Consider the following 101,642-nt stretch of genomic DNA (forward strand, 5'->3'; position numbering starts at 1 on the left):
AACCCAGTTCCCTGAATGGTTTTCTAGTTATCATTCCATCTCACAGCTAGAGGAGCTGTAACTAGACCTCGTTTGGACAGAACCAGAAGTAGAACCAGAAGAGGATGTGGACAGACAGAGCTATGAGAGAAAAATAATACATCATCATATTTGCTCCCTAAACATAGGGTCCCCCCCCCAAAGCGCAGGCAAATAGGAGCCAGAATTTGAGGAAGCAGCTCTCCAACAATGTAAGAAGAAAGTGGCCCTCCAGGTCTGAGCCTCTGAGAGGGAGGAAGATTCTGGAAGGAGAGGAACATCAGGAGACAGCCCAAACAAGAAATATTCTAAGCTCATATTCCATGAGTTTAGAATATGCTGGCAGATAGAACTAGTTTCATTGTATTCGTTTGCTAGGGCTACCCTAACAAAATACCACAGTCTAGGTGTTGTTGGCTTAAACAACAAATATATATTCTCTCATGGTATAGAGGCTGGAAGTCCACAATCAAGGTGTTGGCAGGGCTGGTTCCCTCTGAGGCCTCTCTCGTTGGCTTGTAGACGACCGTCTTCTCCCTGTGTCCTCACGTGGTCATCCCTCTGTGTGTGTCTGTGTCCTAATCTTCTCTTCTCATAAGGACACAGTCCTATTGGATCAGAGTCCATCCTAATGAACTCATTTAACGTAATCACCTCTGTAAAGACCCTCATCTCCAAGTACAGTCACATTCTGAGGTCCTGGGGGTGAGGACTTCAACATACACATCTGGCGGGGGGACACAGTTCAACCCATCACACTCACATCCCAGCTCCAACCACTTAGCGTGTGACCTTAAAACGTGATAGCCTCTTTGACCCTCCCTTTTCTTATCTACTAAAAAAATATGTCTACTTCTGGAAGCAACCTAAATGTCCATTGACAGAGGAGTGGATAAAGAAGATGTGGTACATATATACAATGGAATATTACTCAGCCATAAAAAAGAATGAAATCATGCCATTTGCAGCAACATGGATGGACCTAGAGATTATCATACTAAGCGAAGTAAGTCAGAAAGAGAAAGACAAATACCATATGATATCACTTATGTGGGGACTCTAAAAAAAATGACACAAGTGAACTTATTTACAAAACAGAAATAGACTCACAGACATAGAAAGCAAACTTATGGTTACCAGAGAGGAAAGGAGAGGGAGGGATAAAGTAGGAGTTTGGGATTAACAGATACACACTACTATACATAAAATAGATAAACAACAAGGTCTTACTGTAGAGCGCAGGAAACTATATTCAATATCTTGTAATAACCTACAATGGAAAAGAATCTGAAAAAGAATACAGATGTAGAGATAGATAACGGAATCACTTTGCTGTACACCTGAAACATTATAAATCAACTATACTTCAATTAAAAATTAATTAATTTAAAAAAATATATATGTCTACTTCAAAAGTTATCATAGGGACTAAATGAAGTAACACATCAAAAGCGTTTAGAGTAACAAGTACACAGTCAACAAACATCAACTATATTATCACTATTACAACACACTACATACATACACATCCATGTACATGTATATTATTACTACAGGATATGATGGTAGGGTTCTCTCTCGGTCAGGCTGAAGTTCCCAAACGTGGGAGAACATAACAATAAAATGCAATAAGAGAGTTTTATTATATCATCCAAGCAGAGCCGGCAAAGTAGATGGCTAAAAGCCAGGCTTGTGATCCCTTAGCTCAAGGGTCAGCAACTTTTTCTGTAAAGGTCCACGTAGCAAATATTTTCTACTTTGGAAGCCTTTGGGTCTCTGTTGCCACTTTGTCATCTTATTGTGAAAGCAGCCGTAGATGGCATGTAAATGAGCGTGGCTGTGTGCCAATAAAACTTTCTCTGTGGACTCTGAAATTCAAATTCCATATACTTTTTACTTGTCATGAAATATTGTTCTTCTTTTGATTTTCTTCAACCATTATTTTTTTCTTTTTTCTTTTTGGCCGTACCACGCGGCTTGCAGGATCTTAGTTCACCTACCAGGGATCGAAACCGCGCCCCCTGCAGTAAAAGCCTAACCACTGGACCGCCAGGGAATTCCCTCTTCAACCATTTACGAGTGGTAAAAACCACTCATAGAAGCACTATTCCCAATAGCCAAAAGGTGGAAACAGCCCAAATGTCTGTCAACAGATGAGTGGACATACAAAATATGGTATATCTATCTGTTACACAACCAAACTTGGGTCCAAGCTATGGTGTGAATATATTATGCATATTTACCACAATAAAAAAATTATAAATTTTTATAAACCTTCAAAAGCTTCCTATGGTAACCAGTGAAGTTCTGCAAGAAGTCTTTGTGAGAATTAGAAAACAATGTCCCCCTTTGACACCCGCAGCTTAACTCAGGATGAGTTTCAGTATCCCCTTATTCCCCTAACCAAGCACTTTTCTACAGAATGCAAGTATATACAGAAACACTGGCTTCCCATTAAGGTTAGAAAAAATCCCAAGATTTCACCATGGTTTGTCCCTGTCAACCTCTTACTTCTCTCTTTTCTTTATTTCAGGCCACTTTGGCCTTATTACTAGTTCTTGATTTCACCAAGCTCATTCCTCATACCTCCATAAAGTGGTTTAAAAAAAAAGGAGAAGGAAAAGAAGAAAATCTGTCCCATGTCTGACGTCATTGCCTGAAATTCCACTATTAGAGAGTCATTCCTTTGGCTAAAAGCATTTCTCTTCCAGAAAATACAGGGTACTGACTCAACAGCCTCCTCAGAGCCTTTTCACTCGCCATTTCCTCTGCTTGAGGCACAAGTTTTTCCTTCCCGCTTTTCCATGGTGCGCTCTCTCCATTCACTCAGGGTCTGAGTTCAAATGTCAGAGATGGCTTCCGTGGCTGCCTGATCAATAATAACCACCCACCACCATCAAGATACTCTCTACCCTGCTACTCTACATCCTTTTTCTCCATGAAGCTAGTCTCTAAGTAAACTCAAAATGAGGCCGCATCTTTGCTCAGCTTTTTCTCCTGCCCCTTCCTGCTTCCAGAGGTCAGTGTGTCCAGGGAAAGAAGGGAGATGCAAATTATATAGGGCCCTGTGGGTCATCCTGAGGGTTCAGCCTGGTGCCTGGACTATATGATATTGGCTGTGCTTTTGCAGAATGGATTGGAAATTGGGGAGATATTACTGGAGACAAAGAAATTGATGATACTAATGACTTTAAATCAGCCATAGCAGGTGTAAAATGCCATGCCAACATCCACTGATTAAATCCCCTTACTCCATGGCTCCCTACCTCCTGCAGCTTAAAGCTCAAACTTGCAAGCCTGACCTGGAGCCTGCTCTTCCAGCCTGGTCGGAGAACAGTCTAAGCAGAAAGCTTAAAGTCAGAGAAGGCAACAAGGGGGCAGCACACAGCTTCAAATTGGTGAAGTGAGGACACAGTGGGGAAAGATTTCACGGGACCTGAGCCCCTCCTGCCCCGTCTCAAACAGCGTGCTGGGTCCCCGAGGATAGGGTTTCATCAACAGTCCCCATGAAATGTAATGGGGCCCCAACATGAAAATCCACCACAGGAGTAAACTTTGGGAGGTGATGGATGTGTTTATGGCCTTGATGGTGGTGATGGTATCGCAGGTGGATATGTATCCCCAAACTCATCACGATGTATACACTCAATGTGTATAATTTTTCATGTCAATCATACCTCAATAAACTGGGTTTTAAAAGAAAGAAAGAAAATTTGCCCTGTGCCTGATTTCATTGGCATTCCACCATTAGAGAGTCATTTCTTTGGCTTAACTTTATCTTCCAGGAGATACAGGGTACTAACTCAACAGCCCAAACTGAGCCCTGGAAGGGATTAAAGAGGAAGAGCCTTTGGACCACAGTAAAAGGCTCTGGGTAGAGCCCACTCCACCTACAGTAGGTGCCTTCTCAACAGTATAAACACATGCTTATCCTTCAAAGACTCAGATCCAACCTCTCCTGCCAAGAAACTCATCCCTCTAGGCTCCTCCGACTCTGTGTTTCTCCCTCTTGCCCCATCCTGCCCACTTGAGGCTGCGAGTGTTTGAATCCAACAAGACTCTGAAATGAGACCTCTATGGAGCCCTTCCCTGTGCTTTTGGGTGAATGAATCGGGGGTGGGGGGGGCGTACCCCTGGGCAGTGTGATGATACTGCAAAGCCAAAAGCATCAGGGGCCCTTTCTGGTGCCCAAACCTAGGCTCATATAGACAGGTTTGTGAACAAGCACGCACACACACACACACACACACACACACCCTACTTTCTCTGGTCTCTCTTCCCTTCCCCAAGCAGGGATCCAGGTATCAGCCAAAGAGGTTGGTGCACTACTACTAGTGTCCACCAGGGGGCAAGCTTGGCTTAACTTTGTTGCTATCTGCCTTTGTAATGCCCTCGTGTGTGTGTGTGTGTGTGTGTGCGTGTGCGTGTGTGTGTGTGTGTCTTTGTGATGCTTATAAATGTTTGATCCAATGGGTATCTGTCCGATTTCACCTGTGGATGCCTTCATTGGAGTTAGTAAGGTCCCAGGGCAGGGTGCATGAGTGAATATGTTTGAGGGTGTGTATCTGTCATTCTGTCTTCCTATTTCAGATACTGTCTGTTATGTGTTTGGGGTGTGTTTCCATGCCTGGCTGAGTAGATATATGTCTCCGTATCTATATAAATCAGCTTTATACGTGCACCTGTGAATTGCAGGTTGAAAGGAGGTGTCAGTATTTTTACATCTGTGTGTATGTGCTTCTGTTCATATTTCAGTTTTGGTGTTTGGGGAGGGGAGTATTTGGGTCTGGGGTCTGTTGGCCTGTCGCAGTGCGGGGGAGTATTTCTTGTGTCTGTGCATCTCTGGAGCTGTCTGCTTGCTGTTGTGGATGTGGGTAGATCCTTTTTGTCTGTCTGTCTGTCTATCTATGTGCACCTGTGAGTCTGCTTGCCAGTTTCTATTTGCTGTATTTGCCCATCTGTGTGTATTTGGGGGCTGTGTTTCTTCATGACAGTCTGTGCATATGCTTGGCCTGTTATGTGGGTGTATCTTCACAAGGGGCTTTGTATCCATCATGTGTGTTATGGGTTAAATTGCATTCCCCCCCCAAAAAAAACCCAAATTCACATGTTGGAGTCCTAACCCCCAGAATCTCAGAATGTGACCTTATTTAGAAATAGGGTCTTGGCAGATGTGATGAGTTAATTTGAGGCCATGCTGGAGTAAGGTGGACCCTTCATCCAGTATGACTGGTGTCCTTACAGGAGGGAAAAATCTGTTTTGTTTTGTTGTGGCTTCGCGGCCCTCGGCCCTGAAAGCACGGAGTCCTAACCAATGGACTGCCAGGGAATTCTCTAGGAGGGAGAAATTTGGGCACAGACAAACGCACACAGGGAGGACACCATGTAAACACTGGAGTTTTGCTACCACAGGCCAAGAAAACTCCCAGGAAGTAAGAGACAGAGATGCCTGGAACAGATTTCTTTCTGGCATCTTCAGAGGAAGCACAGCCCCACTGAAAACACATTGATCTTGGACTTCCAGTCTCCAGAACTGTGAGACAATAAATTTCTATTGTTTAATTAAGCCACTCAGTTTGTGGTACTTTGTTACAGCAGACTGAGCAAGCTAATACAGTGTGTGTGTGTGTGTGTGTGTGTGTGTGTGTGTGTGACAGCCGGATGTAACTGACAGCCAGCACCAGAGAACTTCCGAGTTAAGGCACCATGGGGTTGCCCTGTGTTCTTTTGAACCTCTCTCTGCCAGTATATCCGGGTGACAGCTGTTCCCTGGCACCAAAGTCTCCAACCGTTAGCAGGCCACTCCAGGGCACACCTGAGGCCCCTCCTCATCTCCACCAGCCAGCAAGAGGTGGCCTCCTCCAGCAGGGGCCTGCCGGGTCCCTCTGGGGGCACATAAGAAAGCAGGTCCAACCACTTCTCCAGACCCTCACTCTCTCCCTCCCCCTCTAAGCAGAGTGAACTCCTGGCAGTTTGCAGAGTTAATGCTCATTTGCACATTCCCCGAAATTTCTCCCATTTTTCTTTTTTTTAATTGAAGTATAGCTGATTTACAATATTGTGTTAGTTTCAGGTGTACAGCAAAGTGATTCAGTTATACATATATATATACTTTTCCATTATGGTTTATTACAGGATATTGAATATAGTTCCCTGTGCTATACAGTAGGACTTCATTGATTATCTATTTTATGTAAAGTAGTTTGTATCTGTTAATCCCATACTCCCAAATCATCCCTGCCCCCCATGCTCTCCCCTTTGGCAACCATAAGTTTGTCTTCTATGTCTGTGAGTCTGTTTGTTTTGTGAATAAATTCATCTGTATAATTTTTTAGATTCCACATATAAGCGATATCATACAGTACATGCCTTTTTCTGACTTACTTCACTTAGTATGATAATCTCTAGGTCCATCCATGCTGCTGCAAATGGCTTTATTTTAGTTTTTTATGGCTGAGTAGTATTCCATTGTGTGTGTGTGTGATACACACACACACACATCTTCTTTATCCGTTCATCTGTTGATGGTGCGTCCCAGTTCTTAGAAGGACACCAGTCACATTTGATTAGGGTCCATCCTAACGACCTCGACCTCATTTTAACTCAATTACCTCTTTAACGAACCCATCTCCAAATACAGTCACATTCTGAGGTCCTGGGAAGGTTAGGACTTCAACATACAAATTTGTGGGGACACAGTCAACCCATAACTGCCAGTGTCACTAACTCCTTGTCACAAAAGTGAGTGAGGGGACTTCCCTGGTGGTCCAGTGGTTAAGAATCCCCCTTCCAATGCAGGGGACGTGAGTTTGATCCTTAGTTGGGGAACTAAGATTCCACATGCCATAGAGCAACTAAGCCGCGTGCCACAACTAGAGAGAAGTTCACGTGCCACAACAAAAGATCCTGCATGCCACAGCAAAGATCCCGTGTGCCGCAACTAAGACCCAACACAGCCAAATAAATAAATAAAGTGAGTAAATGAATCAATGAATGAATGAATGATAGAACGGGCTCTCTGGCAGGTTCTGGTTTTGTTCCAAGTATTCACTGCCTCTCCCTGGAAGAGGAGTAAACCTTCCTGCCCTACTGATGTTACTCTGGGCCACACGACTTGCTCTGGCCAATGAAATGTCTTCTTGTCATCCCCAAGAAGAAACATTAGGAACCACTGAGTGGTCCTGCCATCTCTCTTTTCCTTCTGCCACAAGCCTGACACATCCCAAGGCTGGAGGTCTCCAACAGTGTGATTCCTGCAGTACCTTCTCCTTCCAGAAACTTCTTCTTCAGCAGAGTTGAGGCCAATGCATGAAGGAGTTGTTTGTGAGATGTTGAGATGGGGAGTCATTTGTTACAGCAGCAATACTCAGCCCAAGGTGACTGATACAGGTCGTGTTGTGCTGGGGCTTAAAGACCCAACCGAAGACCCCCCAAGACCAGGGTTAGAACTCAAGTTCAAAGTTAAGCCTGGGGCTGGAGGACAGTGATTCAAGACCTCCAAGAATAAGTCCATGACCTCAACCTCATTGGCACCACTGAATTAGACAACCCAGGTAGCCACCTTCGGTAAATTCATGGCGTGGCTCAGGAGGAGTTGGGGGGGAGGGCAGAAGCCCCTCCCCATAATCCCTGAGCCTTGGAACTCCATTCCCTCTCCAATACCCTCTTTCCAGCTTCACAGCCCTTCAAACACGGAGCACACGTCACACCAGACTCTGGAGTCTGGATCCTGCACCTGGCCAGGTGTGCACAGGTGCTGTCTGGGCACTGGCTTACCTGCGGTTGGGGACAGAACTAGGAAATGATTAGGTCCCCACCAGCTACTGGAACGACGGTTAAGAAGGTGAAGAGGGGCTTCCCTGGTGGCGCAGTGGTTGAGAATCTGCCTGCTAATGCAGGGGACACGGGTTCGAGCCCTGGTCTGGGAAGATCCCATACGCGGCGGAGCAACTGGGCCCGTGAGCCACAATTACTGAGCCTGCGCGTCTGGAGCCTGTGCTCCGCGACAAGAGAGGCCGCGATAGTGAGAGGCCCACGCACCGCGATGAAGAGCGGCCCCCGCTCGCCGCAACTAGAGAAAGCCCTCGCACAGAAACGAAGACCCAACACAACCAAAAATAAGTAAATAAATAAATTAATTAAAAAAAAAAAAAAGAAGGTGAAGAAGGCGGCTTTACACTTAGACACAAACTAACTATGCTCTCAAACAAGTGATTTATCTTTCTCTGGTTCAGAAAGGTGAAGTCACTTTTCCAACATGTGACAGCTAACTTTGTAAGGGCAGAGCTGACCTTAGAATCCTCCTGGAACCTTGGCCAAGATGCTCAACTGCCCACGAAGCTGGTTGTGAGATTATATTAGATAATGTCTGTGAAGAGCTTACTATCGTGGTACCAGGCAACGTTGAATGTTCAACACGGGGGCTGCCTCCATCATCGGGGGGGGTGGAGTAATATTCACAAGTATTAACTATTTTCCACCAAATTAATATATTGCCCATGGCCCCTCCTCAGCCTTGGCCACCATCATTTTTTTTCTCCTAAGAGTTATTCCTGCAGGAGATTTACCAAAGAAGCACCTTCCTGGCTTTCGAACTTCAAAAGCCTAATTAAAGATGCTGATTCTTGGCTTTTGAGCCCCCAACATCTAAGCCCTCAAGGGCTCTAGATAAAAGTCCGGCCAAAGTGGTTGCCAGGGGACAGTGGGAGAGGGAAAAGGGAAGTCATCGCTCAATGGGGACGGTTTCCCTTTTGCAAGATGACAATTTCTGGAGATTGATTGCACAACAGTGTAATATTCATCCCATTACTGAACCGTACAGGTAAAACAGGTTAGGATGGTAAATTTGATGTTATGTGTGTTCTGCCACAATTTTAAAAAATAATAAATTCTATTAAGTGGAAAGAAAGTCTGGCTATAGATGCAGAAGAGCATTCAGGCTGAGTCAACTTTTCCTGCAACAAAATAGATCATGGTTTCCCAGTGTGGATGGGAGGAGTTGGGTGGGAAAGAGTGTTAAACTCAGAGACAGGTCCAGAGATGCATCCCTATGTCCTATTAGCCCAACCCCAGTCTAAACAGCTTCAGGATCAAGTGAAATTTGAGACATCGTCCTCCCAAAAAAATGCAGATACATGCAAATTCTGGATTTTCTTTCAGAGGATTCAAAGCCCCTCAAGGATCCACAGACCACTGGTAGGATTCATGTGCCTTAGACCAATGGGTTCAAGATGTCTAAAAGATAGCCCAAAATTACAGGGCACCAAAGAGAAGCAAAAACACTGGAAAGGCATTTGGATTCTCCATGAAATGGCCATTAATCAGATTAAGCAGAGCTAAGTCTTGAAGTCTGACAAAAATAGGGGCTCTGCCATTCTGTGATACCAGATGAGGACTAAAGTTTCCCTGGAGCCCCCTGGACCCCAGGATAGAGCAGGCTCTACGGAGTTTCCCCACACCCTGCATATGGCAGTATCCATTGAGTAGGGATGGCTGCAAAGGACTGTGCAGACCCTCTCAGCATCCCACCCATAGCGCCCCAGTACTGACAAGGTCCCTACAGGTCAGTGACTCCAAATATGCCTGTGGTTCTCTGGCCACCAGAGAATGTACTGCCTACATACAAGCAGCTCTCAAGCAATGACGAATGGAAGTTGGTGGATAAATACCCCAGCTCCCTTGCCTCTCAGCTCCAAGCCTCATTCTATACTGACTTCCAGAGGTCCTGAATAAGGAGGAGCCCCCACTGCCGAAAGCTGTCACCTCATCCATGCTCCCTGTGTCTCCCTCCCCTTCCCATCTCTCTTCCCTGCTCCATCCCAGCTGCTTCCTTGGGTCACCTCCCAGATAGATTTTGCACCCCCAAATCCTTGTCTCAGGCTCTGCTTCTGGAGCAGCTCAACCTAAGACAGTGACTGTATAAGTTATCATCCAAACCAGGACACTTTGGAGAATGAAAAGGATCGTGGTTAATAACTACACTAGAGCAATAGCCAGGACTGTCCCGGGGAAACCAGGATGTAGAGTCTTTCCACTCAGCATTTAAGGGGAAACACCCAGATGCGCTGCATGAGCCAAGAGGGATGTGGAAAATGCAGAAGCACCAAAGATGAAACAGAAGCAATTACGTCTCAGCAGGAGGCAGTGATGGAAGATTACCACCAAGAACCAGCAGCCTTTCCAACACTCCAGTGCCAAAGCCCCTGGAATTGAAACATGACCTTGGAGAGAATATACTCAGGAGACCCAGATTCAACTGAGATGAAGTTTTTACCACTTAGCAGAACTGGAGAGGCTCCAAATGGTAATTATGTCCTATTACAGAAAAAAAAAATGAGAGTTACATTTTTGTGATCTGGAATCTGTGAGCGTAAAATTCTTTCCTGCCACGTGGGGGGGGGGTCCCATTTCATATTTCAGGTTTTCTTTTAAATGGCAGAGAAAGGTGATAGAGCTGGAAAGCAGGAATTAGTGAGGGGGCTTTTGTCCGTGTCCCAATGCCCTTTCCCATCTTTCCCTTCCCAGGTCTGACACAAGTCCATCCATTCATCATTTTATTAAAAGCGGTTGACTTGAGCCCTGCCTTCTCAAGGGGACCCAAGAGGAAATCAGTGTATTATAAATTAACCATGGCAGGGCATCATCCCAGGAGCCCTGCCAGCTGGACGCTAGCCCTCCACAGTCCATCCCGGACTCTCAGCCCGCCAGGACCTATCACAGCCCCTAGCCTCACTGCCTGTTCATCCCAGGCTCAGAGCCTAGAGTTTCTCATCTCTGTGCCAATGTGCCAAAGCTCAGCAGTACTCAGAATAATCCTCTTCCACATAGTTGGAGGGGAACCAGCCAACCTGGAAAGAGACAGGGAAGTGGTCAGGGCAGCCTCTGCACGTTCTCCCACTGTTCCTCGACACACCAGGAAGGTTCCCTCCTACCTCAGGGCCTTTGCACCTGCCATACCTTCTACCCCAGAAAGTACCTCCCCTAGATACACCCTCGGCTGACCACTCCCACCTCCTACAGCCCTTTACTTACATGTCACCTTATCAGTAAGGGCTTCCTAACCATCCTATTTAAAATTGCAAACGCCATCCACCCCAACTGTCCTTATCCCCACTTCCTGCTTTTCCATAACACTTTTCACCATCTAATTGATTATATATGTTACTTGTTTACGGGCTTCTTGTCTGTTTCCCCTCCCTTCACTACAACAGGCCAGGGATTTTTGTCTGTCTTATTCATCACTGAGTTCCAAAAGCCTAGAATAGTTCCTGGTACACAGTAGATACTTAATAAATATTTGTTGAAAATATGGATGGATGACGCAAGAGGGAGGAGATATGGGGATATATGTATATGTATAGCTGATTCACTTTGTTATAGAGCAGAAACTAACACATCATTGTAAAGCAATTATACTCCAATAAAGACGTTAAAAAAAAAAAAGATGGATGGAATGATGGATGGATGGGTGGGTGGATGGAATGATGGATGGATGGATGGAATGATGGATGGATGGAATAAAGGATGGATGGATGAAATAAAGGATGAATGGATGGATGAAATAAAGGATGAATGGATGGATAGATGGATGAATTCTTTACAGCCCAAACCTTCCTAAACATCCCAAAATCCCCCCTCAAGCCCTAACTGTTCTCTACCACACACTAAATTTACCCTCCAAGGTTCCTAAAACTGTTCACCTAAGCAATTATCTAGGTCACTTTTCACATGTTTCCCTCTGGTAGAATTGAAGCTTCTAACCAGTGTCTTTATCTTCATTCAACAAATATTTTTTGAGAAACCAGTACAAGCAAGGCAGTATTCTAGAGGCTAGGAATTCATCAGAAGATGAAATAAAGAATACTCTCTGCCTTGTGAGACAAAAATAAGAACCAGACAGAAACTTTTTTGAGAAAATTTGAGTTCCCTCCTGAAAGTCCAAATTCAGGCAGACAAAAGATCACAAAAAGCAAAAGCGGTTGGTCTCAGTTCTGCCTTTTCATGCATTCAATAAATATTGATTGACATACTATGTGACAATCACTGTTCCAGGCACTGGTGATACTGCAGCGAGCAAGATAGAAAAATCCCTCCCTTCGTGTTCCCCAAACATGCCAATCACTCTCTCACCCCAGGGCCTTTGCACGTGCTGTTTCCTCTGGAATACTTTCCCACACCTCCCACCACCCATGACCTGGCTGACTTAACTCATCCCTCAGCGATCAGCTTGGTCTCTCAGAAGGCATCCTGACCTGCTCCCAGGATGAGCTGGGGGTTCCTTGGGGGCTCCCAAGGTGCCTTATGATTCCCCATCTCAATCTCAACCACTCACTGTTGTAACTGCATGGTTACAGGTCTGTGCTTCTCACCAAACTATGAGTTTCAGGAGGGCAGGGATTGTACTGTGCTCATTTTTGTCTCCTTGGCACCCACCTAAATGCCCGACACATAGTAGGTGCCCAACAAATAAATGCAAGGTGCATAAATAAAATCTCTGTCCCTTCATCCCTTCCTACCAGGGAAGCCCTTCACATGAGCCCCTGCCCACTCACTGCACTCCATCATTCCGTAGAGCTTCACTAGAGCCAGCTCACCCCACACCCTTTCCCTGGGGCTGCCAAACTCCGCCCCAACTCACCCGGCCATAGATCTCCCCTCGCCACCAGCCCTGCTGCCCCTTCTTGTTAAGGATCTTGATGATGTCACCCTCTTTGAGAGACAGCTCCGATCGGTCCCGGGCGCAGAAGTCATAGCGGGCTTTGGCTGTGCCAAAATACTTGGTGCTCCCTGCTGTGTGGGAGAGAGCAGAAGTGGGAAAGGGCCCTGGAGCAGACACACACCCACCGTCTGGGGACAGTGGAAGGACAATGCTCCAATAGACTAGGATGAAGAAGGGCCCCTCAATGCTTCTTTCCGCTGAGTGTTGGGTGCCCTGTGTTCTGAGAGTACACAGCTGTCTTCCCAGAATCAGCCTTCTAGCCCAACCAGCATCCAAATTTAGAAAATAATACCAGTTATGATCTTTTAAATGTTACGTATATGTTCATAGTGAAAGAACCAGAAGAAAGATGTGGAAGCTCTCATTCTAGATAATATTAATTATACTAAAGAAGTCCAAGGGTTGAAAAAGAGAGGGAGAAAGATAAGAAAGGGAAAAACTTTCCAAAGTACAATATTAAGTGATATTGTAGACTATCAAATTAATTTGTAGTATTTCTGCAAATATGCTAAGATTGAACATCCAAATATTCCCCAGGATGAATAAGTAACTTGCAGACAGATAGAAACATTTATTTGATTGGGTGATGAGAATAGGGATAATTTTGGCCTCAGTGTCCTAATGTTATGCTGGTGTTGCTTTTTCAAAAATACAGCTTTTTAAGCGGTGAATTGTTATTTTATTGGTAAACATTTTAACAATAATTAATTTTTAAATCCCTCTTTAAAAATTTTTTGGACATGTAAGAATTCAGAAACTCCACCACCCAGGCGACTTTCCTGAAAAACGTACTCCAAAATGCACTCCAGAAAAATAAAATTTGAATCAGAATAAGAAATTTTTAAAATAAAGAAAAACACAGAAAACAAGAAATATAGACAGTCTAAATAATTCTTGATATTGAATTTGCAAAGTGAAATGCAATGGTGAAGAAAAAATTCCTAAAATATAAGGCATGATTGTTTTCGTTCATAGCAAACCGTAGCCTACATTCCAAATAACTTCAACAAACTAGGTGAGTAAGAGATACAAAGGAAAAGGGAAGAAAGGGTGTACTAAAGGTCTTGCCTTTCTGTGGGAGAAGGTTATTGATACTAATTAATGCCTGATATTGATACAAAAATAAAGGCTTAAAATGTGTAGGTGAGGACCCTTCTGGTTCCTAGTGTCTTCATCTTCCCAAATATGAAAGTAAACCCTTTCATCCAAGTAAATGGATATGCAAATCTCTCAAGAGCAAAGGGACAAACTGGAAGTGGGAATTAGTTCAAGCTGTTTCACAGATAGGACTTTTCCATGCCCACAGGAAGGAATGTCCACGGCACCCCCAAACTTTCCCTCCACAATGGGAAGAAGCTGGCACAGCAGGCCCCCAGCTGGAGACAGCCTACCTGGTGGTTTGCTGATGGCTCTCCTCTCAGGCTCCTTGAAAGGGAACTGCAGGGTGGTGTCCAGTGACTTGAAGCAATCTTTCAGAGAATTCTGTTGGTAGAATTCTACCAGCTCCTGCAAAGAAAACAGCAGGACAGATGCTCTCCCAGAGGGCCAGCCCACGATGGGGACACAGATGGAAGGAGCCACATCCAACGCCTCATGTGAAACAGGTCCTCCTTCTGGCCTCCCTGGCAAAAGACGCCTTGAATGCTCCCCATGATGGGGAGCTCACTCTCTTCCTGGTCAGCCGGAACCATTTTATGGTGAAGAAATCACATTGTCTCAAGACAGTTCTCCTAACAGCCAGTTCGTTGCATGATAAATTTACCAAATAATCAACTTGCCTGATGACCAGCTCACCAAAACCAACCCTCCATGGGTGTCAAGAGCACTATTTTTTACAAATAATTGTATTAATAATAAATGCTGTTTACTAAGTACCTACTGTGTGCTGGTCAGTGTGCAACCACACATCAAAACCTCCTAATAATCATGGGAGGTGAAAACATTGATGAGTCCCCTATTTTATAAATGGAGAAACTGAGTCACAGAGAAGGCTCGTGCAGGGTCCCACAGCTGGAAGAGGGCAGATTCAGAATTCAGTCCCAGGACAGGCAATAGAGTGTAGCAGCTAAGAGCTGGCCTCTATAATAAACTGATCTGAATTCAAGTCCCAGATGTGTTGCGTTTATGAATATTTCTTCCACAAACGCTCAACCTGATTCTAATAGTGGGGAAACAGGCAAGTCAACGTTAACATTCTGCAAAACAAAATGTCTTATGGTTTGGAGTTCTAGACTTCAAAAGTTCCAAAGTCATGAAAGACCAAAGAAATAAATAAAAGACTGGGGAACTATCGCAAATTAAAAGAGACACTAAGGAGATGAAAGGAATGTGTAATTCCCCTGATTATATCCTAGGGGGAAAAGGTTATAAAAGACATAATTCGGGCAATCAGGGAGCTTGGAAAATGGGCTGTGTATTATAATAATAATTTTGTATCAATGTTCAACTTCCTGACTGTGATAATGATACAGTAGTGAGGCAAGAGAATGTCTTGGCTCTTTGATAGTCATGCTAAAATACTTATAGGAAGGCTCATGATGTCTGCAAATTACTCCTAAATAGTGCAGAATAAATGTGTGAGTGTGTGTGCAGAGAGAGAGAGGGAGAGAGAGAAAGCAAAAGAGGAAGAATATTAGCAATCAGTAAATCCAGGTGAAAGGTCCACAGATATCCATGACACTATTCCAGCAACATTTCAGTAATTTTTCAGAAATAAAAAATGGGGGGAGGCAAAATTTTCAGAGTAAAAAGTTTGGGGACAAAATAGATTTGTGGAATGAGTGAACAGTCCCTAACCTTTTGGGCAGTCAAAGATCCACTTGAGGCTCAAGTGAAATTTGAGATACCTTCCCCCCAAAAAAAATGCAGATATATGCAAATTTCTGGATTTTCTTTCAGAGGATTCAAAGGATCCTCAAGCATCCACAGACCATGGGTAGGATCCATGTGCCTTAAACCAATGGGCTTAAGATGTCTAAAAGACAGCCCAAAATTACAGGGCACCAAATAGAAGCAAAAACACTTGAAAGGCATTTGGATTCTCTGTGAAATGGTCATTAAGCAGATTAGGCAGAGCTAAATCTTGACATCTGACAAAAATAGGGGCTCTGCCATTCTGTGATACCAGATGAGGACTAAATCTCAGTTTCCCCCATGTGTGAAATGGGAACTCAGAGAGTGAGTTGAGGGGATGAAGTGCAGTCCTATCTATAATATGTTTGGCACTCAGTAAGTGCTTTGTAAATGTTCACTGCTGCTACCGTTGTTGTTGTTGTTATTATTATTCTCAGTGTTGATGATTAGGAAAATGAGTTTAAAGCCAGTTGCTCCACAGTGCCTCTTGGAAGGGCTGTTCTGAATGTAGGAAAGGGGGCCCCAAGGTGGAGCTTCAGAGAGGGTCCTACCTAGATTCTGGAAGGCTGGGGTTAGGGATACACTGGCCCTTACCATAAGCCCCCGGAAAGCCTTCTTCTCTGTAATCCGGTACAGTCCTTCTGCTGTCATGATTTTAATATGCTTGACCTCAACATTATACCTGGAAGCAGGGAAAGAGAGCGAGATGGTCACTGGGTCCTGAGTCTGGGAATTCAGGCCCATCTCCTGTCGAGTCTCAGCCCCGTGCTACACACCCCCAACCATGGAAGAAGCGTTCTTGGCTACTTCAGGGAGGGGGCGACCACTGGAGCCCAACAGAATCCCTTCGCTGGAGCCTTTGCTGCTCTAAACCTTAATTTCTTCCTCCATATAATAGGAATCACCTTCCTTGACCCACAGGGTTGTTGAGAAGTCAAAAATACCTTATAAAGAAAGCACTGTTGTAGAGTAGATAGGATGAAATTTCCACTTCCACCAATGTGAATGACCATAGAATCTAAAGGATGTGCGAGAAGGGACCCATTTCCACCAATATGGAGGACCACAGACTAGTAAGGACCAGGAAGAGGCATGAATTGGCAGAAGTGGTTCTGCCAATATGAAGAACTAGATAACCAAAAACATCTCCTACTCAAAAATCCCCTAGAAATGCCGTGAAAAAAATGCTGAGCTCTCAAAAAAGTAAGGGAAATCCCCAGAGGCCAAAAATGAGGATGAAACTTAAAAGTATATGTCTTTTTACTCTTTTTTTTTTTTTTTTTGGCCACGCTACGCAGCTTGGGGAATCTTAGTTCCCCAACCAGGGATCGAACCCGGGCCCCCAGCAGGAGAAGCACAGAGTCCTAACCACTGGACGGCCAGGAAATTCCCGAGGAGCATATGTCTTAATCACATAGAAACATGAGATGAGTTACTGGGTCCCTGTTGAGTAGAGAGTTGGCACTGAGACCCACCCACACTCCATAAGGGTGGACTGTCAAAAAGCTACATCCTCAGGAAAAGAGGTGGTCTAGAAAAACCCACCCATGAGCACAGAAGGGACCATGTGAAAGCTTGTTTGTCTCAGACCCAAAACAGAAAAGTCACCCTTGAGAATTCATAACCTCAGTCCTACCCTCTTATGGGTTTAGCATTTGTACTTAAACCACCTGTGTAGTCTGGGAAACTAACGAATTAACCAAGAATATTTTAACCTGAAAAAGAAATTAACTTGTTGGTGATTCCCAACAGAAGCAAATGCAAAATCTCTGGGGAGCCAGGCAGCAAAGATACCCACAGGGAAAGCCCCACTTAAAATCACAAGACCCAATGACAAAACCAACAAGGAAACAAGTCACCACAAGCAAGAAGCTGCACCCAACAAACGGTAAGGCAGGAAAGCCAGGGTCTGCAAGACTTGGGTCCAGATTGCATTTCTGCCTCTTCCTAGAGTATGCTAAATGCCTCCCGGAGCCTTGCTTAAGAAGCGTATCTCTTTCCTGTGGGTTGCCAGTCAAGTAACAGAAATAAGAAAGATTAAAAACACCTAGGACCCTGCAGGAGCTCAATAAAAGATAACTATCGTGACTGTACATTTCCTTCTTCCTAAGCGCCTGCAGTGCCCAGGTCACAAGGGGAGATAGGTCAGGAAAGGAGGAATTACTTAATGCTGATGGCAAATTCTGCAGCATCTTTCACCCTCTGTCGCACCAAAAACGTCCCGTCGGAGCGGTTGGTGAGGATGCTTTCTGCCGCGGCTCGCTCCATGGGGCCCGCGTACCTGTCAAGATACGCCAGGGAGAAAGGTCCACACAGCCCCTATGTTGCGCTATTGAGGCTGCTTTTCCCCCCCAACCCCTGTGATTTCTTTTTAAGTTAATGACAGCCTGGGTCTAGCAGCGCCCTTAGACACCAAGGTAAACCTTGGGGGAGGCAGTGGCCAGAGTCCCAAAGCGGGCAGTGGCCATTAGATATCCGTAAGTCACACCCAAGGTTTCACCCCTGGATTGCAGGAGACAACTCAGTCCTTTGGGTGTGACTGTGTCTCAGAGTGACACAATAAGAAATATATATTTGGTTTCTGTGCCCCCCACCCTTTCCTGGCACTTAACTCCTAAAACCTTCGGAATCTCCGAAGTGATAAGTGTCTTTTTTGTATGCTAATGAGATGATTGGGGGCTCTTTGATAGCCTCAGGATGGGGGCTGGTGGCCAGAAGAAACAACCACGTGGTTAGAGGGTTGGAACTTTCAGGCTCACCCCACCCCTACATACGGGGAGAGAAGAGGGGCTGGAGGTTGAGTTCATCACTAATGGCCAAGGATTTAACCAATCTTGCCTACGTAATGATGCCTCAACCAAACCCCAAGCAAATGGTTTTGGAGAGACTCCAGGTTGGTGAACACAGGGAGGTACCGGGAGGGTGCAAGCCCAGAGAGGGCGTGGAAGCTCCGCCCCCTTTCCCCGTACCTTGCGCTGCGCATCTCTTCAATCTGACTGTTCCTGATCTGACTGTTCCTGAGTTGAATCCTTTTATAATAAACTGGTAATCTAGTAAGGAAACTGTTTCTCCAAGTTCTGTGAGTTTGTGTCAGCAAATTACCAAACCCAAGGAGGGGGTTGTGGGAACCCCCCATTTATAGCCGATGGGTCAGAAATAGGGGTGGCCTGAGCTTGTGATTGGCATCTGAAGTGGGGGATTGTCTCGTGGGACTGAGCCCTTAATCTGTGGGATCTGATGCGAACTCCAGACAAACAGTGTCAGAATTGAATTGAATTGTAGGACACCCAAGCCGGTGTCTGGAGAACTGGAGAATCGTTTGACGTAGGAAGAAAATCCCACACATTTGGTTTTAGAACTGTTGAGAGTGTGAGTATAGAAAAACAGTTGTTGGGTTTTCTTTCTTTTACTTGGAATTTGGCATGCCTGGACAGGTATTTACTGAGCGTCCACTGTCTGTCCATCTCTGTGGTCACCAGGACGGAAATAGGGTGAGGAGAGTGAGACTTAGCCTCAGGAACAAAATTTAAAGGTCAAGCCAAAAAACTCAGGCATCAAGATAAATAATAACAAGTAAAATAAGTAGTATTTTAATGCAGTATTTTTAAAGTGCAAAAACATCCATAAAAGGAATGAAGTACTGATATATTCTACAATGTGGATGAACCTTGGAAACATGATGCTGAGAGAAGCCAGTCACATAAGGGCATGTACTGTATGATTCCATGTATATGAAACATCCAGAACAGGCAAATCCATAGAGACAGAAAGTACATTAGTGATTGTCAAGGGCTGGGGGAAGGGGATGGGGGTGATTGTTAAGGTGACGGGGTTTCTTTTTGGGGGGTGATGAAAATGTTTTGGAGCTAGATAGAGGTGCTGCTTGCACACCATTGTGAATGTGAATACTAAATGCCATTAAATATATTGGGCTGGCCAAAAAGTTCGTTCGGGTCTTTCCATATGGAAAAACCTGAACGAATTTTTTGGCCAGCCCGATAGATGTGAAAAATAAATAAAGCTGTGACTATGAATATTTTATGCTGTAAATGTAAATATATAACATAAATAACATATATTAATTATAGATAATATATAATTATATATGATATATCAATGTGGACATGAATATATTTATGGCATAAATTTAAATATAAACATAAAAAATATAATTATAGATAACACAATTATAAATAATATATAAATATGAATATGAAGGTGTTTATGCTACAAATGTAAATACATAACATATATATATTAATCATATACTATATAATTATAGGTAATATATGTGGGAATATGAATACATTTGTGCCATAAATTTAAATATATACGAACTATAGACAATACATTTATGATATAAAATATGAATTATTTATCATATATGAATACAAATATGTTTATGCTATAAATGTAAATATGTAACAATATATATTAATTATATACTATATAATTACAGATAACATGTAAGTGTGAAGAGGACTATATTTATAAGTGTGAATATAACATAAATAATGTATGTTAATTATACATAATATATAATATAGATAATATATAAATATGAATACAAATATATGCTATAAATAGATAACATAATATGTATTAATTTTATATAATACATAATTATATGATCTATAAATGTGAATATGTAACATAAACGTAAATATTAACATAAATGGCACTTCGGTTAATCTTACGTCATGTAAATTTCACCTCAATTTTAAAAATAAATTCAAAAAAAATCTGTGATGAGCAAAATGTCAAAATTTTAAATAAGGACAAGATCTGACTCTGCAGTTGCCTGATTCACCACAGTTCACCTTTCCCTACTCCCAGCCCTATCATATCCTGTGTCTTTACTTACAGTTTTGGTATTTTGGTCATCACGGATTTTTTTGCCTTGCTTTCGATTTTTTAAAATATTGCATTAAAATAGTATGGATCTCGATGCCTGAGTTTTTTGGCACCCCCTTAAATGTTGCACCCAAAGTCAGGGTCTCACTCTCCTCAATCCAGTTCCGGCCCTGGTGACCTGGTGACAACATCTGGCAGGGCAGGGGCAGAGTGAGCACAGCCTCAGGTGACCACGGTTTAAATCCTGGCTCTGCCACCTAGTTGCTCTGTGACCTCGGGAACTGAGTTTGCTACTTTGAGCCCCAATTTCCTTTTCTGAAAAGAGGAGATAAAACTGCCCATCACAGAGGGACATTTTTGACAAATGGCAATAATGCAGTTGGTGCACCTCATACATGGTAGGCATTCACGACACGGGTGTGTTATTATGCCCTTTGTGTAATAAGGTCAGGCTTTGGAGTCAGGCAAGCTTGGGTTCGAATCTGACCTCCTTCACTTCATCACTCTGTGATAGTGAACAAATCACTTGTCCTCTCTGAGCCTCGGTTTCCTCCTTTGCAGAAAGAGAGTAAGAATAACACGTACTTCAAAGTTTTACTACCAGAATTGAATGTGTCCTTGAAGTGCTGACACACGGTCATAAAAACAATACCATAGCATGTCCGAATCTAAGATGCCAATGATTGTAAAATTCACTGTGCTTTCGTGGGCAATTACGAAATAAAAATTACTACCCATAAAATTAGGCAGAAGACTCAGACACCACTAATTGTAAGAGCCATTCCAATGCCAGAGATGTTAAAACGTGGGGGAGAAAAATGTGTATTTTAGAATGCATGAAATGCAGTCATAACAGCGAGTGCTAATAATAACAGATAATAAAGTGCTTTTTGTGTGCCAGGAACAGAGCCAAGCACTTTATAGGCTCATGGAAACCACCTAACAGCCTTATGAAGCAGATATTATTAATCTGTTTTCCAGAGAGGAAAGCTGAAGCACAGAGAAGTTGAGTTACTGGCCAAAGGTCACAGAACTGGATAATATTGGAGTCAGGATTTGAACCCAGGTCAGTGGGCTCCAAAGCAACACTGAAAACCTCCATCCCTCACTGCTCTATCAGTAGTAGGTGCTCAAAAAAAAGGGGGGATGGGGGTGGGGAGAGGGAACTGCCATTATATCATCACCATCATTTTCCTTCCAGTGAGAACATAATGTCCCAAAGTCAGGGACCTTCTTTTGTCTGTTCTCTCCTCAGCAGCCCCCGGCATAGGGCTGGAGCCAGCAGTTACTGCCCAAGGTTTGAAGAATGAATAACTGATTGGTTTGTAGCCCCCATCCCCACCCCAATGCCCAGCCCAGGCATCCACCCCAAAGCACTCCAAGTTGAAAATTTAAAAGGTGGTTCTACTTACCAGAGATGAACAGACAGGTCCTGAGGGGGACCCTGGGGACACAAAGACCAAGACTCAGGGCAAAGGGTCCAGCACGGCAACAGGCTTCAGGGCACTACATTCATTCATTTTTTCCACTGTCATTTATTGGGGGCCTATTATGTGCCAGGCACTGTGCACTTCACTGGAAATACAGTCCCAGAATCCAGGGGGAGAAATCAGTCCACCCTCAAATGAATCAGCTTTAAAGAGGCAGCTACGTTTGTAGGCAGAAATTGGAGAGATGTTCAGATCTTGACTTCTGAATGCCATGTTCCAATGAAAGGACCCAGGCTCCTTGGGAAAATGGTTGATTCCAAGATTGGGGCAGAAAAAGTACAAGAGAAGTCTGCTATTGTGCTAGAAAGTAAGGAAGGGCTCAAAGAATGATGGGGACACGCCAAAAGGACAGAAGAGCCAGCCTGAAGGGGCTCCCATTGGTCAAGGGTGGGACAATTTTAAAATAAAAATCCAGGAACATTTCCTGAGATAGATAACACACAGATACATAGATAGACACGTAGAAGATTGATTGATACATAGATACACAGATACACAGCTAAATACAAAGATGATTATTAGATAAATACATAGATACACAGATATACAGATGGATACATAGATACATAGATACATAGACAGATGACTGATAGATACACAGATACATAGATACACAGATGATTGACAGATACATAGATACAAAGATGATTGGCTGATACACAGATGCACAGATAAATACATAGATGATTATTAGATAGATATATAGATGATTGATAGGTAGATAGATACATAGATGATTGATAGATAGATACACAGATACAGATGGATACACAGATAGATACATAGATAGATGATTGATAGATACACAGATACATAGGTACACAGATGATTGACAGATACATAGATACAAAGATGATAGATAGATACATAGATGCATACATATATAATACCTAGATATACAGATTAGAAGAGACAGTTCTTCTTTACAATAGAATATCTGCTAATAATTTCTCAGGAAATGATGGAGTTGGAAATTCATAATGTAACTTCGCAGGAATTGATGGAGTTGGAAATTCATAATGTAACTCCACAGTGGAGAAATGACCCCAAGCCAAAAAAAAAAAAAAAAGTCAAAGATATTTTTGGGAAAAGTATAAACATGTACTCTGGATTACATAATATATAATGATTTATATTATATATAATAATTTATATAATAGTATAATGTCCTTGTTGAATTTCATGTTTTTAAAAATCATGCTATGATTATACAAGAGAAGGTTCCCGCTCTTGGGAGATATTCAGAGATGAAGGAGAAATACGTCTGTAAACTTACTTTGAAGTATCTCAGGAAAAATAAATAATAGACATTTTTTAAATAAATAGATTGTGCAGAGAAAGATGATAGAGCAAATGGGACAAAACGTTAACAGGTAGTGAATCTGAGTAAACGATGTATGGAAGTTCTTTGCATTATTCTCAGGACTTTTCTGGAAGTCTGAAATTACATAAAATGAAAGCGACAAAAACGGGACTTGCCCTCTGCAGGCTCCTATGAGGGCTGTGAAGCAGGCAGCAGGGTCATGACGGAGGATAAGGTTTGGGAAGAGTGGGGAAGATCTGAAGTCATCATCAGGAAGAGGGAATCAGGGGCTTCCCTGGTGGTACAGTGGTTAAGAACCTGCCTGCCAATGCAGGGACATGGGTTCGACCCCTGGTCCGGGAAGATCCCACATGCTGTGGAGCAACTAAGCCCGTGCGCCACAACTACTGAGCCTGCACTCTAGAGCCCATGAGCCACAACTACTGAGCCCGTGTGCCACAACTACTGAAGCCCGCACACCTAGAGCCCATGCTCCACAACAAGAGAAGCCACCGCAATGAGAAGCCCGCCCACCGCAACGAAGAGTAGCCCCCACTCGCTGCAACTAGAGAAAGCCTGCAGGCAGCAATGAAGACCCAACGCAGCCAAAAATAAATAATAAATTAATTAATTTTAAAAAAAAAAGATGAGGGGATCAGGGGAGTGGGGAACAGGTGAAGAAGGACAGGGGCCGGGCAGAGTGGTGGGCAGGTCTGTTCCCAAAAGCTGGGCAAGGAGGCACGGGGTGGGGAGTGACCCTGTAGAGGACTCCATTTGGTGCCCCAGAAGGAAGGCAGGGGTTGGCCAACCTTCTGGACCCCTGCTCCTTCTCCTGATGATGGAGAGGATCTTCATACAAGAAAAACCAAAGAGAAAAGGACTGGTCATCCTTCCCAGGGTGGCCCCCTCTCTGGGCTCAGTCATTGAGGTAGGGAGTGACCTGCCATGATGGGCGGCCCCCTCCTGATCTCAGGAGTGTCTCCCCAACGCTGCAGAGGGTCGCAGGACCCTCTCTGAACTCCCCTGCCCTCTCTCCAACCAGACTTGAGACACTCACGTGCACGTAGGGCTTGACCCTGTTACAGGGAAACCAGCCAACTTCGTTGGTAGACGTATTCCTGCCCTAAGAAGATGGGAGGGAAAGATGGACAGAGAAGTTACAGGCATCCAACATGTGTGTGTGTGTATGTCCATCTTTCACCCAACGGCCACTCTGCTTGGCCATCTATCTCTCCATGGCCTGGATGCCCAGAGAGGTGTCAATCAGTATCAACTTCCTGGGAAGACCACCAGCTCAGAAGGGCCAGGCCAGCCCCAGAAATCCCCACAGACGTCACTCTCCCCAGAGCAGCCGTGTCCAGTTGTGCCATGATCCCATTCCCAAGGTCACCTACACCCTGACCCCCACGCTCAGGTCCTTCTCCATCACTCCCACGGCCCCAGCCTGTACCTCCCACCAGTTCTGTTCGGCTTCGGCCTTGGTGAGCTCCACAATGTCTCCAGGGCTGAGGCGTAGAAAAGGTCCAATGGCTCCAGGGGGTGGAGGCAGCCCATAGTACTCCTGGCACACCTCCATCTTGGGCAGGCCTGGAGGGGAGGGGAGGTGGTGATACAGCACGGCTGGTAGTCCGGGACTTTCAAACCTGAGTCTCACCACTCACCAAGATGGCGAAAATTAAAAAGACAGACGATACGGCAATACCAATACGGTGGCAAGGATGTGGAGCAATTGGAAGTCACCTGGGTTTCTGGATTCTATTTTTTTTTTTTTACTTGAAGAAGTTTTTAATATGAAAATATTTTAAATAATTTTTTTGGCAAAAACAGGGAGGGTGGCCACCACCCCATAGCCCATTCCTACATGGCTGTAGGAATCCACTTTGGAAAACTATTTGGCCGTATCCACTAAAGCTAATTCCACTCCTGACATATCACCAAGAGAAATGAAAACATAGGTCCCAGGGAGTCATAGACAAGAATGTTTACAGCAGCTCTCTTCACAAGAGCCAAAAAAATTGGCAACAAACCCAATGTCCTCAAGAAAATGGATAAACACAGCACAAAATACAATAAGCAACGAAAAAGAACAAATGACTGTTTCAGGTAACCACACTAATATGCAGTAACGGAGGCCATGCTGTACAATTTCATATGTATGAAGTTCAAGGGCAGGCAAAACTAATCTATGATGATAGAGGTCAGACAGTGGTTCCCTCTGGGAGGCAGGATGCACTAGCAGTGAGTATGACCAACACCATCCAATAAAACTTTCTGCAATGACGGAAATGTTCTATACATTAATCTGAATGGTGGTTACATGGGTAGAAATTCAGTGAGCCATACATTTAAGATTTATTCATTTTATACACCTTATGGTATGTATTTTCTATCTCAATAGAAATATTTTTAAAAAAAAAAGAAATACTTCTATCTCAATAGAAAATTATATATATATATTTATATATATAAAATGGATATGAGCAAGTGTATATATGTGTACATATATATGAACATATATGTATTGGCTATGTTTCTATATATATATATATATATATATATATATATATATACACACACTCACATACACTCATACATATTTCCTCCTATTGAGGACATTTGGGTTGTCTGGTTTTTGACCAATAAAGCTGATATATACATTTTTGTATAAAGCTGATTTTATACATATGTATTATTATATTATATATATAGTGTGTGTGTATATATATATATATATATATATATATATATATATATATATATATATATTCCTGCTATTGAGGACATTTGAGTTGTTTCTAATTTTTGACTATTACAAATAAGACTGATGTGTCTATATCTAGCTGTAGATATAGAACTACAGCTAGATATCTATCTATGTATCAGGATAGATAGATAGATAGATAGATAGATAGATAGATAGATAGATAGATAGATAGATAGATAGATAGATGATAGATAGATGATAGATAGATAGATAGATAGATAGATAGATGATAGATAGATCGATCTGAAACTGAATCTTTACACTGATTCTGTATGACTATGAGCAAAGATTTTATTTTTCACGGCCACACCAAGTTCTTCAATAATGCCTTGCCGCCCTGCTTCCTAGCCTTCGTACATGCTGTTCCCTCTGCCTGGAACACTCCTGCCATCCTCACCTGTCTGACTCCTCCTTATCCCTCAAGTGTCCACTTTAATGCCACCTCCTTTGAGAAGCCTTCCCTGAAGGCTCAGATTCATCAGGTCCTCCGGTTGAATGCTCTGGAAAACCCTCTACTTCGCCCACCTCAACTGGAATGACTTAGCCAAAGTCTGTCTCCTGCTACCAGCCTGGGAGCTTTGGAAGAACAGGAAGCACACTGTTTTTAGTCACCATTTGCCCCAGACAATATATACAGTAGATGCTGAATAAAAATCACCCATCACGACTGTGATCCCACAAACACCATTAATATATACCAAAGTCCAGCCTTTCCCCACTGCCATTGGGCTAAAACGAATTCTGGCTTGGCCAAACTCTTCATCTCCTGCATCCAGTTGGACTACACTTTGCTGAAACGACTCCATTATGATAAGATTTTGTGATACAGAATCAGTGGGAGAAGGGATGAGGTATGCCCAGCCAGCTAAGACTACAGATGGAGTTTGTCAGCGAGAAAAGAAGGGGCGCCGGGGGGGCAGTGAGTAATAAAAGTGAATGGGAGGGGGGTGGAGGGATAAATTGGGAATTTGGGGTTAATGGATACACACGACTATATATAAAATAAACAACAAGAACCTACTGTATAGCACAGGGACCTATATTCAATATCTTATATTACTGGATCAATACAGTAATAAACTATAATGGAAAAGAATCTAAAAAAAAAAAAAAATATATATATATATATATAACTGAATCACTTTGCTGCACACCTGAATCATTGTAAATCAACTAGACTTCAGTTTAAAAGATACGTATATACATAAAAATGTGAACGGGAGAGAAAGAGCAGCTCAACGAGGATTTCTATGTTCCGTGCATCCCCTTCACGGTGTTTGAGCAAAGCTAGTAAAGAACTTGAGTTCGTTATTTATAAATTCCTTTTGGGTTTCTAAGACTGGAACAAATGCTTTATAATCAGGACATTATGTGGTCATTAATATAATTGTTCAGATCTGCCCCTGGGCCAGCATCACTGAGGCAGACTAGATTTATTTCTGCCCCACACAGCGCCCCCTGCTGACTCACCCAGCTCATTCCTCTTTTTGTCTTGAGCCCGCCGATGTGGCTTATCCTGGAGGGAGAGACCAAGACAGCAAGTATCGCTACCTGTGCCCAGCCTGAGGGCTCAGCCCTTATCTGAGCACCCAGCAAAGAGCCATGCCCACTGCCAAGGGCTCCCAGGTCCTGCCTTCCCTACCCACCCCCCTGATTTTCCACGCACAGAAAGGAGCATGGGGGTCTTACCTTCTTCATAGTTCCTGAAAAATCTGAGAGGGTAAAGGAAATACTAGTTAGAATGGGAACCCCCCACCCTCCATGCAGAAGCAAGCCCACCTCCCAACTTCAGTCTCCTGGTACCTTGCCCGTGTCGACCACATGGAGGGACCCTCCCCAGACACTCCTTGTGTGCAGGTGCCCGGCATCTCTGACAACGGTAGCCCTGATAGAAAGTGCCTCTGGGATGCAGGGAGAAGATAAAGAAGAGAGTCAGTGATATTGAACGAACACAGCCAATCGTTTTACCAACAACATAAAGGGCCCCTTTGTGTTCTCTTTAGAGCAGGACAGAGATGGAGAAGCTAAAGGTCAAAGGAGGGCCTCCCCGCTCCCAACTCAGGGCCATGACAGCCAGGGGAGCCCCCCACCACAAAAGAGGAAGAGCCAACCCAGCCCAGGACCCAGGTCCATCCTCCCAGACTCCCACCTCAGCAGCATCTGGCAAGCCTTGCAGGACGTGGTCTCCTCAAAGGAAAACATCTGGAAGTCATGCCCGTTGGCAGTGGCGTTCTCGGGGTAGATGTTGGAGCTGGTGAGGGAAGATAATTCCATGCAACGGAACAGGATTCAGCCATAAAAGGGAATGAAGTACCAACACACGCTGCAGTGTGGATGGATCAAGACTTCATTCTTTTTTATGGCTGAATACTATTCCATTGCATGGATATGCCCTGTTGCGTTTGTCCATCCATCCACTGATGGACATTTGCATTGTTGCCACCTTTTGGCTGTTGTGAATCGTGCTGCAATGAACATGGGTGAAGACAGAAAGCAGATTGGTGGTTGCCAGGGGCTGGGAGCAAGAGAAATGGGGAGTGATCACTTCATGGTTGCAGGGTCTCCTTTGGGGTAGATGAAAATATTCTGGAACTGGATAAAGGTGATGGTCGCACATTGTGAATGTACTAAATGCCATTGAAATGTACACTTTAAAATGGCTATGTTTGGGGAACTCCCTGCTGGTCCAGTGGTTAGGAGTCCGTGCTTTCACTGCCAAGGGCCCGGGTTCGATCCCTGTGGGGGAACTAAGATCCCACAAGGCATGCAGCACAGCCAAAAAAAAAAAATGTCTAAGTTTTTGTTATGTGAATTTCACCTCGAGAAAAAGAAGGAGGAGGAAGACAAGGAGGAAGGATTTTCAGGCTGGTGACTGAAGCTTACGAAGACTTGGCATTCTGGTGATGCAGACAGCCTTAAAAGACTGTCCCTCTCGTTTCCCAGATGAGGAAACTGAGATTCAGAGTGCTCTCATGGCAGAGATGAGACGACAGCACAGAATTGCCTCCCAGATCCTGCACCCACATGATACAGTCCTCTGAGGATAGAAAGATGGAGGAGGAGGGGGGCTCACATGGCCATCTCGAACTGCTCCATCCACTTCTTCTTCAGTTCTCGTGTCTTGAAAAACAGCTCATAGCCCTGGGCACCTTGGTCCTCAATCAGGAGGAACATGTGGGTCCACTGCAGGGAAGCAGGGTTGAGAATGAAGGCACCTGCTCTGAAGAGGGTGGGACCACACGCCCATTGACCCTACCACTGCGGGGAGAAAAGGGTCAAGCCAACTACAGCCTGTCTGCTCCCAGGAGAGCCATGCATGGGGTACCACGCAAATACACATTCACAAATCTAAAATCACACAACACACGCACCGGCATTCCAAAGGCCAAGTGGAGAGCTCAAGCTGCATTGAGGACCCCCAGCACTGAGGTCCCCCAGTTACAGCCTCCAAGCCTCACCTTCTTGTTGTCCCGCTCTCCGGAGGAGTCATCTCTAACCTGGAAGCTGTGCAGGTTCACAAAGTCCTTGAGGTCGTAGGTGTCCCCTCGGCGCTTACAGATGAGCAGAGCTTTGTCGAGCAGGAAGGCGTACCTGGAAGCAGCTGGGTCAGGTGCCCCTGTCGGGCTCCTGCTTAAGTCCCTACCGGCTCTCTGCCTGATCCCCTCCCACCTTCCTGGCCCCCGCCCTGCTGTCCATCTAGGATTCCTGCCCTTCTCCTCCTCTGTGGCCAACTTGGCCATGCCTACCTCACCCACGTGATCCTTACAGGTCCTGCCACCTGTCGTTCTTGGCTCCGCCCATGCATCCATGCTGGCTCTGCCCCGCCTCTCCGTCTAGGCTCCACCCACTGGTCTGTGTGGCCTCACCCACCTGTCTATCTAGAAATAGGGCCAAGGCCCTGCCCAGACTTCACCCCAGATCCGTGTTGGCTCTGTCCACCTGCCTAACTGGTAGCCTGGCCCCGCCCCTGTCCAGGCTCCACCCCAGATCCGTGTTGGCTCCGCCCACCTGTCCATCTTGGAGCGCCGCTCCACAGAAGTGATCTTGAGCTCGCCATCGATCTTGGGTCGGCCATAGTGGGCCAGAGACTGGTCCTACACAGCAGACAGGGTGTCCGGTAAGGGGCCAAGCAGAAGACCAAACCCCCTCCCCACGCGGCCACGCCCCTGGCCATCCCCACTCCGCCCGCTCACCAGGTTCTCGATGGATAGCTGGAAGTTGGTGATCTGCCTCAGCGTCTCGTTGTCCCGCTTGACCTCGTTCACGCACTGTGCCAGGTCCTGGGGGTGGGACAGGGGTGAGCCTGGGCCCCCCCAACCTGGCCGGAGACAGGGGGTCAGCCCCCAGCAGGGGCTGGCAGAAGGATGTCACTGTCCCCAAGGGAGACGCGGCGAATAGCTCACTCGGCGTACAGGTGTGTCCCCGTGCGGTGGGGGCAGGGGTGGCCCGTGGGTATGACCGTGCCTGGATGGTGCTCACTGACCTGAATGCGTATGTGTCTGTGTGTCCCCGTCACCCCTGTGTGTGACCACTCACCCTCATGGCATCCAGGGCCAGCCGCAAGTTCTCCTTCTCCGTTGCGTCCTGCGTGTGCTTCACCAGCTCCTGCGTGACCCGCAGAGACGCATATCACCCGGGGCCTGCCCTCTCATCCTGGGGAGCTTTCCAAACAAGCCTGGCCCACCAGGTCCTTCTCCTCCTTCTGCTGTCCCTAGAGGCATGGCCCCAATGACCCCACCCAGAGAGGGGAGCCCAGCCCCCAGGAGCCCTTGCAGGGAGCTCGATGTGCCAAACCCATGCCTGGGCGCCCCCTTGGGCACCTGGAGAAGGAGGTGATATTTGAGGACCCGCTGCATGGGCACCATCAACAGGTCCCGTAAGGTGAACCTCCCGTTGTTCGCTCGCTGAGAACATTCCTGGGAGATTGGAGAAAGGGGTGAGTGAGAAGAGGTAGAGGCAGGTGGGGATTTTTATAGAACCCGAAGCTTCATCTCTCCCCCAAGGAAATAAGGAAGAATGCCACGGGGTGAGGGGTGGTTTAAGACCCAGCTGGAAGGCTGCCTGGGGAAGAGGTCCAGGATTCCTCAGCTGAGGGGGGCTGGAGAGGGGGAGATGGACAGGTCTGGAGGGTCCCCACTGTGGAGATCAAAGAAGCTGACGGACGGCACACACAAGCCATTCCTCAGCATCCCTGCCCCGTCTGCGCTCCCACTAGACACACGGGTCCAGGTTGGGGTTCAGCCCAGGATCAGGACTTGGCTGGGATCGGGGTTCTGTGTGAAGTTGGGCTTCAGCCCAGACTTGGGGCACAGCCAGGGTTGGAGCTCTGGCTGGGGTTCAGTGTGCCCTCAGAGTTCAGATCAGGGTCAGGACCTCAGCCTGGCATCAGGGCTCAGCCCAGAGTCAGGGTTTAGCTGGGGTTAGGGCTCAGCATTCTGGTACATCTCCTCCTGGTCCATTTCTCCCACTTGGCTAGTCAGTACCACCCTCCCCAAACCTTCAGCGGGCAGACTTCTGGCTGGGCTGCCACAGAAAGGGATGCCATCTCCAGCTCGGTTTTCTCTCTACTGCCCCTGGAGCCTGGGAAGGAGTGGGAGACCCCCCCCACACACACACACAGAGATGTAGCCCATCCCCCCACCTCCAGCTTCATCTGCACATCCTCCCGGGCTGTAGCCACACGGTCCAGGTGCTTGCTGGCTGACTCCACCTGGCTGCAGTAGCGGCCATAGATGAGGAACCTGCGGGAAGAGGACAGGTGGCCGGGGAATGGCAGCTGGCACCAAGGTCAGGCAGATCTGGGTGTCAGTCCCAGCCCCACCTCTTCCCAGCTGCGTGACGCTGAGCCTCAGTCTCCCTGTCTGTAAAATGGTCATAACAATGGCACGCCACACACACACACACACACACACACACACACACACACACGTGGGGTTATTATAGCATTAAATGAGATAAAGCACAAGAAGCTCTTATCAGAGCACCTGGTGTATCGTCTCTGATCAATGTTCATTTATTTAACAAGCATTTATTGATCACCTACTGTGTGCCAAGCCCCATGTACCTCAATCCTCACCACAACCCCAGGAGATACTTTCCTGGATCACACTGATTTTATAGATGTGGAAGCAGAAGCACAGAGAGGTTAAGTGACTTTCCAACGTCACACAGCTCTCAAGCGAAAGAGCTGGGAATTTAACCAGAGATGGGCAGCCCCTTGCCCACAAGCAAAGAAGGGAAAGCCCTCTCTGTCCAGTGGTCTATGAGGGTAGGGCCTCCCAAATGCCTACTCAGGGCAGGGTGACCTCCAGAGGTCTGGGCTGGCCAGCTGGGTCTCACCTCTCCTTGTATTTGATGAAGACCTGGTAGAGGGTGGGTGCACTGGGGTTGGCCAGGGCTTCCTTCATCTCCTTTAGGAAGTGGGTGTGCACGCGAAGCAGGTCCTACTCGGAGAGAGGGGTAAGGGCTGGGGCGGGAGCCTGGGGCTCGGGATGCCGGGTGGGAGAAGGGTCATCCACCCACCCTATGTCATTCATCTTCCACCCCCCACACTCCAGGGACAGGCGAAGCCAGCAGACCATCCCCACTGGACAGAAGTCCGGGAGGGCGGGAATCGGTCAGTTCACCTCGATGTTGATGAAGATGATCTCAACGTCTTGAGGTTTAAGGAACCGCTGCAAGGGCTTCATAAAATGCTGGGGGTGGGGGGGGGGGAGACAAGGATGAAGGATGAAGGAGGAGAGAGGATGAAGGGTGAAGGAGTCCCAGAGAGACGGGGAGGAGGAGACAGAGACGGAAAGGGACGAACAGAAACACAGAGACTGAGCGAGAGAGAGAAATGTGTAGAGAGAAAGAGACAGAGGCAAGGAAACAGAAAAGGAGAGAAAAGAGCTATGGGAAAAAAGTCCACACAAAAACCTATAGAAGATTGTTCAGAGCAGAATTAGTCATCGTAACCCCAAAGTGGACACAACCCAAATGTCTGTCAACGGATGAATGATTAACAAAATGTGGTCCATCCATGAGAAGGAGTGAAGCACTGACACACGCTACAGGGTGGATGAACCTTGAAAACATGATGTTCAGTGAGAGAAGCGAGACACAAAAGGCCACATAGTGTATGAGTCCATTTAAATGAAATGTCCAGAATAAGTAAATCCATAGAGACAGAGAGTAGATTAGTGGTTGCCAGGAGCTGGGGAGAATGGGGATTTAAGGGGTGATGGCTAAGGGGTATGGAGTTTCTTTGGGGGATGATGAAAATGTTCTAAAGTTGGGAATTCCCTGGCGGTCCAGTGGTTAGGACTCCACACTCTCACCGCCGAGGGCCTGGGTTCAATCCCTGGTCTGGGAACTAAAGTCCCACAAGCCGCGCAGTGCAGCCCCCGCCCGCTCCCCACCAAAAAAAAAAAAAAGAAAGAAAAAAAGGTTCTAAAATTAAGCAGTGGTACACAACATTGTAAATCAACTGTACTTCAATAAAAATGTTAAAATAAATAAACTGTGGTGACGGTTGTACACCCTTGTGAATATACCAAAAAACATTAAATTATAGATGTTAAATGGGTGAAATGTATGGTATATTGATTAAATCTCCATAAAACGGTTAAAAAAAGAGATGGCCAAAGGACAAAGAGGAACTAGAAAGTGAGAGACAGTAATAGAGACAGACGGACAGAGATGAGGATACAGGAAAAGATAGAGACAGGGATAAAGAGACACAGAAGGAGAGAGAGATAAACAGAGGAAGAAGTAGGGAGAGACACAGAAGGACCAGAGACGAGGAGAGACAGAGAAATACAAAGCAGCGCGGACAGGTAAGAGCCCCAGGCCCGCGGGACGGATGACGCCTCTCCGCTCCGCGCATGCGCGTGGCAGGGGCGGGGCCTGAGCATCGCACCTGTTGGATGGAGCCCAGCGTGTCCGTGTACTTGTCTTCCGTCTGCTGGATCTCCCGCAGACAGCAGCACCGCTTGTCATACTCTGTCATCTTGGGCTGAGAGCGGAGAGGAGAGGCCGGTGTTGGGGTGTCCGGGGCCGCGCCCCACCCACGCGCCTGCTCCGCCCGGCCCTGCTCTCCCACACACCGGCATGGGCACCGGCTCCGTGCGCATGAGGTCCTCGTACACCTCGTCGCCCTCGGCCTCTTCGTTCTCCACGCAGTCGTACAGGTCCTCATCCTCCTCCACCGTGTCGCTGCGGAGGTGGAGTCAGGCAGGGCCAGGGGACTCCCCCAGACCAGGGACCCTTCTGATCCCCTGGGGCAGGGTCCTCGGCCCCTCAGACCCTACAGGGCAGGGTCCCGTCCCCTCAGACCCCCTGGGGCAGAGCCACGTCCCCTCGGACACTCAGAGCAGGATGGTGATCCCCTCATACCCCAGGGCAGGGTCTTGGTCCCCTCAGAACCCCCAGGGCAAGGTCCTGTTCCCTCAGACCCCCCGGGGCAGGGTCGTGGTCCCAGACACTCACTCGATCTGGTCCGACAGGCCACTGTAGATGTCCTCATCCCCCACACTCTCCTCCTCAGTGGGGAAAGGCCTGGGGGAGCCAAGATGGTGTAAGCCAGAGGCCAGAGGGCCAGGTGGGGAGGGAGCTTCCAGGAGGAGGAGGATTGGGGCCAAATGGGTCCAGAGCTGTCGGCTCAGATAGTTACTCACATGATCCCCTTGTTCTGGGCAATTGGCGTCCAGGACAGAGCGGACAGAGTGTAGATGACCTGTGACAAGGGCCGAGGCTGCTCAGCAAGCCCCTTGCCCACCCACATGCCAGAACACAGCCTCCAAGCACCTGACCTTGAGGTTAGACCCCATGCCCCTGGGAGCCTAATTTGGGATTTTCCCACCTTCCCATTCCCCGACGTCAGCATGTCAGCGTTCCTTTAACTGAGCACCCACCACTTGAACCCCTTGTTCTATTCAATCCTCATAATCACTCAGAGAGGATGGAGTGATCTTACTTCCAAGTTAGACAAGGGACTTAAGGCTCAGAGAGGCATGGCCACATATCTGAGGTCACACAGCAATTGGTGGAGCAAGGACTCAAACTCAGTTCCACATGTCCTAAGCCAGGCTCTTTGCACCTGGTGTACAGCTTGGTCTGGCCCATCAGTCCTTCCCCAGTAGCCCTTGGCTTGCCCAGTGTAGACGTTTACAGAAATGAATTGAAATCCAATCTTTGGGCTCTCGGTGTCCAGCTCACAGGCAGCTCAGTCCCAGCTCACCTTCCCGAAATCCTGCACATCAAAGAGGTCAAAGGCCTCAAAGAGCTCACTCCGCTTGAGGCCGAACTTCTCATAGCAGGTAGACAGGAAGGTGCGGATATTCTTGAGGCACAGGAACTGTGGAGAGATAAATGAGAATGGACAAAACATAATGGGACAGGGGAGAAGCTGACCCTTGGCCATCTGGCTTGAGGACTGGCACAGAAGAGGAAAAAGAAGGCACAGCCCCCCAACAAGTAAAGATCAAGCTGTACCTGAAGCCAGTCTACCCCTGAATTTTTTTTTTTATTGAAGTAAAATTCATAAGATATAAAGTTAACCATTAGCAGGTAACAAAATGTGGTGTATACATACATTTGGAATGTTACTCAGCCATTAAAAAGGAATGAAATTTTGATTTATACTACAACACAGATAAACCTTGACAACTATGCTAAGTGAAATAAGCCAGACACAGAAAGATGAATATTGTATGATACCACCTACATGAGGTCCCTAGAATAGGCACATCCATAGAGACAGAAAGTATGGTGGTGGGTAACAGGGGCTGAGGGAGACGAATAGGGAGTTAGTGTTTAATGGGGACAGAATTTCTGTTGGGGAAGATGAAAAGGTTTTGGATGTAGTGGTAACAGTTACCCAACATTGTGAATGTATTAAACGCCACTGAATTGTACACTTACAAATGGTTAAAATGACAAATATTATCATTTTATTTATATATATATTAGTCATGTATTTTATATAAAATTTTATTTATAAGTATAAAATATATTTATATCATTTTATATATATAATGATAAATATTATGTATAGTTTACCACAATAAGAAAATTTAACCATTAACCATTTTTTTTATCTTTTTAATTAATTTTTATTGGAGTATACTTGATTTACAATGTTGTGTTAGTTTCTGCTATACAGCAAAATGAATCAGTTATACATATACATATATCCACTCTTTTCTAGATTCTTTTCCCATGTAGGTCTTTACAGAGTACTGAGTAGAGTTCCCTGTGCTATACAGTAGGTTCTTATCAGTTATCTATTTTATAACCATTAACCATTTTAAAATGTACACCTCAGTGGCATGTAATACATTCACAATATCATGCAATCATCACCCTGTCTAGTTTCAAGACAATTTATCACCCAAAAGGAAACCGTGCATTAAGTGATGCAGTCACTTTGCATTCCTTGCTCTCCTCCCTTCTCCCTGGAAACCACTCATCTGCTTTCTGTCTCTATGCATTTATCTATGTCCATCAATTGATACTGGATACACAAAATGAGGTGCAGCCAAACAGTAGAATACAATTCAGCCACAAAAAGGGGTGAAGCACTGATATACGCTGCAAAGGGGATGGTCCTCGGAAACGTGGTGCTCCGTGAAAGAAGTCAGACACAAAAGGTCACATATTGTGTGGTTCCATTTACATGAAATATCCCTGACAAGGACCTACCGTATAGCACAGGGAACTATATTCAATATCTTGTAATAGCCTATAATGGGAAAGAATCTGAAGAAGTATATATATATATATATACATATATATACTGAATTGTACACTTACAAATGGTTAAAATGACAAATATTATCATTTTATTTACATATATCAGTCATATATCTTTCTATAAAATTTTATTTATAATTTAAAATATATTTATATCATTTTACTTACATATATAATGATAAAAATTATGTATAGTTTACCACAATAAAAAAATTTAACCATTAACCATTTAATTAATTTTTACTGGAGTATAGTTGATTTACAATGGTTTAGTATACATACATACATATATATGTATGTATGTATGTATAAACTGAATCACCTTGCTGTACACTTGAAACTAACACAACGCTGTAAATTAACCATACTTCCACTTTTTTTTTAATCAAAAAAAAAAGAAATATCCTTGAAATTTTCAGTTTCATGAGCCAACACATTCTTTTTTTGTTTAAACCAGTTTGGGTTGTGATTTGCAACCAAAAGATTCTAGGTGATATCTCAGTTAAACATACAAGATGTCATTCTGGCTTTGGGGGGGTGGGTTCTGATGTAAACAAGCCCTCACGTCCTTGCATTTGCCCATCATCAGCTCAACAAATGTCCCAATGGGATCAACTGTCTCTAACGTCTCTCAGATTCTAAAGGATTCTAACCCACCTCCCCACCACAGCCTCCCCCAGCACGCGGAGCTGGCCTCTCCCGTGGCCCCCGGCACTCTCAAGGAACTCGGCGTGGACCAAGATTCCTAAAGCATATTCATCAGGAGAGCTGGCTAAAATGCACCTTGCAAAGCCACATATTGTGTGACTGCTTTCCTATGAAATGTCCAGACCAGGCAAATCCAAACAATGGAATATTACTCAGCCATAGAAAGGAACAAAGTACTGTTTCATGCCACTATGTGAATGAATCTTGAAGACATCATGCTCAGTTAAAGAAGCCAGTCACAAAAGGCCACATAGTGTATGATCCCATTTATATGAAATGTCCTGAATAGGCAAATCCTTAGAGACAGAAAGTAAGTTAGTGGTTGCCAGGAGCTGGGAAGTGGGCAGAATGCTTAATGGATACAGGATATCTTTCTTTTTCTTTTTTTTTTTTTTGGCCGTGCCACGAGGCTTGCAGCATCTTAGTTCCCTGACCAGGGACTGAACCTTGGCCACGGCAGTGAAAGCGCTGAGTCCTAACCACTGGACTGCCAGGGAACTCCCTGGATATGGGATTTCTTTCGGGGGTGATGAAAATGTTCTAGAATTAGACAGTGGTGAAGGTTGCACAACTTTGTGAATATATTAAAAACCACTGGACTGTACACTTTAAAATGGAGAATTTTATAGTATATGAATTATATCTCAGTTTTTAAAAAGTGCATCTTCCAGGTTCATCCCCTCATACTATTCAGTCCAACTCCACTGGACACCCGAGTCAGGTCCCACCCCTCCTCTGCCCACAGCCCTCCAGGGCTCCACTCTCCTTCAGGTAAAAGCCCAAGTCCTCTCCATGGTCCACAAGGTCCTGCACGACCTGTCCCGTCCCCTCCCTGCCCTCCCCTCCTCCCTCTCTCCCCCTTACTTACTCTGCTCCAGCCATAAGGGGTTCCTCACTGTTCCTGCAACACACCTGCCCCAGGACCCTTGCATTGGCTGTTCCCTCTACTTGGAATGCACTGCTTGGACACTGAATGGTGTCCCCTCCAAAACTCATGTGTTGAAATCCTAACCCCCAGGACCTCAGGATGTGATTATATTTGGACATAGGGCCTTTAAAGAGATAATTAAGGTAAAATGGGATCATATAGTTGGGGATCTAATCCAATCTGACCGGTGTCCTTATAAGAAGAGGAGATTAGGACACAGATGCACACAGAGGGAAGATCATGTGAGGACACAGGGAGAAGGTGGTTGTCTGCAAGCCAAGGAGAGAGGCCTCAGAAGAAACCAAACCTGCTGACACCTGGACTTCCAGTCTCCAGAACTGTGAGAGAACACATTTCTGTTGTTTAAGCCCCCAGGTGTGTGGTACTTTGTTACAACAGCCCAGGCAAACTCATATACTCTGATGTGCACAAGGTTCCTGGCTACCTTCTTCAAGCCATTCCTCAAAGGTCACTTTCTCCATGAGGCCTCCTCTGACCACCTTATTTTAAATTGCAACCCCCCTCCTCTGGCATTTTCCATCCCCTCCAACTGTGCTTCATTTCTTTCTTTTGTTGTTCATCTCCCCCAAATCAAATGTCAGTTTCAGGAGAGCAGGGCCATTGTTTTGTTTCTTGGTGGACATTCAGCATCTAGAATAGACCCTTGATAGATATTTGTTGGATGGGTGGATGACAGTGAGGGCCTGGAAATCTGCATTTTTAACAAGCTCTCCAGGCAAATCCCAGGTACTTGCTAACCCCTATTCTGTGATTCTACAGTAACAAAATTAGCATTTTGGGGATGCCTACTTCACGTGGTTGGGCACTCAGACTTATTCCCTTTCTTGATAACCCCGTGAGTTTTTAATGCCCATTTTACCGATGAGCAAGCAGGCTCAGAGAGGGAAGGAAAGTTGCCCAAGATTATTAACAGCAAGAGTAAGTCCGTGGCTGGGACTTCCCTGGCGGTCCAGTGGTTAAGGCTCCACTCTTCCACTGCAGGGGGCACGGGTTTGATCCCTGGTCAGGGAACTAAGATCCCGCATGCCACGCAGCATGGCCAAAAAAAGAAAAAAAAAAAAATGTATGCACAGGGAACTCTGCTCAATATTATGTAACAACCTAAATGGGAAAAGAATTTGAAAAAAAAATAGATACATGTATATGTATAACTAAATCACTATGCTGTACACCTGAAACTAACACAACATTATTAATCAACTATACTCCAATACAAAATAAAAAGTTAAAAAAAAAAAAGAGTAAGTCTGTAGCATAGAAAATATACTTGTGCTTACCAAAGGGGAAAGGTGAGGGGAGGGATAAATTAGGAGTTTGGGATTTACAGATACACACTACTGAATATAAAATAGATAAACAATAAGGACCTACTGTATAGCACAGGCATCTGTATTCAATACTCTTGTAATAACCTATAATGGAAAAGAACCTGAAAAAGAATATATATATATACACACACTATATATAAATGTATCATTTTGTTGTACACTTGAAACTAACACAACATTGTAAATCAACTATACTTCAATTTTTAAAAATCTAAATAGATAGATAGATAGATAAACAAACAAATAAAGCAAAATGAGTAAGTCCATAGAAGAGCTGAAATTTAACTCCAGGATGGTGTGAATCTGGAGCCAGTTTTCTTGACTATAGCTTCAATGCATTGCCTTGCATGCAGTGGAAACCAGCGTGAGCTCCCGCCACGGGCTCCATTCCCAGCACTGTCTATATATTGTTTTAAATGTATGTATTTTAAAATAAAAATTGTATATATTTAAGGTGTGCAACAGGACGATTTGATATGTTTATTCATAGTGAAAGTATTACTACGGTCAAGCTAATAAACATATCAACTCTTCCCATGGTCACCATGTTTTTGTGTGTGATGAATGCTGTTGAAATCTACTCTCTTAGCATATTTACGGTGTTCAATACAGTGTTACTAAGTACAGTCATCACGCCTGTACCCTAGACCTCTAGACTGACTCATCCTATGAAACTTCAACTTTATACCCTTTAACCAACGTCTGCCCACTCATTTCCCTACCCCCACCCCAACCCCTGGTACCTATCTTTCTACTCTCTGCTTCTATGAGTTTTACTCTTTCTATATAGAGAGATCAGCTCATCAAAATTAATTTAAAAATTAAACAGGACTTCTATGGTGTGTGTGATTCGGATATTCTTTTTTTTTTTCAGATTCTTTTCCATTATAGGTTATTACAAGATATTGAATATCGTTTCCTGTGCTATACAGCAAGTCCTTGTTGGTTATCTATTTATTTTTTATTTATTTATTTATGGCTGTGTTGGATCTCCGTTGCTGCGCGCGGGCTTTCTCTAGTTGTGGCGAGTGGGGGCTACTCTTCGTTGCGGTGCACAGGCTTCTCATTGCGGTGGCTCCTCTTGTTGCGGAACATGGGCTTAGGCACGTGGGCTTCAGTAGTTGTAGTTCGCGGGCTCAGTAGTTGTGGCTCACGGGCTCTAGAGCACAGGCTCAGTAGTTGTGGCACACAGGCTTAGTTGCTCCATGGCATGTGGGATCTTCCCGGACCAGGGTTCGAACCCGTGTCCCCTGCATTGGCAGGCGGATTCTTAACCACTGAGCCACCAAGGAAGTCCCAGTTATCTATTTTATATACAGCAGGGTGTATATGTTAATCCCAACTCCTAACTTATAGAAATGTTTTTATCAATTTAAATGTTTCTTTGTATTCCTAGCTTCTTGAAAAGTTTTTGTATTTGCTCATTTTATTGAATCAGGAATGGATGTTGACTTTCATTAAGTGATTTTAAAGATCTGTACAGGACGATCATGTGTATTTTGTTCTTGATTCTATTAATGTAGTGAGTTATATTAATCGAATCCCCAATATAAACCTTTGATTCTTTCTGAATGACTCTAAATTTTTCTCTGCATTTGAAAAAGGTAGAAATGAGTAACATGTTATCTATGGGCTCTAAAATGTAGGTGTAAGACAATGGTTATAATTTTACTCAGTGTTATTCATTCCTTTCTATCTAAAAATTATAGATTTTTGGAGACTATTCTGCCTCAATATTTGTGGATGCTTTTGCTGGCACGCATGTGGCCACATTTAAGTCAGGTCAGAAATGATTAAAAAGATGAATAAAGGGAATTTATTTTTAAATTTAAAAAATATGTATATCATATTTATATGAGAGGTATCATGGAATCCTTGCAACAATCCTGCAAAATAATTATGATCATTATCCTTGTTTTACAGATATGGAAACTGAGGCAGGGACAGGCAGCTGGGGTGCAAACTCAGGCAGCTGCATTTATGAATCAATTCAATACACACTGTTCTTTGTATCTGTGTATCTCACACTTTCATCTTCAGATTTTATCTTCTTCTCAATTATTGCCACATCCACAGCCTACCTAAGCCATTCTATGTGGAACATGGACTTTAAATTAACTTTAACATAAATTAATGTATTTAAGGAGAGAACATCCTACTCTCAAAGGAAACCAGGATTAAGTGTTATAAGCAGAAGCCAGTGTAAAATAAATATGATGTAAACAATGTTATACATCATATTTATTAGCTGGATCCTATTGCTTGCCCAAGGCCTGTTCTGTCAAAAAGAGATTAGCAACTATGACAGATGCATAAAAGACACAGTAGCAATTCAACATCCATTTATGTTCAAAGAAAGAGAGGAAGAAGAACTTTTGGCAAAGTAGGAATGGAAAGGAACTTCTGTAACCTGATAAAGAGCATCTTGAAAAAACCTTCAACCTTTGTCTTAAGTCAAACCAAAACATTATACTTAAGAGCGAAATGCTGCAAAGATTTTTTTTGAAATAAGAATAAAGGCAAGGGTGCCCACTGACCATTCCTATTAACTATATTAAAGATCTTAGCCTGCGTTGTAAGACAAGACAAAGAAATAAAAGGAAAGACAGAAAAGAAAGAAATATCAATACAATGCTCATTTTTGCAGACACTATGATCGCCAACATAGATAAGCCCAAAAGAATATACACATAAATAACTGGAATTAATAAAATAGCAATGTTACTGAACACAAAATCAACACACAAGGTTTATTGCGTGTCGGTACATCAGCAACAATCAATCGGAAAATGTGTCTTTTTTTCAAGATTACATTTGCAAAATTTTAGAATAAGAAAAACTAATCTATGGTGATAGAAATCAAATCAGTGGTTGCTTCTGGGGTAGGGAGGGTGGTAGAGATTGACTCAGAAAGGCCACAAGTGATAGAAAAGTTCTGTATCTTGATAAGGGTATGGGTTGCACAAGGGCAAACGTTTGCTAGAACTGATTGGATGGTAAATTGAAGAACTGAGTATTTTTGTGTATGAAAATTGGACTTCAACTTTAAATGGATAGCATTTCCCATCGCCTAAAAAATGTAAAACAAACAATCGAACAAAAAAGCTGATTAATATCTAACACATCTAACAAAAGAAGTACAAATCCTTTATGGAATAAATTATAAAATTTTATGGAAAGATATGAAGGAAGATCTAAATAAATAGAGTGAAATATATACTAATTCTTATCTAGAAAGACTCAGTATTTTTAAAATTTCAGCCTTCTACAAAATTGAGCTATAGATTCAATGCAATTTCTATTAAAAGCCCAGAATGGTTTTTCATTGAACGTCTTTCATGTGACCATCACTGAACTCCAGGGCTTTCTCTCAAACCTTCTACCTTCAATCCCTGGAGCCAGTAGGAATATCCTGGGATGGTAAAGTAGGGAACAGGATGGAGAATAAATTCCCAAAGCATACAAGAAGGGAATTCCCTGGTGGTCCAGTGGTTAGGACTCCACGCTCTCACTGCCGAGGGCCTGGGTTCAATCCCTGGTCAGGGAGCTAAGGTACCACAAGCCCCAGCAGTGCAGCCAAAAAAAAAAAAAAAAAAGGATACGAGAAGATCCTACTTGCTGTGTGTCTTTGGGCAAATCACCTCCCCTCTCTGAACTTGTTATGAAAGTTCCTAAAAAATGGACCATCATATTGCCTACTGTGTCATGTTGTTGTAATATGATAGAATAATGCATGTAAAGGGCTTGGCATGGTGTGAGCCCTCAATATCTGGAAATGATCATTATCACCATAATCATACCCATTGTTATCACCATTATCACCATCATGATTTTCACATCATCACTATTATTATCACCACCATCATCACCATCATCTTCATCATCATCAATATCACCATCATAATCACCACTACCACCACCATCATCATTACCATCATCATCTTCACCATCATTACCATCACCATCATCATCATCAATGTCACCATCATAATCACCACTACCACCACCATCATCAGTATACTCAACATCTTCCTCCTCCTCATCATCAATATCACCATTATAATCACCATATTATCACCACCACCACCATCATCATCAATATTACCATCATAATCACCATCACCACCACCATCACTATCACAATCATCATCGTCACCATCATCATCACCACCGTCATCATCACTATCATTGTAATCACCATCATCATCTTAGCTCCAGCTAGAAAGTCCAAGAGCATTCACTGACCCATCAATTTTCAGAACTGGAGAAGACCTCAGATATCATCTAGTCTCCAATGTTCATCACCCAGAGAGAGGAAAAAGCCCAGAGAGGAAGAAGAAGGACTTATTCAAGGTCACAAGGCAAACTGGGTGTCCTGTAGCACCTCCCAGACCTTAGTTCTATTCCTGCTGCCTACCTGTGGCAGAGGTCACTGGCAATCCACCAGAATTCATGCTTCTTCTTCCACGATATGGAATTGTGGCTGTAAAGTTGTCCGCACAGCCAAGGACTACATTTCCCGTCCCCCCTTGCAAATGGGTGTGGCCATATGACTCGTTCTAGCTAATGGAATGTGAGTATTCACCATGTGCATCCTTGTCAGGGCAATGTATTAAATTTAAGAAGTGGGATTGCCTTCTTCACACTCTATTTTTCCCTATTGTCTGCAGGCAGACAGAAATGATGCTGAGACTCTAAGGGATAGCAAAGTCACAAATGAAAATAGTCTCTGAATGACCCCATGAGAGAAAAACCTCCCACCTGGTACCAGGAGGAACATTGGACTATTATGTGAACAAGAAATACATTTCTGTTACATTAAGCCACTGAAAAGGCTTATTTGTTACAGCAGCTAGTGTTATCCTAATACAGTAGCCTTAAGAGCCAGAGTCAGCTGTGGTCTGTTGGATCCTCAGAGGCCCCATGACTGCCCACTCCAGTTCTTCTTGTAATTGTTTCACTGATTACACACATGGAAATAAACAAACGGCTGGAATCTGGGCTAAAGGCTCCTCTCATATCTGCCTGGTGAACTCCTACTCATCCTTCAAGGCCCATCTCCAATATCTCTTCCCCCATTTCTTCGCCCAAGTGGAGTCCTCGACCTCATTCCCCTACCCCAGGATCCCTTAGTATAATGTCTCTCCCCACCCCAGGCCTGACCACAAGGTCTGTGACCTGCTCTGTCCCCTCCACCAGAAGAAAGCAGGGCCCAGAGTTGAGGCATCTCTGGAGCCTGGATGTGGTGGCATGTAGTAATGCCCAATTAGTGTTTATTGAATAAATAAACAACATGGGGATAAGTAGAGGAGAGTCTGGACTTCTTTTCCCACCCAGGGTCGGGTTTTCAGAACAACGCTCCGCCCTTTCATTACCATCAACTTCTTTATTTACAGCTGCGGAAACAGGTTCCTTCATCCATCAGTGGGCACTTCAAACTGAATAGGTTCAAGGTGGACATCGTGGCTACTTTAAACCCACTCCTAATCCAGGCTCTCCATCCACACAGAGACTCAGCTGAGGAACCCAGGATGATTCTTAACACTCCCCAAGCATCATAATCAAGTTAGATTATGTTTATGGATTATTTTCTCCAAACCAGGAATGCATCTAAGTGTTTTGCAAGTATCAGTTCATTTAATCCGCTCGAAAAGATACATGCACCCAATGTTCACAGCAGCACTATTTACAATAGCCAAGATATGGAAGCAACTTAAATGTCCATCAACAGATGAATGGATAAAGAAGATGTGGTACATATATACAACGGAATATTACTCCACCATAAAAAAGAATGAAATAATGCCATTTGCAGCAACATGGATGGACCTAGAGATTATCGTACAAAGTGAAGTAAATCAGACAGAGAAGACAAATACCATATGATACCACTTATATGTGGAATCTAAGAAAAGGATACAAATGAACTTATTTCCAAACCAGAAACAGACTCACAGGCTTAGAAAACAAATTTATGGCTACCAAAGGGGAAAGGTGGGGAGAGGGATAAATTAGGAGTTTCAGATTAACAGATACACACCACTATATATAAAATAGATAATCAACAAGACCCTACTGTATAGCACAGGGAACTCTACTCAATATTTTGTAATAACCTATATGGGAAAAGAATCTGAATCACTTTGCTGTACACCTGAAACTAGCACAACATTGTAGATCAACTATACTCCAATATAAAATTTAAAAAATTTTTAATTCATTTTATCCTCCGCTTCCAGTCAATCAAGAGGTACTTCGGATTCACCATCCAAACTACCTCTCAACCCAAGCCCTTCTCACCATTTCCATTGTCAAAGGCTAGAGCAGACACCACCATCTCTCACCTTTGTGACTGTACTAGCCTTCTCAGTGGTCTCCCTAATTCATGTTTCACCCCTCCCAGCCCACCTCCACACAGCAAATCTGACCATGAAACCTTGCCATGGGCACCCATCGACCTCAAAATAAAGTTCAACCTCACCGTGGCCTGCAAGATTTGGTCCCTGTGGAATTCTGCAAGAACTATCTTTTTTCTCATGCTACCTCCCCTACCCCGGCTCCAACTTGGTAAAGATGGTTCCCCCACCCTAAATGCAACATATTGTATGTTTTCTTGCCTCTATGCCTTGTTCCCTCTGCCTGAATGCCCCTTGTGATCTTTTACATATAGATTTCAGCTCCTACCATCTAGAAGTGGAGTCTATTTTCCCATCTTCTGTGTCTGGGCTGGTCTCGTGACTGGCTTTGGCCAATAGAAAGTAGCGGAAGTCACATTGTGTGAGTTTTGAGCTTAGGCAACCAGACCTCGTGGCAACCTCTGCTCTCTCTTTCTTGAAACACTGTTGCCAAATGAAAGAGCTCAGGTTAACCTACTGGAGGATGAGTGGCAAGGTGGAGCAGAGACCAGCAGGCTTTTGGAGGCTGCCAAGGAGGCAGGAAAACACCTGGCCAGCTCCCTTTGGGGTCCGTGGCACCTCCATCGGTCCAGTCGGGGGACTCTAGTGGGCTCTCCCTTCCTTTCTCTCTTTTCCTTTATTTTTGTGATAATAGACTTTATTTTTGAGAGCAGTTTTAGCCTCACAGAAAAACTGAATGGAAGGTAGAGAGACTTCTCATACACCCCTCTACCCCAATGCATGTGTACCCTCCCCCATTACCCACATCCCCCACCAGAGAGGGTACATCTGTTACAATCGATGAACCTACACTGACACATCATCACCCAGAATCCGTAGTCGACATTAGGGTTCACTCTCGGTGTTGTACATGCTATGGATTTGGACAAATGGATAATGACATGTGTCCACCATTATAGTATCATACAGAATATTTTCACTGCCCTAAAACCCCTCTGTACTCCATGCATTCATCCTTCCCTCACTTTAACCCTTGGCAACCCCTGATCTTTTTACTGTCCCCATAGTTTTGCCTTTTCCAGAATGTCATAAAGTTGGAATCATACATCGTACATAGCCTTGCACATTGGCTTCTTCCACTTAGTAATATACATTTAAGGCTCCTCCATGTCTTTTCATGGCTTGACAGTTCATTTCTTTTAGCGCCAAATAACATTCCATTGTCTGACTGTACCAAAGTCTATCCATTCACCTACTGAAGGGCATCTTGTCGGCTCCCAAGTTTTGGCAATTATGAATAAAGCTGCTATAAACGTCCGTGTTCTGTATGGGACGTAAGTTTTCAACTCCTTTGAGTAAACATATTTTCTTTTGAATTAAACATTGTCGTTACATTTCAAACCCACGTGCAATAGTCTCTAATCGCATGCCCTTCTTTCCCTCCCCACTGGTAACTCCTATGCAGTAATGGGTGTGCGTTTTTTCCATCGGTGTCCGCGTTCTTCTACTACGCATGCGTGTGTCCACAAACAATATATGGCGTGATTCTGTTCTGCTCCATGCCCCTTGCCTTTCTGCCCCGCCCTCTCCCTGCCTCTCTACAGCCTCATTTCCCAAAGTTGTCTCTGAAGAGTAGCTAGGTGAATCAAAACTGCCTGCAGGGGCCAACCCCTGCCCTCCGGAGGCTCCAGCCCTTCGTAGGAGGCACCATTTATTGAGAACTGAGCCTTTTCCAAATCTTACACTAAGAGTCTGACATGCACAGTTTTTTTGGTTTGTTTGTTTGTTGGCCGCGCGGCACGCAGGATCTTAGTTCCCCGACCAGGGATTGAACCCGCGTCCCCTGCAGTAGTAGTGGATTCTTAACCATTGGACCGCCAGGGAAGTCCCCGACACGCACAGTTTTGTTTAATTCTCCCAACAAAGTTGCTACTGAGATCTGATAACAGTTGTTACTGAGATCTAATAACTAATAATGTTATTAGTTGCAGGCTCTAATCACATCTGCCCTTCCAGTTATCCAAACCCAAAACATTGGAGTGGCCTTGACTATTTCTCTCTTACTCCACTTCCAATCCATTAGCAAAATCGTATTGGTTCCATTGGTATACTTCTCTGTTTCTCTCTCACTCCACTTTCAATCCATTCCAAAATCCTATCGGTATATATTCAAAATATACCCAGAATCCCACCCACTTCTGTCCACCTCTACTGGTCCAAGCCACCATCATCACTCACCTGGATAACTGTGATGGCCTCCCCAGTGGACTCCTTGCTTCTTCTTCTTTTTTTTAAATTGTTTTTGGCCGCGCAGCATGTGGGATCTTAGTTCCCTAACCAGGGATCGAACCCACGCCCCATGCAGTGGAAGCGGAGTCTTAACTACTGGACCACCAGAGAAGTCCAGGACTCCTTTCTTCTGCTCCTGGGCCCCTATAATTTATTTTCAACCCAGCAGCCAGAGTAATATTGTCAGAACCCTCCCAAGACAATCCACCCAGATACAAACCCAAGTCCACTCTGAAGCTCACAAGACCTGCACAACCTTTCCCTGTCACCTCCCTGCCCTCACCTCCTCCCCATCGTCACTATTCCTAGAACATGTCAGACACGATTCAGCCCCAGGACCTTTGCACGGACTATTCTCTTCTTCTTAGAATGTCCATCCCCCCATTAACCTGGTGCCTCCGTTCCTTGTCTCTTTTGGGCTTTTGATGAAATGTCACTTCTCAGGGAGAACTTCCCAACCACTCTATTTAAAATTGTAGGGAATTCCCTGGTGGTCCAGTGGTTAGGACTCAGCACTTTCACTGCTGTGGGCCCAGGTTCAATCCCTGGTCTGGGAACTAAGATCTTGCAAGCCATGTGGCGCAGCCAAAAAAATAAAATAAAATAAAATAAAATAAAATAAAATAAAATAAAATAAAATAAAATAAAATAAAATAAAATAAAATAAAATAAAATAAAATAAAATAAAATAAAATAAAATTGTAACACACGTGTATTTCACTTATTTCTTTTGTTATTGTCTGTCTATATCCCCCCACCCCAACCCTCCCACACACACTAGGACATCAGCTCCACGAGGGCAGGATTCTCTGTGTATCTGGTTCACTGCTGTAGCCTCAACACCTAGTACAATGCCTGGCACACAGTAGGTGCTCAAAAAAAGTTGGTGAAGGAATGAAACCCCATTTGACAGATGGGACAACTGAGGCTCAGAGAGGAGATATCCCCTTCCCGAGGACACACAGGTAGAAATGGGGAGCCAGATACCAGCTCTCTGGGTCCAGAGGTCATGCTCCTCACCCGACGTCTTCAGACCACACCAGGCTGCCTCATGGCGCCACGTCGCAGATGGCATTTGGGGGGGTTCAGCACATGACAGGAGCCATAGGTACCACTCTCCAGCCCAGCAGCCTTTGCAAGGTCATGGGCTGACTCCAGACAGGACCAGTGGTTCGCCAGGGACAACAGAACAGATGGCCCTGTCTGGCCTAGGGAGGAAGTTCCCTGCTGACCCCAGGAAGATCAGCTGAGACTTAAGACTGCTTCCCCCCAGTCATGTGACACCTCAAAGGGGGAAAGGGGGGTATGACTCATCAGGCCCCTGGCTGGAGTAGGGCCAGCTAAAGCAAGGGGCTCCCTCCGACAGCAGGAATGACAGAGGTTAGACCACTAGAAGGACTTTCCTGGTAGCCTGAAGTGTGGGTGAAGGTGGCAAAGGACAGGAGACCCTTTGAACAAATGTAGGAGGGGCATGGGAGACTATTTCCTCCCTGTTGGGAGAGGTGGGCAACCCCCTCAGTTCCCCTCCTCTTTCCACCAGAACCTCAGAGTCAGGCTGGCATCTTGCCCATATGCAAATCAGCACCCAGACACTTCCCCTTTGCCTGCAGTTCCCCCAACATCACAGCCCCTGCCCCAGACAAAGAAAGAGCTGGAAAGTTTGGCCAGTTCACCACCCTCTTTCAGGGAACCAGAGTGCAGGGACAGAGGCCCCTTTGGGTGGTGGAGATGGGGGGACAGGAGATGGGGGGCAGGCAGCAGGAGAGGGAACCCAGAGCTGAGCCCACGACTGCGGGAGCCAGCTTCCCCACACCCACCCCAGCCCCAGGGAGCCTACCGGAAACAGGAAATGCCTGTTACCAAGGTTTGCTCGGGGGAGTCGAGAAAGGGGGGCCCTCTGTGTTCAGCCCTTGCAGCCCCTTAATCTCGAGGTTGCAAGACTTCATTCTGCAGACCAGAGAGGGTGGGTGTGCTGTGCACCCTTTTCGAAGCCTGCAAGCAGAGGTGCAGAGTATAAACGCCTCTGCCTGGCCTTCAAGACCCACCCTGCTCCCGCCGTCTCTCTCCTCTCCCCTCCCCTCCCACCCCAGCACACACTCAACATCTCACTGCCACTACAGGGGGTCAGACGGGCAGAGTTTGACTCCGAGCCCAGCCACTGCAAGCTGAGGGACCTTGGATGGGTCACTGTACCTCCTGGTGCCTCTGTTTCCTCATCATCGCCATGGGGATAAAAATACTCACTGAATATCCACTCTAGCCCCCGGCCCACCAGTCAGGGTCATACATTCATTCAGCAAGCATGAATCGAGCGCCTACTGAATACCAAGCCCTGGGACCTGGCGGCAGCCAGACAGAACCCTGTCCCCACAGAGCTTACAGTCTAGTGGCAAGGCAGACGCCGAGCAGAGAGGCACATGAATCACTGGTCGATCACCACTTTGGTAAGCACGCATGTGAAAAAGCCCAGAGCCCTGTGGGATCTGGTTAAGGGAGAGATGAGTCTGGTAAAGCCAAAACTCAGAGACGAAGCAAAGAGAAGAAGCAGTCCAGGAAAGCCTTGCGCACAGCCAGTGGGGAAATGTCAAATGGTGTGACCACTTTGTAAAACGTGGTTTGGCAGTTTCTTAACAAGCTAGGCATGCACCTCCTATATGACCTATTCCACTCCCAGGCGTTTACCCGAGAGAAATGAAAGCAAGTGTTTATACAAATGTTCAGAGAAGTTTTATTTGCCAAAAAGTGGAGGCGACCCAAACGCCCATGGACGGGAGAACAGATAAGCAAACTTAGTAAGTCCATGCAATGGAATACTACTCAGCCATAATAAGGAATAAAGAACTAAGACACGCAACAGTTCAGTGAATTGCAAAAGAATTATGCTGAGTGAAAGAATCAGCCTCAAAGAGTACATATCGTATGCTCCCCTTTATATAAAACTCTAGAAGATGTGTAATAGGGAAGAACAAAGCTGACTCCATATTGGATCTGTTTCTTTCACTCTAGCCTTTGTATAATTGCCTTTGCTACAAGTTAAGAATGTAGTCTGTAGCCTGAAATATACAAGATAGCCCATTCTCAAGTCTCTGACCTTTAAAGGTATTACACTTTTCCATTCATATGGAGATAAAAGTTGTTCAGAGAATAATGTTAATCTTGTTGGAGGTTTATAGGAACATTGTGACCTAACCTATGTGGACAGCTGCAAAAACAAAGGATTCTGGCACCAAGAAGTTTGCAGCAACCAACCACACCCCCTCCCCTTTTAGTATAAAAGAAGCCTAAATTCTAGCTCAGGGAAGATGGTTCTTTGGGACACAAGTCCATCTTCTCAGTCTGCTGGCTTTCCGAATAAAGCCGCTATTCCTTGCCCAAACAACCCATCTCTTGATTTATTGGCCTGTCATGCGGCAATCGAGTTTGGACTCGGTAACAGATACAAACTAATCTATAGTGACCAAAAGCAGATCTGGGATTGCTTGGGAATGGCAGGTGGGGGTTAGGTAGGAGGAATTACAAAAGGGCAGGAGGAAACTTTTGAGGTGACAGATATGTTCACTCTCTTGATTGTGGAGCTGGTTTCACAGGTCCAGTATGTCAACATTTATCAACTTGTGTATTTGAAATATATCACTGATTGTATGTTAATATGGCTGTTTTTAAAAAGCCAGCAGGAGACCAGAATCCTGCTGTGTGTCTCCCTGAAACTAGGAGCTTTAGAGGAGCTTTTCAGGGATGAGAGTATGGGAAGAAGGAATACTGTAAGCCACCATTGGTCAATAATGCAAAACACACACCCCTGTCCCATGTTTTGTCCCTACCCTTGATAAAACAAAATAAGTGAGACACAAATATATGCTTTTTCTGTCCAAATAAATCTTACTTTAGAGTGTGAGGTGGGGAAAAAGGGTTCCAAGCGAAGAGAACAGCATGCAAGGGGTATCTGCTCATTTAGCACCCCCTTCACTGATTTGGCAAATATTTATTGAGCATCTATTATACTCCAGGTGCTGGTTTAAGTGCTGGGAATACAGCTGTGAACAGAAGAGATTCACATCCCTGCCTGTGTGAGGCTGACATTCTGGCAGGAGACAAGCAACAAGTGTGTTACACGAATATATATATATATATATATATATATATATATATATATATATATATATATATATATATATATATATATATATATAGCGTGTTAGAAGGTGGTAAATATTAAGCGAGAAAAAAAAGATAAGGGGATGGGGCGTGCCAGGAAGGGGTGCGATTCTAAATGAGGGGGCCAGGGAAGGCTCATGGAGAGAGTGACATTTGAGTAAAGACTTGAAGGAGGGAATGATCTGGGTAGGTGTCTGGAGGAAAAGCATTCCAGGCAGAGGGAACAGCCAATGCAAAGGCCCTGAGAGTGGACCCTGCCTGGTGCTTTGGAGGAAGAGGTCAGAGACCAGTGTGGCTGGAGCAGAGTGAGAAAGGGGGAGTGGGAGGGAGTGAACCAAAAGTGGTATCAGATGCTGATTTACCAAAACCAGGGCCATGTGATCAAAATGGGGCAAGGGTTGCCATGGGAGCATCCCACCATCCTGCCATATCTCCCGGAGTCCCAGAGAGGGAAGCACAAATGATTGATGCCTTTTGAAGCTTTTTCTTCAACTCCCCCACTCAATCACAGATCAGACTGAAGGCAACAGCCCCACATTTCTTGGGGTGCTCAGATGCTGCACCCATCTTGGGGTCATTCTGGGTCCCCCAGGCAAACAAGCACAAGACAGACACCCCAAGGTGAAGTTCTGGAAACCCCGTCCTTTGAGGAGCCATGAAGTCACTGTGGTGTTCTTCCTGGACCAGAGGGAACTTGGGGGAAGCTGAGGATGGACTCATGGGAGGCAGCTCTCTGATGGGCTGTCCGGAGGAAAGGCAATTAGCTGTGTGCTTGGGGCCTGTGACAGGAGAGTCCTAAGAAAGGAGATCTGGGTTTGATCTAAGAGTCAGCTAAACTCCAGAACAAGCAGAGCCATTAAAGCTTAGGAGGACTCTGCCACAGGAAATAAAACCATTGCTTATCATTGATTCTCAGGCAAATAGTAGGAACAGCAGCTTTCTTTAACTGAGATAATACACTGAGATCAGAGAGGCAGTCACTTGCTCAAGGCCTGCTTGCTCTCAGATCCTACCTGCCCTTCCTTTGCTTTGTTCTGTATCAAAGGGAACTACATTTCCCAGGTTCCTTTGCACCCTGGCTTCCAGGCAGTTTCAGCCAATGGGAGACCCAGGTAGGAGGCCACAAGGTGGGACGAAGAGAGAAGCCCGGGTATCTCTCCCTCTCTTATTCTGCCTCTTCGGCAGCAAATACACACCTGCATGGTCTCAGCTCCCTGAAGACAGCTCTTGCCCAAAGTTCTAGCTCTTGTTAAATGGTTCTGGCCCCTGGCCCCTGGTCACACTACCTCCTTCTATTTTTTCTCCAGCCTAGTGGCTATTCTCTGGGTTACCTTAGTATCACCCATCTCTTCTCAGCAACCCCATCACCCATTAGCCAATTCCCTGAATTAAATTCTCTCTGTTTGAAAGACCTGAGATGATTTCTGCTTTCCTGGCTGAATCCTGACCAGGAGAACCAGAAATCTGAATCTAAGACTATCTCCGTAACCACTTGAAAGGCTCATATGCTCCCCCCAAAAGAGGCAATATTCTTATAGTGCTTGTGGTCACAGGTTTGGGGGCCTGGCCACTTGCATTCAAATCCAAGCATAACTACTTATTCACCTGAGCAACTTACTTAAACTTTCCATGTTTCTGTTTCCTCATCTGTGAAATTATGATAATAACAAATATCATAATTATGATAAATTCTGATAATTGTGCTTTCCAAAGATGGCCACAAAAATATCACCCATCCAGTGTGCTCTTCTGCAGTGTGACTTGTCACACCCCCCTCAAGAGGTGGAGTTTGATTCACCTCCCGTTGAATCTAGGCTGGTCTTAGCGACTTGCTTGTCACTGAGAATGCAGCCAAGTGCACCGTATGATTCCTAAGTAGGTTAGAAGAAACCCTCCAGCTTCCACCTTGGTTCCTTGAGAAACACTTGCTCTCTCTCCACGCTCCTTCTCAAAACCCCAATCACCGTGTTGTGAGGAAGCCCAAGCCACATGGAGAGACCGGGTTTCCAGGCAACAGCCCCAGCTGAGCAGAGCTTCAAGTCATCCCAGCCCAGGCACTCAACAGGGGAGTGAAGAATCCTCCAGATGATTCCAGCCCCCAGACATTCAAGGTTTCTCATCACAGAGCTGACAAACCATCATCACCATGCCCCATCCGAATTCCGGACTCACTGAATCTGTGAGAAGGATAACACAGTTATTGACATACATCACTTAGTTTGGGTCGGTTTGTTTCACAGTAACAGATAACTGAAACACAGAGGTACCTTCTCCAAGAGTTTGCTGTGAAAATCAAATGAGTGCATAAGTTGTAAGTACGTAGAACAACACTTGCACGTAGTAAGTGCTCAGTAAATGGGAACTGTTTCTGTTGTTATTCATTATACTTTCTGAACCTATTCCCATCCACTTCATTAAAACTGTTCTTTTCATCTTAAAAAAAAAGAGTGGATATATGTATATGTATAACAGATTCACTTTGCTGTACGCCCGAAACTAACAGAACATTGTAAATCAACTATACCCCAATAAAAATTAAAATACATAAATAAATAAATAAATAATTGTTTTAAAAACCATTCTTTTCAAAGTACCAAGACCTGGATGTGGATACGCTTTGCTCTTTGGGTCCCTTGACACTGTGCCCTTCTGGCCACTTGACACTACAGCCCTATAAGGTAGGGACTATCCTTACCCCCTTTTCAAAGAGGGGGAAACCAAGTCACGGAGAGGTTCAGCAACTCAGCCAAGATCCCAAAGTCAGGATCGGCACCCGGAGCCCCGGGCAACCGGAGTCCACGGCCCTCAAACAGGGTTTCTCAGTCTCAGCACCACTGATAATTGGGCGGCTGTCCTGGGCATAAGAGGGCGTGTAGCGGCATCCCTGGTCTCTACCCACTCGATGCCAGGACCACACCACTCCATCCAGTAGTGACAACCAAAACCATCTCCACGTACTACCAAATGTCCCCTTGGAGGACAGAGCCGCTTGCCCCACCCCCAGTTAAGAACCACTGTGCTGTGGCCCGGGTTCAATCCCTGGTCGGGGAACTGAGTTCCCACAAGCCGTGCCACAGGTTCGGAAAAAAAAAAAAAAAAAAAAAAAGAGCCACTGCAGTAACCACCACGCTGGGCTGCTTTCTATCTCCAGGGTCACATGGCCCAATCAGAACTCCCCGAAACCTGTTCCTCCCCCAGGCTTCCCATCTCAGCAAATGATACCCCCACTCGGGCGGGTCCCTAAGCTACAAACTTCAACATCTTCCGACCTCCTTTCATTCACTCCCAGCCCCCCTCCATCCAATCCGTTAGCAAGTCTGATCAGCTCAACCCCCAAAATGGGAGCCAGATCCGTTGTCCCCAGCTCCTCGTCCAAGCCCCCATCACTTTTCCCTGGGACACCTTCATCAACCTCCTCCTCCCAGGTCCCCTTACTGTCACCTCTACTGCCCTTAGAGTCCAGTCCCCATGGAGCAGCTTAAAACACTCCAAGACTGCCCATCATATTTAAATTCCACACACATCCCCACAGCCACCTCCATTGGAGTACCTTCCTCCCAAACATCACTTCCCTCTGCTCTCCCTTCTCTTGCTCACCTTCTGCCAGCAGATCCTTCATTCTCATCCTCCTGCCACAGGGCCTTTGCACAGCCTTTGCCCTCCCTGCCCCCATGCTTCCCAGAGCTGGCTCCTCATCCCTCAGCTCTCAGCTTTCCTTGACCATCCTCCAGAAGCCTGCCCCCTTTGTTTTTCTCCATCCTGACCCCTGGATTATTCTGTCTGCAGCATTTACTACCGTGTTTTATTGATTTGCCTGTTTACTGTCTGTAGCGGGTTAAACGGCAGCCCCCAAATAGATACATCCACATCTGACCCCTGGCACCTTGGTGAGTGTGATGTTATTTGAAGAAAAAAAAAAAGGACTTTGCAAGACATCATTAAGGACGTCAAGGTGTGGAGATCTTTCTGGATTATGAGACACACAGATGGACAGACACAGAGGAAACAGCCACGTGAAGATGGAGGCAGAAGCTGGAATAACGCAGCCACAAGCCAAGGAACGCCTGGAGCCAGCAGAAACTGGAAGAGGCAAAGATCGGATTCTCTCCTATAGCCTGGAGATGGAACAAGATGCTGCCGACACCTTGTTTTCAAACCTCCGCCCTCCAGAACAGTGAGACAATATAGCTGTTGTTTCACGCCACCCAGTTTTTGAGACTGTGTTACAGCCGCCACAGGAAACAGAACACAGGCAGCCTTCTCTCCCACAAGGCCATGAACTCAGGAGAGCAAAGAGGAAATCTGTGGTGTTCTTTCCCATCACCCCAGCCATCTGCACAGCGCCTGTTGCCGATGATAAAATAAATGAATGTCTAACTTGAAGAAGCTCTCAGTCTCACCTTCACCCCAGCCAGTAATTGTTCACTTCTCTTTGGATTCCGCCCCATCCCCCCAATCTCGCCCACCCACCTCCCCACCCCCCCTACCCATCCCCCACCTCCCCGGACACAGGAAACTCACTCCCTCCAAAACAGTGGTTCTCTCGGGGGCAATTCTGCCCCCCAGGGGACATTAGGCAATGCCTGGGGACATTTTGTGGTCACTACTGGGGTGGGGGGAGAGTGGGTGAAGGTCAGGGGTGCTGCCCAACTTCCTACAATGCACAGGGCAGCCCCCAAGACAGAGGATGAAGCCCCAATATCAGCACTGCTGATGCAGAGAAACTCTAGACTCAATTTATTGATAGTACTTGATGCCAATATAAACATCGATTGATCGACTGCCTCCTGACATCTCCTCCCCGCTCTTCTGGTAACAGCCCCTCAGTTTCCCAGGTGAAACAGCCCCTCCCCGAGCCTAGCTCCTTTGGGTAGAGTCGACCCCGCCCCCGACTCCAGAAATGGGCACGTGACCTGGCCTGACCAATCAGACCATACATTCTCCCAGGCACAGCAATTGGTTCAGAATTGGACATGTTACACCCCCCCCCCCAACATTCATGTCCAATGAAAGAGAGATCTGGGGTTTAGAGGCCATTAAATCGACCCTCCCATTTTCCACTGGACACAGAATTGTGGGAATAAAAATTTGGTGTATCTGGGCACTCTTGTTTGCCTCCATGAGGGGAAAGGGTGACTGAAAATGGAGGAAAACACCCCAAAGAAAGCAGAGTTAAGAGATGGAGTGCAAAGGGGAGAGAGGAGAGGGTTCCTGAGATATCTCCTGAGCCCCTGGATCCAGCCGGACCTGAAGGCATTTCCTCCCAAGCTTTTCAGTTATATGAGGTAATAAATATTATTTTTGACTAAGCCAGTTTTGGTTGGGTTTTCTGTCACAAGATCTAAGACTCTTGCTTGAAACTTCTGCAGACTAAGTTCAGAATTTCCTCAAACCTTAAACTTCTCCAACTGAACATCCCTTATTTCTTCCACTATTCCCCAAGGGACCTGACTCTCATGTTCCTCTTAAAGCCCAGGTCTCAGAACACCATCCCTGAGATCAAAGGGGACAGTCCATCTCTACAATGTAGTGAGACCTTTAGAAGCCCAGCTATGCCCATCCAGCACACCCTCTGGTCCTGCCCACTTCCTGGCACCATTAATGTTAGCAAGGGAGACAAACAGAACTTTGTCTTTCAGTCCCTCAAATATTCCCCAACCTCCCACATGCACATTGGCATGTCACCTCCTCCAGGAAGCCTACCCTGATTGTTTCTGGGGGTTCTCTTCTCTCTGCTCTCACAATACCCTGGGCTTCACTCACCCATCACTGAGTGTGTTAATCTGTGTTGTAACTGCCTATTTCCTAGTCTGTTTCCATGAGTTTCATGATGGTCTGCATCTCATTCATTGTGGGATTCTCCAACAGAATGTCTCAGAAATGTCTCTGAGGTGGGTGGTAGTATCATCATTACTATTTTTGTTATTATTGCTGTTATCACCATCTTCATTTGCCTCATTTTACAGATAAGAAAACAAAAGGTGAGAAGCCACATAACTCGGAACTAGTAAAGGCAGGATAATCTCAGGCAATCCATCCTCAATCATCGCTAACCAACTACCACTAACCAGTAGTAAGTAAGCACTCAACAAATACCTCCTAAATCAGGGAGGGATCAGCAAACTCTGTAAAGAGGCAGACAGTAATTTTTTTATTTTTTTGGCTTTGCAGAGAGAAAGCAGCCACAAACAATGTGTCAACAAGTAGGCAAGACCTTGTATCAGTTAAACTTTGTTTACAAAAAGAGGCAGCCAGGGCTTCCCTGGTGGCGCAGTGGTTGAGAATCTGCCTGCCAATGCAGGGCACACGGGTTCGAGCCCTGGTCTGGGAAGATCCTACATGCCGCGGAGCGACTAAGCCCGTGAGCCACAATTGCTGAGCCTGCGCGTCTGGAGCCTGTGCTCCACAACGGGAGAGGCCACGATAGTGAGAGGCCCGCGCACCGCGATGAAGAGTGGTCCCCGCTTGCCGCAACTAGAGAAAGCCCTCACACAGAAACGAAGACCCAACACAGCCATAAATAAATAAATAAATAAATAAATAAATAAAATTAAAAAAAAAAAAAAAAAAAGAGGCAGCCAGCCCATGGGTTATAGTGTGCTGACCCCTGTATTAAATGACTGAAAAAATGAAGTGAATATTTGATCAACATTTATTGAGCACCTACTATATATGCCAAGTGCTGTTCTAGGAACTGGGGACACAGTTGTGAACCAAACAGACAAAAAGCTTTGCCCTGACCCTCCAGTGGGGGAAGCAGATAATAAGCAAATAAGTTTAAAACTATGGTAAGTCAGAGAGGGCTAAGTACTGTGGAGGAGGGCTTCCCTCGTGGCACAGTGGTTAAGAATCCGCCTGCCGATGCAGGGGACACGGGTTCGAGCCCTGGTCCGGGAGGATCCCACATGCTGCAGAGCAACTAAGCCCGTGTGCCACAACTACTGAGCCTGTGCTCTAGAGCCCGCAAGCCACAACTACTGAAGCCCACGCGCCTAGAGTCCGTGCTCTGCAACAAGAGAAGCCACCGCATCGAGAAGCCCATGCAACCGCAACGAAGAGTAGCTCCCGCTCACCGCAAGTAGAGAAAGCCCACGCACAGCAACGAAGACCCAATGCAGCCAAAAATAAATAAATAAATAAATAAATAAATAAATAAATAAATAAATACTGTGGAGGAAAATAAAAGAAGGAAGAGAATGGGGGGGGGGGGTAGGCAGGGGCAGGGGGTGTGATTTTTACATGTGGAAACCAGGGGAAATCTCTCTGATGAGAAACCTTCAGGAGATAAGAGAACAACCAGGGTGTATATCTGGGGGAAGAGGGATTTGTAGAGAAAGAACAGCACGTGCAAAGGCCCTGGAGCTGAATTGCACCTGGTGGGCTCTAGGAACAGTGAGGGCGGGCCCACATGGCTGGAGTCGAGTGAGGGAGGGGGAGAGAGGGAGGAGATGAGGGCTGAGAGGTGGGCAGAGGCCAAATGCATAGGTTCTTCTGGGTCATGATGAGGACTTTCACTTTTACTCCAAGGGGAGCCATGCGTGGGAGGGCTGGGAGCAAGGGGAGGGACAGGGGTTTCCAGCATCCGCTGTGAGAGTCCTGAAGGGTGACATTTCCCAGTATTGGGCCCAGAGAGGAAGTCAGTGAACAGAACAGAATGGAATGGGAAAGAAGGCACAGCGCAAATGTTGACACACACCCCCGCCAGGCTTCTGTCCCGGTCAGTCCTAGTGGACATGTTTAGATGCGATCTTCCACCCAACCCAACCCAACCCACTTGGCTGAGATTTGCTTGCACCAAGCCCCACCCCAAGTCCCCAGCTGCATCCTTCCCCCATGGCTCTGGTCCAGGTCCTCCTCATTCCTCATCCCTCCAGATGAAACAGAGGTTTCCTCTAAGCTAGCCCCCTCCAGACCTGCAACTCTGAAACCAGCTAGGCATCACCCTGAGGTCCTCTGGCACTGCCTTCTCTATATCCACCCAACCCATTTCCTTGCCCTGCCTGGCACCCAGCTAAGCTACATTCCCATTCCTGTCTTGCAGTTGGATGGGACCATGTGACCAACTTATGGCCAGTGGAACAAGAATGGAGGTGATGGTGCCACTTCTGGGCCTGTCCCCATGAAAACCTCTCAGGGTTTCGCTCCTCATAACTCCCTCCTTGTCCTCTGGCTGAATAGAGAACTCCAAGGGCTTCAGGGAGGATGGGGCCATGAGATGGAAAGAGCCCAAGTCCTATAGGGACTTTGTAAAGAAGGGCTATCCTCTTAATCCCCCAGTTGACCCAAACTGGATTGTGATATAAGCTAGAAGTAAACTCTTTAAATTCACTGAAGCAATGCAGTTCATTACAGCAACTAACATTTTGCACCCGGACCTATACCACATCCTACAGGCAAGCTCAGACCCACTGAAATCAAATTAGCAAAAAAGAATGACTCCCATTAATTTAGCACTTGCTATACATTAATCATACGTCAATCACCATGATAGGAATTTAACTTACCTTATCATGTTGAACCCTCACATAACCCTGAGATAAAGGTGCTGTCCACACCCCCATTCTGTAGATAAGACAACCTGGGCAGAAATAGGTTAAGTAATTTTTTTTCTCCAAGATCACAAGGCTAGTAAGTACCTGACTTGAAATTCAAAGCAGCCCAATATATAAAGAGTTCCTAAAAATCAATAAGAAAAAAATTCCAGCAGTCCTAGAAGGAAAAAAATAACGGGCAAATGATATGAACAAATATTATTTTGCAGAGAGAAAATATAAATAGTTCTTAAACATAAGAAAAGAGGCTCTATCTCACTCAGAATAAGAGAAATGTACATTGAGTCATAATGAGCTTCATTTATCACCCAAGTTGGCAAAACTCCAAAAGCTTAACAACTGTTGGCAAGGCAGTGGAGAAACCAGCATTCTCATTGCTAGAGGTAATGTAATTGGAACAATGCATATGGGAACAATCCCAAACAGAGAACAATTTGGCAGGATCTACTGAAAACACAGACTCACCCACTTTGAGCCAGAAAACCCTTCTGAGAATTTATCCCATGGATATACTTGCTCATGTATCTGGCTGCAATAATAACATTTATATGTAGCTAGATACTTTTCTAGGTTCCTGATAGTAACTCATTTATCCTTCAGAGCAATGCTTTCAGATGGGGATTTATTATCTCCATTTTACAGATGAGGAAACGGAAGCACAGAGAGGTTAAGTAATATGCCCAAGGTCACACAGTAGAAGAGCCAAAAAACAGTTCATGGACAAGGTTATTGATCACAGTTAGTTTGTCAGAACAAAAGCCTGGTGCAATCCAAGTGCCCATCAATAGGGGTGATGGTAAATTAAGTGATCCCCCAGCCGTGCAATGGAATACAGTTTAGAGAAACTGTCCCTGGCCACATGCCTGAGGGGTGGCAAAAAAAAAAAAAAAACAGAGTAGGGATCCTGGTACCAGGCTGCCTGGGTTTGAATTTCTGACTGTCACTTTCAAGCTGGGTGCCCTGAGGCAAGTGACTTAACTTCTCTGTTCCTCAGTTTTCCCATACGCAATATGAGGATAATGATAATATCTACCTCGTAAATTGTTATGGAGATTAAACAAGTCAGTGTATAGAAAGTGTTTCGACCAGGGATCAGCAAACTTTTTCTACAAACGTCTGGATAGTAAATATCTTCACCTCAACAGGCCAGGCACTCTCTTCGTCAGTTACTCAACTGTAGAGTTGTAACTGGAAATCAGCCATAGATAATACATAAACAAATGGACGTGGCTGTATGCCAATAAAACTTTATTTATAAAACATGCTTGTGGTCCAGATTCGGCCCTCCCATTGTAGTTTGCCAGCTCCCAGTTTAGATGAATGCCTGGCACACAGTTCGCCCAATATAAGTGGTTTGTTAAGTGAATGGACAATCTAGAATATCGTGCAGTCATTTTTTAAGAAGAATGAGAACAATCTCTATGTATTGATTTGGAAAGATTCCCAAGACAATGATTAAGGTGAGAAAAGCAGGGTATAAAGCAGTGGGTGGTATGTGCCATCTTTTGTAGTAAGAGAGGAGGGTAGTTAATAAAAACCTGCATTCCTATTTGCATAAGGAAATTCTGGAAGGCTATATAGTCAACTTAAAGAAAAAAGGAGTCACTTATGGAGGAAGGTAGCACCTGGGTATCTGAAGAAGATGGCTAGAGGTTACAATTTTTCCCTGTGCACCTTTTTATGTGTTTTGATCTTTGAATGATACACATGTATTATTTAACCAAAGAGTCAAATATTTTAAAGATTCTACCAGGCTGTCTGTCCCCCAGCACAGGGTTTCGCAACCTCAGCACCGTTGACATTGGGGCCGGATAATTCTCTGTCGTGTGTGACATTGTCGGACGTTGAGCAGAATCCCCGGGCTCTATCCACTAGATGCCAGTATCAGCTCCCAGAAGTGACAACCCCAACTGTCCCAGGACATAGCCAAGGATCCCCTGGGGGCGAAACCACCCCGGTTGAGAACCACTGCCCTAACCCAAACTCCTCCAGGCTGTGCTATGCTGCCAACCTTCCCTATATCCCTCATTTTCCCTAAAAAGACTTTTTATAGAGGGTTTATCAGGTGTCAACACAGTACTGAGCAGTATTGAAATACTACAACAGTCTTCCCCCAAAAGGTGCCGTTTTTAGCCACAGTTCACAGATGGGGAAACTGAGGCTCAGGGAGGCGAAGCCAGCCAGTGATGCTGCCAGGATTGGCTCCCAGGTCTGGCTCCTCCAATCCACCACCATCAACCCCCACCCCAGCCCACCCCTCCTATTCTAACTCTCCTACCCGCTCCCTTCCCTGCCTCTGCCAACGGCACCAGCATTTACAGGCTGGGGACCGAAGCACAGAGAGGTTAAGTAACATGCCCAAGGTCACACAGTGGAGGAACTGAAAAAAGATTCATCATCCTGGCTCCAGTGACCGCACCCATCCTGAGTCTAATCAGCTCCCCCGTCCTGGTGGATCTTTCCCACAATGACTGTCACATTTGTCTCTTCCTCTCCACTTCCTCAGCTTTAAAGTTTCATCTCTGCCACCCGGAATTTGGGCTCCCAGAGAGAGTAAGAGTGTCTGGTCATCACTGTGGCCACCTATGATGGTGTCATCGTCTTTCTGGGTCTCAGATCTCAGCTTGGAGACTCACTTCAATCTGACCTCACCCATGAATCATGCCCACCAGCCAGCCCACTCACTGCCCTGCAGCACAACTACGTGAGAACCGCCCTGCTCCCACCTAAGAGCCTTTGCACTGGCAGTGCCTCCTGCGCCAGGAGTGCTGTTTCCTCAGACTCACATGACTCGTTCCCTCACTTTGCCCAGGTCTCTGCTCAGATGTTGCCTCCTCAGTGAGGCCTCCCAGACCTCCTACGCAAAAGTGCAACTCCACATTCCCAAGCCCCCTTCTTCAGGCCATGTACCACCTCTGACAATGTATATGTTTCCTTATTTGCCCACTGTCAGTGCCTCCCACTAGAATGTGGGCTCTTCGACAACAGGGGTTTGTGTGTGTCTTTTTCCCACTGTCTCAGCACCAAGAAGAGGCCCAGCGTACATCATAATTGTTGATGAATGAACGAATGAATAAATGAATGAATGAATGAATATGCTCTTCCCACCCTCTACCCAGGGAGCAGTGGAGCAAAAGCCGAGGAACTCTGAGGAGGAAACGAGAGAAACTAGGAAGCATCCTAATTCCAGGCTCCACACCTTTATGCCATTGTATGTCCCCCACCCCATCCCACCCCCATCAGGAGCCCTCCCTTTTCTCTCTCTGCCCTTCCATATCCCACTGGCAGTTCATGGCCCGGGCTTAAATCTGTTGATGGACAGGGACTTGAAAACTTAGAGAGGCTGTACTTGTGATACCTCCCTCTGACTTAATGTGACCACCTTTTAGCTTCCTGCTCATGGCCCCACTGTGAACGGGGCACAGGGCTGAGCATTAAAGGGAGACAAAATGCACAGGGCAGGATGGCACAGAGCTCCCAGATGGGGAGGATCAAGGAACACCCCTGCCCAGTGCAGGGCCTGACACAGCTAGGCACCGGAACCCTGAGCAATTAGAAAACTCCTACTCACCCTTCAAAACCCAGCACAAATGTCCCCTCTTGCATAAAGCCCAACTCTCCCAGGCAATGTCTTGCCTTTGCTCCAGGGCCCCCAGCCCAGAGGTGTCTTCCTCTGCCCTGGTCCTGACAACACAGGGCTGGGGGATGTCTGTCTCCCGCAGTCTGGGAGCACCTTGAGGGCCAGACCCAGGCCTGGGTCCTCGGTGCTGCCCAGCACAGAAAATCAGGACACATTAGTCCCTGCAGCTGCCCTCCTAGAGAATAATGCCACAACCCCTTGCCTTTTATCAGAAACCCAGCTGTAGGGAAGATGCAGGGAAGGATAGAAGTTCATCCTTAAGTCTAACCACTTTCCCATTAGCTGCTGTTGAAGCCTCACTGGATCTCGACTGCTCGCTGGATCTCGACTGCTCGCAAGTCTGGGGCCTGATTGGTCCGACGGCTACTTTCTTCTGTGTGGAAGCCAGGAGGCAAGCAAATGGAGGAAAATTTGGGATGGCCTGTGGCCAGAGCAGCTGGTGGCTGGGGGTGGCAGGGGAATCTCTGGGGTTCCCCCGCCACCATTCTTTCAGGAGGCCTGCCTGGGCTAGGGGAGGGTGGGCCTCTTCCACGTGCGGCCCAATCCCCAGGAAACACCCCCAGGGACCCCCATAGGCCCACTCCCTGATCAATGACTGCCCCTCCCCCCATCCGCACATGGCATCTCAGGCCAGAGAGGAGGCAATGCCCCAGCCTGCCCACCATCCGTCCCCAGAGAGGTCCCCCACTAGCCCACAGCGCGTCCAGACGAGCCTTTCCTCCCAGGGTAGGGCCTGAGGGCTGGATGGCAAGTGTCAGACCCGCAGGGCAGGCAGGGCACCCCCAACCACCAGGCATCAGCAGACATCACTTTCCACCCAGAACTCAGGAGGCCAGAGGGAACCAGAGAAGGTACGACAGAAAGAGAATCCAGTCCAGTTACCTCCCCCACCCCACCACATTCAAATGGGGATTTGAATAGATTTCCTGAGCTGGGGGCGGTCACAGTCAAATCCTCCTCCCCCTGGACCCGGGGCCCTTGCAGAAATCCCTACAGAGAAAAAGCAGCTATTTCTAGGTTCCCAAAACCCCAGGACCCACTCTCGGGGTTCTGGACCAGGTCTTGCCTCAACGTGCCCCCTGGGATGGATGGAGTTAGGAAGACCAGAGCCCCAGGCCTATAGCACCCCACCCGCCCCATGCTGCCCCAGGCCCAGGCAGGAAGCCAAGGGGAAGATGTGAGGGGAAGGAAGGGGCCCAGGGCCTGGGAGGAGGAGACACATGTGGGGGAAGGAATCGGAGGAGGCCCCTCCCCCATAGCTAGAATCTTGGAGGGTGGGGGGTCAAAGGAGTTGAAAACCTCAGGCACCCTATTGGCCACCCAGGGGGCTCCTAACCCCCCTCAAGACCCCCACACAGTCCCTTTTTGGGGCTTGATCCCCACTGGAGCCAGCCTGGGGCTTTGGGAGCTTTAACCCCAAGTTTGCCAGTTCTCAGCCTAGATGTGGGTTAACTGCGAGCCTATGAACCCATTCCCGTTAACCTTGGGTGGGCCACCCCTGTATCCCTGAGTGTTACAACCCCCATATCCCCCGTACCCTGTGCCAGACCCCGGGGCGGGGGCCATCCTCCCCTCTACACGGCTGGCCCAGAGGTGCAGAGCATCAACACCCTGGGTACCAGCCTGGGATGCCTCCCGTCACCCACCCTGGGGCAGGCCCGTCAGTGGCCGTCTCACCTGGGACATCTGGGGACGCAGGTTGACCTCCCGCAGGTTGATGGCGTGGGGCAGCAGGTTGTTGAGCAACTGGCACAGGAGGACGCCATCCCGGAGGGCCTGCGCCAGCTCGCACACCTGGGCCCCATCCCAGGTCACGCGGTGGCTGGGCGGCAGCACCCGGCACTGGATCAGCCAGTGGGTGCACTGGCGCCACAGCTCCATGGCTGCTGGCTTCCCGGGCCGGCCCGTGCACCCTCGCGGCCTCCTTTGCCGCCCGCCCGCTTGCCTCCGCTAGCTAGCTACCACTTCCTCTTCTTTGCCTGTAACTGTCGCCCTGAGAGGGGGTGGAGGAGGAGGAGCCATGGTGGGGGGGGGGTGGGGAGCACCTGCAGCCCAGCCCCAGCCCAGCCCCTTTCAAGCAGGACCTGGCCTCTCTTTCCCCCACCAGCTAGCACTGGGGCATCTGGGAGTGGGTTCAGGGTAACAAGACGGAGGCCTGCTGCCTTCCTCTGTATCCAACCCAAGAGCGGTACCATCTCGGAAACATACTCAAAATCCGCCCTTTTCTCACCCCTCCTTCCTCCGCCTCCACCCTCATCCAGCCCCCAACGTTGGCAGCCTGGACCAGCGCAGTCTCCTCCGCCCCATGGCCGGGCTCCTGTCCTCATCCCCCCACAATCTGTACTCCCCACATCGGAGGGCACCTATGAACACCTAAGTCAAGTCGGGATGCCCCACAGCCCCCCTCGCCTGGGATAAAAGACATCCCTGAAGCCCACAAGGGCCTGCATGACCACTCATCACCTCCCTGCCCTACTTCTCCCACTCTCCCCCACTTTGCGCTGTTCCAGCCAAACGGGCCTCCTCAGTGTTCTTCCAACACACCAGGTAGCCCCAGAAGCTTGCCCTAGAATCCTGCCACAAGGCCTTTGCACATGCTAGTCTTCTGCCTCAGGCAATTTCAAGGCCAACTCCCTCACTTCCTGCAAATCTTAGCTCTAGGTCATCTTCTCATGAAGTTTTCCCAAACCTCTCCATTTCAGATCACAGCCTTTTTTCCCACCCCATCACACCCTATCCCACTTCCCCACCTGTTATTTTATTATACTTATTTCTTTTCTTATTTTTGTTTAATAAATTTATTTATTTATTTTTGATTTACTTTTGGCTGAGTTGGGTCTTCGTTGTTGTGCACGGGCTTTCTCTAGTTGCGGCGAGCGGGGGCTACTCTTTGTTGCGGTGCGCGGGCTTCTCATCGCGGTGGCTTCTCTTGTTGCGTAGCACGGGCTCTAGGTGCGCAAGCCTCAGTAGTTGTGGCACGCGGGCTCAGTAGTTGTGGCTCACGGGCTCTAGGGCGCAGGCTCAGTAGTTGTGGAGCACGGGCTTACTTGCTCCGAGGCATGTGGGATCTTCCCAGACCAGGGCTCGAACCCGTGTCCCCTGCATTGGCAGGCGGATTCTTAACCACTGCGCCACCAGGGAAGTCCCTATACTTATTTCTTTATTGTGTACTGAGAAATTTGTGTCTCGTGTTGGAACCACTCCCCCCAGCACCTGGCACATATACATGCTTCATAAATATTTGTTGAATGAATGAATGAATGAATGAATGAATGAATAATTGAAAGCTCTATAGCTCTACCTCTGACATTTATCCCAAATCCGTTCATTTATTCCCGTGGCCCTGGCCACCATCATCTCTTTTTTTGGACTTCGATAGTGTCGTTCATTGGTTTAGCAAATATTTACTGCCTTTGTAGCCCTTATCATTACCTGAAATCATGTGCTCTACGAGGTCTCTCTACCCACCTCCACCCCACTAAATTGTGAGTAGTCTCCCCCCTCCGTCTCACAAGCACCCACCCACCCCACCCGCCACCCGAGCCACCCCCCGGATTTTCTTTTTTAATTATTGTAACCACTAAGGGGCGCTAGACTCCTTTCACTGGACATACCCCCTACCCTCTGACTGTATCAAAACCAGACGGGGAGTGGGTCAAGGAGGGGATACCCCTCAGCCTGTCCTGAGACTGGAGTCTCTTCCACATTGGCAGATGGGGAAGCCCAGCCTGGAAATTCCCAGATTTACGATCCTACAGGCACCAAAACTTTCTTCCCCAACCATCCGTGGCTCTCTATGCGTCAATTTCCTCATCTGTAAAATGAGTGACAGTAACCTTCAACCGTTTAGAATTACGGTAGGGGTCAGAGATGGTGGGGCTGCAAAGATCAGAGGAAGACAGGATAGCGCTCCAGGGCTCCAGGCTTGAATCCCACCTTGACCAATCACAAGCCATGTCAAACTTGGGCAAACTTGGGCTGAGCTGCCCCATGCCTCAGTTTCTGCATCTAGAAAATGGGGTGATGAAAACAGTACCCATCTCATTGAGAGGTCTACGTAAAAATGGAATGTGTTGAAGCAGGGCAAGCAAACAGAACAGTCCTGGCATACAGTAAGCGCTTAATGTATGTTAGCTGCAGCTACTGCTTTCAATTCTGTTGTTATTATTATGCGCCCTCCATAAACTTGGCCAGAGCGTCCTCTTTCTGGTTCCAGATCCCTCCCTCCCCCACCTTTCTCACGCTTGTCTCCGGGCGACAGGATGGAAGCCCCCCTCCCCTCCTTCCCTCCACGTAGGAAACCACCTGAAAGTTTACCCCCCAGTCCTGCCAGAGTCTAGATCAGCTCCAACGTTCTGTTACTGGGAGAGGCTGTCGTGTTTTCCCGCATCTCTCTCCACAAAACCCGACACCCAATGGGGTTCCTTCCCGGAAACCCAGGGGGGTGGTCTGGAGGAAGCTCACCCAGTCACGTCACAGCCGCCACCACTCCCTGCCAGGCGAAAGAGCCCGTAGGGACCGCCCCGCCCCTGCCCGGAACACTGAGGGGCTAGGAGACACCGCCCTGCCCCGTCCGAAGGGGCCAGGGATGCTTAGGACCAGCCGGAGGCCCTAAGCGGAATCGAGGGGCCTGGCTCTAAGGGGCGGGACTAAAAGAGGGGTGAGGAGATGAGTGGGCGTGGTCAGCCCGAGAAGGGCGGGGCAAATTTAAGGGGGCGGGGTACACTAGTAGGAACGGAGTTCCCAAGGGGTCGTGGTCTACGGGAAGAAGGTTTTATCTGAAGGGGGCGTGGTTAACGAAAAGAAAGTTTCTAAGGGGGCGGGGCGAGAGCCCGGAGGTTACTGTTGGAGAAGGGGCGGGGCCTGGAGGGGCGGGGGTTAAGTGGGCGGGACCAGGTGATGGGGCTCGGTTCCTTTCGGGCGCGGTGGGTGAAGGCTGGACCTGGCTGGGGCGGGGAGGGAGGGGTCGGGAGCCGCAGAGCCTCAGGCTTCCGCCCGGCCCCAGGTTCTTGGGAGCTCCGCGGGTCCCGGCCCAGGTGAGTGAGGGGCCCCAGGCAGATCCAGGGCCGGGAGATTACTGGGGCAGGGAGTTCTCCTTTCCAGGTGGGGCTACCAGCTCGCAGGGAGGATCTGGGTGTCTGTCCAAGCGCGTCCGCGAACGTAAAAGGGGTCGCCTGACTGGGGCACTGTGTATCACGCGTGTCCGTGTACCTGGGCGTCCTCCTCCAAGCGTGTTTTCTGTGCAACACGGAAAGCCTCCCTGCTTCCACTTTTGCCCGAACGATCTTTTTGAACCACAAACCAGATCGTGCCCCTCCCTCACTTCAGACCCTTCCCGTAGCTCCCCTTCCATCCCACTGAGATGAAAATTCGAGGTCCACCAGTTCCTGCATCGTCTCTGCCTACCTCGCTGCTCTCCACTTCACTCCTGGCTCACAGCACCCAGCCCCACCAGCCTCCCTGATGTTGTAAGATGTAAAAAGCAAGCTCCAGGCCTTTGCACTTGCCATATCCCCACCTGGACTGCTCTTTCTCCACATCTTTGCATCACTGTCTCCCCTCTACTGAGATCTCAGCTCCTATGTCACCTGGTGGGAGAGAGCCTCCTGACTACCTGTTTAAGGTGGCCTGCCCCAGCCAGCCTTCTTGACATTTCCCTGTTTTATCAGCTTCATTGTTCACCCTTAGACATTACCTCCTTCATTCATCCTGCGCTTATTTGTTTTGTGTCTTGCCCACCGGAGGGGCCTTGGTCTCATTCATCACTGTTTCTCCAGGGTCTAGAACAGAGCCTGGCACGCAGGAAGCATTCAACCAGTCAGATTTGGCTCAAGTTTGAGGCTCCGCGTCCACCTGTGTCCCTGTGTCTCTGTGCACGCGGCTGCCCTCCTGCACGTGTGTGCACGTGTATGTGGCCAACAGAGCATGAATAATCCCCCTCCTCCTTTCCCCACGCTTGCCTCTCACCCACCCCCTCTCCTGACTCTGCCCTGTTCCTCTCTCTTCCGCCCAGATATCCAGAAATTATTCCAAAGGACGCAGGGCAGGTGGATGACTTAATTGGCCTGTGGCTGACCTGTGCCCACTCTGAGCTCCCCCTGAACTAATCAGAGCCTTGTCAGTGACGCACCTCCACACCCACTAAGGGGCACGTAAGACAGAGGAAGCTGGAGTCCGGGGACTCTTAAGACCAAGGCCGGGCCTGGCCCAGGTGACAAACAGGAAGTGCTCAGGCATCCAGGAGACACACCTGGCTTTCAGGTATGCGGCACCTGGAGTCAGCACTCTGCTCAGCTCCCCCGCTCCTTAAGCCACCTAGGGCCAGTCTGGGAACTTCCTGACCCTTTCAGGCCCTCAGCCCAGCTGACTCAGGTCATAAGAATCTGGGTGCTATTTCCCTGCAGACCCCCCCAGGCCCAGAAGATCTTGGGGGCAGGGGAAGCAAAAAGCAAACCCCTTGCTTCCCTCCCATCCAGGGCAGTTTTTTCCACCAGACACTTGAGACACACAGGGGCCTGAGGCCTGGGCCATGATTAACATGTCCTAAAGCATCTGAGACCTAAATTTGACTGCAGTAATAAGGAAATGGATCCGCTCCAAAATATGAAAATCTGCAAATGCTTATTTGCTGACAAGTCTACAAAAATATGACCTTCTAATGTCCTTAAAAATGTCATTACATTGGAAAGGCACCTATGGGTTAGATTTTTGTACAATCTAAGAATCCTTGAGTATGCATATAGGTGGCTGAGATGCTACGGACTTTAGTAAATTAAATTCTCCCCAGCCTGCAATTTCTTTCACCCCAAGAACCACCTGGCTTGCTCCCTCAAAATCCTCCCAATGTTCACCAACAGAGACCTTCCCGGGCCACCCTATGGAAAAATCTTAACTCCACCCCTTGAATCTTCATACCCCATCCCTGGTTTCATTTTCTTGTTTAGGTCTCTCGGATCTATCCTATACTTCCTCATCTAGTTACTTATTTTTCCAATCACTGTCTTCCCTACTAGAACATCCCTAAGGACAGGAATTCTGGTCTGTGTTGTTCACTGCTAGGTCTCTAGTGCCGAGAAGGGGCATCTGGCACACAGTGGGTGCCCCATGAATATTGGTTTGAGTGAATTTGTTAATTAAATTTCGCCAAAACGTAGCAGTATGTCATCTGCATAAAAAAACTGCATTACATTTGAAAGCAATGCGGAGGTCTTTTCCCTTTGCAAGAGTCCCAGTGAATGCATGACTCTTTCCATGAAATCACAGCCTATTCTAAATTAAAGTTACTCATAGCCTGATTTTAATCTGACATATATATCTCAAATATAATTCAGATATAATTTATAATTAAGATATATAATCGGACTATGGGTAACATCTTTAACTTAAAGTATAAATATATAAATAGTTATACAAAAATGTTTATATATTTTAAATATAAATATTTATATATAATTATATTTATATATTTAAAATATAAATATATAAATATTCTATATTAAAATATTATATAGTATACATTAAAATATTTTAATATATATAATTTATGTAAAGATATACTATATATTAAAATATAATATATATTTTTATATATGCATATACAGAGAGAGTTGCATTTTAAGGTTCAATAAGATATGGGCTGCTGTCTTCAAAACCATGAGGAACATGGAAGGGCTGAGCCGGATGCTCAGGATTCAAGAGTAATTATTCCCATTTTACAGATGAGGAAGACTGGGGCCTGTTGGAAGTACAAAGCACAGCCCCTGCACCCTCTGCCCCTGAGAGCTCCATGCAGGTGCCACAGGATGGAGAGGACTTTGCTGGCCAACCCTGGTACCACGGCCCACTGTCCCGCCAGGTACCGCTGCCTCCTGCAGGCCCTCAGGACCACCTGATGGGGAGTCTCACCCACCTTTGACTTACCGGGGACTCCTGGATCCCAGATGAGGGGCTTAGGGTCAAGGTCTATCGGAAAGAGTGGCTTAAGGGCTGGGGACTGTCTTGAAGCTTGGTTGGTGTGGCATGTCACTTCTTATATTTAAATTATCACTTCCTTTGGGATGGTGTTGAGGATGGTGTTGGGGATTGAAGAGGGTCCTAATGACCCCTCAAACCACCCCTTGGCTCTGCTTCTCTCTCTCTCTCTCTGGATCCCAGGCCACCCGTGGCCGCCAGGGGCCCATCTCCCTCTCAATCCAAAGCTCCTCACCCTCATCTCCAACTTAGGGGTCACCTTCAGGAGTCCCAGGACCTGGGGTATCCAATCAAATCACAAGAGGCAGTGTAGCTTAGTGGTTAAAACACCACACTTTAGCGCCAGACAGCCTGGGTTCAAATCCCATCCCTACAACTCACAATGGGTGTGAACTAGGGCAAGGTATTTGATATCTCTGGGCCTCAGTTTCCCCATCTGTAAAATGGGCATAATAGTACCTACCTCTTAACCTTGGTAAAGGATGAAGTGAGTTCATACATTTTACACCTAAAACAGTGCCTGGAAAATAACAAGGGCTATACATGTGCCCATTGCGCATACTGTCCAGTCCCCAGCCCCCATCACCAGCTCCACTTTGCCCCTCTACGATGTTGTGGCCCTCAGCCCCTGTTTTCACACCAGCCACCATGGCTGGCATAAGACTGCTTGACCATTTTTTTAAAGGTTGATTTAAAGGCCACTGTCTGTTTGGAAGGACCCAGTGAATGCCTTTTCTGGAAGCCACATTTGCATAGCAAGCTCAGTGCATGTCCTTGGTTTGGAAGTTGCATAAGTCAGTGTCGGCTAGTGGCTGTAAAAAACATTTCCAAGATGTCACCAGCCAGACTCGATCAACATTTAAGGGTGTGACTTCCCTGGTGGTCCAGGGAAGACTCTGCACTCCCAGTGGGTAAGACTCCACACTCCCAATGCAGGGGACCCAGGTTTGATCCCCTGGTCGAGGAACTAGATCCCACATGCATGCTGCAATTAAGAGTCCACATGCCGCAACTAAGAGTCGCATACCACAGCTAAAGATCCCGCATGTCACAACTAAGACCCAGTGCAGCCTAAATAAATAAATATTAGAAAAAAAAAATTTAAGGGCTAGTTCATGTCACAATCTGAGGGGATGCAGAGCTCCAAAATGAGTCAGACCCAAGCCCTTTCCATCCTGTGTGTTCGCCATCCCCCAGGGCTTTGGGGACATCAACTGACAGAGGATGGAACCTGTAGGATTGTACAGGAGAATTTTATTGGTCAGGTCGGGACATTCCCCACAGCCCTTCTACCCTCATACCATTGGCCAGATCTTGTCACATGATAGCTAACTGCAAGGGGGCCTGGGAAATGTAGTCCAGAGGTATGCCTGTGAAAAAAGAAGAAATGGTCTGACACAAAGGTACCCAGTCTCTAGGTTTTTTTGAGTGGGTGGAGCGGGGTGGGGAGTCATCATTAACTACTGATACAGGCTTATGCCTAAACCCCTTGCCCCTGTCCTCCATCCCCAGAAGGCTGAGGCTCTCCTTCAGCAAGATGGTGACTTCTTAGTTCGTGCATCTAAGTCCCGTGGGGGCCACCCTGTGATCTCCTGCCGTTGGCGGGGCTCAGTCCTACACTTCGAGGTGTTCCGTGTGGCCCTGCGCCCCCGGCCAGGCCGGCCCACAGCCCTCTTTCAGCTGGAAGATGAGCGTTTCCCAAGCCTGCCTGCCCTGGTTCGCAGCTATGTGACCGGCCAGCGTACACTGTCCCAGGCCACTGGAGCTGTGGCGTCCAGGCCAGTGACGCGCCAAGGACCTATTCGACGCAGCTTTAGTGAAGACACCCTTCCAGACGGCCCGGCTTGGACAGAGCCACTCAGGTACCACAGGCTCCCAACCTCCCTGACGACACCCAACACCCTCCAGGGTTCTCCACCTCGGCACTGTCCACTGGTGACATTTGCGGCCAGATTATTCTTGGTTGTGGGGGGCCGTTCTGTGCATTGTAGGATGTTCAGCAGCATTCCTGGCCTCTATCTACTAGATGCCAGTAGAATCCTCTGTACGCCATCCCCCTAGTTGTGACGACCAAAAATGTCTCCTGACATTGCCAAGTGTCCCCTGGGGGTATCAGGCACCCTGGTTGGGATCCACTGGTTCCCACCAGTGGAATGATGGGATGTAAGGTTTTCTGGGTGTTGATGGGGGCTGCTCTGCGCAGAGTAGGACAACACATCTCCCCCATCTCTGTCCCCAGGGCTAGGAAGCGGAGTGACAGTCAGCCCGCAGGCTTGGAGCATATGGGGCAGCCAACAGAAGACCACCCTGGTTCAGGTAAGGGTCTTCCAGGACAGTACATAGCTCAGAGACTGCTCTGCCACTCACTACCCAAGTGAACTTTGGCAGGTGACTTAACCTCCTGGAAAAAAGAGATGGTGATGCTCTCAATGTTGTCATGGTGACGAAAAAACACAGGACTAAGGAACTTTGTAAGTGCTTAAAAATATGGGTTTACGATGATTCCAAGAAGCCCTCTGTTCTCTAACCATGGCTGATCTCTCTAATAATTCCTCTCACATCCCGTACTCACTCCAGCCACATAGTCTTCCTTTCAGTTGCTGGAACCTTCCAAATTTGTTCCTGCCTCAGGGCCTTTGCATTTGCTGTTCTCACCATTGGAGAGCCCATTCCCTAATCTTTACCTGGCTGACTCCTTCTCGTCTAATGTGAGTTCTTCAAAGCAGCTGACCCTGACCATCCTACCTAAAGGAGGAGTCCCCCTTATACCCTGACTGCCCTGTCCACACCCCCCCAATTCAACATGAGCCCTCATTGTGTGCCAGACACTCTACTAAGTGCTGAGATACGTCAATGAACAAGAAAGACAAAGATCCCTGCTCAAGTGGAGCCAACATCCTATTAGAGGAAGAAGGACCATGAACAACAAAAATGAGTCAATTACGAATGCTTTGGGTTAAAAATTAAAAGCAGGACACAGTAAGGAGTATGGGAATGGTAGTGAGTATTACAATTTTAAGTAGTAGTTAGGACAGGTCCCATGGAGAAAGATTTGAAGGAGATGAAGGAGGGAACGACGTGGATAATTGGATGAGAATGACCCAGGCAGAGGGAACAGCCAGTGCAAAGGTCCTGGGGCCAGAACAAGAGTTTGAACTGTTCATTGAACCAAAAGGCGGTGAGTGTAGCAGAAACACTGGGAGTGAGGGGTAAGTCACGAGAGATTGGGCTCAAACTGTGAGGGCTTCTTGGACTAATATGAGGACTCTGGCCCTTATTCAGAGCGAGCTGGGAACCGTGGGGAGGTTTTAAGCCCCTATAACAGGGTCGACTTAAATGCTTAGTAAATACAGAGTCTCCCAAAAGTCTGGGTGCAGTTTTAAGTTCCAATAACCTCAGAAGTAAATATGCCACAAATTTAACAAAAGACATCATTTGAAATTTTGATAAATTCAGTTTCTTTGATGCTATGTAGCTTTGTGAATTTTGAATGAGATTTTTCATTTTAATTTCATACAGTCAGGGCTTACCATCTTCAATCAGAGGGGCAAAAACAAAGAATTCAAACTTGAAATGTAGTATTCAAAACTTGCAAAACTACATACGTGTCAGAGAACGTTCGTTTTCAAACCATTGGTAAGTGTGTAGCATTGATGTTGGTGAAGTTGTTCAATTTCAAAGCCGCACCAAGATAAGCTGGGTACCTGGTTATTGGCTGAATGAGTGGATGAACCAGGAGGTTAGTAGCCCATGAAGCCACTGACCCCTCCCAGCTACCTTCTCTGTGTACCTCTTTCACCCCCTCTTGTATGACCCCCAGGAGCTTCCACTATGCCTGCATCTGCCCTGCCTCGGACAGGTAGTGACTCCATGTTGCTAAAGGTGCCCGTTCCCCTGGGGTCCACTGCTGACAGCCTCAGGGCCTCTGATGGGCAGCTTCATGCCAAGGCACCAACCAAGCCACCTCGAACATCCTCACTGATGCTGCCTGATGCCTCTGGACGCCCCCCAACGTACTGTGAGCTGGTGCCCCGAGTGCCCAGGGTCCAGGGAACACCTCCTGGCCATAGCTGCCCAGAGCCAGAGGCGCCATGGTGGGAGGCTGAGGAGGAGGAGGAGGAAGAGGAGGAGAACAGATGTTTTGCAAGACCGCAGGCAGAGGTCTCTTTCTGCCCACCTGACAACCCCTTCTGCCTGCTGGGCTCCCAGAATCGGCCCCTGGAAACCGAAGTCCTGCATACTCTCCATGGCCTGTTCCTGAAGCACCATCCTGGGAGCACCGCTCTCCACCTGCTATTGGCGGATTGCCAGGTGGGTCACCTACAGAGGTTTTTCCTCCCCAGGCAGGGGCTGAAGCCAGGACAAGGCCCAACCCCACCTCACATCTGTATACTCACTCTGCTCCCTTGACTTCTCTACTCTTACCCCGGCCCCCCATCGCCAGGCGACTGGCCTCCTGGGAGTGACCAAGGCCCAGCGGGGCGCCATGGGGGTCGCCTCTGGTCTGGAGCTGCTCACACTTCCCCATGGGCATCGCTTGAGGTTGGAACTACTGGAGAGGTGAGCCAGCCACCTGGAATCCCTAGGGTCTCCAAACCTCCCCATTCACGGTCCCCTAGGGAGGTGGGGGATGGGCAATGCCACCGACTGTCCCTCCTCACCGCCGCATTGCAAACCTCCCCACTGCCCCCAGACCCTTGCCTTCCGCCTCCACAGGCTCGAGACGCTGGCACTGGCGGGGGCGCTGACAGTGCTGGGCTGCGCAGGGCCGCTGGAGGAGCGCGCGGCCGCCCTGAGGGGCCTGGTGGAGCTGGCCCTGGCGCTGCGGCCAGGGGCGGCGGGAGACCTGCCCGGACTGGCCGCGGTCATGGGCGCCTTGCTCATGCCCCAGGTGCGTGGGAAGCAGGGATGGGGAGGAGGCCAGAGAGCAAGTGATGGGGAAAAGTGGAGAGGAGGCGGGCTCAGGTCTCTTCCTCCAGGTGTCGCGGTTGGAACGCACGTGGCGCCAGCTGCGAAGGAGCCACACCGAGGCTGCGCTGGCCTTCGAGCAGGAGCTGAAGCCACTGATGCGGGCGCTGGATGAAGGCGCCGGTGAGTGGCATCTTTCGATGAGTGGTAACTAACCGTAATCCCAATCCGGTCCTAAGCCCCGCCCGGGTCTTAGGTCCCCGCCCCTGCTTCTCTCCTAAGCCACGCCCCCTGCCCTAGGCCCGGCCCCTGACTCACATCCAGCTCTATGCTAGGGTCTGGCCTCTGGGTCTCGTGCCAAACCCCTCCCCTTCCTTCTGTCCTAGGCTCCACCTTGGCCTTACATTCCGCCAGCTGTTTCGGTCCTAGGCTCCGCCCCTTAAGCAAGGCTCCGCCCCCCTCGCCCTAGCCCCCGCCCTCTGTGAGAGTCTCGGTCGGGAACTAATCCCTAGGCCCCGCCCTCACTCTGTCCCAGGCTCCGCCCCTGCCCTAGGCCGCTCCCCGGTCCTGCTCTGGGCCAGGCTCAAGCCTCCGTTTCTGACCCAGACCCCAACCATTGCTTTGTCCTAGGGTGCCTCGGCCCAATGTATGTCGCACCCTCTTCACCCTAGGACCCGCCCTCTGCCCCTAGCCCAGCCCAGACCCTTCCCCCAACAGGACCCTGCGACCCGGGGGAGGTGGCGCTGCCGTACGTGGCGCCCGCGGTGCGCCTGCTGGAGGGCGAGGAACTCCCCGGGCCCTTGGACGAGAGCTGCGAGCGGCTGCTGCGCACCCTGCACCGGGCGCGTCTGCTGGCCCGGGACGCGCCCAGATTCCGCGAGGCGGCGGCTCGGCGCCTGCGAGGTGAGCCCCTCCTCTGCGCCGGGCTGCCAGAGGATCCCGGAACACCCGTCATGCTCCAACTCGGTGCCCCCAAACCCACCGGGCCAGGGACTAGAGCCTCCCACCACGCCTCCCAGAGCCCCACCCAAACTGGGACAGCCCGGCCCCACGGGGTTCTCACCCTAACACACGCCGCAGCCTGCAGTGTTGATGGAAACAGTGCCCTCTGCCCCCAAAGGGCGGCCCAGCCCCCCAGAGCCACGCCCACAGGGCCCCACTCCCACTCTCCCAACTGGGAAGGCCCTGCCCCTAGAGGATCTCGATCCGCCACCAAGAATGCCCAGCTCCCTCCAAAATGACTCAGACCTTCAACCTGGTAGGAATAGAACGGCGCCCCGGCTGAGCTCAGAGCCACACCCCTCTCCTGCCCTGGGGCAGCCCAGCCTCCAGGATCCCCCACCTGGGTCGTCCATGCCTTCACTGGTGACCTTAGCCCCCCTGTCCCTCCAACATGGCCCAACCTCCTCCCCCCCACCCCAAGTTTGTCGCGCAGGACTGCCCGGACCCCAAATCCCACCCTCGGGCGTGGCTCCATCTCCAGGCACAACCCCTAAGGTGGGTCCCCCAGGATCTCGCCCCGGGAACAGACTGCCCCCGTGCACCCACCGAGCCCGTCAGCCGCCCCATCCCCACTGCTGCAGACTCAGGAGCCCCCTCCCGGCTAACCCTACCCAGTTGTCCAGGTAATCTCAGGCTGAGTCCCTCCGGGGTCAAAGTCCCGAGGGAACAAGGCAGGTGTGGGAGGGGTAAGGCAGTTGCCTGGGCCCCGCCCCCAGCCCCGTCTGGCCCCGCCCCCAGGATTCCGCCCCCACCCGGAGCTGAGAGAGGCCCTGACCACTGGTTTCTTGAGGAGGCTGCTCTGGGGGAGCCGAGGAGCTGGGGCGCCGTGGGCCACACGTCTTGAGAAGTTCCAGCGCGTCCTCAGCGTCCTGTCGCAGCGCCTGGAGCCTGACCATTGAGAGCACAGACCCCCCTCTTCACGCTGGGATACCAAGGCTTCCATGGAGACCAAGGAAGCCGCCCAAGCTTCCTCACACAGCCAAATGCAGTGGGGACCTGCACCCTGCCTCACAGGAGGGGACCTGGTTTGCAAGAACCCACCCTGTGCCCTAAAAAGGCACACTGATCCTGGCGGAGGGCAGCCTCCTCCCCACACTAGAAGACCCAGATGTCTGGAGGCTCTGGACGCCCTCTCCCACCTGCCCCCTCGCATATCCCACAAAGGGTGAACGTGTGGCTTTTAATGTTAAAGAGAACTTGCAGATCTGTAAGAGGCCTGAGTTCAAATACGTTTTAAAAGCTGTGTGACTTCTACTGGATCACTTGACTTCTCTGTGCTGGCCTTCAACATAAAAGTGGGGCTGTGCACTTTCTAGGGGTTGTGGTGGGGATGAAAACTCAACGTTTGAATGAGTTCATAGGTGGAGAATGCCTGGCACACAGTAGGTGCTCAATGGGTGCTACCTGTCCTTGGTGAGCTGCAGTGAACACCGAAGGGGTGACGTCTGGCACCCTCCTCCCTACTAGCGTCAGAGACAAGCACCCAACTCCTAAGAAGGGGCAGGGTTTGTCTGTGGTGTCCCCAAGTTCGCTTCCCCTTCCTCGTTCCCTGCATGGCCCTTAAGGAGGGTGGTATTTGAATATCCAACCCCGGTATCCAAATCTCCTAATAAGGCACAGACTACAGGAGCTTTCCATCATTTTTTTATATAAAACAAAACGGCCCCAGCCGAGCGGCAGGAAGAAAAGATTCGAAACATGAGTATGTACATCGATGGTAGAAGGCACAGCGGGTCCATCTGGGGTGAGGAGTGGGGGGTTGGGGCTGGGGGCAGCAGGTTACACAGGTCTCAGCTGAAGCCACGGGGGAAGAAATAAAGTGCGTAGGTCCTGGGGCACCCCCCGTGGCCCAGAAGCAGCAGCCAACAGCCCCCCTCTTCTCGCCTCTGGCAGGGTTCAGTAGAGTGTGACACGGAGGTAGGAGGTGGGCACGTAGCCCTCACCTCCCTGTTTCCGCCTGACCCGGGTCCAGCCGTCGCCTTTATCTTCTTCCATGAGACTGAGGTCCTCACCCTCGGCCATGGAGATGGTGCCCTCGCTGGACCCTGTCATGGGGGCGGCGGTGGGCTCAGGTCTGCTGGAGGCGGATCTCAACAGAACCCAGCCCCAAACACCGCCCCCAAAGCCACCGATGTGCCCCCCAGGCTGTCCTTACCTTCAAAATGGTAGATGGCCACACAGTGACCTATGGGGGATGCAGGCTCCTCCTCAAAATCCTCATCGAACTCCGTGTAGATGGGAGCATCCTGACCCTCCTCGGAGGGGGGCTCTTCAGAGCTGGTTGGAGAAGGCAAAGCCAGGTGAAGACAGGTCCCCCCCTGGGTCCGGGGACAGACCCACACCGGCCTCCCTGCTCACCTCTCCTTATTATCCTGTGATCCGTTGTTGCTGTTGCTGCTGCTGTCTGGTGGGGCGCTGGCTGGGGGGTCTGGAGGCCGAGTATGCCGGCCCAGGGTGTCCCCCCGGTTGCTCAGGACCCGGCTCTCGGCTTCTGCCAGCCAAGCCTGAGAGGTGGGGACCGCACAGTCAGCTCCAGGGCCAGGCTCTGGGGTCAGCCCGCTCTGGCCTGGAGGTTTTCCTGAGATCACCCATGCACACCCAAGGCAGTGATGAGAAACAGCTGAAGCACCCCCCCCAATACCTCCCTGTCCCCCTCCCTCCCCCAAGAAGTGACTCAGCCAGGCCTGCCGGCCCCGCCCCTCCCCAGGGTCTTCCCTGACCTCATACTTCTGTACTTCCAATTTCAGCCGTTCGATGTTGTTCAGGGTTTCTGTGATCCGGGGTTCCAAGCTGGCCGGGTCCCCCATCTGGGGTGTCTTCTCATATACATCCTTCATTTTCTTCAAGGCCTCCCTAGGGTGAGAACGGACGGAGGAGAAAGAATCCCATGTGATTTAACAAACAAAAAATGTGGGCTTTGCTTCAGGGAGCTCAGCCAGTGCTTCATAGCTTGGGTTCAAATCCCAGGGTGGGCATTTCTTAGTTATGTGAGTTTGGGTTAAGTTACTGAAACTGTGTCTCAGTATGCTTGTCTGAAAAAGAGAATAACGGGATCTATATAGCTATGTCTATATATCTCCTGTGAGTTGTTGTGAAGATGAGAACAGTGCCTTTATGTATTCAGATATATATTGACTGCATACTACATACCAGGAACCTGTTCTAGGCATTAGAAATACAGCACTAAACAGGACAGTCAGGGCCCTACCTCTGCTCACAACCTCTCAGGAAAACGGGAATTCTAATGATCCACATAAGGGGTTTAGAATAGTGCCTGGCATACAGTAACACTCTATAAACGCTAAGTATTACTATCATTAGTCCCCTGTCCCTACTTCCTCCATGTAATGGTTACAAGCATGGTCCTCTGGACTATGTCAAACCTGGGTTCAACTTCTTTCCAGTCCTAGTACCTGATGCACATTACAGAGGAGGAAACTGGAAACAACTAGAATTCAAGGCCAGTCCGTCCGGACTCCGGAGCATGCACCCGTAACCCCCCCATTATAAGAACTCAGGAATGACAGAGTTCTCGAATGGAACTTTACACCAATAAAAGCCGTTTTGGGGCTTCCCTGGTGGCGTACTGGTTGAGAATCTGCCTGCCAATGCAGGGGACACGGGTTCGAGCCCTGGTCTGGGAAGATCCCACATGCCACGGAGCAACTGGGCCCGTGAGCCACAACTACTGAGCCTGCGCATCTGGAGCCTGTGCTCCGCAACAAGAGAGGCCGCGACAGTGAGAGGCCTGCGCACCGCGATGAAGAGTGGCCCCCGCTCGCCGCAACTAGAGAAAGCCCTCGCGCAGAAACGAAGACCCAACACAGCAAAAATAAATAAATAATAAATTTATTTAAAAAAAAAAAAAAAAAGCCGTTTTGTACAAGAAGTTCTGTGCAAACGGCAAAACACCATTTGGCTGTCTGTCCGCAAGTGGCAAACGTCATTCTTATTATGTAAGAGGACTGGGAAGAGAATCTTGTTGCTTGGAAAGAGTGAGTAAAGATTTTCTTTTTTTAATCTGGCAGGTTTCTTTATCGTTAATACATTAAGTGTTTTGAGTTATTAAATGAATAACCATATGCTTCTTTTTCTTTTAGCCAATTAATGTAGTAAGTGAGACTGATAGATGTTTTGATATTGAACCATCTTTGCATTACTGGGATAACACCCGAATGATCATGACTTTTTTTGTGGTCTTTTTATTATTTTTTTTTTACTGCGGTAAAATATACATAATATAAAATTTCCCATTTGAGCTATTTTTAAGTGTATGGTTCAGTGGCATTAAATTCATTCATGTAGCTGGGCAATCACCACCACCACATGATTTTTTTGTTTTTTTTAATACACCATTGGACTTGCTTGGCTAGGATTTTGCAATCTAAGATCATAAGTTAATTAAATAAGTTCATAATTTTATCTTCTTGAATTCCTTTTTTTTTTTTTTAATTTTATTTATTTATTTTATTTATGGCTGTGTTGGGTCTTCGTTTCCGTGCGAAGGCTTTCTCTAGTTGTGGCAAGCGGCGGCCACTCTTCATCACAGTGCGCGGGCCTCTCACTATCGTGGCCTCTCTTGTTGCAGAGCGCAGGCTCAGTAGTTGTGGCTCACGGACCCAGTTGCTCCACGGCATGTGGGATCTTCCCAGACCAGGGCTCGAACCCGTGTCCCCTGCATTGGCAGGCAGATGCTCAACCACTGCGCCACCAGGGATGCCCTCTTCTTGAATTCTTGCTAACTCAATTTTGGAATTGAGATTCCACCAGCCTCCTAAATGAGCTGGCAGCTTTCACTCTTCTTCTGTCTGTTGGAATGACTTATATAAGATGGGAAGTCACCATTTCTTTTAAGTGTGGTAGGAATCACCTAGAAACCCATCAGGGCCTGGAGTTTGTTGGGGAGGAGATCTTCGAGTACCACTTCAATGTAATTCATTTATTACTTCACCTTGTTCCTTACCTGCCCACCCCCTCACCTTACCTCTGGTCGATCTCCTTCTGTAGTTCACGGTTCCGTTCTTCCAGCTGCTGCTGAAGCCGCTTTCTCTGCTGCTCCGGGGGCAAGTGGCTGAAATCCTCGGTCACCACTGTCTGCAAGGCGGAAGAAGACTGAGTTCGGGAACACAGAGTCTGAGCTTCCAGGGTCTAAGACATGCTTAAGACACACCAAGTCCACCTTCCTCCCCACCCAAGGTTCTTGGGGGGCAAGGCCATGCACAGAGCAAAGCAGGTCCAGGTGGGGCCATGGAAGGAGGGGGCCCAGCCGGCGGCAGGAAGCGAGCCCAGGGTCCCGCCACCCGGCCGCTGGGCAGGCTGGGGCCGCCCCCTCCTCCTCCCCCGGAGGCCTCACTTACCCCACGGCTGCCTCGAAGGCTGCGGAAGGATGCTAGCCGCGGTTTGACTGACTTACTGATCTCACTCAGTATGGCCAAGGGGTCGAGGCCGGAGCGGGGGGACGGGGGTCCGTTAGGTAATGCCGAGGGCAGGGGGCCCCCCAGGGGGGAGAGGGGTGGAGGGCGCGGCTACCGGCAGGGGCCAGGGAGGACATGGGTCAGGAGGGGCAGGAGGACGTAGAGAACAAGGACGGATGAACGGAAGGACAATGGATGCAATAAAGAAAAAGGGGAAAAAAACCAAATGGAGAAAAGAAAAGAAAAAAAAAAGTAAGAAAACCACAACTCAAGATGCACAATCACACACACAGAAAATGCATGCAGAGAGCAACACAAAAATCTGGGAGGTGGCAGAAGGGCGTTAATTAGATTGTGAGCCAGAAGGCCAGACCCCTCCCCCACCCTCCACCTCCCTTGCATCCTATGTCCAGTTTCTAGAATGGAGATTGGGGGTACAGGGAGGCCCATGTTTCTTGTCCCCCTCCCCAGCTTTCTGGGCTCACAGTCTAGAAGGTGGAGGGAGAAGCATGCAGGAATCAAGGTCTCAGACAAATATGGGGCCATAGACGTCAAGGGCAAACTGAGAGAAGGGTCAAAGGCATGAAATACCAAAAGGGTTACAGCTGGGGTTTAAGCTGGGGGACGTACGTATAAACCGAAGAAGGGGATCAAAGTATACATCAAGAGGGATCCAAAGTATAAAACAGGAGTCAAGGTATAAACTAGGGACGAGGGGGTTGTCAAAGGTATAAGAAGCCAAGGGTGTCCAGGTATGTGCCTGACATTGAAAGCTAAAAATCCCGAGTAAAACCAGCCTGAGGGTGGGGCGCCCAGAGACGCACCGGAGGATTGGAGAGACTCGGGGGCGGGGAGGGGGGGGGGGGGAGTCCCTAGGGCTGGTGTCCCAATCCCTCACCCAGCCCTGAATACCCAAAGCAGTTCTTCTCCCAGCATCCTGAGAAGCAGCAGACAGACGCCACAGGCCCCCCTCCTTGCCCCCCACTCCCCAGCCTCAGGGGACTCCCAGGCCAATTGCCCGGCCGCCTTCCTTCCCTCCAGCCCGGGCCAGCAGCCAAGAGAAAAATTCCTGCCCAGGACTCAGCGTTCCGGCGGCTGGGGCTGACTCAGTGGGGGCCCCTGCTGTCTCCACTCACACCCATCCCCTCCACCCCAAGAGCCCCGGCCCCCACCTTGTTCTTCTTGCCGAAGGGCCAGCGCTTAGCCCGGCTGCGGCCGGGGCCTCGGAGCTCGGGCCGTCCATCTGAGGGGGTGCCCAGGCTGCTGTCCGAGGGCACGCGGTTCATGGGCTGGCTGAAGTCTTCAAATTCCACGTCGCCCGGGCGGGCAAAGCCTGACTTGTGCAGCTCGATTAGGACCTGGGAGTCCTGGGGGAGGGGATGGTGAGGGGCAGTCAGGGGAAAGACTGGGTGCCTAGCCTTTGGGCTCCTCCTTCTGCCCTCTCCCACCCCCCCCGCCCCTGTGGTCCACTGGGACCAGGCACCCACGTTCTTGGCATCCACAGCATCCGCAGCCACCTTCATGCCCTCCAAACACTTGGCGATGATGGGTACCACCTGCAGCTCAGCCTCTGACAGGAGCCTGTACCCAGCCCCCAGGTGGGTGGCCCGCCGCTCGTCCATGTCCTGCAGCTTCTGCAGGGACAGGGGTGTGGGGTCTCGGGGTGCTGATGGAAGGGCTGGTGGCAGAGTGATTCACTACACGAGCATGATGGAGACCCACACTGGCCCCAGCCCCAAGCCCAGTCTGGCAGGGAAACACAGAATCGAACACAGACTTCCAGCTCAGTGTGGTCAGGGAAGAAACAGGAGGCCAGGGAGATTTCAGAGGAGAATTTGAGGACCTCCCCTCCCCTTGCCTAGGGAGTCAGGAAAGGCTTCTCAAAGGAGGTGAAGCCAGAGATTTCAAGAAAAAGCAGACCCAGCACCAATACTGCCAGTCCCAGGGCTGGGACAGAGAGTAGAGTACAAGGCTGAAACAGAAGAGGGGAAATTCGAGATCTTTCAGAGGTGTTGTTAGAGTTGGGGCTTGGAAGAATAAGTAGGAGTTGCAAAAGGAAAGAAAGACAAATCTGGCAGAAAGAACAGCTTGAGTAAAAGCGGAGCACACTTTTAACTATTTGTTTCTAATTCCTTCTCAATTTAGAGATTAGGGCATTACAGCCAGGGTTTTGACAAATGTGTAGGAGTTGGTTAATTCTGGGGTTTCAGGGGGAAGGTGGGGCTGGGGGTGTGGAGCACTCACATTAAATATCTGGGGCATCTGGGAAAAATAGAAGTGAGCCTGGTCTCGGTTGAAGCGCTGTAGTTGGGCTGCATACTCATTTTTGCTTTCTTCTGCCATGTGACTCCGAAGGTGGGCTTGTTGCTTGGCCTGAGGAATATCGAGGTGGGGGTCATGGCCCAGTTCCAGCCTTGCCCAACCCTGACCCCCAAGCGTGTCTCAGACCCCACAGGCACCTTCTCCACATCAGCCTTGGTAGCATTGATATCCTGGTCCAGCCGCTCGGCCGTCTGAGCTGCCTTCTCAGCCTCCCGGCAGTCCCGCTCAAACTTACGCTTACTCTGTGTTGGGGACAGAACCAGAATGAAGGAGCCACCAACCAAAGTTTCATGGATGGGTGGGAAGTCACCCAGCAAATGGGGGTCGGGGCTGGAAACCCACAGCAGAGGTGGGGTCCTGGCCAGACAAAGAGGATACCTCTGTGGATTGGCAACCCTCACCCAGCTGCTCGGGGCCGGAGCCACGCTTCTCCACACCCACAAACTCACATTCTCCAGCTGCTTGAAGCCACTTTCCAGCTGCTGCTGGGCCCGACGGCCTTCTTGGAAGTGCTATGGAAAGAGGGGGGTGATAAGGCTCACCCTGGTTTTAGGGGCCCTTGGGAACTCCCAGAGAGGGGATCACCCACCATCTTTCTCTCCTGTTTCATCTCCTGTGAGTACTTGGCCAGCTCGAGACACACGTGGACACTGAGGCTCTCGGCCACCAGCTCCCGCTGGCCCGCAAAATCATTCACCTCCTGGAGAATCTGCACAAATGACTGCTGCTGGCTGAACCTGGGATGCGGTGGAGGGGGACAGGGGCTGAGGGTCAGGGCCCCCAGGAGCCACATGCCCCAGGACCCACCTCTGTATGAGAAAATGTGAGCCCCAAGATATTCACCCCAGAAGCAATGATAAATTCTGGTCTGCATCCCCAACCCTTGGGGGGGGGGGCGGGGGACAAAGAACTCAGAATTCTCAGAATTTGGGGGGTTTTAGAAAGGGGATATGATGCTTACACCATCTTTTTGCATCACCCTAGTGGTGTCAGCGGCAGCATGCTGTAACCAAATACTATAAATGTTTCTGCAAGGAGAAATATTAATATCCACGCTAAGTGGGATAAAAACCAAGACCGTAATGAACGTAATTAACATCAAGTCAGTTCAGGTCGGAGGTTGCCTCCAAACAAGTGACCAAAAGAACTTTTGATTTCTAGAGCTTTTTGGATTCTGGACCTGGGAACCTGGAATAAAGTGAAATGGTCTGGGCATTGTTTTAACACGTTTTCTTAATCTTCACATGAGCCCCTACAAGGACATTATCATCATCCCCAATTCACAGGAGAGGAAAACAGAGGCACAAAACTTAAGTCACTTGCCCAGAGTCATTCATTTAGTAACTGTTGGAGCCTCTCCCATTTAATAGGCGAGGAAAATAGAGGCGGAGAACTTGAGTCAACTGGCGGAAGCAGTTTGGCTGGAAAGTAGTGGATTTAGAATTCCAACACAGGTAATATGGTTTCTGCATCCAAGCTCATACCTCTAGGTGGAACTGGGGTGAGAAGTGAGGGATCTGCTTGGGTGGCCCAGCCTGAGGGAGAAGAAGTGGGTCCCATACCCCCCGCCCTCCCAAATCTAGCCCTGCATCAATCCCCTCTTCGTTCTTACTTGGATTCTGGGTCATCTTTGCCAGGTCTTTTGGGCATATATTTTTTCACCAGGCTCCTACGGAGAAAGGCAGGAAGGCTGAGCCCCCAGCCCTCCAACCGCTCCCCCTAACCCCAGGGCGAGGCCACCCTAGCGTCTCACCGCAGCTGCTTTGCATAAGCCTGCTCCACCTCCGTCCGCTCTTTCACGAACTTCACGTATCTGTCCAACAGGTCCAGACCCCACTGCGTGTGCCGCTCGAGCACCTCGAACTGATCCTAGCGGGGGATTGGGAGGACTGGGGTCAAGACCTTGGGACCCCACAGCCTCCGACCAAGCGGCAGGGGAGCCTCCAGGCTCCGAGCTCCAAGAAGGCGTGGCTTCCCGGCCCCGCCCCGGAGCGGCGCGGGGGGAGGCAGGAAACCGGCGGGAACCCCCTCCCCTTCCCGGGAAGGGCCAGGGAACAGGGGCGGGGCCCCCAGCTGGACTACAGGGTCCCCTATCCCGACGTCCAAGAGAGGTGTGGAATGGGACAAGGCCACTCCCCCTGCCCCGGCTCCCCTAATCCCCCCCAGATTCCAGAAAATCCGGCCGGCCTGGCGTGAGTCAGGGCCAGAGGCGCAGGGTTCCCCGCAGCTTGGGGGGCCTCTGAATGGCCAGAGGGTGGGCACCAGGTTCCCCTGGTTGCCATGCTTCCCCGGGTGCCCCGAAGGGTGACTCAGTTTCCCTCACTGACTCCACTGCGCCTCCAAAAGAAATCCCAGCATTGGTGTGGGGGGCGATCTAGTTACCCCGGGACACCCAGGAACCCAGGAGTGCCACCGCCCCCAGAAAGAGGAGGGGTCAGAGGTCCCGGCTAGGAAAGGGGAAAATTTCTGGGGCTTCCAGGGCACAGGTTCGAGGCGGTCAGGTGGCGGCCCCTCCCAGTGCCTAGGGCGGGCTGGGGGAGGGGGCTGAGGCCGAGCCTCGCAGCCCCCTTCCCCCTACAGCGTCCCAAGCCCCTAGTTGTTGATTATAGGCAACGTGAGGGCGGTCTGTACTACCAGGTCCCACGTGGGGTTGATAGTGGCCAGAGGGTCCCCTCCCCCGCCCCAGTCGGACAGGCGGAGGGCGGGCAGGGGCCCAGGGGCCGTAAGATAAGCCGCCGGCCCAGTCAGGGCGCTCAAAATAGGTGACCTCTCCCGGCCGCCCCGGCCTGGTCCCAGGACTTCTTCTGCCCTCCTCACTATGAACCCCGTACCTCAGTTTCCCTACGCCGCTCCTGCAAGGTCGCCCTCCGCTCCCGGGCGTCCTGAAACGCCCTAGGAAACTCCGAATGAGGGCGGAAAGCGGGGATTCCAGGGGTCGGTGGAAGGGAAAGCGCAGAGACCCTTCTAGGGTACTGCAGGGGCAAAGCAGGGGTCTGGACCCCAGGAAGGGAGGAACTTGGAGCCGGGCGGATCGGACTCACCCACAGTTCGGTGCCCCAATCCATGCTGCTCCCGCCGATGCCAACGCCGCCGCCGCACCCGGTCCACACCGCCCGCCGCCGGGAGACTCAGCCCAGGGCGCTGAGCCCGGCCCCGCCCCGTTAATGCCCCGCCCACTCCAGGCTCTGCCACGCCCCATAGGCTCTGCCACGCCCCCGCCCGAGCAGAGCCCCGGCGCAGCCCCCTAAAGGTGAGGCACACCCCGGGAGGCGGGGCCCAACAGACGCCCCGCCCCCTCTTAAAGGAATGATGCCACCCGAAGGCACTGGACAGACTCCTTAAAGGACCCCCACCCATTTTCCAAATCCCTTAGGACCCTCTTGTCCTCCCCACACCTGCCCCGCCCTGGATTGTTTTTCCTTTCCTTTTTCCTTTCAACCATTCATTAAAGGGCCAAGACACTAAAACCCCAACCCAAGAGGTTCTTCCCCCACCCCATCGCAGGGAGAACCTGAGGTCACCTCGCTCTTGCGGGCCGGCCCGGCTCCAGACGTCTACGTTCGTCCCACTAATGGTCTGGTCCCTCCGGCCACAGGGCGGATGGGAGGACTTCGATCCTGTCCAGGACGCGCCTCCGCCAAGGCCTGGTCCATTAGCGCCCCCACCGCATCCTGCCTCCCTCCCCAAATCTGCGCCTGGAAACTGAGGACGAGCTGTCCTTGGGGCGCCGGGCCCAGGCCTTTCCCTGGCTCCCGTCCAGTTCGAGCCTGCACCTGCCCATTTTCCAGTTGCATCCATTAAGGCCCAATCAGTTTTAATTGTCTGCACCGACCCTGGGATTCTGACTCCACCCCCGCCGCCCCTAGAACCCTGGGGCTTGGAAGTCTGTCGTCCCTCTCATAAAAGTCTGTTCACACGTTGTTAATCCCTTTGAGGCACTGGGATGAAAGGGGAGAGATCCTAGCAGCAACCTCCTTCATCCTCTCCCTCTTTTGGTGCTTTCTTTTTGGCTACAGAGGTGACAGTCGCCCTGCTGGGGCTGGGGGCTCCGGGCCCCCGGGGACAAGTTAGGCTCTGAGCCCGCAGGCTCCCAGTACACAAACCGAGGAGCCCAGGAGGATCGCTCCGGGAGCCCACACTGGGACAGATGGCTCTGCGAGGACCTGGCCCCACCTGCTGGTGGCTTCTGAGTTAGAAAACTTCAAATTACAAAGTAGACTTGTGCTCCCGAGGCTGGAGGATCAGATCGAATGAGGAATTCAGCCTGGGGTCTGGAACTCGGTGGCTCAGCCTGGGAGTAGGGTCTCAGCCTCTAAATGAAGTTGGAATTCATCCCAGGTCGGCACCACAGTTGGGATGGAGTCTGACCGGGATAGGAGGCTTAGCAGAGGGGTCAGCCACCCAGTCGAAGGCCTGGGACTCAAACTAAGGTCCACAGGTCAGTCCTAATCTGAGGTCAGTCCAGGTGGAAGCTCAGCCAGAGATTAAGGCTCAGTATAGGCTGAGGGTAGTAGGGGGTCGGGGAGTCTAGGTTTCGGCGGAGGTCAGGGCTCAGCTGCAGGTAGGGGGCTCAGGCTGGGGCCGGGATTCAGCCTGACTCAAGACCAGCCTGGGATCTGGGGATGGGCCTCCAGTTGCCTCACTCCAGGACAGAAGGGTCCACCTAAGGCTGGTGACTCAGCCTGGGATCATGGGTCATCGTAGGGTCAAGATTTAGCTTGGGGCCAGGTTTTGGCCTCTCGGTGGATCAGTAAGATTAGGAGAACAGGACAGGCTTTAGCAAATGCATGTGTTTACCAAAAGCCTGAGCTTTGGCTGGGAGCCACATCCCCGGGGTAAGAAAGGGGACGTCCGTCCTTAGGGATACTGGGAAGTGTAGTTTATTGAACGCCCCATTGAGCTGTTTGCTCCCCCTGCGTTCTGGGTAATGTAGTTCTGAACGGGTCTGTCAGTTAAGAGTGGATGGAGGAATTCCCCTTTAGAGGCCGGATATCAGATCCATCACAATTGGTTGGATGGACTGTTTATCAGAGTACATCCGGGGACAATCTTTCTAGTGATTGGTGAGCGTGGAGGTGCGGTTAAGCGATATCAGCACTCCCATTCGGGGCCCGGGCTGTCCATTTGGTGTCGTACCGGGTGCGGGCTCGAGAGGAGACGATTACTGATTGGTTGAGCGGGCTGTAAAAAGCTGAAGGGTCGGCCCCCCACCTGCGGCGATTGGCGGGCTTGAGGGCGTCAGAGGCGGTGTCGGGGGAGGCGTTGGCTTCAGAGATGGCAGTGAGCGAGAGGAGGGGGCTCGCCCGCGGGAGCCCCGCGGAGTGGGGGCAGCGGCTACTTCTGCTGCTGCTGTTAGGCGGTTGCTCTGGGCGCATCCACCGGCTGACGCTGACGGTGAGTCCCGCCGTGCGGCGGTCTGGGGTGTGGGTCGCAGCGTTGGCCCGGAAAAGCCCCTGGCTTGGAGTGGTTTCGTCCGGATGGAGCGGTCCAGCGCCCCCCGCTCCCCGGCCCGGAGTGGTCTCGTCCGAGGATTCCCCCTCGGTCCTCCTGTTGGAGTTGCCTGGCCAGCCGCGCTGGAGTCTTGCCCCGCCCGCCGGGGTGGGGGGGGGGTTGGTTCATCTCCCGAGACAGCGGACTCTGAGTCCTCTAAATTCTTGGGATTGCTTTGGGGACGCTAGGGACCCTTGACGCCACCCAGGGAAGTCCCTGGGGGTTCTAGAATGGGGTCCTCTGGGTACTCATTGGGATCTTGGGGGCTCAGTTGGAATCTAAAAATTTTCCGGGAGGTGAGGGCCAGGCACCCCAAGATGCGTAACTCTGCTCTCCGGGTGATGCTCACACAGTGGGGAGACTTCCAGGTATCCCAGACTTCGGAATCCTGGACTCTCCGAACAGTGGCCAGAGGATCCGGAGCCACTCTGTCCCTGCCTGGGATGGGTCTAAGGTTATGGCCTCCAGAGTGGCCCTCTCAACCTCTCCCGTCACCCTTTGGACCTGTCCTAAATATAGAGATACCCAGAGGGGCCCGAAGCCCTTGGGGGAACCTCATGCTAGAGCCCTGGGGCTGGGCTGGTGGGAAGTCTGAGCTGCCTCTGCCTTCCTGGTCTCTGGCAGGGGGAGAAGCGAGCAGACATCCAGCTGAACAGCTTTGGCTTCTACACCAACGGCTCTCTGGAGGTGGACCTGACCCTCCTGCGGCTGGGCCTCCAGGAGACAGATGAGAAAGCCCCATTGGTGAGGGGCTTTGAGGAGTTTGCTGGAGGAGGGAGAGGTGCACAAGTTTCTGAGCTCCGCCCCCCACCCCCCACCCCCCAATTCTGGATTCACATCCTAGCTCTGCCTCTCACCCATGTGATCTTGGACAAGTCCCTTGATCTCTCTGAGCCTCTGTTTCCTCATCTGTAACTTGGGAGTAATAATTTCTTATGCAGTACGTGCTAGGCACTGAGCTGGGGGGAGGGGAGCCTACCAGTGAACAAGACAGCCCCAGTTTCTGCAGTCGAAATGAGAAGTTAGTGTTTATTGAACGCCCGCTGGGTACCAGGTACCATGCAAATCTATTTCCATGAGTCTGTTCTGTCATAGCCACCTCTCAGGGATGCTGTGAAAATATTACACCTGTAAACCCAATTTTACGGGTGTTTACACAGACTCAGAGGCATGTGGCTTACTCAGAGTCCAAGAGCCTGGATGTAGATCCAAGTGTGTTGGCTTCCAGAGCCCAAGGCAGGAAGCCATGAACATTCTATTTAATTTATTTTTTACATCAACATTTTAAATGGGGGGAAACAGGGTGGACTAGGTTGAGGACCAGCGAAGGTCTCCCTGAGGAAGTGACATCCCAGTCAAGGGGCAAGAATGGTTAGGAGTTAAAGGAAGAGGGTTGGGGGGCTGGGGGCAGATGGGAAAAGTCAGTGAAGTGAGTGAACACGGAATCTCACGTTTAGTAGGCTTTCAGGAAATTCGAGGTTACATTACTGTTGCCACTGATAGAGGTGGCTTGGAGGTCCCTGCTGGTGTCCCTCACATCATCTCTTTTTCTTGCCAGGTGGGGTTCAGTCTGACCCGGGTTCGATCTGGCAGTGTTCCTTCCTATTCAGTAAGTGGAGGGGGCAGAGGTGGAGGTGGGGAGGGGGGGAGTGAGGAGGGGCAGGGGTGGTGGAAGGGGAGGATGGTCTGTCAGCATCTGGAACCCAAAGGTCCCTGTCCTTTCCCAGAGGGGGGAGCAGGAAGAGACCCTCCCTTGCCCGGGTGGATGGGGAGGAAGGCAGAGTGAGGCTGGACCAGTGGGAGGGGGTAACCAAGGCTCCCTGCTGCCCACTCTCCAGAGCCGAGACCCTCACGACTGTCCTCTCCGGCAAAACAGTAGCAATCTCCTGGCTCTCTTCCTCATCAACACCAAGGATCTGCAGTGAGTTGGGGGGCTGGTGGCTCCCCTTAAGATCCATCATTGGGGTTTCCCTGGTTGTGCTACCCACATGAGCTGATCAGGTGGAATCAGAACCAGCCAGAAAGAACCTTGACTCCTTTGGAGAAAGTCACTAGCTTTTTTTTTTAATGGCTGCACCACGCAGCTTGTGGGATCTTAGTTCCCAGACCAGGGATTGAACCCAGGCCCTCGGCAGTGAAAGCACCGAATCATAACCACTGGACCACCAGGGAATTCCCACACTCGCTTTTTAATTTTGCCTTCAAGCCTTCTGATTATGGGAGGGAGAGAGAGGAGGGGTGCCCAGGGAGTATTAGGGTCTCAAGGCAGAAGACCCAACACAGAGGGGTGTTGTGAGTATTAATACCAGTCATTTGTGCTTGTAGGATGCACCCTGTGCTCCAGGCAGCGTCCTGGGATCTTTACAGGTGTTAACTCATTGACTGCTTAGACTGTTATTATCCCCATTCTAAAGATGAAAAAACTGAGGCTGAAAACTGGGATTTGAACCCAGGGTCCAAAGATACTCTGTTGCCTCTCTGTATATACAGCATTTTCTTTTTAAATAGCGTGTACTTCAGTAGAATGAGTGACTCAGTGTCACAGGAAGTGACAACTAATCCTCAGTGCAGGCAGCTCAGGGATGCAGCAGCCATCTCGATGGGTGGTGGCCAAATGCTACAACTTGGTGACCACTGATGGAGCCCGACGCTGAGCCCCAGGGGGCCCGAGGGGCCTTTGAGTCCCTTAGCAGAGCAGGTGTCCCTGACCCCAGCCTTCAGCCTCCCAGCCTCATCCCACAGGGTCCAGGTACGAAAGTATGGGGAACAGAAGAAGCTGTTCATCTCTCCCGGGCTCCTCCCCGAAGCGCCCTCCGAACCAGAGCTCCCGAAGTCAGAGCACAGGGTCACCCCCAAGGTGGATGGCGGTGAGTCAGGGTGGCCGCACGGAGGGGCGGGTGGGCGGGGCCGCTCCACGCGTCCCGCCCGTCATTCTGCTGTCTATCTCTAAAGTCACCTGCTTGCCCCTGGCAGGGACCACTGCTGCACCCGACAAGGCCAAGTTGACACCCACAGGGTCACAAGGAGACCAGCAGGTATGGGGAAGCCAGGGCAGGAGGGGGGAAACCCCGCCCCCGGGGGGGGGCCGGCTGATGCCCCATGGAGGTCCTCTGTCCCCTCAGGGCATCGGTGAGAAGGACCAGGACCTGGTGTTGGGCCTGGGCCATCTCAACAACTCCTACAATTTCAGTGTGAGTGTCTGGGGGTGCCCGCAGCCCCTCCCCTCCACAGCGCGGGGACCCCCCACGCTGAGGCCTCCTCTCCCCTCTGTCTGCCCCACCTCCCAGTTCCACGTGGTGATCGGCTCGAGGGCCGAGGAAGGCCAGTACAGCCTCAACTTCCACAACTGCTACAACTCGGTGCCGGGCCGGGAGCAGCCGTTCGACATCACGGTGAGCAGGGGTGACGAGGGTGGGCGGCAGGTTCGCGGAGCGCTCACTGCAGGCCAGTACTCCGTGCCCGTTTGGGAGACGGGAAGATTGAGGCTCAGAAGCAGGGAGTCGGCCAGCGAGAGACCGGGAGAGCCGGGGACTCAACGCTCAGGGCCCCGCAAGTCTGGAGCTAGTGCGCAATGCCCCTGCCCACCGCTGTCCCCTCCCCAGGTAATGATCCGGGAGAAGAACCCCGAAGGCTTCCTGTCGGCGGCGGAAATCCCCCTCTTCAAGCTGTACATGGTCATGTCTGCCTGCTTCCTGGCCTCTGGCATCTTCTGGGTGTCCATCCTCTGCAAGAACACGTAATGCCCTTGCCCCCGGGGGTTCCCCACCTCCCCTCATCACACCTTCCCACTCCTACCCCTGACCGATGCCCTCCCACTCTCTTCTGTCCCCGACCCCGCTGCCAGGTACAACGTCTTCAAGATTCACTGGCTCATGGCAGCCCTGGCTTTCACCAAGAGCGTCTCCCTCCTCTTCCACAGTGTGAGAGCCTTGGGCCGGGAGCAGGATGGGGTGGGCTGGGGTCTCAGGGGCCAGGAAAAAGCCCCTACAAGCCACTCCTCAGATCTCTGCAGACCCTGGGCTTGGGAGTTCCATTTGTCCATCCATGTGTCCATCCATTTCATCACTGTGGCCAGCTGTACATCCAGTCCTGTCCAGCTGTGACAGCCCACCTTTCAGTCTGACTGTCTGTGGGTCCAGCTGTGACTGTCCACCGGGCTGATTGTCTAACTGTCCGTCCACCCGACTATGACCTTCCCTCCGTTGTCGTGGCTGTGACTGTCCAGCCATCTGTCCGGCCACCGTTCTGGCCGTGACTGTCCGTTTTCTCAGTCCACTCACCATCCTGATCATGACCTGTTCGGTCCACTTCCGGGCCACCCATCCGACAGTGACTGTCCGTGTTCCCAAACCACCACCATCCACCCTCTCCATCCCCCGGTCCATCTGTCTGACTGTCCGTCCGTCCATCCACCTCCAGATCAACTACTACTTCATCAACAGCCAGGGCCACCCCATCGAAGGCCTCGCTGTCATGCACTACATCACGCATCTGTGAGTGCCCTTCTCTGCTGGGGGCAGGAGGCGGGCAGGGGAGGGCTGGGCCCCCCAGTCTCACCACACCCCCTGCCCCCCTCCGCCAGGCTGAAGGGCGCCCTCCTCTTCATCACCATCGCCTTGATCGGCTCCGGCTGGGCCTTCATCAAGTACATCCTGTCCGACAAGGAGAAGAAGGTCTTCGGGATCGTGATCTCGCTGCAGGTGCGTATGGAGGCCCCAGGGTGGGCAGGTGGACATGAGTGCAGGCTGGGCCCACCCATCCCACCCCCGCCCCGCAGGTCCTGGCCAACGTGGCCTACATTGTCATCGAGTCCCGCGAGGAGGGCGCCAGCGACTACGGCATCTGGAAGGAGATCCTCTTCCTGGTGGACCTCATCTGCTGCGGCGCCATCCTCTTCCCCGTGGTCTGGTGAGGACCCCCACCCGCCCCCCGCCCCTGCAGGCACGGGTGGAGGCAGTGCTGACTGCCCCCCATATCACCCACTCCTTCCCAGGTCCATCCGGCATCTCCAGGACACGTCTGGCACTGATGGGAAGGGTGAGGCTGTGCCCTCGGCCCTCGGCCTGCTCCTGCTCCCTCTTGCTGACCCCTGGATGCCCCTTCCATCCCCTCTGACTGCCTCTTCCTGCCTCTCCACCCCCTCACCATTCCTGGGACATCCCCCTCCACACTATGCCCCTGAGACACTCACCCAAATGTCCTCCTGTCCCCAGCCCTTCTCCACCCCGTCCCCTTCGTCCTGCCCCCAGCCTCCTTCCCTTGACCCCCACTCTCTGTGCCTCCCCCTCAGCGGCAGTGAACCTGGCCAAGCTCAAGCTGTTCCGGCATTACTATGTCATGGTAGGAGCCCTGTGCTCGGGAAGTTTGGGAGGGGGAACAACCAGCCCACTGGCACGCCCACCCTAACCCCTCCATCTGCAGTCCCTCGGAGCCCCGCCCCCCGCCCTCTGCCCATAATCCCCAGCCCCCCTCCCCAGGCATCCCCAGTGGTCCCTCGGCCCTGTGCCCACCCATGTCCCTGCAGGTCATCTGCTACATCTACTTCACAAGGATCATTGCCATCCTGCTGCGGGTGGCCGTGCCTTTCCAGTGGCAGTGGCTGTACCAGGTGAGCACTGAGGCCCCAGGTGGGGCGGAGCGTGGCCCAGACAGTGGAGGTGGAGGCGGGGGCGTGTGCCTGACCCTCCCACTCGGCCCCCAGCTCTTGGTGGAGGGCTCCACGCTCGCCTTCTTCGTGCTCACGGGCTACAAGTTCCAGCCCACAAGGGATAACCCGTACCTGCAGCTGCCCCTAGAGGATGAGGAGGATGTGCAGATGAAAGAAGTGTGAGCCCTGGGGCTGGGGTGGGTGGGGCTTGGGCAGCAAGGGGCCGGGTGGGCGGGGCTGTGAGTGCAGGTGGGCGGAGCCTGGGCGGGGCCAAGAGCCTCAGGGGTGGGCATGGTGGGCTGAGTGGGCGGGGCCTGGCTCCCCTCAGCTCACGGACTATCTCCTTACTGTCTGCCTGCAGAGTGACCGACTCTGGGTTCCGGGAAGGCCTGTCCAAAGTCAACAGATCGACCAGCAGGCGAGAGCTGTTGTGATCATGTCCCCACCTCGGACACTCCGTCATCCTTCATCCTCCTCTCTTCACACATTCCCTGCTCCGGCTTCTCCCAAAGAGCGTGTGGGGAGGAGGGGGCCGGTGCTCACACGGCACCCAGCTCCCTGGGACCTGAGTTCCTGGAGCCCGTTCAGAAGAAGACAGACAGCCCCCCTCCCTCACAAGTGTTGAGCGCCCTGTCCCCACTTGCAGCTGTACAATAATGACCGATCTGTTTTGCTACCCCAGTTTCTTGCCTTTCTGGGGGTTGAGAGCTAATGCAGAGGTTATGTTTGAAACTGAGAGATCCGTCGGGGGCACGGGGCAGGGAGAGGTTGCAGTATCCATTGCTTTGCATATTCAATAAATGTCAATTGAGCGACCACTCAGTTGCGTGCCGGGCCCTGTGCCGGGTCCTGAGGACAGGGCAGTGACCAGGACCCATCCAGTCCCGACACTCAAGGTGTCACCAGACGGTTCCATCACAGGGCCCTGACCCAGCCTGGGGAATCAGAGGTGAGCAGAGAGAGCGGGGAAAGACGCAGGCCCAGATGAGGGGACAGCATGTGCAAAGGCTGGAGGGGAGAAAAAAATGGTCATTGGATGACTCACAAGTGGCTCAGGCTGAGTGCTGTATGCCACACCCTATTCTAAGGCTTCCAGGGTCTTTAACTCTTGAAAAGCTTATGAGGCACAGAAAGGCTATGTAACTTGCCCAAGGTAACACAGCAAACAAGTTGTTAGAAGGCTCAGGACTCAAAAACACCAGCAGTCTGGTTCCAGAGCTGCCCATTCCCACTGCGTGCACTGCCCCTCTGCACCTAGACTCTCTGCCACCAAGCCTCTTGACCTTAACCCCATTTGCTGTGTGACTCTGTTAAGTGGTTTAACCTCTCTGTTTGTTTCCTTGCATGTAAAATGGGGACCTCATAGAGTTGAGTATCACACATGATAATGGGAGTCTGGCTCAGCACAGTGCCCTGCAACACAGCCTGACCTTTCATGGATTTCTCTGAACCTTGAGAAGTTCAGATTAGAGATGCACCTGTACACACACCTGCACACACACCTCTGGGCAGACCCCCATGATGTATTTCTTCCCCCGCCCCACTTCACTCTTTATCTAGAATGCTCTGAACCTATTTTGGAGCTCTGAAAAATACTCCTTGGTGGGCACCACAGGCATGGGCCAGCGGGAAGGAATCAGGCTGGGGTCAAGGCTTCCTGCAAGCGGAAATGTGTCTAACTAGGGCCCAGGTGAATATATAGCCCAGCCAGACAAAGAAGGAAGTGGGAAGGCATTGCAGACTGAGGAAATTATGCAGCAAGGCAATGCCCAGTATAGCTTGCAAGCTCCACTGCAGGTCTGGCTTGGCCAGTGGGAGGGCAAGGGCAGCTGGCAGAAGCCTAAAAGCAGGCAGACACACTTGGACTTGATGCTGGGGCCCACGGGAGCCAAGGAAGAGTTTAAAGCAGGGCGGGACATGGTAATCCAGGGATGGTGTTTTACACCACGTGAGTGCTGGGGTGGGCAGAGTCATGGCTCTCCCAAGTTGTCCCCGCCCTAATCCCCAGAGCCTGTGACTATGTTCCCTTACATGACAAGAGGCACTTGGCAGGTGTGATTCAATTAAGGATCTTAGAATGAGGGATGATTCTGGATTATTCGAGTGGGTGCGTTGTCATTACAAGGGTCCTTTTAAGAGGGAGGCGGGAGGGTCAGGATCAGAGACTGAGATGCTGTAAACAGGCTATCGTGATGCACTTTGAAGATGGAAGAAAGGGCCACTAGCCGAGGAATGCAGGCAGCCCCTAGAAGCTGGAAAAACCCAGGAACGGATTCTCCCCTAGAGCCTCCAGAAGGAACACAGCCCTACTGACACCTCAGTTTCAGACTTCTGCGCTGCAGAACTGCAGTATAATAAATGTATTGTTTTAAGCCACCAGGGTTGTGATTATCTGTTAGCAGCAGTCAGAAACTCATACAGTTTAGGAGCACAAACTCTGGAGCCCAGCTGCCGGGTTCAAATCTCAGTTCTTACCAGCTAGAGGATCTTGGGCAAGTGGCCAAAGCCCTCAGTTTCTTCATCTGTAAAACGGGGATAGTAATAGCACCTAAGGCATTTGGAATAAGTTAAATGCATAAAATCGTTAAGATGCTGTAGCTGAGATGTTCACAGTCATTAGCACGTATTCCTGTAACATGCATCATAATTTTATAGAAAGAATGCAAAGGTGTGTTTTAGAAAAAAAAAATTCCCAGTTGCTGTCGACTAGATGACCTGGCAGAGGTGAGTTTACAGCAAGGAGGCTGGGGCCTTAGGGGTGGAGAGAAAGGATGGGTTGGGAGAGACAGCCTAGGGGTCACAGGGCTGCTCACAGGGGATGAGGGAGAGGGAGGAAGGGGGGGGGACTCTGGCTTGGAGGCCCAGAGGGACTGTCACCGAAATAAGAGAGAGGAGGAGCAGAATTCAAGTACGTTGTGCGCTGGCCATGTGCTGGCCACTGGCCTCAGCTTGCCTGATGCCACGTGCTGTCACCCCAAGACTCAGAGGGAGGTTCCGTGGTTGCGAATGTCTAATTTACAGATGAGGAATCGAAGCTGGGAGAAGGCAGAGCTGCAATCAAAACCTCTGGCCTGGAATTCCCTGGTGGTCCAGTGGCTAGGACTCTGCGTTCTCACTGCGGTGTCCTGGGTTCAATCCCTGGTCGGGGAACTAAGATCCCACAAGCCCTGCGGCGCAGCCCAAAACAAAAAAGGGTCCCTGGTGCCCAGGCCTCTGCTATGCTGTGTGAGGGGGTGGGGGGAAGGAGCCAGAGGGCAAGTGGATGGGTTTAATCAGGTCAAGTTTAACCAAAAGTTAATGAGTAATGAGTTGGGAGAGAAGGGGAAGTCCAGGCTGCTGGTGGGGCGGGGAGGTGGGGGGGGGGGTGGGTGCTGGAAGGAGGGCCTGGCTCTGGGTCCTAGAGGAAGATTCCCAGAAAGCAGTATAGCACCCATCCTGGAACCGGCAGGGGTCGGGGGGAGGGGGAGAGGGGGGTCTCTGCTGCTCCCTGGCATGGCGGCACCTGTATGGGGAAAGGGTGGGGATGGGGTGCATCCGGGAGATAACGTCACTGAGGCAGGTGCGGGGGAGGGGAAGGGGGCACCTGGGCTCCCCCCACCTAGAAATCATGCCCATTTTTCCCTTTATTCTCTCTTTGCACCCCAGCTAGGGTTGCCAGACAAAATACAGGATGCCCAGTTAAATTTGAATTTCAGGTAAATAACAAATACTTTGTTGGTATGAGTTTCCTAGAGGGAATTCCCTGGCGGTCCAGTGGTTAGGACTCCGCGTTTCCAGGGCAGGGGGCCTGGGTTTGATCCCTGGTCGGGGAACTAAGATCCCGCAAGCAGAGTGGCACAGCCAAAAAAAAAGTCTCCTAGATATCCCACTTAGACCCTGCCCAGCAGCCAGCCTCCCTCTCCCTCGGTCCACACCAGGAATGCGTCCTTCTCTTTCTCCCCTGCTGGCTTATCTTGCCCGCCATCCCCCTCCCAAACTTTTGGGCGCAAAGGTCCATTCCCCAGTCCAAAGCCTGGAAGAATTCCTCTGGTTTCCTCCCCTTCCAGGAGACCTTGGTTCATTTTCACCTCCATCCCTCTGGTCAATTCTTGGAGGTCATGGGCAGGACCCTTCCCAGACCTCCACTACCATGGCCATGAGCCTTCCCTCCAAGCCCAGGGCTCCAAGCCATCTGTGT

The 101,642-nt window shown here is 49.3% G+C and overlaps 4 protein-coding genes and 1 non-coding gene across 11 annotated transcripts; 3 read left to right on the forward strand and 2 right to left on the reverse strand.

The window, feature by feature from the left end:
* Positions 1-10,811: 10,811 nt before the first annotated feature.
* VAV1 (vav guanine nucleotide exchange factor 1) lies at positions 10,812-66,592 on the reverse strand. Of its 3 annotated transcripts, XM_068534985.1 has the most exons (27): positions 66,389-66,592; positions 35,221-35,337; positions 34,658-34,716; positions 34,470-34,538; positions 34,088-34,196; positions 33,901-33,996; positions 32,627-32,695; positions 32,340-32,443; positions 31,642-31,741; positions 30,821-30,916; positions 30,537-30,605; positions 30,194-30,280; positions 30,009-30,094; positions 29,459-29,591; positions 29,074-29,183; positions 28,150-28,251; positions 27,804-27,901; positions 27,690-27,712; positions 27,471-27,516; positions 24,687-24,823; positions 24,294-24,359; positions 21,856-21,887; positions 17,754-17,870; positions 16,184-16,271; positions 14,128-14,242; positions 12,656-12,807; positions 10,812-10,865 (listed from the first exon to the last, which is right to left on the reverse strand). In XM_068534985.1, the coding sequence occupies exons 1-27, from the start codon at positions 66,590-66,592 to the stop codon at positions 10,812-10,814; spliced, it is 2,538 nt and encodes an 845-aa protein (XP_068391086.1). The 3 variants fall into 3 exon arrangements, with proteins under 3 accessions (XP_068391086.1, XP_068391088.1, XP_068391087.1); XM_068534987.1 differs by lacking the exon at positions 33,901-33,996; XM_068534986.1 differs by lacking the exon at positions 24,294-24,359.
* Positions 48,849-48,921, forward strand: TRNAE-UUC (transfer RNA glutamic acid (anticodon UUC)). The gene has a single exon. It is a non-coding gene; the product is annotated as a tRNA-Glu (tRNA).
* Positions 66,593-69,726: 3,134 nt separating the features above from the next.
* Positions 69,727-79,620, forward strand: SH2D3A (SH2 domain containing 3A). The gene is made up of 10 exons (XM_068537130.1): positions 69,727-69,747; positions 72,430-72,566; positions 74,195-74,544; positions 74,922-74,998; positions 76,503-76,993; positions 77,127-77,242; positions 77,399-77,573; positions 77,662-77,773; positions 78,308-78,493; positions 79,331-79,620. Exons 2-10 carry the CDS (start codon positions 72,498-72,500, stop codon positions 79,489-79,491), a joined length of 1,737 nt encoding a protein of 578 aa, XP_068393231.1. The 5' UTR covers positions 69,727-69,747; positions 72,430-72,497; the 3' UTR covers positions 79,492-79,620.
* Positions 79,621-80,223: 603 nt separating this feature from the next.
* On the reverse strand, positions 80,224-89,455 carry TRIP10 (thyroid hormone receptor interactor 10). 2 transcript variants are annotated; one of them, XM_068537128.1, is made up of 15 exons: positions 89,370-89,455; positions 88,082-88,197; positions 87,941-87,997; positions 86,918-87,065; positions 86,778-86,840; positions 86,466-86,570; positions 86,251-86,379; positions 85,494-85,640; positions 85,179-85,373; positions 83,950-84,117; positions 83,577-83,686; positions 81,313-81,445; positions 80,951-81,096; positions 80,748-80,869; positions 80,224-80,637 (listed from the first exon to the last, which is right to left on the reverse strand). In XM_068537128.1, the coding sequence occupies exons 1-15, from the start codon at positions 89,391-89,393 to the stop codon at positions 80,489-80,491; spliced, it is 1,812 nt and encodes a 603-aa protein (XP_068393229.1). In that variant the 5' UTR covers positions 89,394-89,455; the 3' UTR covers positions 80,224-80,488. The 2 variants fall into 2 exon arrangements, with proteins under 2 accessions (XP_068393229.1, XP_068393230.1); XM_068537129.1 differs by lacking the exon at positions 83,950-84,117.
* Positions 89,456-91,563: 2,108 nt separating this feature from the next.
* GPR108 (G protein-coupled receptor 108) lies at positions 91,564-98,141 on the forward strand. 4 transcript variants are annotated; one of them, XM_068537132.1, is made up of 18 exons: positions 91,564-91,722; positions 92,443-92,562; positions 93,377-93,427; positions 93,657-93,739; positions 94,561-94,685; positions 94,771-94,853; positions 94,941-95,009; positions 95,106-95,210; positions 95,421-95,554; positions 95,663-95,738; positions 96,238-96,311; positions 96,401-96,518; positions 96,596-96,726; positions 96,812-96,855; positions 97,109-97,158; positions 97,343-97,426; positions 97,520-97,644; positions 97,827-98,141. In XM_068537132.1, exons 1-18 carry the CDS (start codon positions 91,603-91,605, stop codon positions 97,897-97,899), a joined length of 1,665 nt encoding a protein of 554 aa, XP_068393233.1. In that variant the 5' UTR covers positions 91,564-91,602; the 3' UTR covers positions 97,900-98,141. The 4 variants fall into 4 exon arrangements, with proteins under 4 accessions (XP_068393233.1, XP_068393236.1, XP_068393232.1 ...); XM_068537135.1 differs by having other exon boundaries at positions 91,565-91,722; positions 94,792-94,853; XM_068537131.1 differs by lacking the exon at positions 91,564-91,722 and adding an exon at positions 92,014-92,186.
* Positions 98,142-101,642: the final 3,501 nt, after the last annotated feature.

Source organism: Eschrichtius robustus, chromosome 2 (assembly GCF_028021215.1).
Source record: "Eschrichtius robustus isolate mEscRob2 chromosome 2, mEscRob2.pri, whole genome shotgun sequence".
Lineage (NCBI taxonomy): Eukaryota > Metazoa > Chordata > Mammalia > Artiodactyla > Eschrichtiidae > Eschrichtius > Eschrichtius robustus.

Coding starts and splice junctions, on each gene's coding strand:
- VAV1 (XM_068534985.1), bottom strand. CDS start 66,592: ATGGAGCTGTGGCGCCAGTGCACCCACTGGCTGATCCAGTGCCGGGTG. Junction 32,444..32,626: donor TCATCTTCATCAACATCGAG/GTGAACTGACCG, acceptor CTCTCCGAGTAG/GACCTGCTTCGCGTGCACAC. Junction 12,808..14,127: donor AGCCATCAGCAAACCACCAG/GTAGGCTGTCTC, acceptor TCTCCCACACAG/CAGGGAGCACCAAGTATTTT.
- SH2D3A (XM_068537130.1), top strand. CDS start 72,498: ATGCAGGTGCCACAGGATGGAGAGGACTTTGCTGGCCAACCCTGGTAC. Junction 72,567..74,194: donor ACGGCCCACTGTCCCGCCAG/GTACCGCTGCCT, acceptor CTCCATCCCCAG/AAGGCTGAGGCTCTCCTTCA. Junction 77,574..77,661: donor GCGCCTTGCTCATGCCCCAG/GTGCGTGGGAAG, acceptor CTCTTCCTCCAG/GTGTCGCGGTTGGAACGCAC.
- TRIP10 (XM_068537128.1), bottom strand. CDS start 89,393: ATGGATTGGGGCACCGAACTGTGG. Junction 86,571..86,777: donor GCTTCAAGCAGCTGGAGAAT/GTGAGTTTGTGG, acceptor TCCCCAACACAG/AGTAAGCGTAAGTTTGAGCG. Junction 85,374..85,493: donor ATGCTGTGGATGCCAAGAAC/GTGGGTGCCTGG, acceptor CCCCTCCCCCAG/GACTCCCAGGTCCTAATCGA.
- GPR108 (XM_068537131.1), top strand. CDS start 92,049: ATGGGGTCCTCTGGGTACTCATTGGGATCTTGGGGGCTCAGTTGGAAT. Junction 94,686..94,770: donor CACCCCCAAGGTGGATGGCG/GTGAGTCAGGGT, acceptor CTATCTCTAAAG/TCACCTGCTTGCCCCTGGCA. Junction 95,739..96,237: donor TCTCCCTCCTCTTCCACAGT/GTGAGAGCCTTG, acceptor ATCCACCTCCAG/ATCAACTACTACTTCATCAA.